Source organism: Pelophylax lessonae (genome assembly GCF_965119305.1).
Source record: "Pelophylax lessonae genome assembly, chromosome: 12".
Classification (NCBI taxonomy): Eukaryota; Metazoa; Chordata; class Amphibia; order Anura; family Ranidae; genus Pelophylax; species Pelophylax lessonae.
Genome location: NC_138779.1, coordinates 192095613 through 192239791, shown reverse-complemented (window position 1 = coordinate 192239791; position 144179 = coordinate 192095613). Strand labels below are relative to the sequence as shown.

General features: G+C 45.2%; 3 protein-coding genes across 3 annotated transcripts in view; 2 read left to right on the top strand and 1 right to left on the bottom strand.

Moving 5' to 3' along the window:
* The window catches only part of CIC (capicua transcriptional repressor), a 265107-nt gene extending 243291 nt beyond the window's left edge, over nucleotides 1-21816 (top strand). Inside the window, exons 16-22 of the mRNA XM_082273601.1 lie at nucleotides 1061-1250; nucleotides 4725-4995; nucleotides 6242-6489; nucleotides 6742-6893; nucleotides 17223-17354; nucleotides 17455-17586; nucleotides 20305-21816. Of these exons, the coding sequence (XP_082129727.1) occupies nucleotides 1061-1250; nucleotides 4725-4995; nucleotides 6242-6489; nucleotides 6742-6893; nucleotides 17223-17354; nucleotides 17455-17586; nucleotides 20305-20582 (1403 nt within the window). The 3' untranslated portion in view covers nucleotides 20583-21816. The remainder of the gene's footprint in view (nucleotides 1-1060; nucleotides 1251-4724; nucleotides 4996-6241; nucleotides 6490-6741; nucleotides 6894-17222; nucleotides 17355-17454; nucleotides 17587-20304) is intronic.
* A 14935-nt stretch (nucleotides 21817-36751) lies between these two features.
* On the bottom strand, nucleotides 36752-64803 carry PAFAH1B3 (platelet activating factor acetylhydrolase 1b catalytic subunit 3). The gene is made up of 6 exons (XM_082273597.1): nucleotides 64638-64803; nucleotides 56604-56690; nucleotides 49229-49318; nucleotides 42322-42438; nucleotides 40498-40620; nucleotides 36752-37750 (listed from the first exon to the last, which is right to left on the bottom strand). The coding sequence occupies exons 2-6, from the start codon at nucleotides 56682-56684 to the stop codon at nucleotides 37481-37483; spliced, it is 681 nt and encodes a 226-aa protein (XP_082129723.1). The 5' UTR covers nucleotides 56685-56690; nucleotides 64638-64803; the 3' UTR covers nucleotides 36752-37480.
* A 225-nt stretch (nucleotides 64804-65028) lies between these two features.
* On the top strand, nucleotides 65029-116255 carry PRR19 (proline rich 19). The gene is made up of 4 exons (XM_082273513.1): nucleotides 65029-65155; nucleotides 72400-73358; nucleotides 105732-105886; nucleotides 115026-116255. Exons 2-4 carry the CDS (start codon nucleotides 72428-72430, stop codon nucleotides 116058-116060), a joined length of 2121 nt encoding a protein of 706 aa, XP_082129639.1. The 5' UTR covers nucleotides 65029-65155; nucleotides 72400-72427; the 3' UTR covers nucleotides 116061-116255.
* The last annotated feature ends 27924 nt before the right edge of the window (nucleotides 116256-144179 follow it).

The window sequence follows — 144179 nt, the reverse complement described above, 5'->3', positions numbered from 1 at the left end:
TTCAGAACTACACATCCCATGAGGCATTGTAAAACTCTGACCTTCACAGACATGACTAGGCATGATGGGGATTGTAGTTCCTGAACAGCTGGAGAGCCGTAGTTTGAAGACCCCTGCCATAGAGGTTCAAATTGAGAGGGAGTTGTAGCACAAGGAGCCAATTGGTTGTGCTGCAGTGCTCATATGCAAATAAGGAGCATTCTGACTGAGAGATGAGCTCATCGATGTGCTGCTTGTTCTTCACTGTCCAGTCACAGACTGGATGACTTGAATTAGATGAGATGTATTTCTGTTGCATGTATGTTTGAGCCTAGGGAAAAATACATACAGGGATTTGACATAACTGAGGATGTCTCAACCAGGAATAAAAATGATTGTAGCATCTGTCAGAATGAGGCGGTGAAGCTGGCAGGCACAGATAGGTTGTCGGGTTCTACCTGAGAAGTAAAGAGGGGGTAACCACATGTTAAAGCAGAACTGAAGTTTCACTGTAGCAGACAGTGAGCAGGCAGAATCTTATTGCAGAAAAGACCATGTCTCTTCTGCAACAAAATGCCCTTACCTCGCTGTCTTCTCTGTCGCTGTAAACTGAACTGTGCAGGCGCAGCTCAGCTTACAGCGCTGAGCTGGTCTCTGAATGCTGGGATGACTAACTCCTGCGCAGGAGTGACATCATCCCACCAATTTCACCTTTAGTTCTGCTTTAAAGTGAAGTTACACTTGTTTGCACCCTCCACTGCCACATTTGGCACTTTTTGGGGGGGGGAGCAGGTACCCACCCCCACTTCCTGCTGCTGGTTTCCCTTAGTCATGATGCCGACACCTGAAGCCCTTTGAATAATGGTAGGTGAGGACAGCGCTGGATCCCTGGACAGGTAAGTGTCCTTTTTATACTAAAAGTTACCAGTTACAGTATTTGTAGTTGCTGACTTATAATTTTTTGGGGGAGACTGGAGCTCCTCTTTATGTGGTTATATGTAGTGAATTCAGTTGTGGATTGTTAGGATTTTTCTTTATTTATTATAACATGTACTCAAGCAGCATGTCCTGTTTTTTGCAGCCTCTTCTGTTACCTTCAGTTTGGTGGCTCCCAAATCTCAGAGGAACCTCTCTAAGCCTCCTCAGAAAGTGAAGGCAACCATTGCCAGTATCCCGGTGGGGTCATATGAGGCTACATCGCCCTCACCGTGTGTGCGTACTACTTCTCGCCCTGCACCGCTGCCACCTTGTGAAGAGACACCTGAACCAAAGTAAGGAGCTTTACAATATTTCTTAAGGGGAACGGGCCCAGATTCCTGATCCCCCCCCCCCCCCCCCGAATCAGTCATCTGCTTATGTTCAGTACAATTCAGCCCCTGGCTTCTTGTAAGTCTTGAATACTCTCAGTACAGATCTTCAGTCATATTTTCTGACTGTTCCTGTCCACTTGGGAGTTTTTAGTCTTTCTGCCCCCTCTTTTTACCTTATTATTATTAATTGAAATTAAAGAAATTCCAGCTGGGATGGTGCGACCCTTTTGTTTTGACCAAAGCGGTGTGCAAACCCAGAACCTCGGTTCAGAAATCTCATCCAAAGTCTCTGAGAGATTTAAAAAGATGTCAGTTGGTTTAATTCTCCAGGAGGACTCTTTTGGGTGATTTGGTTGGTTTAATGGTTCCGCCAGCCTGTATCTTCATCACTCTCAGTTCCCCCAAACAGCTGTTGATCTGTTGCCAGAGAAACTGTCTATACTAGGCTAGAGAACTGACTAGAGTAAGTATATAGGGGTTGATTAAGGCCCCTTTCACACTTGCGGAATGTTCAGATCCACCTGTCAGTTTTTCAGGCGGATCTGAACGGTCCCCCCATGCATCTCTATGGGGCATCGGATGTCCGCAGAGACATGTCCGCTGACACCCGATCCGATCCTGTCCGTCAAATCCAGACGGGTGGAAACCCTATTTTCCATGGCGGATGGGTTCAGATGAGAATGGACAGGTGGTCCATTCTCATCCGATTCCCCCATAGAGAAGAAAAGGGACCTGACAGCTGTGTCTCCGCACACAGCACGGGAACAGAGCTGCCATCCGCCTGCTCAGCGGGGAATCGTCGGATCGATCCCCCGCTGAGAAAAACAGAGTCCGCCGATGGAACGGCAAGTGTGAAAGTGGCCTAACAAATACTGGAATTTGCAGAATTTGGTGCACCTGTGTATTGTAGCCAATCAGCTTCTAACTTCAGCTTGTTCAACTAAAGTGATACTAAAGTCTTGTTTTTTTTTTTGGTTAAAAATAGCAAACATGTCGTACTTACCTGCTTTGTGCAGTTGGTTTTGCATAGAGCAGCCCATGTCCTCCTCTTCTCGGGTCCCTCGCTGGCGCTCTTGGCACCTCCCTCCTGCCGAGTGCCCCCACAGCAAGCAGCTTGCTATAGGGGCACCCGAGCTGAACTGCTGCTCTCTGTGTCTAATCAGACACAGAGCCACGGCTTTTCCCCACCCCCTCTCTTCTCATTTGCTTAACGACTGACCGTAGCGGGAGCCAATTGCGCCTGCTGCGGTGTCTCAGCCAGTCAGGAGGGAGAGTCCCGGACAGCCAAGTCTCTTGTGCAACATTGCGGGATCGAGGTGGGGCTCAGTTAAATATTTGGGGGGCTGAGAGGGGCTGCTGCACACAAAAAGTACGCATAGAATGCATTAAGATAACTAAAAAAAAAAAAACTTCTGCCTTTTAGAACCACTTTAAATTTTGACAAAAAAAAACTGGAAGCAGAGCTGCTCCAGATTTTGCACTCTCCAGTTTTAGTAAATCAGCCCCATGGAGTTGGAAGCTGATGGAGTCTCTGAATGAGAGTTATGTACATGCTGCGCTAATTGGGATCCCTCCTTCATTAGTGGACGCTGGACTTACCCTTTAAGGAAGTCCAGTATTATGGAAGCTGTATCCAACAACAGGTAATCAGGGGACAAAGGACTAGCCACCATTAACTTTTATTGTTCCTCATGAGAACAGTATTCCCTTTTTGAGTTCAAGTCCACTTTTTTTTTTTTTTTTTTTATCAGATATTTTTTTTGTTTAATGTTTCATGTTAAAGAGGTTGCAAAAAAAAAACAAAAAACTGTAAGACCTGCTAGTATGCATCACATACCAGCTCATTATAAAATCACCTTAGAATGAAGCCCTTCAAGCGGCGCCTGCTCACCCCTGAGACGGCCGACATGTTCACCCGTCTTCCTTCCAGGTTTGCGTCCTCCAGCCGTCTGGCCAGCGCCACGATGACATCACTCCCGCGCGTGTGCGCGGGAACCACTGTTCACGACACAGGGCTCTGAAGGAATGATGTCACTGGCTGCATGTAAATTATCCCTTAAACGGTGCCCGTTTAGGAGATATTTACAGTACCTATAGGGTAAGCCTTATCATAGGCTTACCTATAGGTAATGGTTACAGAGGGAAGTTTACTTCCTCATAAACAGTCACACAACAGTTTACAGCCTCCATGGGGGACCATGTTCATGTCATGTAATTTGTTTATATAGTGAAACAATCATCCGTTACATTAAGGGCAACATCATGAGATGTAATACCAGACCCACTTTTAATGTACCGATATGAAATCATCCAATAGGAGGACAACCTATATAGGTTAATGGTATAATTATGTGTATTTGCATTTTGGAAGTTGTGCGTGTTATGTCTCCAAGAGCTTCGCGTTAATACTGTGCATCTTTTATGCTGCCTCTCCTTTTCCGGTGGGCATTTCCTGCCTAAGACCTTGAGTACGGCTGCACGAAGAATGACAGGAAACAAGTTGTATAGCAGGTGATCCTTGTCACTGTAGTCATGGTAAACAACAAATGCAATGTTTCAGCAGTTTCTGACACTGATCTCGGTGTCTCTAAAGCAGTGTTTCTCAACTCCGGTTCTCAGCACCCACTTACAGGCCAGGTTTGCAAGAAAACTGAGATAAATCACTGGTGATATAATTTGCTGCTCAGTGATTGCAGTATTCTAGTCTGCATATCCCCAAGGTAATACTTAAAATCTGGCCTGTTAGTGTGCCCTGAGGACCGGAGTTGAGAAACGATGCTCTAAAGCGACACTGCCACCGTGGGCTCACAGGAAGTGGGTTGAATGACACTGGGCATTATTCACTTGCGGTATAGAGTTGATGGGGGTTACAGGAGATGACACTAGAAAAGTTGGGTATTTCAGCAAGAGCTGATTTTCAGTTTCTGTAATGCCTGATCAATTTATGTTTTTTCATTTTTTAAGGATGCTAGAGTTGGAACACTTTAACTCCTTGGCGCAGAGCGCACGCAAATATGCAACCTCTCACCAGCGCCTGGAGGCCGCATATTTGCATGCAATAGAGCTGTGCCGAGAGTGCACTCCCGACACAGTTACCGGCGGCTAACTGAAAGCTCCCATGCGCATCTTGCGATCAGGAGCTTTCTGATCATGTGACAGCCAATGATGGCGGTCACAAGACAATAAGCTCCACCCTGTCTCCCAGCATTTTAAACCCCTTAAAGGGGAAGGCTCTAAAGGGTTAAACAGAGAATAAGATAAGTGTCTTCATTGCTGTCTTTGCCCTGTTGGGGAGATTCCCCCTCGCTGACAGAGCTTCTGACAATCCCCCTCTCTATACAAAACTTAAAATGCGACTAAAGCCAACATTTTTTTTTTTTTTAAGGCCACAGTGTTCGACTAAAGGTTCACCCTGATGTCATGTTTTTGCACTAGGTACACAGCAGAACCTCGAGGGGCATCCATAGGTCGGGAGCCTACCACAGAAACATCCTCTTCATCTAGTGCTTTCCCTGCCACTCAGCCTCGGGATTCAGCTCCGGGGAAACCTAGGCTGACAGCTGCAGAAGAGCGCTTGTCACGAGACGTGTGGGCGAAGTCTGCAACCGAGGAGAAAGGAGTTGGGTCCCCATTACACGGTGGAGCTGTCGGGCTTTCTGACATCAAAAGGGAGCCACCATCTCCCACCATCAAGAAGGAATCTGCGGTAACTAGCAACGTCAAGTTAATTCCATTTATTCACAGCCTGAGTGACTCAAACCCACCTGGTCTATTTTCAGACTTGCCAAATGTATGTAATTAGGTATTCGGTTTTGTAACAATCTGTCAGTAAACTCATGTGAGCAAGACAAATGTACATCAGGGATTTCTCCTTGAGAGTCAGGTAGAGGATGTTGATTTTCTGGTCTCTATTTCACTGCTCTCTTTTCGCCAAGTGTTCATGGGGCAACACAGCAGACCTCTGAGAAATAAGACCTGGTCCTAGCAGACGTGCTCATCCCCTGAGGAGCTTGCAGTCTAGTTACTTTACCACAGTTATACAGGCAACACACACACACTTACAGTAACTCACAAAAGTGGGTATACATCTTATAGCATGTCCAAGAGCTCTACATAAAATGGAACGAAAGTCTGCAGTGCTACCTCTCCTTCAATTGTCCATGGTCCCTCCCCAGCACCTTCTACATGTATAAATACATAAGTGGTCCATATAGTGAACTGTTTAGTTATTCACTTTAAGTTCATCACAGAGACCGGGGGGGGGGGTCTTTACATCTGGAGGAAAATATTTAATCTCCAGATACAGAAAAGCTTCTTCACAAGAGGTGGTTCTGGTCACCTCAGTAAATTGTTTTTAAAAAGGCCTGAATTCTTTCCTAAGTGTACATATAACCGGATACAAATATTTATATCCAGGGAATATCCGATTGAATCTTGGGGGACCAGGAAGGAATTTTTTCCCTCCTGGAGCAAATTAAATCACACTTTATTGGGGTTTTTTTTTTTGCCTTCTATTGATTAAACTGGACGGACTTGTGTCTCTATTTTTGACCAGACTAACTATATAACTACTCTGTTCCTGCCGGGTGCCATGCTACGGCCACCTTCTTTGGCCGGTACAAGATGGTATTACTTCTACGCATGCACAAGAGTGTAGTCATCCTGGTACACATGATTTGTGCTGTAATGTAAACTGAGCTGTGCATGTGCAGCTCGGTGTACATTCTCAGTTAAACTGCAAGCAGTCAGGTAGGTTTATTTTATCTCAGAAGAGACATTGCATGTGGAAAGCAGGTTTTGATGGCCCAGAGCTCTTTCTGTATAGTTGAACTGTCCGGAGTGTTAGTTGTAAAGACTTGTGGTCAGCTCTGGGTTACTGTACTGTAATCACCTCTCCTAGGGGTTAGGCATCACTGGCAATTTATTCTTGGTCTCTCCTGTCTTTTACATAGTATTCAATGGACTGGAAGGGCACAGTCCCTGAGAGCCGTTCAGATCCCACATCCGCTCAAACTGCTCCTCCACCACCATCTTCACCTGTTGCACCACCTGCGTCCAGCAGTATCGGTGGCTCTCCAGGAGAGGCTGGTAGGTCAGCAGGAGGGCCACTTCCTGAAGCTTCTGACAGAAAGGATGGACCAGTGAAAAAACCCAAACCGCGGCCTCCACCCTTGAAGAAGACATTTGATTCTGTTGACAAGTGAGTACTTACTGGTTTTCGGTGTGTGTGATGCCCCTTCACCATCCCTTCTAAATCTATCCCTGGAAAGGCTGCTTTTGTGCACTTAGCTGCCTTTCGTCTACCACAACTTGTTGTCCAAGGGTCAATCTTCATAGCAAGTGTTGCCCAGTATCTCCCATGTGCGGGCATCTTTTCCTCACATTGCTTATGCCTATGAATGAGCACACACTTGTTCTAAGCTACTGACATTTCTTGTTGTTCCACCAGCAGGGTCTTGTCTGAGGTGGACTTTGAAGAGCGATTTGCAGAGCTCCCGGAGTTCAAGCCGGAAGAGGTGCTGCCCTCGCCCACCCTTCAGTCTCTTGCCACCTCTCCTCGGGCTATCCTGGGCTCCTACCGTAAGAAACGCAAGAATTCTACAGGTATGTGCCTACGCTAAAAATTATTCTAAAGCTTTATTTTCTTTATTTTATTTATAATAAACATGTCATACTTACCTGCTCTGTGCAATGGTATCCCTAAACCTCTTCTTCTAGGGTCCCCCGCCAGCACTTCTCTTTGGTGAGATCCCCTAAAGCAAGCTGCTTCCTATGGGGGCACTTGTGTGGGCTCGATACCATGTCCATAGACAAAGACAGTGCAACTCAACCCTGCCCCTCACTCCCTTGTCACAGTATTTGATTGACAGCAGGAGAAGCCAATGGCTCCCACTGTTGCCTCTGTCCTGTGAGGAATGATAGAGAGGTAAGAGCTGATGCTCATGTGCACAGACACTAGATCGGGCTCAGGTACGTATAAGGGAGGGATCCTATTCACAGAAGGTTTTTTTTTTTTTCCTTAATACAGAGAATTCATTAACCACTTCAGCCCTGGAAGGTTTTACCCCCTTCCTGACCAGGCCATTTTTTTGTAATACGGCACAGCGTTGCTTTAAATGTACGCAGTGGTGCGACGCTGTACCCAAATAAAATTGAAATTGTTTTTTTTCCCCACAAATAGAGCTTTCTTTTGATCACCGCTATGGTTTTGATTTTTTTGCATTATAAACAAAAAAAGACTAACAATTTTTAAAAAAAAAAAAAAAAAAAAAAAAAAAAATATATATATATATATATATATATATATATATATATATATATATATATATACTTTCTGGTATAAAACACATGCAATTAAAAAAAATGTAAAATCGAATTTCTTCATCAGTTTAGTCCAATATGTATTCTGCTATTTGGTAAAAAAAAAATCCCAAAAAGTGTATATTGATTGGTTTGCGCAAAAGTTATAGCGTCTACAAACTATGGGATAGATTTATTGACTTTTTTAAAAAAAAAATGTTTTATTGTTTTTATTTTTAATAGCGGCGATCATCGATTTTTAGTGGGACTGCAACATTGCGGCGGAGAAATCTGACACTATGTGGGGACCAGTGACACCTATACAGTGATCAGTAAAAAAAAAAAATGCACTGTCACTGTATAAATGACACTGGTAGGGAAGGGGTTATCAGGGGTGGCGATCAAAGGGTTGAGTGCGCTCCTAGGGAGTGCTTTTTAATTGTGTGGGGGATTGACTGACTGCAGGAAGAGCGAGATCTAGATTCTGGATTATAGGAACACAAGATCTCTCTCTTCCTGTCTGACAGATTGACGGTCTGTTACATGGGCAGACTGCCGTTCTGTCTTTCCTCCAAATGTGATTGCGGGTGGCCGGCGGCCACCGGACTCGCTGATTGGCTCCCGCTGTGTCCAGTCACAGTGGGAGCGCAACTCCGGCGGCGAACGCACACCCCTGAGCCAACAGGATTTTGCACTTAAGAGGTGCCCTACTGCAGTAAATGTATGCGGGGCAGTCCTTAAGTGGTTAATCGCTTGCCTACCGCCCTATAGCACATTTACTGCTACAGAGCGGCCGCGCTGCGCAGGACACAGCAGGAGCAGATCAACGGGTCCCGCAGACCTGATATCTGACGGTATCTGCTGATCGTTCTGTACACAGACAGAACAGCAGTCTGCCTATCTAAACAAGGCAGGTTGCCATGCTTTCAGTACAGAAGGGGCATTGAATCCTGTTTTTCTGTAAAGCAGGAACACCGATCCATGCCTTCCACTAGTAAAAGCACCTCCCCCACTATACTGAATCACCAGCTAGGCACACATTTAGCCCCTTGATCACCCTTGATGTTAACCCCTTCCCAGCCTGTGTCATTAGTACAGTGATAGTGCATATTTTTAGCATTGATCACTGTATTGGTGTCACTGGTTCCCAAAATAGTGTCAGGTGTCCAATTTCTCCGACGCAATATTGCAGTCCCGCTCTACGTTGCTGATCGCCACCATTACTATTAAAAAATAAAAATTCCCTTAATATATAATTTTGTAGACGCTATATTTCTCTATCGTTCATTGACGGACGCAGTCCTCTGATGCATATCAGTAGGGTTATACTGCCCCCTACAGGAGTAGGACACTAGGCAGAAAAAAGTTCTGGCTACGCCTATGGGCAGTCCCTGGGGGTATATCCTCTCTCTTGCATAGGATGTCCGTTTTAATCTGCCAATCAGGAGTAAGGACCTAGTTCCTTGCTGGGATCTTTGGTCCTGACATGAAAGGTGTGCAAGGCAGCGACCTGGTCGTCTGTTGACACCTTTACCAAATTTTATAAGGTGGATGTGCTGGCATCTGCGGATGCTTCCTTTTTGGCTGCAAAATTTTGCAGGCTGCTGTTTAGAGGACCCCTTAGCCTTCCTTGAGGGTGTTCCTATTTGGTTTTCAGGTTGACCCCATCTTGTTGTTCTGATGAGTCTTGAGTTGCCTGGTTGGCTATGTTTAGCCTTGGGGATTGTTTTTGTTCTGCTGTTCCCACCCCTCATTCGGGTACTGCTGTGGGACGTCCCTACTGATATGCATCAGAGGACTGCGTCCGTCAATGAGCGATAGAGAAAACTGGATTTTTGACTTTCCGTAAAATCCTTTTCTCTTAGGTTCATTGACGGACGCAGTACCCGCCCCTCTATTTTTTGAGTGGGTCGGTGTGTTTTTCTCTGACGCAGCTTTGATACAAAACGGACATCCTATGCAGGAAGAGAGAGGGTATACCCCCAGGGACTGCCCATAGGCGTAGCCAGAACTTTTTTTCTGCCTATTGTCCTACTCCTGTAGGGGGCAGTATAACCCTACTGATGCATATCGGTATATATTTTTTTGTGCCGATCAATATACGCTTACTGTAATTATTATTTTTTTTTTTTTTTCACCAAATATTTGTAGCAGAATACATATTGGCCTAAATTGATGAAGAAATGTAGTTTTTCCTCTTTCTTTCATTGACGGACACAGCTCCTGATCTTCTTAACTATTTGGTTATACTACCCCCTATAGCAGTGATGGCGAACCTTGGCACCCCAGATGTTTTGGAACTACATTTCCCATGATGCTCATGCACTCTGCAGTGTAGCTGAGCATCGTGGGAAATGTGGTTCCAAAACATCTGGGGTGCCAAGGTTTGCCATCACTGCCCTATAGGATCTAAGTCTGGCTACGCCTATGGGCAGTCGAGGGGGGTATACTCTCTCTCTGCTATAGGTACTCGGCTTTTTTTCTGCCTCGTCAGGAGTAAGGACCTAGTTCCTTGCTGGGATCTCTGGCCCTGGCAATTTTTTTCTTTTTTAGGTAGAAATTTTTCCAAATTTATTATTTTCTGTTCCTGTGAGAACTATAATCAACTGCCGACACTAGATTTTCTAGATCCTTATGGTCTCCTAGTCCGGCCAGCGAGCGTGTGCAGGCCTCAGCTCAGCCCTAGGTCAGCCGTGACATAGCCCCACTGGACGGGGACTGGCTGGCGAGTTAAACCTCTCTCAAGGACGCGTATGACCTGGTCCAGGCCTGGGTCGCAGTCCTATGAGGAGTCCTTTCTTAAGAAGTGGATTGTTCCACCGGTGATGGACCCTCTGGTTTCATGATTGAACAAGGCAACCATGACTCCAGTTGAAGAGTTCCCGGCTCTTAAGGATCCGGCTGACGGGAAGGCAGAGGTTGTGGACCACACTCTGGCTGGTTCAGGACTGAGGCCGGTATTCACCATTGCCCTGTTGTCGCAAACTCTGACTGAGTGGGCCAAGCTTTTACGCCGTGACCTGGAGGGAGAACAGCTCCCCCCCTACCTTTGCCGAGCTGGCGGACCAGCTGGTCCAGGGGCTGCACCTTTCCTGCTAAGCCTCTTTGGATGCGGCTCCCCTAGTGGCACGACTCTGTTTCGGCAGTGGTCCTTCGGAATGTATTTTGGCTCAAATGCCAAAATTTGAGATCACCTGTTTGGAGCTACCCTTAATGAGATCATTAAAGGTCTCCCAGAGCAAGAGTACCTTTTTTCTGCAGGCTACTAAGGGCAAGGACCCTTATCGTAGACACGGGCCCCCCTTCTCTGCTCATAAGAAGTTTTTTCGTCCGTCAGGGTCAGCTGGCAAGGGCTTCAAGTCTTTCAGGGCCTCCTCTGAGGATATGAGAGGTATGGAGGGATGTCTTTGCTGGTTTCCGGACCTATGAACATCCCTGGTACAAGACAAGTGGGTCCACACAGTTATTCTGTCCGGCTACAAGATCGGGTTTCGCTCTTGTCCCCCAGCAAGGTTCTTTCCTTCCAACTTGCGCCTGTCCCCGGACCGCGTACAGGGTCTATTTGGGGCGGTACAAGACCAGTTACTTCAAGGGGTGATTGTCCTGGTTCTGACTTCAGAACATTTTCAGGGTTTTTACTCAAACCTGTTTACAGTCCCCAGGAAGGAAGGCAAGGTGCTTCCAATCCTGGACCTCAAGGCGCTGAACTGCTTTGTGCAGGTGCAGAAGTTCAGGATGGAGTCCTTTTGCACGGTGGTGGCATCCCTGCATCAGGGATTTTCTTGCCCCTATCGACATCAAGGATGCTTACCTTCACCTTCTAATATGTGCTGGTCACCAGCACTTCCTCCGTTTTGACGTGGGAGAGGAGCATTATCAGTTTGTGGCGTTACCCTTTGGTCTCGCCTCTGCTCTTAGGGTCTTCACAAAAGTGTTAATCCCGGTGCTAGCGTTGTTATGCCAACGGGGGAATCGCGGTACTGGGCTACTTGGATGACATCCTTCTGCGAGCGGAGTCTCCTACTGTTCTGGTGGAAAACCTGGAGATCACCATACGAACTCTGAGGAAGTTTGGTTGGCTTCCGAATTTTCAGAAGTCTGCTCTGGTCCCATCCACAAAGCTGGACTGTTTTAGCCAGAGTGCTCCTTCCTCTGGACAAGCTCAAGAAATTGCAGGTGGCATTTCTTCTCCTGCTGTCCAGCGGGTAGTCATCCCTCCAGACTTGCATGCGGGTGCTAGGCCTGATGGTGTCTACCTTAGAGGCGGTTCAGTTTGCACAGTTCCATACGAGGTCTCTGCAAAGGGAGATTCTGGCCAAATGGGACAAGACTCCACAGTCTCTGGACAATCCGATCCGGCTGAGCTGGGTATCAAAGGAGTCCCTGATATGGTGGCTTCGTGCTTCGGCTGTGCAAATCCTTCCTCCCCTTGTATTGGACAGTGATCACCACGGATGCCAGCCTGTCCGGCTGGGGAGGCGTCCTCGGCAAAAATTCTGCTCAGGGGCTCTGGATGCTAGAAGAGTCCAGACTACCGATTAATGTCTTGGAATTCTGAGCAATCAGACTGTGCCTGGACCATTGAACAGATCGTCTTCAGAGATGTCCAGTGTGCATTTAATCGGACAATGCCACAGCCATGGCTTATGTCAATCACCAGGGAGGCACAAAAAGTGTCCTGGCAGCTCTGGAGGTAGCTGAAATTGTTCCAGCTCTCCTCGCTGTACACATTCCCGGGGTGGAAAACTGTCAGGCAGAATATCTCAGTCGGCAGTCGTTGGACCAAAGGGAGTGGTCCCTTAATCCGGAGGGTTTTTTTTAGTTGTGTCTCTGGTGGGGTGTCCCCGAGGTGGATCTGTTGACATCTCGCCTCAACAGAAAGGTGCAGTGGTCTGTGGCTCGGTCACGGGATCCTCCGAATGGACGCCACAGACGCTTTGGTGGCCCTGTGCGGTCAGTAGCATCTGATTTACGCCTTCCCTCCTCTCAAGCTTCTGCCAAGACTTCTACGCAGGATCGAGGCAGAAAGAAATTCCAGTCATCTTAGTGGCGCTGGACTGGCCTCGCCGGGCTTGGTACGCCGATCTGGTGCGGCTGGTCGCCGACGTTCATTGGAGGCTTCCTCTTAGGGAGTATCTGCTGTCCCAATGACCAATCTTCCATCCTGCTTTACAGTTGCTGGCTTTGATGGCTTGGCTGTTGAACGCCAAGTGCTGATGGATAGAGGTTTGTCTGCGTCAGTGATTCCAACGCTGGTAAAAGCTAGGAAATCTACTTCTAGGAAGACCTACCATCGTACGTGAAAGACGTACATTGCGTGGGGTGAATCTCTTGGGGTTCATCCTTGCTCTTTCTCGGTGGCTCGGATCTTGGCCTTCCTTCAACAGGTGAATAAACAAAAAAATCAGCGCAAAACTACCCTTCAATATTATAGTATTCTAAAATGTATCACCCAAAAATGCAAGTGCAATACTCCTGTTGACAAATATAACGTATCAAAAATTGTCCAAAGATCTGTGCAAAAATTGTAATGATGAAGGAAATTATGAAAAATTTGTAGAAATAAAAAAGTCGTCTTTAAAAAAAAAACCTATATAAAAAACAACAATTCATATACGTGCAAAAATCCAGTGAAATTAAGAAGTATTAAAAAAATCCACAAAATTCGTAAAAGATATCCATTCATTTATGTTCTTCCTTCAATAGGGGGTTGAGCAGAAACTGGCCTTGAGTACTGTCAAGGGTCAGGTGTCGGCCTTAGTGGTCTTCTTTCAACAGCCCTTGGTCACTCACTCCCTGGTACATACTTTTCTTCAGGGAGTTAGGCACTTGGCTCCTCCAGTGCGGTCTCCGTTGCCGCCTCGGGACCTCAATTTGGTGCTTTGTCCTTCAGAAGCCTCCTTTTGAGAATCTCCTAGAGATTCCCCTGCTTACGCTGTCCCAGAAGGGGATCTTTTTGGTGGCTGTCACTTCTGCGTGGAATTGGCAGCGTTATCCTGTCCTTCACCATACTTGGTGGTTCTTTGTCCCTGTCCGTCGTTCCTTCTAAAGGTTGTCTCTGATTTTCATTTGAATGAAGACATTGTGTTGCCTTACCTGTGCCCCAGGCCAAAACATCTGAACAAAATTGCTTTGCATGCCTTGGGTGTGGTCCGGGCAATTAGGGTGTACCTGGCAGCTACAGAGTTTCAGAGTGAGACTCCTTATTTGTGCTCACGGATGGGATTCGGAAAAGGTTGTCCGCTTCCTCTGCTACCATTTCCAGATGGATCAGACAGACGGTGATTCATTCCATCAAGGGCCAGGTTCCTCCTTTTGCTCAGTTCCTCCTGGGCCTTCCATCATCAAGCATCAGTGCCACAGGTTTGCAAGGCGGCCACAAAAGGTCGTCGGTGCACACTTTCACAAAGTTCTATAAAGTGGATGTGTTGGCATCTCTGCGTTTGCTTCCTTTGGCCGCAAGGTTTTGCAGGCTGCTGTTTAGAGGACCTGGTCCTCTTTGAGGGTGTATTGTTTTTTCAGATGAGCTCCAGTTGTTTTAGTTGAGCTTCTGTTTACCTGGTTGGCTATAATTAGCCTTGAATTTCTTTTTTGCTGTTCCCACCCCTCATGTTTAACACTGCTTTGGGACGTCCCAATGGTTAAGAACATCAGGAGCTGTGTCTGTCAATGAACATCAGAGAAATGGATTTTACGGCAAGTCAAAAATGTCATTTTTACGTCTTTTTATTGGATATGTTTTACAGCAGAAAGTGTAAAAAAAAAAATATAAAAAAAATATACAATATCTCACAAAAGTGAGTACACCCCTCACATTTTTGTAAATATTTTATTATATCTTTTCATGTGACAACACTGAATTAATTCCACTTTGCTACAATGTAAAGTAGCGAGTGTACAGCTTGTATAACAGTGTAAAATTGTTGTCCCCTCAAAATAACTCAACACACAGCCATCAATGTCTAAACCACTGGCAACAAAAGTGAGTACACCCCAAAGTTAATATGTCCAAATTGGGCTCAATTAGCCATTTTTCCTTCCTAGTGTCATGTGACTCATTAGTGTTACAAGGTCTCAGGCGTGATTGCGGAGCAGGTGTGTTAAATTTGATGTTATCGCTCTCACTCTCGTCACTGGAAGCTCAACATGGCACTTCATGGCAAAGAACTCTCTTGAGGATCTGAAAAAAAGAATTGTTGCTCTACATAAAGATGCCCTAGGCTATAAGAAGATTGCCAGGACCCTGAAACGGAGCTGCAGCACGGTGGCCAAGACCATACAGCGGTTTAACAGGACAGGTTCCACTCAGAACAGGCCTCACCATGGTTGACCAAAGAAGTTGAGTGCACAGTCTGTCATACCCAGAGCTTGTCTTTGGGAAATAGACGTATGAGTGCTGCCAGCATTGCTGCAGAGGTTGAAGGGGTGGGGGGGTGAGCCTGTCAGTGCTCTGACCATAGGCCACACACTGCATCACATTTGTCTGCATGGCTGTCATCCCAGAAATAAGCCTCTTCTAAAGATGATGCACAAGAAAGCCCGCAGTTTGTTGAAGACAAGCAGACTAAGGACATGGATTACTGGAAACATCTCCTGTGGTCTGATGAGACCAAGATTAACTTATTTGGTTCAGATGGTGTCAAGCGTGTGTGGTGGCAACCAGGTGAGGAGTACAAAGACAAGTGTGTCTTGCCTACAGTCAAGCATGGTGTTGGGAGTGTCATGGTCTGGGGCTGTGTTAGTGCTGCTGGGGAGCTACAGTTAATTGACGGAACCATGAATGCCAACATGTACTGTGACATACTGAAGCAGAGCATGATACCCTCCCTTCAGAGGCAGGGCAGTATTCCAATATGATATTGACCCTAAACACACCTCCAAGACCACCACTGCCTTGCTAAAGAAGCTGAGGGTAAAGTTGATGGACTGGCCAAGCATGTCTCCAGCCCTAAACCCTATTGAGCATCTGTGGTGCATCCTCAAACGGAAAGTGGAGGAGCGCAAGGTTTCCGACATCCACCAGCTCCGTGATGTCCTCACGGAGGGGTGGAAGAGGACTCCAGTAGCAACCTGTGAATCTCTGGTGAACTCCATGCCCAAGAGGGTTAAGGCAGTGCTAGAAAATAATGGTGGCCACACAAAATATTGACACTTTGAGCCCAATTTGGACATTTTCCCTTAGGGGTGTACTCACTTTTGTTGCCAGAGGTTTAGACATTAATGGCTGTGTGTTGGGTTATATGAAGGGACAGCAAATTTACACTGTTATACAAGCTGTACACTCACTACTTTACATTGTAGCAAAGTGTCATTTCTTCAGTGTTGTCACATGAAAAGATATAATAAAATATTTACAAAAATGTGAGGTTTATACTTACTTTTGTGAGATACTGTATATACTGTGTATGTGTGTGTGTGTGTGTGTGTGTATATATAATATACATACACACTCTCACAATAGTGAGTACACCCCTCATAATTTTGGAGTTTTCCATAATGACCCACAAACATTATGCAGCAGCAAAGAGAGCCGGCATGAAGGAAAATATGGCTGTGTCCATGTATATAATTAGGAAATATACTTACCGTATATACTCGAGTATAAGCCGAGTTTTTCAGCACATTTTTTTGTGCTGAAAACGTCCCCCTCGGCTTATACTTGAGTCAAGGAAAAAAAAAAAGTTTCCTGTCCGCTCCGACGGGTTTAAGGTTTAAAAATGGCGCCGCCCGTCGCATACATGTCACCGCGCACGCGCCGCCGCCGCTCGTGTAATTTCGGCTATTCCCGGCGCCGCTCGGGAGAGGCCGGGAATAGCCGAAAGTATTCGAGCTGCGGCGCGTGCGCAATGACGTGTCGGCGCCGGGCAGCGCCATTTTTAAAATGAAGGCGCCTCTGGAACAGGTAAGTGAAACAGCTTCACTACCTGCCATTATGCAGGGCTGCGGGCACACTACAAGGGATGCAGTGCTGCGGGCATGGTCCACATGTACCATGCCCACAGCACTGCATCTCCTGTAGTATGCCCACAACCCCGGATCCTCCTGCACCATGCCAGTACCCTGCATTCTCCTGCACCATGCCAGTACCCTGCATTCTCCTGCACCATGCCAGTACCCTGCATTCTCCTGCACCATGCCAGTACCCTGCATTCTCCTGCACCATGCCAGTACCCTGCATTCTCCTGTACCATGCCAGTACCCTGCATTCTCCTGCACCATGCCAGTACCCTGCATTCTCCTGCACCATGCCAGTACCCTGCATTCTCCTGCACCATGCCAGTACCCTGCATTCTCCTGCACCATGCCAGTACCCTGCATTCTCCTGCACCATGCCAGTACCCTGCATTCTCCTGCACCATGCCAGTCACCCTGCATTCTCCTGCACCATGCCAGTCACCCTGCATTCTCCTGTACCATGCCCGCCGCCCTGCATTCTCACCCTAGGCTTATACTCGAGTCAATGATTTTTCCCATCTTTTTGTGGTAAAAGTAGGGGTCTCGGCTTATACTCGGGTCGGCTTATACTCGAGTATATACGGTACATTTTTTTTTTTCATTGTGCAGTGATTTGTTTAGTATTTACTGAAAAGAAATGACATGAAGTCACACAGTTTTTTGTTCCCTACCTGCCAGACTTGGACTCTTCTACAGAGGACCCCATATCTCCGAAGAGGAAAATGAGGAGGCGTTCTAGCTGCAGCTCAGAGCCGAACACCCCAAAAAGTGCCAAGTGTGAAGGAGACATCTTCACATTTGAACGGACAGGTATGATCCACTCCTGCCTTTTCTTCCTCAGTCTATCCACTATCTGGGCGGCTGTTCTCCATTAAAGTTTCACGGATTTTAACTTGTTTACCCTTCACAGGCAGCGAGGCAGAAGACATGCTGGCAGAGCTGGAGTACGATAAGGTCCCATACTCATCCTTACGCCGGACTTTGGATCAGCGACGGGCTCTGGTCATGCAGCTTTTCCAGGAGCATGGCTTCTTCCCATCTTGTGAGTGTGCAAAAACAGGAAGGCAGTGAACCTACATGGAGCAGTCACAGTGGTTTTATTTTACTAGTTGTGTAAAGGGTAGGGAAGGATTAAAACCCCCTTGTCAGGTGTCCTCCTTTTTTTTCTTTTTCTTATTTTTGGCCATGTCCTATTATTCCGAAAACACAACAGGAAGTGAGGAAAGCTTCACTACATGTCACTGGGGCTTTCCCTTCTATCCTGTTCTGGCGAAACCTGTAAAATTTGGTATTTATTTGCAGTAAATGTTGTTCACTGAAAAAGAAAAAATATGCAGAAACCCCCTCTAAGGATTAGTAAGCTGCATACATTTTTTTCCTGGGGTTTCGATACACTTTTTAATAATATCTTAATCACTTCAATACCGGGCACTTTCACCCTCTTCCTTCCCAGGCTAATTTTCAGCCTTCAGCGCTGTCACACTTTGCATGCAAATTGCGGAGTCGTTCAATGCTGTACCCAAACTAAATTTTTATATATATATTTTTTTAAACAGAGCTTTCTTTTGGTAGTATTTAATCATCAGTGAGTTTTTTTTTTGCTAAACAAATGAAAAAAGACCGAATTTTTTTTTTTTTTTTAAGTTTTTTTTTTTTAGTTTTCTCTTTTACTGACGGCGCTGATAGGGAGGCACTGAGGAGCGCTGATAGGGAGGCACTGAGGAGCGCTGATAGGGAGGCACTGAGGGGCGCTGATGGGGAGGCACTGAGGGGCGCTGTTGGGGAGGCACTGAGGGGCGCTGTTGGGGAGGCACTGAGGGGCGCTGTTGGGGAGGCACTGAGGGGCGCTGTTGGGGAGGCACTGAGGGGCGCTGTTGGGGAGGCACTGAGGGGCGCTGATGGGGAGGCACTGAGGGGCGCTGATGGGGAGGCACTGAGGGGCGCTGATGGGGAGGCACTGAGGGGCGCTGATGGGGAGGCACTGAGGGGCGCTGATGGGGAGGCACTGAGGGGCGCTGATGGGGAGGCACTGAGGGGCGCTGATGGGGAGGCACTGAGGGGCGCTGATGGGGAGGCACTGAGGGGCGCTGATGGGGAGGCACTGAGGGGCGCTGATGGGGAGGCACTGAGGGGCGCTGATAGGCAGGCACTGATAGGCATCACTGGTGGACACAGGTGGGCGTCATTAGGGGGGCACTTTCAGGCATCGCTGATGGGGCTGCACTGATTACCAGCGCAGACCCCCCTCCTGTCAGGAGAGCCGCTTAAGTGGGGTACACACCATAAGAAAATCGGGCAAACGATCATCTGATTTTCCTCGTTGTTCACAGCAAATCGGAACCGATGAACGAAAATTTGTACGAAAATTCTTGTATGGCAAAGGCTTTTTTTTATTGTTTCTGATCATGCGCAGTCTTTTTTTTTTTCTGATTTTACTTTACATTTTACATTTTACATTAAACGAAAATCGTTTGTTTTTTCCCGTACGAGAAAAATTTTGGAAATTGTCCCTTCGAGAATGTTCGTACGAAAATGCTGAATCGTCTGTAGAAAGTTGTGTACACACTACAAAAATTGTACGAAAATTCTTTGGACGAAAATGTTCGCCCGATTTTCTTATAGTGTGTACGAGCCTTTATCGGCTCTCTTCTACTCACACCCTGTCAGCGCGAGTAGAGGAATGCCGATAATCAGCACTTCCTATTCACATTGCGATTAGCTGTGATTGGACACAGCTGGTCATGTGGTAAAGAGCCTACCTAATAGGCTCTTTACCGTGATCGGAGATGTGGTGTGTCCGGGCGACACACCACCGATCGCCGCACAGCGTGCCCCCAGGGGCGCACACAGTGGCTTGTTTAGAAGGACGTCATATCCGGGCAACACACCACCGATCGCCGCACAGCGTGCCCCCGGGGGCGCACACAGTGGCTTGTTTTGAAGGACGTCATATGACTTCCAGTCAGGACAGTGGAGCCCCCGCCTGGCCTTTAGCAGAATAAATGTGTTAAAAGACCTTTACGTTTAGTAATGTTCATATAATAGAAAAAAACGAATAGATTGTAAATTGTGTAGATTAGTCATCTAAAATCCCAGTTGAATCCATTTAGATTGTAGCACCTTTTTATTTTTTCTTTACGCAAGTCCATCCAGGGGTGAATACTTACGCAAAGCACTGTAAATGTAGCAGCATGCATTGATTGGCATCTTGTCCCTTTCCTAGAAGTTGGCTCTTTCTTTGCAGTAGGATAATCAGTTGGAGGAAAAAAAGCAAGGCAAGACCTAGTTCTAAAAGTAGCCATACCCAGTTTCACAAAAGTCAATCGAATAATTTTTGGTCAAACAATAAGTACATTCTTTTAGATACAGTCACTGTTCGGGTATTCAGACAGCTGAGATTGCTGCAGCTTTCTAAATACAAAAGCCACAGATGCAGATCCATCCATCCACACCATTTAATGTGGACGTAATCCATTGAGTTTTCCTTGTGTTGAATTAGAGAAATGTTAATGTGAATGGCTGGCTTCAGTGCCAACTCTACGTTTGCTGTATGAGACCACTGTCAGGGCTTTGATCAGTATTGTGTATGTATGTGAGTTAGGGACCTTAGATTGTAAGCTCCTTGAGGGTAGGGACTGATGTGAATGTACAATGTATATGTAAAGCGCTGCGTAAATTGACAGCACTATACAAGTACCTGAAATAATATTTGATGTACACTTTACAGGCTAACTCTTCTTTTGTTTTCACTTCCTTTTAGCCCAGGCCACTGCCGCCTTCCAGTCCCGCTACTCCGACATCTTTCCCACAAAGGTGTGTCTCCAACTGAAGATCCGCGAGGTGAGACAGAAGATCATGCAGACCGCCACACCAACAGAACTTCACTCTTTTACAGAGCACTCTTCCCCCAGCACCTCTGAAACCTCAGCACCTTCCGAAATGCAGCCCCCGCAGGATCCCACGCTGCGACCCAGCGAGCCCCCTGATGCCGCTTGGGAGGCAGGCCAGGAACCTCCTGACTCCTCCAACACTAGATGAGTGGATAAGGGCGGGGGCCCCTTTTCTGCATAGGCACCCAGTGAACTCCTGAGGGTCGAGGGACAACCTCAAGCAAGGAATACCCAGGGCCGACATTGGATAACCTGCTCCCCTACCCGCAACTAGACTTTGCCCCACTTGCACAGACAATCCACCCATTCCTTGGCAGAATGTGCACTCTGGATGGGCAGCGCCACCCTCCTGCGGGCAGAGCTAGCCAGATGTTGGCAGTGTGATAATAATCCACACTGGATTAAACACTGCATTTCTGGGTCTGGCTGCAAGTAGAAATGGCTAATCATTTTTTTTTAAAAAACATGGAGGGCCTGCTTGGGGGTCCAGCGGCCAGATCTTCTACCGGGTGTTCCTACGTAGTATAGAATGCTAACAAAAAAAAAAAAGACATGTCTTTGGCATGGTGGATGGACAAAGCATAGTGATGTAGCAGGGAATGCCGTGACCATGGATTGTATGGACCCCAGCAGCAGGGTTGCGACAAAGCAGTTGTAGTGGATTATTAATCAGAAAAGGGCGTGTTTCATTGAAAAGCGTGTGTGACGCTGTCCTACGTCCAAGGACACAACTGCCGTGATGGGCGGACAGGTGATTTTTAGTGGGGAGGGGGGAAATATGAAAAAAAAAAAAAAAAACATATTTTCTTATGACACTTTAGTTCAACCAGAAGCAGCTGCACTATGGGGAGCTGTATAAATATATATAATTCTATATATATAAATATATATGTAGACTTTTTTTTTTTTTTTGTAAGCCAGATGGTCGATGTTGAAATTCCTTCTATAAAAATGTAATTTACGCAGCACATCACATATCGCACAGACATGTATGTATACATATATATACACTGTGTGTATGTCTGTATGATACAAGTGTGTGCACTTACCTGTATGTGTGATGCTGATGAGTGGGCGGGGCTTGTTTGTCAAGTACAGACTGCATATGTTTCCAACGCTGAATAATTGCTTCTTTCCCATTGGTTGACATTTAACAAAGAAGACAACCTGTCATGAAGCAACCTACCTGTGTGGGAAGGCTGCCGTTATTTCGGCTTCCAGGCCGCATGGGTGTTCCGGGTACTGAAGCAGATCAAGTCCCTAACTTAGCATGCAGGCTGACCAGAATAGAATCTTCCATCAGTGGCTTCTCACTTAAACCTTTCATAAGATGCCTTTTTGGTGCTCCTCTCTGTAAAAGTGCATTGAACCGTATTCTTAAAAGGGGATCTTGTTAGTGACGATGAGGGTGAAATTGCCTCAGTCTGTTTTCTGTTACAGCGTGGGAGAACTTAAGGATACCCTGTCACCAATTTATTTCAGCAACAATCTTCCCATTGGATTATATGCTCATTACATGTTTTATGCTCATTACATGTTTTATGTTATTAAACTGTAGATACTTAGAAGCCATAAGACTGCTGCTGGGCATTGCCATCTTGGAAGTGATTTCAGGAGACTCAGGTGTCACCTTCATTAGGTGACACTTTATAGCAGGGGTGTCAAACTCAATATCATCTCGGGCCACATTAGCATTATGGTTGCCTTTTAAAGGGCCAGTTGTATCTGTAAAGCCTAATTTCAATTAAAACCAGCCGACATTCTGCCCGTGTGTATGTCAGCTGGCCGTTTGGCCGGCTTCTGTCCATTGAGCATGCTGGAAAACCAGCAGCCGACCGCCTCCTCATCAGCGCTCTTAGCCAATGGCGGAGAGAGCTGATTAGAGTGTTCTGGTGGGGGGGGGCGCATCTCCCTGACAGAACACAACAGCTCGGGGGGGTCGCTGTGCTAACGTTGGATAGTTAGTACAGCAGCTCTGACTGGAGCTGAGTTTTTTTCATCTAACCTCCTGGGTTGAATGGAAAGAAACTCAGTGTGTGCCAGGCTTAAGACTAGGTGTCAATCAAGAGCTGCCCCCCCCCCTCCGTTACATCACTGTGCATCCCTCTTACCTTGTCCTCCTGTAAAGAAGATGGGGGCAGAGCCTGGAAGCAGACAGTGATGGCTCTGGAGGAAGGCTGGAGTGAGGGTCTGGTGGAGGAGTTCTGTCCTCGCTGCTGCCAACACAGACAAGGTGGTGGCAGTGGCAATGACTAAGGGGGTGCCACAGCTGCAGGAGACCCATTAACTGTCCAAATTCGGCTGGTGCACCTTGTGTTTGACACACGTGCTTTATGGTATTCCGCTTTGTTTTTCCACCAGTTTCTACATAAGGGAGGGATGGAGGAGCTGGGGCAGCACAGAGAGTAATTAGTCACCACCAGAAGAGGTGAAGCCTGTGACATACAAGAAAGGAATTATGCCAAGCAATTTACACTTTCTGGAGTATCCTAGCAAGTCCAGAGGCGCATTGTAAGCTAAAAATAATTAATGTAAACCTAATAATTATAAAATGAAGTAAATAATCTAAGTTAAACAAGAGTTTAGAAAATAAAAAAGAAACCTTCTTAAAAGAATAAAAAACTGAGACCGAAGTCCCAGCAGGAAACCTAGGTCCTACTCCTTCACTAGGCAGCAAGAAACTGATATGAGAGCGGTGTGTCTAGGGTAATGTCTTGAGGGACAGCCCCTATAGGCGTGTCCAGTGAAAACTTTTCACTGCCTAGTCTACTCCTGTAGATGGCGCATAACCCAATAGTGAAGAAGCATAAGAGCTGCGTCTGTCAATGGACAATAGAGAAATTAGATTTTATTCTGCAATTTTTTAAGTTGGTGACAGGGTCTCTAACTGTTGTGGGTAACACTTAGACTTTTCTTCTCTTAACAAACCAAGCTAGAAAAGGCTCTGCGTTCCGTCTTTACAGGGGAACGGTATACAGAGGCAAAGCTCTGCTGTTTTTATAGCGTTCTTGTCAGTATACAGAATAAACTCTGCTGTAAATAATGGTGTATACACTGTCAGTATACATAGATGCACATGTAGGCTGAGAAGGTGTTTGCTCCTCTTTTGCACAGTTCCTGCTACAGTCACAGAGGGATTTATCTGTGCTCTCATTATAGCCAAGGGAAGCCAACCTCATAGGTGAGCACACCATGTGTACAAACTGCTATAAAGAAGTGTGATCGCACTTATGTAGAAGTGTTACAGACCCATTGGCGCGTAATAATGAGGTGCACTTTGATATGTCAGGAATGGCAATGACTGTGAAAAATAAATAGAGACATACAGCTATATATGCACAGGGTGCTTGTGCTCAGGATCCAGGGCATGTGGGATTGGCCCCTTCCTATCATGTGACTTACCCTGCACTAGGGAGGGGACTGCCTGCTAAATCACGTTGCTTTGAGTTTTTCGATGCTGTATTCACGTGGGTGACCCATCCGCCCCTCTATACAAACATGCTGCATTATATAGTGCTATTAAGCTTTCCTATTCTTACGGTGCTGCAGCACACAGACTTTGTTCAGGCCTCGAAAGCGGCAGCCATTTTTTTTTTTTTTTTTTTGTCCCTGTAACAGGGGCATGGGGGCCCATTTTGGTGGCAGCGGGAGTTTTTTTTCCATCACAACGTGCAATCCAAAGGCAATACAGAACGAGGATGATCAGAGGATGGAGGCTGATGCTCGCGATTTCCTTTTACTACGCCGGTGGCTTGCTTGTTTTTAAAGATGAACTGCTTAGCAGTGGCACAGCACCCTGTATCTGCCAGGAAGACTGAACAGTAACAAAAAAACAAAACCAAGGGGGTGCCAGCATACAATGCCCACTCCCCTGCCACCAGCGTACCCACAGATCAGATCGTGGAGACATCTTGCGCTTATATTTTCGTTTGTTCAAAGAAAGGACTGATACAGAACAGACATGTTGATCATGTGCAATATTTCTTACTGTATTAAAAATAAAACCAAAAAAAGAAAACTTGTGTTTTTGTGTATGGGAAGATGCCTGTTATTTTCCTGCCTGGGAAACTATATGCATTCAAAGGGGAAAATTGTTCTTGGGGGAGTATGCATTTTGAGGTTTTATTTGTTTTTTACATTTTATTACTAGCTTTCCTATAAAGATTTAGAAATGCTCCCTCTAGTGGTCTTCTGTAGATCAGGTTATGTAATTCATTTTCCAGCTTATAATTCTATAGCTATACACAATGTTAACAGGCGCTTGATCACCTATCGAACCAAAAGTCCATTGAGTTAAAAGTCATTAATGGCGAAGGGGGAGAAAAAGTCCACCATGTAGGGCAGCCATCCAGAAACCAAAAGCCAGGGGTTCCACAGGGCTAAAACAAAGACAGACAGAGGTGCCTCTAAGTGTAGACTTTATGCAACAGGTTTAATGAATAAAATTATGCATTCATGTTAGTAAGCATATATTCATGCCCATAAAACAAGGTTCCAGTGTGGAGAAGTGTACATCATCCGGTCATGGACATCCGTCCTGCTGGAGCCGAAATCCTTTCGCCGTGGCCGGCTTCTACGGCAAGGTTACAACCAGGAAGTAGGCTCGGTGTATTTGCTTGACAGCGAGGCTTGGTGAATAGTTGAACCTGGATGATGTCATCTGGGAACCTGGTTCTAACCTTGCCGTACAAGCCGGCCACGGCGAAAGGATTTCGGCTCCAGCAGGACGGATGTCCATGACCGGATGATGTACACTTCTCTACACTGGAACCTTGTTTTATGGGCATGAATATATGCTTACTAACATGAGTGCATAATTTTATTCATTAAACCTGTTGCATAAAGTCTACACTTAGAGGCGCCTCTGTCTGTCTTAATTCTATAGCTAGTATGGGGGCATTCAAATATTTATGTTCCTTAGCAATCAGTGAATATGCTTTAAAATAGGCCATCACCCCTGTACAGTGCCTTGAAAAAGTATTCACACCCCTTGAAATTTTCCCCATTTGGAAATGTTACAGCCAAAAACCTAAGGCACCTTTCACACGGTCCGCATCCACCGCCGGAGTCCGCTCTGCTCAGCGGCGATCCATCCACCAATCCCCGCTGAGCAGGCAGGTGACAGCTCCGTCTCCGCTCTGTGTGTGGAGACAGAGCTATCATATCCCCGCTGTCCTCTATGGGTAGATCAGATGAGAATGGACCACCTGTCCGTTATTATCCGATCCGCCAGACGGATGGAAAATAGGGTTTCACGGATAGGATCGGAAGCGGATAGCAGCAGGAGTCAGCGGAGATGTCTCCACTGATATCCGCTGCCCCTGTTCCCCATAGGGATGCAAGGAGCATCCGATCAGGTCCGCCTAAAAAACTGACAGGCGGATCTGATCGGATCGTTCGCTTGAAAGGACCCTAAATGTATTTTATTGGGATTTTTATCTGATAGACTGACACAAAGTGGCACATAATTGTGAAGTGGAAAGAGAATGATAAATGGTTTTCAAAATGTTTTACAAATAAATATGTTAAAAGTGTGGCGTGCATTTGTATTCCCCCCCCCCCCCCGAGTCAGTACTTTGTAGAACTGCCTTTCACTACAATCACAGCTGCAACTCTTTTTGGGGATGTCTCTACCAGCTTTGCACATCTAGAGAGGGACATTTTTGCCCATTCTTCTTTTCAAAATAGCTCAAGCTCTGTCAGAATGGATGGAGAGCGTCTGTGAAGAGACATTTTCAGGTTTTGACACATTGGATTTAGCTCTGGACTTTGACTGGCCATTCTAACACATGAATATGGTTTGATATAAACCATTCCATTGTAGCTCTGGCTGTATGTTTAGGGTCATTGTCTTGCTGGAAGGTGAACCTCCGCCCCAGTCTCAAGTCTTTTGCAGACTCTAACAGGTTTTCTTCTAAGATTGCCCTGTATTTGGCTCCATCCAACTTCCCCGTTCCTGCTGAAGAAAAGCATCCCCTCAATATGATGCTGCCACCACCATGTTTCACAGTGGGGATGGTGTGTTCAGGGTGATGTGTGCAGTGTTAGTTTTCCGCCACACATAGCGTTTTGCTTTTAGAGCCAAAAAGTTAAATTCTGGTCTCATCTGACCAGAGCACCTTCTTCCACATGGCTTCTCGCAAACGGGATTTCTTAGGGCTCTTTCAACAATGGTTTTCTTCTTGCCACTCTTCCATAAAGGGCCGGTTTGTGGAGTGCCGACTAATAGTTGTCCTGTGGACAGATTCTCCCACCTGAGCTGTGGATCTCTGCAGCTCCTCCAGACTTACCATAGGCCTCTTGGCTGCTTCTCTGATGAATGCTCTCCTTGCCTGACCTGTTAGTTTAGGTGGACGGCCATGTCTTGGTAGGTTTGTAGTTGTCATACTCTTTCCATTTTCGGATGATGGATTGAACAGCGCTCCGTGAGATGTTCAATGCTTGGGATATTTTTTTATAACCTAACCCTGCTTTAAACTTCTCCACACCTTTATCCCTGACCTGTCTGGTGTGTTCCTTGGCCTCCATGACGCTGTTTGTTCACTAAGGTTCTCTAACAAACCTCTGAGGGTTTTCACAGAACAGCTGTATTTATACCGAGATTAAATTACACACAGGTGGACTCTATTTACTAATTAGGTGACTTCTGAAGGCAATTGGTTCCACTAGATTTTAGTTGGGTGTACCTGAGTAAAGGGGGCTGAATACAAATGCACACCACACTTTTCAGATATTTATTTGTAAAAAAATTGAAAACCATTTTTTATTTTCCTTCCATTTCACAATTATGTGCCACTTTGTGTTGGTCTATTACATAAAATCCATTTATGTTTTTTGGTGTAACATGACAAAATGTGTAAAATTTCAAGGGGTATAAATACTTTAAGGCACTGTAGCTGCAGGCACTGTGAAGCAATTGATCCTCAAAGTTCACAAGAGAAGCACTAAAGGCATTCAGATCAGGTCTCTGCAATCTGATCTGCTCTTGGCTATTAGAAGGATGGTAGGTGAGCTTCTGAATCACTGCTTAGGGGGGTAGCAGGGTGAGCTGAGCTGCTGAGTTTCGGCTAAGAGGGGGGCACAAGGTGAGCTGAGGCACTGAAATAAAATGTAAAGCAAATCTCCATCTTATCACTTTTTTTTTTTCTTTCAGCTGAATGCAAACTTTATGGGAGATTGTAACCATTTAGGCTTACCTGCTCAGTGGATCCTGTGGCGTCCTGCAGAATTCTGCCCTGCGCCACCATCTTCTTATCTGATGTCATCGTGAGGCCCGTCGGCTTTTCTGAGTTCAGCCGCTGGGCCTTCTAATGATGCGCAACTAAGCATGCCCCCCCACTTCTTTCTAAATGGACTGTACCCCCTGGGATATGTGACATACTAATCCCAGGGGGGATAATGCATCCTTCCCCTAGGCAAATTACATGAAAGGAGGGGCGGGCCTGAAGATTTTACAGAAAAAAAGAGTGCTGCGTGAAAAGGAGGGGATGGATAGGAGGCTAACTTGAGGGTGACAAACCACCTTAAAGCCTAAGTGCAGCCAAGTAACTTGAATAACATAACTTAGTTTGTAAGATGTCCCTTGTGCTGATGTCTCTATTTTAAGGTGAAATCCTCCTCTGTCCATGCCCAAACCTTGCGCGCAGTAATCTGCTACAACTAAAGCTGTGGCAGACTCCCATCAAAAGAGCCTGACTATACTCGCCCTTTCCTCCTAGCAGCTACATACATAGGAGCCCTACTCTAGCTTCTATGAATGAAACCAGATCTATGAATGGATGACAAAAGGCTACTCCCTCCATTCATAGATCATGATTAATTCACAGAAGCTAGAGTACGGCTTCTATGAATGTATCTGCTAGGAGCAAAGGGCAGGCATATTTAGGCTCTATTGATTAAAGCCTGTGATAGTCCCTTGTTTCTGTTAAACCCCACCGCACTGGGAGATTAAGGCGGCAGGGCTGGGGCATGGACGATGATGACTTCAACCAATAGAAGAGACATCACATGGGACAACATCCTAAGGACTGTTAGACCGGGTTCACATATGTGCGACTGTGGTTCCCAGCATGGGGTCTGGTGCGTCCCTGTTCACTGGTTCAGATGCAAATCGGGTCCAATTTTTTTGCCTGATTTTGCACCGGAACTGGACCCAAGGACACACAGGAACCTTTTGGAATGCAGACCACAATCACCCCGGACCTGTGTGAACCGGCTCCATTGCGACCTGGGCACGCATGTCATGCAAATCGGATGTGGAGAAACCCAATTTAATCCACATATATGTGAACCCGGCCTAAGTTATGTCCCTTGTGCTGATTGTTTTGCACTTATGCTTCATAGCTGAACTTCAGTATATTTTTTTTTTAAACTTACAGGTCTAGTCTTGTTTACATCTAATTATTCATATCTGGGGAGCTGATGGGGGATGCAGAAATTCACTGTAGTAATCTGTGCTACATAGTTAGCTCTGATCTGTTCTGGGTGCTGCTTGAGTGACTTGTCTATATACTGAGCACAAGGAATCACTTGCTCAGCACAAGTAGAGGCACTGAGTGAGCGACCCCCTGTGTTCAGTATGCAGGTGGCAAGCTGCTTGAGCAGCACCTGAAAAAAGCCTGTGCATCACAGTCAGTGCTGGTCACTTATATATACTAGTCTAGCAATTTGCCGTCTGCATACTGAACAAGGGGGAGGAGAGGGTTGTTTACTACCCCCCCCCCCGTGTTCAGTATACAGATGACAAGTCACTAAAGCGGAACCTGGAAGAGTCCAGAGCTGACTTTGTATCACATGGTGCTACAGTAAATTTCTGCAGATCTTCACCTGTGAGATACTATGAATTAGACATAACCAAGCTGGGACCTAATCTTTGAAATTTAAGGACAAATGTCTCCACAGTGTCTGCAGCTACAGAGGTCAGTGCAGGCTTGTTTAAGGGTGTATGCGTCTAAATCTGTGCCTCTGAAGCCTGATCTGTATTTGAAGCGCTCTCCAGTGGCGACAGGCGCTGAGGAAGCATTGCGAGGTTTCTTTATCGCTTGGTTTAACCCCAATGCAAAAATGCACCTTAACCACTTGCTGACCGCCAGCCGTGTTTTTACTGCGGCAGGGTGGCTCTATAACACAATGCTACGTATCTGTACGTCGTTTTGCTCAGCCGCTAGATGGTGCGATCGCGCCTTGATAGGCTAGCGAGTATGTCAATCAACGAGTCCAGTGGACCCATTGTCCGCTGGCCACCCCCAATCATCCCTGGTAGAGGCAGAATGGAGATCTGCCTGTCAGGGATGAACACAGAGATCTGTGTTCCTGCTAAGCAGGAACACAGATCTGTGTTCATCCAGTGAGTTCATCCCCTACACAGTTAGCATGCATCCCCTAGGCACACACTTAACCCTTTGATTCCCTGTACCCCCCTTTCCTGACAGTGCAGTGATAGTGCATTTATTTATTTTAAAGCACTGATTACTGTAATAATGTCGTCACTGGTCCTCAAAAAGTGTCAGATGTACGATTTGTCCGCTGCAATGTCGCAGTCCCACTAAAAATCACTTATCGCTGCCATTACTAGTAAAAAAAATAAAAATGCTATAAAAATATTGCATTGTTTGCAGATGCTATAACTTTTGTGCAAACCAATCAATATACACTTATTGATTTTTTTTTTTTTTTTACCAAAAATATGTAGCAGAATACATATTGGCCTAAACTCCTGAAAAAAATGTTTTAATGGATGGGCAGGAAAAACGCAGCTGATCCTTACATTTTTGCTGTCCCTTCCCCAACAGCAAGTCTAAATGAGGCCGGCTGAAAGTGTTACTGCCTGTTAAAAATTTGAATTTTCATACCTAGCCAGTTTTGCTTTACAGCTGGACTTCAAGCAAATGGCTAAATATACAATTGAAATACAAGAAAAGGAAATGTTTTCTTGCATAAGAGTTTGTATTTTTATGAATCTTATTCTGAGACAATCTTACTACACACCAGAAGTGGGCTGACTGATCTACTCCAGCTCAGCAATACAGCTAGGTCACTTCGCAGCTGGTGACTGTACAGTCAAAGCCTTTGTTCGTTTAGTTATTTTCCTGGCACAGTGTTCATTGTCGGTACATGTGCCCTGCAAAACACGATTGGCTGGCTAATACTAGTAAATAATATCCAGGAATTAAAGCCCAAATCCAGGAAATTTGAAAATCCTCCCTTGTGGAGGGGCCGCGCCTGCTCTGCAAAGATAAATTGCTTGCTTAGTCTACAGGAGGGTAAAGGCATCTCCACTCCCCCAGCAGATAGGCGCCCTTTCATGCCCTGGCAGTGGACTCTCCAAAGCAAGGCTATCACACCTGCAGTGGTGCTTTTGATATCAGCACCTTATACTGGTAACATATGGAGCAGAAAATGTTGTGGGGGCCAGTCTAGGACCAAGGAGGATCAGATAGAAAAGATCTGCTTATGTCCTATAGACCTGAAATAAGCAATTAACCATTCTAAAGCAGGTTGCAGCTCCAATGCAAAATATAATGTTTGTTTCCTGGAGTTGGTCTTTAGGCTCGGTTCACAATGCTGCAACTTGGGATCCGACTTATGAGACCCCCTCAGTCGAATGACGTGAAATCCCACGTTCGTCAATGAGAGCTTTCTTAGCACTACTGAAGTCACTCTGACTTTAGAAAAGGTTCCTGTACTACTTCAAAGCATCTTCTATCCAACTTGTGCCAAAAGACTTCATCTACAATTGATGTGATTTGGAACAGACATTACAGGAAGATTACACAGGCATTACTTGCGGTGTAGCCCATCCCTCACTTCAAAATTGGAGTCGCCTGGCAAAGTCGCAGTAGTGTGAACTGAGCCTTAGTTATGAAGGAGTGTGTAAATTCCTCCCCTTTTTTGCGATGGTGCTTGGGCCGAGGACAGCAAGAATCCTCAGACTTATTTAAACTCCCAATTGTAGGGATTTCGAGCGTACACAGGGTGTTGTTTTCACTCCAGGTGGCTAAAAGGAGCAGCAAGGTAGGTAAGGCAAGTCTGTGCTGAGGAGGGTGAGGACATTAACCTGAATGTGCAAAGCAGTGGTTTGCATTAAAGGAAATTTGAAGTCTAACATTGCTTGACTTCCTCCTACAAAGGGCTGTTTGTCTGGCTGTCATGCTGGTCAGATGGCTTCCCTATTTGGTCAATGACCTAGAGAAAGTATAGAAGCCAGTTCTGATTTCAAGTGTTGCTTCTGGGTCTGCAACTTGGAATGTAGAAAAGCCACACATACTGTAGGTTCTGTAAGTAGCCCTTTCAGGAGAATGTCCGCTACAGCAGCCTGTGTCATTCCCCAAGGATTTTAGCACTAACCCATCCTTTTTCTGGCACAAACATGGCAGCATGGTAGCCCCATCTATTACATGTGTGCTGCCGTGGATTAACGCCAGGAAAGGAGAATTACGGTATTTGATACAATTTTCCATTTTCTTTCTCGTTCCCTGAGGCACACAGGAAGTCATATACTTTTAGGTTATACTGCTGCATACATATAAGGATTGGATAATGTCTAACATAAAATCTGTAGACCAGATCAGGGTAATATCTCCTTTATCCAGCATGCATTACTTTTTTTTGTGTCCTAGGAGAATGGAATTCATTATCTGTGCTGCAAAAAAAAAAAACCTAGGTTATTTATTTTATTCTCTAATTTCTTCATTAATCAAGGTTTCTCACTACTTTGCTGTTTGAGCTTACCTTTATATAGCAATTATCTGCATCAGCCTTTTTTCAGCCAAGTTTTGGCGCGCTGCACCTAGACTCCACTGGACTGGACATTGCAGGAGTTGTCTGGTCTGGAAGTGACTTTGAGCACTGGGTCTGTTTTAGGTACTTTTCAGATCCCAGTCTGGTAACAGCTTAGCCACAGAGTGCATTTCAGATACAAAACCCATGGCATTGCTTGCCCAGTCTCTAAAGACCAACTGCCCCATTTTCCCTGTCACTTTGTTAGTAAGTTTATCAGGCTGGGCATTAGGAGCAACCTCGTTCGTTCACCACTGGTTTTATCCAAGAAAAATTGAGGGATTGGGTGCTTTTATACACTGTATGGTGTCTCCTGTGCATTCTTTCCCACTATTCAGTGTCGTTGAGGCACTGTCTTAATACTGCTCCTGCAAGAGTGGCGTGGAAATCCAATCTTTTGTCTATTCTTACTGCCTGCCTATAGTGACCTCAGGCACCTCTGACCTTCAACCCCTGATTGGCCACTAGCTGCCTGAGCATGTGAGGCTTTACCCTGAACTTAGCTGCATTACCACCACATGGTTGCAACGTATACACCTAGAGAGGACAATCCAGCTGCATCAGGTGACCCTCCACTCAAATTCTAACGGTTCTGAAGATGTTTTTCTATTAGCAATCAGTGACCTTATAATGAATGGGTCTACCTCATCGAGGCCCCATTGGCGTTGTCATGTGAGGCAGAGTCCCCTGCCTTGTCATCAAGGTCCTTCAATGTAGTCACACAAAATTTTGTGGCCAAACTCACCAATTCTACATGGATGCTAATCGCAGAGGCTCTAAGCTCGCTCCTGTACCTTCCCCTAAATGGGTCAATCTCTAAATTTCCCTGCAGCCCTAGAAGAGGCTAGGCCACCAGTTGCATTGACCATCTGATTCAGAGTAGCTGCAGTCTTATGCCATTACCTTAGATGTACAGTTTCGGCCCTAATTTATACAATATATGCATTACTGTGCATCTGGAGGATCAACCTGCTCTCTCCAGCATTGTCTTTTTTTTAGTTTACAACATATAAGACAGAGAGCTGCCCGTTATAAAGGTACTCATAGCCTGAAGATGTTCGATCATAAATTAACCGCGCTCTCATTTACACAAATAAATTAACGTGCTCGTGATTCCAGTGAAATTGCATATATATTTTGTCATAATTTGTTAGTGTCCTTTGAAAAAAAAAAAGTTGCCAAGTGAGTCCAACAACACCGCAGTAATCCCACACCAACAGTGGTCAATTAGTGTCTCCTCTTCACCAGCATGCAAGCACACAGCCCACTCACTGGAACTTTTTGACCCCTATTACAAGTAGTCAAAAACAGTATTGCGTAATTTGGTTCAACTTTCACTTATTCGCTGTTCTGATCATACAAGGATTAACTCGGGGCACCCCGCCAGCTGCGGTGCTCCTGCACCCTTAAATTCTCATACCAATCCTCGCTCAGAAAGGGAAGTTAACGGAGAGAAGCCTCTTATAGTGTAGCACATCCAGGTTTATTTAAAATTAAAAGTTAAAAACACAGTATTGTAGGTAAAACACAGCCGTCAATACAAGAATGCTGTTTGCATTCCAAGATGGCGGAAGTGATGTGTCACGTTGATCCTATCCTGATCGTTGATCAACGTGTGCTTGCAAGCTGGTGAAGAGGAGACACTAATTGACCACTGTTGGTGTGGGATTACTGTGGTGTTGTTGGACTCACTTGGCAACTTCTTTTTAAAGGACACTGCATATATATTTTGTCATAATTTGTCACTATTTCACTAGAATATTGAGGGCACGTTAATTTGTGTAAATGAGAGCGCAATTAATTAATTTATGATCTAACATTCTGTGACTAAAGACAGCCAGAATTATTTTTTCAGTAGGATCCCACCAAGCACATGTCCCACAGAGGCTTCTTGCTTACTGGTATGGCTAGTTCATCTTCATCCTCTGCTCCTTTAGGGTTGAAACCCATCTCACTGGTTTATGGTGAGGCTTTAAACTGTATCTCCTGCCTACCCTTGTTGGGATCTTTTCCCACGCACCTTACACTTCCAGCCAAGTTGTATCCAAGGGATCGAATCCTGTGTTCTGGGCTTGATTTGGGTGTCATTTCATGATCTCCTCCAGGTACGGTTTCTAGTCATTTTCAGAGTTCTTCCTTGGGAAGTACCTATTTGGCAAGGTGATTGTCTCAGCACTCCCTTCAGATATGGCATTCTCATTTCTCAACCCTTATGGGGTCAGATGAAGTTTCTGCTTCAGCTGGCTAGTCTTACCTTTACAAGGGCTTTTTTCTCTGGTTATTGTCATGTATCCGTAAAAGAAGCATGTTTAATTATTGTTTTTCCTTACTAAATAAGTATTTGCTATTATTCAACCCTTTCGGGGGGAGGGTCAGGTTTTCTAGCTTCTCACTTGGACTATGGTTCAATGCTTCTCCCCTAATTGAGTCAATACTCTCTGGTTGGTGACGGTTCTAGTCTTGCATCATGTGCACTCCTTGTCCTCCCTCAGATCGTGTTGGCAGATTCCCCCATCAGGCAGGGGGGCTTAGGCCTCATCCAGTGTCAGATTTAGGCAGCTCTTGGGCTTCAGGTAGTCCCCAGTTCTAGTTTGTTAGGCCTGTTAGCATTGTTGCTGTTTGCTCGCCCCTCACATGGGCTGTTTTTGGAGGTTCCAACAGTATAGGACTTCCCACAATGGATGAGAAACGAGTTTATGATCATACTCTTGGTACTGCTTTCTACACATTGAGGCACGCTGTGTAAACAAGGTGTGATACTGGGCAGGCCTACAGATTTTGTGTTAGTTCAATCCTACTATAAAACAAATATGGGTGCAGGGCTAATAGTCGTATAAAATAAAAAATTAAATAAGTGTATAAAGTCCACAGTCAAATAAGTAGATGCTTAATCCATCCGTGATGTATATAGAGTGTTGGACACTCACCAAACTTATAAGAATCAACCGTGAATGTACAAACAATGGAACACCTCATGTGTTTTAAACGATTCCTGCAGTGTGCTCTCCCTTCACCATAAAGATGCACTCACCAAATGCTATGTTCAATCAAGCCTTGCGACATATCCAACCCGAATGTAAAAGGCCTGGCCTGGTAAACCGATCTCACGTGATGTGCTGGTAACTCTTTTTCTAAGAAGTCTTCTAGGGCAGCATCTGAGAGATAGGACTGCAGGTGGGAGGAGACCTAACTCCTGTAAATCCTGAGAGTCTCCACAGTGGAAGCACATGCATTCTAATGGATAGATATCCTGCCCCCTAGCTATCCATTAGATTGCATGTGCAATTGGCCTGCAGCTTACGCATGTATTTGCAAATGTGTGCAACCAAACCCCGGTTTTTAACGTATACTGTTAGACAGGTCAATTCGGTTGGTCGCTGGCTGGTTGGTAAGTTGTGACTGGAAATCTCTTCGTTTTTTTGATCAATTGGACAACAGAGTTCAGGAAAGGCGGTGGGACCCCCTTCTGCCACCCGCAGAAGTCATTGTGTGGCTATTTAGCCACTTGAATCACTTCTGCTACAGTCAGAGTCACGGGTTAAAAAATGCAATACTGGGATGATGCCTGTAGGTGCAGAAATCATCCTGGTATACCCGCCGCAAACCAAGGACGGTCATGGACGGCAAATTATTACAATAAAAACCATAGAATTGTTAAAAGGAATCCATATCCTGAATGTACAGTCAAAATGGTATAAACATAGAGCCTGGTGCATTTTGCAAAGATAAAGTGCTTCATCAGGATCCACTTGCCCTTATTTCAGGATATAGGATGTGATACAATATCTATAGAGTGTGTAACATATCAACATTTCTTATAATTCAATATATACATCACAGAAGAATGAAGCGCTAAAGAGGGGAGAAAGAGGGAGGGAGGTAGCATTTGGAAAAAAATATGGTGGTCCCCCCCTCCCGTCATTCTTCTGTGATGTACATACTGAATTTTTGTATTATAAGAAATGTTTATGTTATGTTACACTCTCTAATATAGATATTGCATCACATCCTTTTGAAATAAGGGCACATGGATCCTGATAAAGTGCTTTATCCTTGTGAAACGCGTTGATCCACCAGGCTCTGCATTTTGTACCATTTTAACTGTACATTCAGGATAGGGATCCCTTTTAACCATTCTATGGTTTTTATTGTATTATTAAAGCTGTATTGGTTTTTAATTCTACATTTTATGTGAAGTGACACTTACTACATCTTCCTTCTCCAATCTCCTAAATTTGGAAGTTTAGAGTGTTTTTTGCTTCATTTTATATATATATATATATATATATATATATATATATATATATATACACACACACACACACACACACACACACATATACATACATATGAGGATGGTGTCCATTTTTCTTTTTGTGTGTACAGTCCTTCCACCCACATACATATAAACGTATCTGGCCTTTTATCACTCCATTTAAAACTTAAAAAAAAAAAAATAGCTTGGGCTTCAACTTCAGTGAATTATTCTGCTTCGAATCTCAGCTTTCGCTTTGTACAAATCACAACTTGCGCATAAAAAAAAGTGAGAGTCACAACACATTTATTATGTGATTTAGGTGACAAGCCTTCCAGGTATAGTGGAATCATACTAGCGCTCTTTGCTGTGTACACAAAAGGTCATATCAGGGTCCAGAACAAAAAACATACAATAACTCTCACTGTAATATACAAAATCAAACAGGATTAACTGTACAAAAGAAATAAAAACAAAAAGTGTAGTATTAAACAAATGTTCTCCAGCCAGCTAGCTGCTTGCATGCAAATTGTTTCCTAAAACAAGTGCAGGATGCTCCTTGACAGCCACAAAACTCCCCTTGTCCAGGTAGGAGCCAATGCTGAAACAGTTTGGAGGAGGGCGCTGTCAAAGAAAAACTTGCACCCATTTCAACAAACTACTTGCACTTTTTTTGCAAAAAAAAAATAAAATAAAAAAGGAGGCTGAAAATAAAGCTGCAGCTGGTTAGGGATCAGGAAGTGTTTCTGGGGCTAGGAAGGAGTGTTTCCTGTCCCCCCCCCCCCCCCCCCAGAGGCAGTGGATATTAAGTGTTAACTTGGGAAGACAGCACCCCCTGGAGGAATGATAAAGTTATTGCACTGCTCTTACCCAGGCAGGATTACTACCATATTCCCTTCAACCTTATCTTTGGAGAAGTATGCGAGGGAAGCCTTTTAAGAGAACCAGTCTCACCCTCCTCTGGCATTATTCCAGGTTATTCCCAATTCTAGATAACCATTTGGTTCTGTTCACTATTGTTGAGCTGGCACCCCTCTGCCCTCCAACATCTGCAGCAGTGTTTTGTGTAGAGGCTGACAGACCCGAGCGTATCCCTGGCGGCTCAGGTGGAGGTAATCATACATGTCGTTGTGACTGATAGTGCCGTCAGAATGCACAAACCCAGGATCCACATCCAAAAGCAAGGCATTGGGCATGGAGGGCATAGCTTCGGCTAGCAGCTCATTCACCTGCTTGTTCCTGTCCCGTAAAGGGTTTGGGTCTTTTCCACGTGGCAGCAAACCCTGTGAAAACAAGAAAAGCAGTTCAGTAAAGAATTGCAGCCCAAACCAAGCTCCCAATTTTTTTTTTACATGTCTAAAGCAATGGAACCAGTTTTTTTCCTACATATAACCTGTATGGTTGCTCCTCCAGTTTTTAACTTGAGGCACCCCCTGCTCTTGACCAACTATTTAATTATCCCAGAACCCATCCCATGCGGGCCAATTACCCGTGTGTATGTCACCTTTACGGCTCATTTACATTTGCTTCAAAGAGACAAATTCTTTTTCTTTTAAAGCACTCTGAATGCCAATCAAAGCCCCTGCCATTAAATAAAATGGTAAGTTGACAGTCCTGTTCACACATTGTGTTTGCTTCTGTTCAAAAATGATACCCTATGGCACTTTCATGGTGCTTAAAAAAGTCTCCAAAGCCTCCATAAAAGTCTATGACAACGTTCGCTTACAGCACCTGCAGGTTTTGAGAGGCTTTTTTATTCAACATCCACTTTACTTTGTTTTGAAAGTATTGGAGGTACAAGATATCCCAGGATGCACTGGGAAACCAACAAGCAAACCAGAAAGGCGTCATCAGCAGTCATTTCTGGTTCATGTGTATATATTTTGGAAGTATCTGGTTCAGATGTCTCATCTAGTGTGCACCATGGAGCAGCAGAAAGGTGAGCAGGGTCCGGACTGGAGCAGAGCAACTAGCAGACACGTTGTGTGCAACATGGGAACACCATAGCAGAAGGTGAGCAGGGCCTAGAGAGCGTACTGGGGGGCAGAAGATCAACAGAGCCGGAGGACCGAAGCAGGAGAAACTAGTAGATGTCACACATGGTGAGCAGCGTGGGAGCAATATAGCGGGAGGGAGCAGAGACCGGAGAGAGAAGAGGATCAGCAAAGCTGGGGGAGGGGGGGGGGTTACTACTGAGTGGGGCATCAGCAGAGCTTGGGGGGGGGGGGGGACTACTGCTGAGTGGAGCATCAGCAGAGCTTGGGGGGGGGGGGTTACTGCTGAGTGGGGCATCAGCAGAGCTTGGGGGGGGGGGGGGGTTACTGCTGAGTGGGGCATCATCAGAGCTTGGGGGGGGTTACTGCTGAGTGGGGCATCAGCAGAGCTTGGGAGGGGGGGGTTACTGCTGAGTGGGGCATCAACAGAGCTTGGGGGGGGGCATCAGCAGAGCTGGGGGGGTTACTGCTGAGAGGCATCAGCAGCCTGTCATTGAACCGCCCCCACGCGCCAAGCTGACCGCATGGCCTAGCAGGCCTCAAGCTGCGGCCTAAATTTTCGCAAGTGCACAAATCCTAGTCTGGCAGATGCCAAAAAGGAGAGTGGGGGGCTTCAGCCAAACTCACTGGGGCCGCCCCTCCCCAATGGAGGCATCCAAAATGGCCACCCAGCTGCCTGGACGCGAGCCTCAGCGAAGCCGACCACCTAGGGGCAGCAGAGGAGAGGGCCTTCACGCCGACCCCACTGGACTGGGCTTTTTTCCATGGGGCTGCATATATGTGCATCTGTCATCATGCTCAGAGCGCACCGCACAGCTCACTCCCAGCACACAGAGCAGGGTCTCGTACTAACATTCACTACCTGGAACTCCCGATTCCTGGTCACCTGATCACTGTGATAGCCATTTAGAGGCTATCACAGTGATCAGTCAGTGTGAAGCCTGCCCCTGTGTTTATCTCTCTGCGAATGGAGGAGACAGATACATTGTATCAGGATGTAGAGGACATCTTGCAGAGAAAAAAAAAAATATATATGAAAAAAAAAAAAAATAGCTAGATCAAGGTTTGATCTAGGTCAGTGCCAGGGTTAGTGTTTGGGTCAAGGTCAAAAGGTCAGAGTCAGCATATTTCATACAGGATTTTGTTTTTTTTTTTAAGTATTTTTTTAAATTAGTATCAGTGTCAGTTAGTGTCGGTGTGTTTTAGGTAGGCTAAAAAAAAAAAAAAAAAAAAAAAAAAAAAAGCAAAATGCACACAATTGTTTCTGGGGTTTACTACAGGTACATACAACAACATACACATATGTGGTATCGCTGCAATCATCAGGATCAGGAGAATTTATTTCAGGTTGTTCTTTGGTGGTGGGTTATGGCAGTAACAAGAAATAAACAGCTACATTTTAAAAAATACATTTTTTTACGCTATTTTGGGCCAGTTTTAGTATTATAATAATAATAAAAAAAAAAAAATTTGGGAGATATCTATTACCATTTACAACCAAATAAAAGCCCAATTTGTCCTGAAAAAAACAAGGTATAATCCCCTTGGATGCACAAAATAGTTGTGATGATATTTACAGTTTTACAAAAATTGCTACATTTTGCTTAAGCATTCACATTTATTTTTCCCTTAATCATGAAGGGGTTAGGAAATTGCCATAAAACGTAATCACAAATGTGCGAATAAAGAACGCTCATCGAGCTACTCTTCTGTAGCTAAACAGTCCTGGAGACAGTACACTCCAGCGTCAGATAACATACTGTACTGTGTCCAGGACTGTTTAGTTACAGATGAGTAGCTCGATGAGCATTCTTAATTTGCACGTTTAAGTACGTTTTATGACAATTTCTTAATAAAGTGAGTTTGTGGGATAATGCACTAGGCTGGTGTGCCCTTTTGTGTTTGTTTTTTGTATAGTCGTGTAAAAGGCTGCCTCCAGCAGCTGTTCTACCCCATATCCTGACTTCTTTTTTGATTGGCTCCAAATTGTTATAACCTGCAACATTTCAGGGAGGAGGTTCTTCTCTGACACTTACCAGCACCACGACCTTAGCTTGAGGCTGCCTCTGCTGCATGCATCGGACAATGGCTTGAATGCCCCCTGAAATCTGCTCTGCAGTGTTTCCCTGGTTGAATGTGCCCACCCAAAGCACAATAATCTGTTAAAAACAAAGAAAACGAATGAAATGTACATATACATAATTCAGACTGCATCTTGCCTTTAGCTACTAAAAAGATAGATACTGCTGTAGATACTTATGCCGGTACACCCCAGGCTGGGTGCTGATTCCACAGTGGTTCATTCCCCATCTCAAACTTCAAGGTTAGTAAAGGAGAAGGTAGCTGCACTCCAAATTAAAAGCCATAGTTGAAATGTTATGAATGGTCCAACAAGTGAAACACATTAGAGGCAGAGCTCAGGTGGTCTCTTTTGCACTGGACCAAAGGTCTACAAAGTTTCTAAAGAAAGGGCCAGTTTACTCTCCATCAGACTTTAAGGGGGGCGGACTGTGCCCACTGGGAGTGAACAATGCTGAACTTTGGTATTGGGAGAGAAATAGTTGTTGACGTTGGGAGGAATAGTGCCCCATCGTTGGGTGTCAGTGGGAGGAATAGTGCCCCGTCGTTGGGAGTCAGTGGGAGGAATAGTGCCCCGTCGTTGGGAGTCAGTGGGAGGAATAGTGCCCCTTCGTTGGGAGTCAGTGGGAGGAATAGTGCCCCTTCGTTGGGAGTCAGTGGGAGGAATAGTGCCCCTTCGTTGGGAGTCAGTGGGAGGAATAGTGCCCCATCCTTGGGAGTCAGTGGGAGGAATAGTGCCCCATCCTTGGGAGTCAGTGGGAGGAATAGTGCCCCATCCTTGGGAGTCAGTGGGAGGAATAGTGCCCCATCTCCTTGGGAGTCAGTGGGAGGAATAGTGCCCCATCCTTGGGAGTCAGTGGGAGGAATAGTGCCCCATCCTTGGGAGTCAGTGGGAGGAATAGTGCCCCATCCTTGGGAGTCAGTGGGAGGAATAGTGCCCCATCCTTGGGAGTCAGTGGGAGGAATAGTGCCCCATCCTTGGGAGTCAGTGGGAGGAATAGTGCCCCATCGTTGGGAGTCAGTGGGAGAAATAGTGCCCCATCCTTGGGAGTCAGTGGGAGGAATAGTGCCCCATCGTTGGGAGTCAGTGGGAGGAATAGTGCCCCATCGTTGGGAGTCAGTGGGAGGAATAGTGCCCCATCGTTGGGAGTCAGTGGGAGGAATAGTGCCCCATCCTTGGAGTCAGTGGGAGGAAGAGTGCCCCATCTTGGAATCGGTGGGAGGAATAGTGCCCCATCGTTGGGTGTCAGTGAAAAGAATAGTGCCCCATCGTTGGGTGTCAGTGAAAGGAATATAGCCTTAAGGACCGAATAAAGGCAAGCAAAGGGCCGCATCTGGCCCCAGGGCCGCAGATTGGAGACCACTGCACTGGATCATTTGTTAAATCTTTACTCATGGCTTTTAATTTGGAGCGGTCTTCTCTATTATCAACATTGTAATAAGATTTTCCCATTTGCCCTCTATATGGCAGCACTTTTAGATGGGCTTTGCACTAGACTGTAGCACTAATTAATCACATCCACATTCGGGTGCAGGAGCTTTTGAGTTTGACCCACTTTCTCTTGCAATGTGAACAGACCTCAAAAAGGACCTGGTGCATTCAGAAAAGCACAAAGCAGGTCAAACACAGCCTCAGAATAGTCACCCACACTGCACATTTATAATAAATAGAAATCTGTAGACCTCTGAATAAAGCACAGTGCAGAAAAGCAAAGCCTGTCTATAGAAGCTCCTAATATGGAACTCTGAGTATGTTTGTGTCTCACCAATCGAAGACCCACCTTTGGTTTGATGTGTTTTAGTTCCCCGTTCTCCATTCTCCATAATACATGCTGGGTGCCCTCACCCAATCCTCCAAAGTTCAGGGCGTGCAGAGGGGAGAAGAGATCCCTCCAAATCTGGGGGAAAGAAAAAAAAAAAAAACAATCCTTGCTATGTGAGATGATGCACAGGTGATGGAAAGCATGGAAAGGAGCTTCCAAAAAGGATAAGAACTCTAAAGCAAGCAACAGTCAAATTGTGACTTTTACTAGTTAGCAGGTAATAAGCAGAATATGAATGGAACTGCAGACTGAGCAATGTTGTCACTCTCCTAAATGCAAAACTTTTATACAATTTGGATAGGAAAGGTTATTTGTAGGGTTTCACCAATACCGGAATAAGTCCCAATATGAAGCATTTGCCTGTACTCGTTCAAATGCTCAAATACCTAAAACCAATAGCAAAATGAATGGGCTCGAATTGCACTGCAAAAATCTGCACGTGACGCGGTGATATTACGGTTCGATTCAAATGCGGTTTCCCGCACCACTCCTGTGTGAGCACAGGCTTGTAATACTGACTTCAGCCTGGGTTCACACAGGAGTAGTGCAGGAAAACGCATGCAATTTTTTGCAGTGAGATTGGAGCCCATTCATTTTGTATGGACTCAAATCACACTGCAAAGGTATCGGTACTTGGTATCAGGGAGTACTAGTGTACAAGTATCGGTACTCATACTCGCCATAAAAAAAAACGGTATCTGTGCAACCCTCCTTAATTGTTTTAGCTATCCGATTCCGATTAGGGAGATTTCCCTTTAATTCCCGTCTAATGCCGGCCATACATGGATCGAAATTTGGCCTGTTCAGCAGGGACTGGTAGACTTTCGCATGGACAAGTTAGTTGTACGCAAACACAAACAAATGGCCACTGACCCCACCTAAAATTGGCCTTTGCGCCAAGGAGCAAATGGAAGGGCAACACATGTAAAACATTGCCAGCCAGTCTGCAGCCAAATGAGTTATCCTGTCTAAAGCTGGATACACATTATACAATTTTCTTTAGATTTTTTTCCTTTAGATTTACCAAAACCATATAATATGAGGTCAAACCTAAACACTTTCAATTTGTATGCAATTAGGCCGGCCCTTGCACTACATAGTTGATAGGAAATCTACCAACAAAAGTTGTATAGTGTGTACCCAGCTTAACAGTTTGCGTTAAAAACAGAGGTTTAGTTTGCACACATTTACAGATACATGTGTAGGCTGTAAAGGCCACGACAAGGCACCCCAGTATTATCTGCAGTCCTACCTAACATTTTTGAGAGCCTCCATAGTAAAAGCACATACATTATAATGGATAGGCAGAGGGCAGGTGACCCTGGTCTATTGATCAATTGAACCACTTTTGTACAACCAGCCTGCTGGAAAATTTTCTCTCGATCAGTGCTTCAGGCTATAGCAGGCAGTGCTGATCAGTATAGTCTGACAGTGGGGGAAGCCTCCCCGCTGTCAGAATACAATAACTTAGCAGAAGGGATTTCTCCACCCACATTGATTGTGTGGATGAGGGAATCAAATCATTTTCTTCAATCCGACCTGCTGGCTGAATGGAAAAAAGAAGACCAATGCATGGCAAGCAAGCACAGAAGAAAATGGGGGGAAATCTCCTCTGAAGGCCTCATGCACACGGGGCGTTTGAAAAATTGAGCTGCAAAGCCAGTTCTGACGCCAGGAAAAAGCAGCTGTAAAAACGCGCTTTTAGAAGCGTTTTGCATTGGCGTTAATGTGCGTTTGGCCACGTTTAGCAGCCTTTCTCTGCCCTCTTCTATTTTCCACTCTCAAATCCAACTACTACAGCTTAAAAATGCTTGAGGCGGCTTAAGGCTGTATACGGCGTTAACACACATTTAGGCGCTTTTACAGTCCAACGCTGCTGCTCTAGAACGCGCTGGCACTGGGTTTTTTTTTTACCGCTTCAAAATGCCTATGCCGCTTACAGCTCCTAACAGCCTATGTGTGCATGAGGCCATAGAAAAACATGGAGAGGCGTCTTTAAGCTGCAAAAAAAAAAAAAAAAAGTCTGAGGCTTCTAAAAGCAGCTGTAAAAACTAGGAATAGACCAATTATTGGCAAGGCCAATATATCGGGGGCTGATATGCACTTTCCCCGATACATCGGTATCGGTCCCGGAACTGGCCGATATTGCCCATATTTTTATGAGGTCTTTCTGCCTTCTTAGGCCGCCTCCCTCGTCTTGGACAGCCTCACCTGGAGTGGGGACTAGTCTCGCAGGAGTGTATCACAGCCATACACCCACCCACAGCAGCCCGGTGCCAGCCAGCCACCCACAGGCCCTGTACCAGCCACCCACAGGCACTGTACCAACCAGCCACCCACAGGCCCTGTACCAGCCAGCCACCCACAGGCCCTGTACCAGCCAGCCACCCACAGGCACTGTACCAGCCAGCCACCCACAGGCACTGTACCAGCCAGCCACCCACAGGCACTGTACCAGCCAGCCACCCACAGGCCCTGTACCAGCCAGCCACCCACAGGCCCTGTACCAGCCACCCACAGGCACTGTACCAGCCAGCCACCTACAGACCATGTACCAGCCAGCCAGCCACAGGCACTGTACCAGCCAGCCACCCACAGGCACTGTACCAGCCAGCCACCCACAGGCACTGTACCAGCCAGCCACCCACAGACCATGTACCAGCCAGCCACCCACAGACCATGTACCAGCCAGCCACCCACCATAGGAAGCCAGCAAGCCAGTCATTAAGCATTAAACAAAAATTAACATGTTCAGTACCAGATTTGTGTCAAAAATTGCCTTTAATTTTAAAAACTTTAAATGTACAAAATATCTGCCCATATCGGCCAATACTGATACGTTGTGACCAAAATATGGGTATCGGCCCTGACAAACCATATCGGTCTATCCCTAGTAAAAATGCCCTGTGTGCATGAGGCCTAAGAGTTGTCATGGGATTAGTTGTCCCCTTTGGAAGATTTCCCCTCTATTCCTGTACTGGAGAAAACTATAGCATTTTGATTTCCGATGAGAGAGGATAGGAGTTGAATCCTACAAAATCAGATGGGACCGGATGTCTTTGGGGGGCATTGTAGACCATAAAAACAAGGAAAGGAGAGCCACACTCAAAGTTTAATTCCATGAACCTTTTTGCCGCTCACGTAACGCACTTTAGCTCCCACATGGCGCACATACGAGTCCATGTATGACCAAGGTTTCTGTGCCGAGAACATGCTCACTAAGGCCTCGTGCACACTGGATGTTTTGAAAACTCTCCTAAAAGCCTTTCCTCCTGGCAGCAGCGTTTTGAAGAAAAACCACCACCTGAAGCTTGTAAGTGTGTAACCAGCTAATGTGCGTTTCTAAATGTGGTTCCAATGTGCGGTTCTAACCGTCAAGTGCTTGGGCATGAATTAGTTTCGTTGGCCAAAAGAATAAATTATTCTTGCCATTGAAATTAATTAACGTTTAAGCACTAAATGCGCCTAGTGATAACATGCGTTTAGACATGTTAACACGTGTTTACAAGCACCAAGTGTGTTTTTTTTTCTTCTGCTGCTCCTGGATGCACTGGCAGTGTTTTTTTTTTCCTGCCTCTAAATGCTGCTAAAAGCCTATGTGTGCATGGACACAGGATAACATGCAGGGGGAAAAAAACCTGACACCCCTAGAAGCAGCTGCAAAAATGTCCAGTGTGCAGAAGGCTGTAATAATTGGGATATGGTGGACTGACTTATGCTACCAAAATGACAGCCAATTACAGTGGCCACGTGATCAGGCAGCCCTTCCAGCTTCCCCCTCATCCTGGTCATTAAGACCCAGTTAAAAGGATGGCCAGGATTGGGTGGGAAGGGATTAAAACAGATACATTTGAATAGGCTATGTGTGCAAATTATATGGATCTATTTTAATGGAATTAACCCCTTCGTGCCTAAGGGTAAAGCAAATGTTAATGCCGAAGCACAATTTTGCAACTTTGATATGCATTAGTAAAACTGTACATAATTGCAACTACTTTGTACATTCCGGAGGATTATACCTTGTTTTTTCAGGACAAATTAGGCTTTCATTTGGTGGTAAATGGATATCTCCTGATTTTTTTTATTTTTATTATTAAAGGAAATAGCAAATAAATAAAATAAAAAAAAATAGGATTTTTGTACTTCCTGTAAAATCCATTTCTCTGAGTTAATTGACTGACAACAGCGCTCCATATTCAGAACTGCAGGGTTATATCGCCCTCCACAGGAGTAGGACACTAGGCAGTAAAAAAAAAAAAAAAAAAATGGCAACGCCTGTGGGCAGTCCTAGCTTGTATACATGCCCCTCTCTACTATAGGCCTTTCGTTTAGTAACAAGCAGTGTCAGAAGTATCAACACCCCACAGAGGGGTGGGCGCTGTGTCCTTCAATGAATTCAGAGAAATGGATTTTATGGCAAGTACAAAAATCCTATTTTCTCTTTCGTTCATTGACGGACACAATGCTCCATATTCAGAACTATATGGACATCCCCAAGCAGTGGCAAACATGAGGGGTGGGACAACAAAAAAATCCCAAGGCTAAACACAAGAAGCCAACCAGGTAACAGGAGTTCAACAAAAAAAACAACTGGAGCCCAACCTGAACAATACACCCCCAAAGAGGGAACAGACCCTATAAACAGCAGCCTGCAAAACCTTGTGGCCAAAAGAAGCCTCTGCAGATGCTAAAATATCCACTTTATAGAATTTAGTGAAAGTGTGAACCGATGACCAAGTGGCCACCTTGCAAACCTGGGCCACTGACGCCTGATGACGGAAGGCCCAAGAAACACTAAGCGCCCCAGTAGAGTGCGCCGTTACAGGGAATGGAGGAACCTTGATAGAACTGACCCACTGATCACATTCGTGCGGGAGACTTTGAAGATGGAGGATGCAGGCACTGCACCCATATCACCATAGGGGCACCTGAAAGCAGAGCACCCCGCAACCGGCAGCAGAGAGGGAGGGACCCCACCAGGACTCACCACCCCACCGGAGAAGCGTGGTTTACACCAGAGATAGCCAAGCATCCACGTGCCGCATCCAGGGAAAGAGGAAACCCAGGAGTCAACACCAGGGGAAAAGGAGGAGCCCCTACAGCAATAATCGCCGCCCAGAGGCTCCACTGTCATGGCCGCTGCTCTCTATGCACGCCGGGCCAACCAAAAATGGCCGCCAGACTACTCAAACATGGTCACCGGGATAGAAAACAACAGAGGCCCCAAAAGCAACGGTACTGACCACAGCAAAATGGCCGCCACACGCGGCACCCACGAGGCTCCCAGGGACCAAAGAAAGACCCCTGGAGCCCAGGCTGCAATCTACAGCGGAAGGAGGGACCCAGGCGCAACACCACAAAACTGTCAGCGCCCACCCCAGCATGAAAGTCTGTCCCACTGGTGGCATGCCCACATGTCCCTGCCACCCCCTCTCCTTCATGGTACAGTGCCGCACACTAGCCCCCATTCACCTACCAACCAACAGCGCTACCCCGGAGGGGTGGGGGTTTTCAAAGATGGCCCATAGGGACCACACAAAACAGAGGGGGGCCTGGGGGGGGGGGGGGAGGGATAACCCGTAGGTCTGATCGTCCCGGGAGGGTGCCCGCATACACCCCACACCGCATCCAGGGGGAAAGGGGGGACATCTTACCATACCACGGAACCTGGTGGGCACCAGTCCAGACAGAACCCCTCCCCATCTAAATAGGGGGCTGTCGGCAAGGAGGAACGCTGCAACTCTGGCGTATGCGACCTCACAAAGCACTTACCTTGCAGGCCAGCCCTTGTCCAGTGGGGCTATGTCACGGCCAACCCAGTGCGGAGCTCTGGTCTGCACCCGCTCGCTGGCCAGACTGGGAGGACCACTGGATCTAGCTATCCAGCCTGTCGCCCAGTCCGGCAGTTGATTGTAGATCTCACAGGAAAAAACAGGAGAAAAAAATGGCATTTAAAAGGAAAAAATTGCCAGAACCAAAGATCCCAGCAGGGAACTAGGTCCTTACTCCTGACTAGGCAGAAAAAAAATTAAGGCCTATAGCAGAGATGGGGATGTATACCCTTTACGTAGAAATGCCCATAGGCGTAGCCAAGTCTTTTTTCTGCCAAGTGTCCCTACTTTTGTAGGAGGCGATATAACCCTTTGGGACTGAATATGAAGCTCTGTGTCCATCAATGAACGAGCGATTATGAAAAAAGTTCCTGCACTATGTTTTACCAACTTCATTGCGACTTGCATAGACTTCTGTTTAATGAAATCGGCAGTGCAAATTGCACTAATGTGTGGCTTTGAAATTGCGCTGAAGTAGCGTGATTTCAAAGTCGCACCGGTATGAACCAGGGCTTAAAGATACAATGCATCCGTCCTCTCCATGGGGGTCGGGCTTCACAGCGACTGATCACTGTGATAGCCAATCAGAGGCTATCACAAAGATTAGGTGACTCAAAATCAGGAGTTCTGGGTCCCGAGCATTAGTATGGGACCCAGGGCTTCCAGTGAGACCCAGTCTCTGTGTTGGGAGCGCGCTGTGCGACGAGCTCCCAGCACAAAGACAGATACACATATATGCGGCCCCACGGCATAAAGGCCAGTCCAGAGAGGCTGTATATATGTGTACTGTCAGTGGGAAGGGGTTAAACTTTACATTTGGACTCTAAGGTTAAGTAAGAAACTCCATTCCTTGTTTAAGATTTGTATTGCTTTCATTTTGGATTTTCCCTCACCTCCTACCTGGTAAAACCAACCGGACAGGAAAAGAGAATTTTTTTTTTTTTTTTATTGACCGGAGCCCTGGATAGCAGTAAAAACACGAGGTTTTACACCTCCCTCATTCAATCGGTTTAGGCCTTTTCATACATTTTTACCTCAAACTGATGCATCAGCTGGACATTAGAATCTCCTATGAACACGACCTCGGGCTCCTTGTCTTTGCTGCTCGACACAAAGTGATTGTGCTGTAAGATACAAAAACCAATAAGGGCCCATTAAAATGAGGAGATGTATATAATTTTTTTCCCAAAAAGGTTTCCTTTTTTTACAGTCATGTACATTATACAATACAGCAAGCACATGGAGCTTTAAAACCCCTTTTCACATATTTTCCCCATACACTGGCTAAAGATTTCTGGACATTTGACCTTCGAATTATCTCCTTGAATATACAATTCCAAAACCATGGGCATTAATATGGTGTTGCCCCTCCCCACTTTATGGCTAGAAGAGAAGAGGACCTGTCTTTTAATCGAGATTTCCAATTAATCCCAAAGGTGTTTGGTAGGGTTGAGGTCAGAGCTCTCTGCAGACCACTCCAGTTCCTCCTCACCAAACTGATCAAAGCGTGTCTTTATGGAGATGGCTTTGTACACAGGAGCATAATGGCGGAACAGAAACGGACCTTTACCAAACCTCAAGGTTGGAAGAGTAATGCCTCATACACACGCAATTATTATTGCCCGAGAATTTTCGGCCAATGATTTTTCGGCTTGTTAGTATGATGCTTTCGACAACCGACTGACTTTTCGGCCGAATAAAATCTGGTGTGCAGGCTATAAAATTTTTGTTGGCCGTCAACACAACGGCCGATTTCCCGTCAGTTAGTACAGATTTCGGCAGACAAAAATCTGATGAGCAAGACTGGGCATGCTCAGAGAAGAAAAAACACACGGAAAGTAAACCAGCACATGACATCACTTCTGAAGTAGATTTTTGTTGGCCGAGAAAATTCGTGTGCAGTCTAGAGCACATTCCAACCAACAAAACACCACTCTGGACAAAAGTCGGACGATCGGTCGGCTGATAATTGTTGCGTGTGTACGAGGCTTAAATGTCTTTGTATGTGGTAGTGTAAACATTTCCTTTCACTGAAAGCACCTGAACACAATTTGAAGGGGTGTCCAAATAATTTTGGCTGTATAGGTGTGAGGGTCGGTGTGTGCTCTCCTCTACTCGACAGAAGAGGACCATTTAGTGGACTTCTGTCAAAGGCATATGTTGGAAACTTGTTATCAATAAGCCAATCAGCTCCAGTTACCGATCAGTGTATTCTGACAGCGGCAGGGGCAGGATTCCTCCATCCACCTGAGATACAGTACTGTCCAAAAATTTTGGCCAGGTGTGACAAAATGCTGTAAATGAAGAAAGCTTTCAGAAATAGAAGTGTTAATAGTTTATATTTATCAATTAGCAAGATGGAAAGTAAATGAACAGAAAACAAATCCAAATCAAATCAATATTTGGGGTGACCGGAGCCCTGATCTCAGCATCATGGAGTCTGTCTGGGATTACATGAACAGACAGAAGGATTTGAGGAAGCCGACATCCACAGATCTGAAGAGGTTTGTAACAACCTACCTGCTGAGTTCCTTCAAAAACTGTGTGCAAGTGTACCTAGAAGAATTGATGCTGGTTTGAAGGCAAAGGGTGTTCACACCAAATATTGATTTGATTGGTATTCAGACAGTGCTTAAAGCGGAGTTCCGGGCACAGATGTCATTTTTTGATGAACATACCCCCGGGACAGTAAGGGCTAGCACATTCCACAATGGCTAGCCTCTGATCTGTCCCGGTTCGCACTTACCTTTTAGAAGAAATACTTACTTAGAAAATTTCTTCCACAGCGTTTCCATCTCTCTTGTGGGCAGCTGAAGCCGGCGCGGTCCTCTTCTGTGTCTTCTTCCGCGTCTTCTTCTCCCAGAATGCGCCGCACCGGCCCCTCTTGTCACTTCCGGTGCGGCGCCGCATTCCTAAACAGCTTCTGGGCATGCCCAGAAGCTGTTTAGCAGGGGAATGCGGCGTCGCCCGGAAGTGACGAGCGGGGCCGGTGCGGCGCATTGATTCCTGGGAGCGATGACATTTAGCTCCCAGGAATCATCGCGGCGCAGGAAGTGACGGGTGAGCCGCGGCTCCGAGGGAGGAAGCAGTCAGAGGTGAGTATTTACGATCTTCAATAAAAAGGTGAGTAAACAAAAAAAATAAAAATAACTATCCAATTCCTTTTCAGGTCAGGTATACCTAGCGGAGGGGCACAAAAAAAAAAATCGTTTTTGTGCCCGGAGCTTTAACCATAAACTGACGAGTTATACCATAACTTCTATAGTGAATATCACTATTATAGTAAAACCAATCAATGTTCCAACATGATACTATAAAAGTGACAAAGACTCGTAAGGATTTATGTTTGGAGATGTAAAATATGGCATTTTAGCCTTACTGTAAAATCCATTTCTTTGATGTTCAATGACAGACCCAGCACCTGATCTTCTTGGGTTATACTGCCCCCTACAGGAGTAGGACACTAGGCAGAATAAAAGACTGACTACGCCTATGGGCAGTTCCAGGAGTATACACCCCCTCTCTGCTATAGTTTGGTACTCAGTAAGTTTTGTTACTAGCAGTGTCAGAAGAATTACAATTTCACAGAGGGGTGTGTGCTGTGTTCGCCAATGAACATTGGAGAAATGGATTTTATGGCAAGTCAAAAATCACATTTTCTCTTTCGTTCATTGACGGACACAGCTCCTGATCTTCTTAACCATTGGGACATCCCAAAGCAGTGTCAAACATGAGGGGTGGGAAAAGCAAGAAAAAATTCCCAAGGCTAAAACCGTAGCCAACCAGGTAACCGGAGCTTAACCACAAATCAACTGGAGCCCACCTGAAAACTTTACAACCCCCAAAGAGGGAACAGGCTTTCTAAACAGCAGCCTGCAAAATCTTGCGGCCAAAAGAAGCATCCGCAGATGCCAACACATCCACTTTATAGAATTTTGTGAAAGTGTGCACCGATGAACAGGTGGCCGCCTTGCAAACCTGCGTCACTGACGCCCGATGATGGAAGGCCCAAGAAGCACTGAGCGCCCGATTAGAGTGTGCCTTGACATGGAAAGGAGGGACCCGACCCTTAATGGAATAGTCTCCGTCTGTCTGATCCATCTGGAAATGGTCGCAGAAGAAGCGGACAGTCCTTTCCGAGGCCCATCCGTGAGCACAAATAGTGAGCCTGACTTCCTAAAAACTGTAGCTGCCAGGTACACCCGGATAGCCCGAACCACATTCAGGGCATGCAATGCCACTTCTCTAGGATGTTTTGGCCTGGGACACAGGGAAGGCAAAACAATGTCTTCATTCAATGGAAATCAGAGACACCCTTTGGAAGGAACGACGGACAGTGGTGAAGAACCACCTTATCTCTGTGGACCACCAAGTAAGGTAAACGACAAGATAATGCCGCCAATTATGACACCCTGTGGGCACAGGTGACTGCCACCAAATAGGCCACCTTCTGGGACAGCGTAAGCAGGGGAATGTCCCGAAGATTTTCAGAGGGAGTCTTCTGGTGACCTGAGAGCACCATGTTGATATCCCAATGCAGTAACGGAGACCGCACTGGAGGAGCCAAGTGTCAAACCCACTAAAGAAAGGTACACACCAGTAAATGCGTGGCCAAAAGTTCATTAAAGAAGACCGCCAAGGCCGACACCTGGCCCTTGATGGTACTCAAAGCCAATATCTGCTCAACCCCTTCCTCGAAGGGGTCAAGACCCTAGCCACCGAAAAAGAGCGACGGTAAACCTCAAGTGACTCACAACAGGAAATGTACATTTTCCACATACGATAGTAGATCTTCCTAGAGGTAGACTTACTTGCTTTCAACAGCGTTGGAATCACCGACATAGACAAACCTCTATCCTTAAGCACCTGGCTTTCAACAGCCAAGCCGTCAAAGCCAGCTTCTGTAAAGCAGGATGGAAGATCAGCCTTTGGGACAGCAGATCCTCCCTGAGAGGCAGTCTCCAAGGGACGTCGGCAACCAGCTGCACCAGGTCGGCGTCACTAAAATGACTGGAATCCCTTCTGTCTCGATCCTGCACAAGAGTCTCAGCAGAAGCTTGAGAGGAGGGAAGGCGTAAATCAGATGATATGATCATTCTCATCCTTTTTTGTAAATCGGATGATACTGGCCCCATGGGGACACCAGAGTGTTTGTAACGTCCACCAGAGGATCCTGTGCCACAAACCTCTGCACCTTTCTGTTGAGCCGAGGCGCCAACAGATCCACCTCAGGAGTGCCCCACCGGAGACACAATTGATGAAACATTCCGGATGAAGGGACCTCTACTCTTGGTTCAAAGCCTGCCGTCTTAATAATCAGCACATGCATGCAAGTCCAGAGGGATGACCACCTGCTGGACAGCAGAACATGAATTGCAGCACCAGCAGACTCACCACCTCACAGAACAGGCACCGGCAGCATCAGGGTAAACTGCAATCCACGTGCGGCATCCAGGGAAGGAAGAGACCCAGGAGTCAGCACCAGGGGATAAGGAGGGGCTCCCACAGCTGAAATTGCTGCCCAGAAAGGCTCCAATGTCATGGCTGCCACTATTTTCAATGCCGGTCTAACGCAAAATGGGCGCCGGACTACACAAACATAGCCACCGAGTAATACAGAATACAGGCCATAACAGAATGGCGGCTCCACGCGGAAGCACAAGGCTCTCAGGGACCCAGGAGGGATCCCTAGGCCTAAGGCAACAGAAAGAAGGGGGAGCCGTGGCAGGAGCCCCCACCAGGTACAGCCCCCCGCTTCACAGTCGATCGCCTGGTTGCCGGCGGCAAACCCCCTGCCCCTATTACCAGCACAGCACCCTGCCCCTGCCTCAGGAGGTAGGCCAGACCACCACAATACCCTAAGTATAGGGGGAGGCTGATGGGGGGCTAGATGACCCACAGGGACCCAGAAGGAGGAGGAGGGTGCCTAACGGGAAGGAGGGTAACCCAGGGGTCCGAATATCCCATGGAGGCGAATATCCCATGGAGGGGCCCACATCCACCCCAAAACCCTCCAGGGGGAGAGGGGGGGAAAGCTACTCACTATACCAGGAACCAGGTGGGCACCACTCCAGACAGAACCTCCTCTCCATCCAAATGGGGGCTGCCGGCCAGGAGGAACGCTGTGATGCAGGCCAAGACCCGGTTGTATGAGACCTCGTATGGCGTTCAACTCACAGGCCAGCCCTCATCCAGTGGGGCTATGTTGAGGCCGACCTAGAGCGGAGCTGAGGTCTGCATGTGCTCGCTGGCCAGACTGGTATGGCCTCCACGTGCTTGTATGCATGCTTGACAACATTTGGGCATGCTCCTAATGAGATGATCGATGGTGCCCTGGGGTATTTCCTCCCAGATCTGGACCAGGGCATCACTGATCTCCTGAACAGACTGAGGTTTAACCTGACGGCGTCAGATGGACTGAAACAATGTCCAATGTTCTGTTGGATTTAGGTCAGGCGAGTGTAGGGGCCATTCGATGGTATCAATTCCTTCATTCTCCAGGAACTGGCTGCATACTCTCGCCACATAAGGCCGGGCATTGTCGTGCACCAGGAGGAACCCAGGGCCTATTTCACCAGTGTTGAGTTTGACAATGGGTCCAAGGATTTAATCCCTGATTCCTAATGGCAGTCAAGGTGCCACTGTCTAGCATGTAGAGGTCTGTGCGCCCCTCCATGGTAATGTCTCCCCAGACCATTACTTAGCCACCACCAAACCGGTCATGCTGAACGATGTTACAGGCAGCATAATGTTCTCCATGGCTTCTCCATACCCTTTCTCGTCTGTCACATGCTCAGGGTAAACCTGCTGAAATCTGTGAAAAGCACAGGGCGCCAGTGGCAGACCTGCCAATTCTGGTGTTCAATGGCAAATGCCAATCAAGCTTCACGGTGCCAGGCAGTGAGCACAGGGCTCACTAGAGGAAGTTGGGCCCTCAGGCCAGCCTCATGAAGTCTGTTTCTGATTGTTTGGTCAAAGACATTCACACCAGTGGCCTGCTGGAAGTCATTTTGTAGGGCTCTGGTAGTGGATATCCTGTTCCTCAGTGCATAAATGAGCAGACACTGGTCCTGCTGATGGATGAGGGACCTTCTACGGCCCCGTCCAGCTCTCCTAGAGTAACTGCCTGTCTCCTGGAATCTCCTCCATGCTCTTGAGACTGTGTTGGGAGACACAGTAAACCTTCTGGCAATGGCACGTATTGATGTGCCATCCTGGAGGAGTTGGACTGCCTGTGCCACCTCTAGGGTCCGGGTATCGGCTCATGCTATCAAGTAGCGTCACTGACCCTAGCCAAAATACAAAACTAGTGAAAAACAGTTATAAAAGATGAGTAGGGAAGAAAAATTTCAGTGGCCTCCACCTGTAAAATCATTCCTGTTTTAGGGGTTGTCTCATTGTTGCCCATCTAGTGCACCTGTTAATTTCATTAACACCAAAGCAGCTGAAACTGATTAGCAACCCCCTCCGCTATTTAACTGACCAGATCAATATGCCAGGAGTTTCATTGACTTGATGCTGTACTCTGATTAAAAAGTGTTCCTTTAATTTTTTTAGGCAGTGTATAATAGTGGTATTCACTATAGAAGTTGTGGTATAACTCATCAGTTTATGGTTAAGCAAGCGCTGTCTGATTACTTCTTATTGGCTCATCTGAATTGAGACATAGACAGCGGCTGCTCAAACTACCATTAATAGTTTAGTTACACACCTAGGCGCGAGCGTTTTAATTTTGCTTTTATTGATTTGATTTGGACTTCTCTTCTGTTCACTTTTTTTTAATTTTTTTTTTATTACTAATTTTCATTAATAAAATAAACTATTAACACTTAATTTCTGAAAGCTTTCTTAATTCACTGCAGAATTCACACCTGCCTAAAACTTTTGCATAGTGAAAGGAGAAAAAAACTGTTGGATCTTTGTTCAGCCCGCTAACAGAACACAAAATCAAAAAGAAAAAGCAAAAAAAACAGCTTTAGCCGTCTGAAATCTCTAATGACAAGACAAAGTAAACAACATGCCCAAATCAGCATGTAGTGAAGGAGAGGTCCCTCAAGCCCCACAACGCTGCAGATCCACTAAAAGAGGGCTCCTGCCAGGCCACACCCCCAACATGTTTTGCTCCGCCCCCAGAGCTCAATCATCCCCATGATTGAGCTCCGGGGGGTGGGGTGAAACACAAAAGGGCATGGCCTGGATGGGCTCACCCTGAGTCTGCAACATACTTCTCTATTAGTGGATATGCAGCGATGTGTGGCTTGAGGGACCTCTCCTTCATTACACGCTGATGTTTGGAGCCGAGACAAGCCCGGTTTCAGGCCGGCACTCCTAGCAGTTGGCAATTGATTGGGATCCTCTAGGAGCCTGACAGCACCCAGATTTGTACATAGGTTAACATGTCCAACTCACCATAGACATCCAACGTCCATCCCCCTGCACGTCAGACAAAAGAGTGGGGACAGCGGCGGGGTTCTGATTACAGTCACTCATTCTGTCCTACAGGAAAGAAACAGACGTAGTGGTAGCGTGTTAAAGTTCTCCCAACTTTAATCATTGTCCCCCCCCGACATTCTCAAAGCACTATCAGTACTCTAGAGCTGTATTTCTCAACCTTTTTTTGCGTCAAAGCACCCTTTAAAAATGATGGACAAACTCGAGGCACACTTTAAAAATTATGGACAAACTCGAGGCACCCTTTAAAAATTATGGACAAACTCGAGGCACCCTTTAAAAATTATGGACAAACTCAAGGCACCCTTTAAAAATTATGGACAAACTTGAGGGACCCTTTAAAAATTATGGACAAACTTGAGGCACCCTTTAAAAATTATGGACAAACTTGAGGCACCCTTTAAAAATTATGGACAAACTCGAGGCACCCTTTAAAAATTATGGACAAACTCGAGGCACCCTTTAAAAATTATGGACAAACTCGAGGCACCCTTTAAAAATTATGGACAAACTCGAGGCACCCTTTAAAAATTATGGACAAACTCAAGGCACCCTTTAAAAATTATGGACAAACTTGAGGGACCCTTTAAAAATTATGGACAAACTTGAGGCACCCTTTAAAAATTATGGACAAACTCGAGGCACCCTTTAAAAATTATGGACAAACTCGAGGCACCCTTTAAAAATTATGGACAAACTCGAGGCACCCTTTAAAAATTATGGACAAACTTGAGGCACCCTTTAAAAATTATGGACAAACTTGAGGGACCCTTTAAAAATTATGGACAAACTTGAGGCACCCTTTAAAAATGATGGACAAACTCGAGGCACCCTTTAAAAATTATGGACAAACTCGAGGCACCCTTTAAAAATTATGGACAAACTTGAGGCACCCTTTAAAAATTATAGGCAGTCTTAAGGCACTCCATTCTAAAATGTACAAACTATTCTAATAGTTTTACATTATGCAGCAACATCCACAAGTCCAAGTAGGACACCCAACATTAGAAGTGATTTATTCTTCCAAAGCAAATACACTTTTGCAAACTGGTACTGACTAGTATTCCAATGTTTCTCTATCACTCAGCTAATGTGACCCCCCCGCCGAGAGGGAGAGAGGAGGGGAGAGTCAAACAAGGATGCTATGCAGATGACGGACATTCTCCTTATCAACTGATGAAGCCATTGGTCTGCAGGATGGCAGCAGCTAGAAGGTTGTAATGGTGCACAATGAAAACCCATGGCTTTGTGTAACTAAAAAGCAGCCTTCATCCACAGGCTGGCTTGTATACAATTTTTGAGCAATTTTTAGACAGTTTGCCAAGGCACCCCTAAAGAAACCTCAAGGCACCCTGGTTGAAAAAGGCTGCTCTAAAGACACTCCATCTATCCTTCTGTTGTTATTGCAGCTGCCTAAGGCCAAGTGCTTCCGGATCTAAATGTGACCTCCTTCCATGATGCAGTGTGGCCAATCGCAATGCTCAGAGACTGCCACATGAGACGGGGGGGGGGGGTGACATCATCAACCCAACCCTGCAAAAGCTCAGACACCTTCCAACATGGAGCTTACGCATAGGGGTTGGACTTCCGAGACTGACAGAGGAATAAAGCAAAGAGGGAGTTCTGCGATAATCAGTATAAGTAGCTCGAGGGTGAGGGCTTTATAAAGACCGGGAATGGACAAAGCCCAGGACTAAAATGGTGCTGGATCTGAGTCATTCAGGTATATTTTTAGCACAACAGCTATAATAGTCTATTGAGTATGTAGAGTCTGCCATCTGCAAGTGCTACATGTGAATAATTTATGTTCAATAATCAATATTTTCCGGTCTTTAGGGGCAAAACTGAAACAAATGAATAAAGTCACATGATCACTCATCCTCTACTTGGTATCTCTTAGTGCAGGGGAAGTGGGGGGAACATGTGTGACTGGGAGGAGAAGGAAATAGGTTTCATTGCAGGACGTGGAGATGAAAATTGACATTTAACTATGTCACCCCGATCACCAGTAGGGTGGATAAAGGGGGGGGGGGGGTGAGGTGGGCAACAATTCTCTTTTGTAGCATTGTCAGTTCTTCAAATGAAGTACTGCAGAAAAATGTGCATTTGATAAATGCCTGTGCAAATATTGTGCAACTAAAAAATTGCAGCAGCTACATTTTTATTCTCCAGGACCGCTGCTTTCAGAAAATATATAATGTTTGGGGTATCCAAGTTATTTTCTATCAAAAGAAAAAAAAAATTGTGACAAGAATTACAACTTCAAAAAACTCACCATGCCTCTTACTAAATACTTTGAACTGTCTACTATACTCTACTACTATATTATAATCTGACCTGTAGGTACAATTTCCCAATCAGAGTCTAATACCACTTTCACCGATATTTCTGAGTATAGGGAAGCATGTGACCTCCTTCCCCCCCCCCCCCCCTATGCAGTTCTCAGGTGCAGCAGCCAATTGGCATGCCTGAACACTGTCACATGGGTAGGAGGACACACTAAACCCTGTGTAAGCTCTGACACCATTAAACATTGAGCTTACACAGGGACAGAACAGCAAAGGATCACAGTAACAGGGGTAGAGGAGTATCAGAGGGTCAGGTAGTGACTCTGTAATTTTGTCCTGCCTGTGCAAAGTGACGGAATCGAATTAAACGAGCCAACAAACTACGAAGACTCGCATCCAATTGGTGGAAGGTCTACTAATGCTAATTTTACATGACAGTTTTTAAAAAAATATATATAATTGTATATATTCAACTTTTTAATATCATGAATATAAAGCTATCCAAAAAAAAAAAAAAACAGATCTTGTTCCCTTAAAGCAAGGATCCTCAAACTACGGCCCTCCAGCTGTTGCAGAACTACACATCCCATGTGGCATTGTGAAACTCTGACATTCACAGACATGACTAGGCATGATGGGAATTGTAGTTCCTGAACAACTGGAGGGCCGTAATTTGAAGACCCCCGCAAGCATGAATAACAGCAGAGTGGCTGTGCTGTGTAATTTGGCCCCTTCTATCACCTAAAAAACCTGGCTGATCCTGCCTGGCTATACACTCCCCTCTGTAAACTGACCACGACTGATCATGGCCCCTGAGCCCTGACACCGTGGTCAGTTTATGTGCCTCAGCCATCCACAGCCCTGCTCTGTCCTATCTTCCTCTGTCCTCCACCCCCCCCCCCCACCCCCGCTGCTATTATAACAACATTAAAAAAACATCCCATCCTCTCTATAACAAAGTTATGTGCTGGTGTGCCTTTGCTGTATCTATATCAGAGCGCCTTCCGCTCACGTGACTCCTCAGCTCTCTCTTCTCCCCAGCTGACAGCTATAGTGGGTGGGGACGAGCACTCCCTCTGACATCACCCGGGCAAAGGAGAAAGCTGAGGAGTCACGTGAGCGCAGGGAGACGCTCGGATTTAGGTACAGATAGACATTTTTTAATATAACGCAGACACAAGGGCACATAATGTTATGTCACAGAGGGGAGGGGAGGTTTTTATTGTGTTAACCTATCAGCATGGATGTCGCACCACTTCCTCAAACTAAATCTCTCAAACTGAGCTGGTAATATCCCCCCCCCCCCCCCACAATGACTTTTCCATCAAAATCAGTAATGCAACCAATAATCCCTTCCCTCATTCCAGGGTATGGGGTGTAATCCTAGACTCTGACCTGTCCTTTCAGCCCCAAATCCAATCGTTGTCTTAGCTTGTAGACTTCACCTCCATAACATCTCCCCTGGCCCATTTTTAACCACTTAAAGCGGAGTTCCGCCCTCCCCCCCCCCCAATAAAATTAAAAGTCAGCAGCTACACACACTGTACACATACTGTACACATACTGTACACATACTGTACACACACTGTACACATACTGTACACACACTGTACACACACTGTACACACACTGTAGCTGCTGACTTTTAATATTAGGACACTTACCTGTCCTGGAGTCCAGTGATGTTGGCACCGCAGCCAATGTTTCCATCGGCTGTCGGATGCTGCCGCCGCCATTGCCGGTCAGGGAACCCGGCAGTGAAGCCTTGCGGCTACACGGGTGGGTCCCTACTGCACGCTGCGCATTTGGATTGGCTCGGCGGGGGGGAGGGGGGGGCTGAACTTCCGGGGGATAGTGCCATCTCCTGAAAGTGGGGAAGGGTACCTGTCAAAAACAGGCACCCGTTCCCCCCCCTCCCCCCCTGAAAGGTGCAAAATGTGGCACCGGAGAGGGGTGGGGGGGAAGCAAATGAGCGGGATTTCCACTTTTGGGTGGAACTCCGCTTTAAGGATCGAACCCATTTCTGACACGTTATTTACAAGTTAAAAATCTGTATTTTTTTGCTAGAAAATAACTTAGCACCCCCCAACATTATATATATATTATTTTTAGCAAACACTCTGGAGAATAAAACGGCGGTCATTGCAATATTTTTTGTTACGCGGTATTTGCGCAGCGGTCTTTCAAACGCCATTTTTTTGGGGAAAAAAATCACATTTCACTGCATTTAAAAAAACTAAACAGTAAAGTTAGCCCATTTTTTTTTGTATATTGTGAAAGATGATGTCACGCCGAGTAAATAGATACCCAACATGTTACGGTTTAAAATTACGCACACCCGCGGAATGGCAACAAACTACGGTCAATAAAAATCTCCATAGGCAACGCTTTAAAAAATTTTAACGGTTACCAGCTTAGCGTTAGAGAGTAGCTCTTTTTTTTTTTTTTAATTATTGCTCTCACGCTGGCGATCACGGCGATACCTCACATGTGTGGTTTGAACAGCGATTTCATTTGCGGGCGCGACTTCCGTATACGTTTTCTTTTGTGTGCGAGCTCAAGGCGATGGTTGCATTTTTTTTTTCCTGCCCGGGTCTCCCGTCGGTGGGATGGGAGACCCGGGCACAGCCGTGCAAGGCAGCAGGAGGGGGCGTCCCCTCCCGCTCGCTGGGGTAACGGTCGAGCGGCTCCTGAATGTTCTGATCCTTGAGATGTACGTCTAAGAGTCTTTTGAAAGCCACCATACTTCCCGCAGAAACCACCTCTTGTGGTAGAGAATTCCACAATCCTGTAGCCCTAACAGTAAAGAACCCCCCACGTTGCCTGAGGTTAAAATGCTTCTCCTCTAATCGCATTGTATGCCCTCTAGTCCTCATGCAATCCTTGCGACTGAACAGCTGTTTTTCTAAGCTGAGGTCCCCATTGAGATATTTATAAATTGCTATCATGTCCCCCCTCAGGCGTCTCTTCTCCAGGGAGAATAAATCAAGCGATTGCAGACGCTCTTCATAATTAAGGTCCTCCAATCCCCTAATTAGTTTAGTTGCCCTTCTCTGGACTCTCTCCAGCTCCAACACATCCCTCCTGAGGACCGGCGACCAGAACTGGACAGAATACTCCAGATGCGGTCGGACCAGAGTTTTATAAAGTGGAAGGATTATAGTCTTATCTCTGGAATACATCCATTTCTTTATGCATGCTAATATTCTGCTGGCTTTGGCAGCTGCTGCTTGACATTGCATGCTATTGCTTAAGGCCCGTACACACGTGCAGATTGTTGGCCGAAAAGATTCGGCCGACGACCAATCGGCCGATTTTCGGCTTGTTAGTATGATGCTTCCGACAGCGCACTTTCGGCCGAACAGAATCTGTCGTGCAGGCATTAAAATTTTTGTATGCCGACACCAGAACGGCCGATTGTTCGCCAGTCAGTACAGAATTCGGCTGACAGACAGCAGATTTGCAAGACTGGGCATGCTCAGAAAAGAAAAAACACACGGAAAGTTAACCATCACATGACATCACTTCTGCAGTCGGCTGTTGTTGGCCGACAAAATTCGTGTGCAGTCTTTAGCACTTTTCAGTGGACACGACAGCCGGGGACAAAAGACGGCCGATCGTTCGGCCGACGATCGGTACGTGTGTACGGGGCTTTAGTCTATCCTCTACCAAGACTCCCAGATCTTTCTCCATTTTTGATTCCCCCAAGGGTTCCCCCCCTAACGTGTAACGTGGTTAACAAATGAAACCACCAAGCTACTCATTCCTTCCCTTGTTATCTATGTACTAGCAGATTTAGATGCACTAACAAGTTGAAGCCAAACTCCAGCTCACTGCTTGTATGCAGTTTTTTTTTCCCCTTTTTGGAATAAAGGTTTTTGCTTGAATAAAAACCGAGCTGATCATTGTATGCACCCCTGTCAGCATTAGGCTCCTTTCATTCGGTGCGCTGTCCGGAGCGGACCATTCTCTGCTCAGCGGGGGATGGATCCGCTGATCCCCGCTGATCAGGCAGGTGACAGCTCTGTCTCTGCTCTGTGTGTGGAGAGGGAGATGTCAGATCCCCATGCATCTCTATGGGGGAATCGGATGAGAGCGGACCGCCTGTCCGATCCCGTTGACGGAAGGAAAAATAGCTTTTCCATCCGTCCGGATTTCACCGACCGGATCGGATGCGGGTGTCAGTGGAGGTGTCACCGCTGACACCCGCTGCCCCATAGGGATGCATGGAGCATCCGATCAGATCCGCCTAAAAAACTGACAGGCAGATCTGATTGGATCGTTCGTGTGAATGGACCCTTTATTCACTTGCCGACCAGTCACTGGGACTGTACTGCGGCAAAGTGTCTCGTTCCCGTCCAGCGACGTAGACCTACGTTGCTGGACTCCTCCCCTTGTGGGCGCCTCGCTCCCGCTGTATTCAGTCACAGCGGGAGTCGGGCCAGGGGAGGAGCGGCGGTGATCACCGCCGCTCTTCCCCGATCGTTGGGGAATCGAGTCTGCAGATCCGCCTGCTTGTGTAAACAAAGCGGGCGGATCTCCTAAGTGACAGGCAGGGTCAGATTGCAGGGTTCAGCATAGTTGAACCTGCGATCTGTCCTTGTGTCACTCAGTCACCTCCCCCCACACACGTCAGTAAGCACCAGGCATACATTAACCCCTCCCTCTTCAATAAAATTAACCCCTTCCCTGCCAGTGTCATTTTTACAGTAACAGTGCATATATATAGCACTGGTTACTGTAGTAATGTCACTGGTACCCCCAAAAGTGTCAAAAATGTCAGTCAAGGGTCCGATCTGTCTGCCGCAATGTCGCAGTCCCGCAAAAAAAAAAAAAAAAACACAGATCGCCGCCATTACTCGTTAAATAAAAAAAAAAAAAAAACACCAAAAATGACAAAAATCTTTCCCTTAGTTAGTAAAAGCAATAACTTTTGCGCAAACCAATCAAAATACGCTTATTGCGATTTTTTTTACCAAACATAGGTAGCAGAAAACAAATTGGCCAAAAATTTTAATTTTTACATTTTTTGGGGGGAATTTCATATAAAAAAAATGTGAAAAATATTGTTATTTTTTCAAAATTTACGCTCTTTTGTTTGTTTATAGCGCAAAAAGTAAAAATCGCACAGGTGATCAAATACCACCAAAAGAAAGCTCTGTTTATGGGAAAAAAAGGACGTAAATTTCGTTTGGTACGGCGTTGCATGACCGCGCAATTGTCAGTTAAAATCGCACAGCGCCGAATCGCAAAAAGTGGCCCGGACATAAGACAGCAAAATCCTCCGGTGGTAAAGTGGTTAATAATGACGCTACAAGCGCGACGGGCGCTTTTGTGCATTTTTATGCGTTTCTCAGCTGAAAATGCGGCCTAAGAAATTGCGGCGCCGCACTTTTTTTCTCACGCGTTTCCAGGACTGTTCAGGTGTGACCCAGGGATTTCCTCACTACATTACTGAGGAAACCATGAACCTGATTGGTCCCTGCAAGAAGCAGCAGCTCCAATGGGCCCCAGGGCTGCAGCTATACAAAGATGCTGCATGGAGGAGGATAGTATGAAGCTGCACTGTGAGCCCACATTATAATTATATAGGTGAGGGTGACACCATGTCAGCACACAGGGGACACCCCACACACACACAGGCCTCCCCACCCCCCTCTCCCCTATTATTATAAAGGAATTCACACAGGCTGCACATCCTCACCTGCTAATCCCTCTTCACTGTCTGCAGCCCTGGAATCCTCCCTTCCCCGGCTCACACCATCCCGCTTTTACTGCAAGGGGGAATCCACAGACAACCATGCCACTGTTCTAGGGAGCCCAGGAGACCGCCTCCCCCTCCGCCAGGCATCGGATAGCCCTGTCCAGGAAGTCACTCATCAGCTACACCGCGCACCCCCATTTTAAAAGTCAAGTGGTCTCGTCTTTAGCACAACGTAACGAGATGAGCTGAACCATAGCAGTCTTAATGGGGGTATATATATCCACCCCTTCTTAGCGTTATAGTCCAGGCCAGTTAGCATTCGCCAATAGGAGGACGATACTAAATTTTATTAAAAATGGGGAGATAGAATCCGGTGGTGGCGTATATACGCTTTAACCGAGCATCATGCGATAGAGCTTTCGGTGCTGCCGCCATATTGAAATTGCTGATCGTTATCGGAGTGGCTAGGCAACGTGAATGTGATTTGTGCTGTCTGCCAGCTGGCCTCTTCCATTAAGGTGATACATTAGGTGTTAAATGACATGCATACTGCCATGCCAATAGACATTAACATTGTCTTCACATATCAGAAAAATGTCAATGAAGAATAACACTGAAGGTGTAGAGTTCCTCCCTTTCTATATGTGAAGAACCTGAAATATGACACTATCAGAGCTCCACACACAGGTATCTGCGAGTTCTGCATTGCGCCAATCATGTACGCCGCTCTTTCTGCAAGCAGCACCTGTTCTTCGCAATTAAGGGACCCTTTTCACCACGTCAGGTGCGTTATGTGATGGCGGCCCATTGGAAATAACGCCCCAAAATTGTACGATCCATACAAATTCTCTTCCTTACGGGTAATCGGGGGCAGTAAAAATTGGCCACTGAACCACGTAATTGTGGTGCAGCCTTTTAGGGTTAATTTGGGAGATGACACCACGCCTTCTCATCTTCTGTCCAGCGCCCTCTGATAAGCGATCAGAACCTGGTTAGCTTTAGTCCATTGTTTTCTCCGTTGCCCTGTGCCCCTAATAGACACACATAAGAGGGGCCTAGGGAGCTGAGACCTCTCTAAGGTAAGCTGTGTTCCATGGGCCCCCCCCCCCCCATCCAAAGTGAGTCCCGTCACACTAATCCTCTCCAGCGCCGCGCTGTCATCGCTGCAGAGGCTTCCATCTTCCCCCGGTCTTCCTTCCAGGTTCGTGGGTTGCACCCATTTGACTGGCCGAGCCATGATGATGTCACACCCGCGCACATCCGGGGCTCATAAAGAGAATTTAAAGCCTTTATGGCAAGCCTAGCCTAGGTCTGCGATTACAATAATGTCCTACGTATCTACACTCATGACTGGTTCTCTTAAAGTGATTGTAGAGGTTCACATGTTAAACTTACCTGCTCTGTGCAAGCATTTTGCACAGAGCGCTTGCACAGAGCAGCTCTGATCCTCCTCTTCTGGGGTGCCCCGCCCGCGCTCCTGGCTCCTCCCCTTCATCGGGTTCCCCCACAGAAAGCTGCTTTCCTTGGGGGCTCCTGAGTCCCACTGCTGCGTCCATTGACCCAGACAGCCCGCTTCCCGCGCCGATGTCACTGGATTTGATTGACAGCAGCAGGAGCCAATGGCTCTCGCTGCTATCAATCTGTCCAATGAGGAGAGAGACAGCGGCTGGAGCCGCTGGGCTCGTGAACATCGCTGGATCAGGCTCAGGTAAGAAGAAGGGGGGGTGAAATAAATTTGCTCCATCTATAGCCAGCCTTAGAGCCAGAAGACGGTTTTTAGAAGCCTAGGTACCTTATATGGTCAAAAGTATATTGACACACCCCAAAATGACTGAGTTCAGGTGTTTCCACTAAGGGGTACTGTTAATGCTACAGCATACAAACTGGACAACTGTGCACTTTAACTGCTTCTGGACCGCCCACCGCCGATTTACTGCGGCAGGGCGGCCCTCCTGCGCGAAACGACGTAGGCAGGGGCGTAACTACAGGGGTTGCAATTGCAACCGGGCCCAATGCTCCAGGGGGCCCAGCATTGGATAGGAGGGGCGGCGGTGGCAGCCTGTAGAGAAATCACTGTCCTCCTTTTTCCTCCTGTAGCTGCAAAAAGAAAATGGAGGAGATTGGTTCCTCTGTATGCTGCCCCCGCTACTCCTCCTATCCAGTTCACTTGTGTTCTGCTGTCTCTGGGCCCCTTTGTGCTCCCCTGGTCCCCCCCCCCCCACTGTGACCCCTCCCCTCTCCTGCCAGCTGCGGCAGGGGATGTGTCACAATAGAGAACCAGGAAGGGGTCGGTAAATATGTAATTTACCAGCTCCTTGCTTCTCTAAATGGACAGAGTCATAGTCAGTGACATTGTAAAAAAATAAAATAAAATGATAAAAAATAATACAATTAAAATACCAAAAAATAAAAACTACTGACACCAGTGGGTGAACTTCCAGGATCACAAAGGTCACACTAGCGACCGGCCCTGGCATTCCACCACCGTGGGGAGGCCCCAAGATGGCAGGAAGGGGGCCCACTGTAGAACTTGTGAAAGGGACCCGCTGTGGGACCGTAATAAAGGGCCCCGCAAGGGGAGTAAAGGGCCCCAGGATCAGTGGGAAGAGCCCCGGGCTTGAAGGGAAGGGCCCCGGCCAGGGGTCCGGGGGGGCCCTTCATGGTTTCTTGCACCGGGGCCCTGAAGGTTCTAGTTACGCCTCTGGACGTAGGTCTATGTCGGATGCGTGCCTGCAGCAAGGGGACGAGCGCGCGCCACCAGCGGCGCGCTCCCACCCCCACTCGACAGTGGGGACTCCGATGCACGGGGCAGAAGGGCTCCTATTGCCGCCTGACACCCGCCATCGCTCCCCGCTGAGAGAGAAGAACGGGCAGCTATTGTAAACACAGCTGACCGTTCTTCTCTCTGGAATAATCACAGAGCTCCTGTGATCCTTCTATATAGGATTACAGGTCTCTGTGATCATTTCAAAAGCCCAACCCCCATGCAGTTTGGAACACGCCCCTAGGTACACATTTAACCCCTTAATCACCCACAGTGTTAACCCCTTCCCTGCCAATGGCATTATTACAGTAACAGTGCATATTTTTAGCACTGATTACTGTAGTAATGCCACTGGTCCCCCAAAACTGTCAAAAATGTCAGTCAGGGGTCCAATCTGTCCGCCGCAATGTCACAGTCCCGCAAAAAATCGCAGATCGCCGCCATTACTAATAAAAAAACAATAAAAGTAATCTTTCCCGTAGTTAGTAGACGCAATAACTTTTGCGCAAACCAAAATAAGCTTATTGCAATTTTTTTTACCAAAAATATGTAGCAGAAAACACATTGGCTTAAAATGTAAAAAAAAATTAGATTTTTAATTTTTTTTTTGGGAATGTTATATAGCAGAAAGTAAGTCCCGGTTCACACTACCGTGACTTGTCAGGCGACTTGCCAGCCTGACAAGTCGCGGTCCATTGTGTGCTACGGGAACCGTTCTAATAGGAGCGACTCAAGTCGCTCCGACTTAGAAAATAGTTCCTGTACTACTTCGGGGCGACATCGGAGCGACTTGCATTGACTTCCATTATGTGAAGTTCGTGCAAGTCGCACCGAAGTCGCGGTGCACGCGACTTCACAGGTCGCTCCCGAAGACAGATCGCCTTAGTGTGAACCGACAGTAAAAAATATTGTTTTTTTTTTTCAGAATTGTCACTCTTTTTTTGTTTATAGCGCAAAAAATAAAAATCACAGAGGAGATCAAATACCACCAAAAGAAAGCTCTATTTGTGGGAAAAAAAGAACATCAATTTTATTTGGGTTCAGTGTCGCACGACCGCACAATTGTTCGTTAAATAACTCGTGCCGAATTGCAAAATATGGCCTGGTCATTAAGGGGGAAAATCTTCCGTACCAGAAGTGGTTAAACTTTGAGCTGACAGTTTGGGGAAGGTCCTTTTCTGTTACATCATGAGTGTGCCCCTGTTTGGTGTGGAGGAAATATTGTAAAATAGTGTAGCACTGCTGACCTATAACAATTATAACTCACACACACGTCTTCAAATTCATTCCAGACCATTATGTAATTATTATAAACCCATAAACAATATATTCACATAATATAATAAAAGTGCACTAATCAAGGATCAGCGAATCAAAAGTTCATAAAGCAATATTCAGTAAAACATCTTCATTCATAACCTTTCTGCATAGAATGTGCAACCACAATTCCAGCGCTGCAAGTCACGACACGCGGTGGCGGATCACCCTGGTGCTCAGCATGTGCCCTCACCTTAACACTTGGACATGGTTACATCAAGTGTTTGTGTGATCTCTCTTGCACATCTCAAATAAAACCCCCAAAAAACATAAAGTATCACATAACCATGATAAAACAGTGGTGTAGTATTTTTTTAAAAAAAAGCCAGTTTTATTAAAAAATATACACTCACATAGTAACGAATAAGGATCGCATGTAACAGATACACCTCCGAGAGTGACAAATTCAGTCCTGCCTCACTTCCGGTCCTGGCGCCAATTTCACCTGGCTCCGCCCTAACACATTGCGTCACGTATCACGTGACTTCTTTAGAGGATCGTTTGGGTTTATAATAAGTACATTGTGGTCTGGATTACATTTGAAGAAGTGTGTGTGGGTTAGAATTTTTAAAATCAGAAGCACTACAATATTTTACGATATTTCAAGTTACTATAGAGGCGTGGGAACGCGCTATAAGTGTCAGCAGCAGCTATCTAAGCAATTTATACCTTTAGCACTTTAAAATATGCTAGGCGCTTGTAAAAAAAAGTCCAACATTAGCGCCACTAATGTTGGATTTTTTATAAACGTCTAGCATGTTTTAATTTGTCACTTTTAGATATAGTGGCTGCTTTTTTGTGTCTATGATTGTTTTGATTAAGAATCAGTTCATATCAGTTATCACGATCAACTGAATCTATTTGTTGGGGCTGAGTGGATGCATTAATTTCTCTTTGGTGCTTCCCCTTTTTTCACATTCCTTTAAAATTGTTCACAAGAGCAGTGTTCATTTCGTCAACTAAAATATTTCCGTCGACTAATATACGACTAAAACTAAAATTACTTTTTTGTCAAAAGACTAAAACACGACTAAAACTCAAATGGTATTTTAGTCAAAAGACTGACTAAAACTAAATTGAATTTATATCACAACGACTAAATCTTTGTCTGTAGCGCATGTTCAAACCTTAATACCATAAATAATAAATATGCTATTCGATTTTTACTCCAGGAGTATATAATGTTTGGCAGTTCGAAAGAAATAATTCATTACAATTTAAATATACCCATTTGATTTTAGTCTAGTAAAATGTACTGGAGATTTTAGTCAACTAAAATGCGACTAAAACGAAAACAACTCAAATGACTAAAATACGACTAAAGCTAAAATGGCATTTTAATAAAAAGACTAAATTACGACTAAAACTAAAATTGCATTTTAGTTAAAAGACTATAACTAAAACTAAATCTAATTTTGATGTCAAAATTAACACTGCACAAGAGGTGGCAGCGCTTTAGTACTTTATATCATTTCTGCACAGAATCCTGACCTCAACCTTACTGAACTCTTATGGGTTGAATTTTGAGATAAATCGGAATGCCAAATCCGAGCTAGGTCTTATCATACAACCAGGGCTGCCGTTAGAAATCGCGGGGCCCCCTCCCAAGAAAATATTAAAGATATATTTAGCTAAAATAACAACAAAATCACTATTAGCAGACACAAATATAACATAACTCACATAATTCCTGCTAAATCTAAAAAAAACAATGTCAATAAATAAAAATGAAGATGAGGTGAAAAAAATATACAGGCTGGGCAGTTGGAGCTCCGGGATCAGAGAGACAGAGGGAGAGAAACAAAGTTACAAATAAACTCCTGAGCAGAGATAACATTAGAGCCAGTGCTGGGAGGGGGCACACACGGGCGGGGGGGGGGGGGAATTAGTGAGTGACAACTGTCTCTTTCTCAGCAGATAAAAGCTGGCAACAGGGAGATCTTGTATTTGTTGTCCATCACTAATCCCCTTTCTGTGTGGGCCCCCCTGTGTGCTCGGGCCCCCTACAACAGGGCTGGTGGTCCCCCCCTATCAGCGGCCCTGCATACAACATGGGTATCTGAATGGGCACAGACATACTCCAGATATTTTTGGAAAGCCTTTTTTGGAAGAGTGGAGGCTGTTATAGCACAAAGGGGCTCTATAATAATGTACATGGTTTTTGAATTGGATGTCAATTAACTGATATGGATGCATTGCTCCCAACTGTACCTGATTTTGAGGGACTGTCCCTGATTTGGACCAAATTCCCTCACCCATCTGTTCCTCTTTCCTCCTCGCTTGTTCCTCATTTTGGTCTAATCTATATAGTTGTTTATAAAATGCACTATTTATCTTTTAAAAAGTGATTCCCAGTTTCACTTTTTACTAAAGATTTCCGTGAAGAGGAACAACTATAAGTCTCCAAAAATTTTTTGAAGTGACCAGGCTAAAAAAGAAAAAAAAGGCTTTTCATCCAATTTCTAAATTGCTGCATTTGTAAATTCGGAAAAACCGGTATAAAGAAATAGTAGCGGTAAAAATAAGCACTTATGGGTTTAACTAATACTTTTTTTGTATAATTTTCCTTTAATGGGGTGTAAGATGGGGTGTGCCCTATGCCTACATACTTATGGTAATAGGTGTCCCTAGTTCCCATCTCAAAATGTTAGGAGGTATGTGGGTGAGATGGAAACACATGGCACTTTTCCACTGCAAGTACCGGCTTGGCTCCACTCGGCTCTGCTTGGCTCGGTTTGGTTTTCCACTGCATGGTACCGCATGGTACGGTGTTGAAACGGTTCGGTATGGTTTGCTTTTCCACTAAAGTAGTAAGTGGGTGGGATAACAACGATTCTCTGACCAATCAGTGGCTAGTAGTGACAAAAAGTCAAGGCTGCATGCAAAGGATTGTGGGATATGGTACCGGTACGGCCCTCTTATGGCGCTTTTCCACTGCATGGAACCGAACGGTTTGGCTCGCTTTTGTGCTTTTCCACTGCATGGTACCGCATGGTACGGTGCAGGAACGGTTCGGTATGGTACGGTACAGCGGCGCTTTTCCACTGCATGGAACCGAACAGTACGGCTCTCAAAAACAGTACCACCTCGATTGTGGTTCCAAGAGGTACCATACCCGGTACCATATCCCACAATCCTTTGCATTTAGTCACTACTAGCCACTGATTGGTCAGAGAATCCCACCCACCCCATTGTTATCCCACCCACTTAACTTTAGTACTACTTTAGTGGAAAAGCAAACCGTACCGAACTGTTCCAACACTGTACCATGCGGTACCAGCAGTGGAAAAGCAAACCGGGCCAAGCAGGGCCGAGTAGAGCCGAGCCGGTACTTGCAGTGGAACCACAACCGAGGTGGTACTGTTTAAGGGAGCCGTACCGTTCGGTTCCATGTAGTGGAAAAGCGCCGCCATACCGTACCGAACCGTTCCAACACCGTACCATGCAGTGGAAAAGCGCAAAAGCGAGCCAAACGGTTCGGTTCCATGCAGTGGAAAGCCCCAAAAATCCTTTTAGCCATATAGGGCACATTTGCTTCAACTTATAGCAATAAAAAACTCTGAAAAGCTAAGATCTAGCTGTAATTCTTTGCGTGTTTTGGCTCATAGATTTGTTTCCATCCATGTGTACTTGGTCACCTGTTCATTCTATAACTCTTTATTTCCTACCTGTTGGCCATAGGTGATGTCCTTAGTCAGTCTTTGCCATAATGGATCGTGGGAACAGCTGTCTGCCATCGCTAAAGGATAAGGGACCGATTCCCAGCTTGGCTGGGTTAGAGTCAAAGCTCAGTTCTAAAGATCAGGGAAAGCTCTGCAAAAGCATCACCAACACAGTGATAAAAGCAAAAAGGAGGAAGACTAAGAAAGAACGCAACAGTATTAAATTTAAGACGCACAAAGAGACATTTCAGAAGAAGGGGTGGCTTCAGGACTATCCACAAAGACATGACAGGTCTACTAATTCACATGGTCCAAAAACAGCTCCTCTCTCTTCAGGATTAAAGGCATTTATGTCAAAGCAAGTGTTTATAACTCAAGGTCGCCTGACCCAGCACCAGGGGATATTTGATCATGAGGTGAAGTCGGTCAACATTGAGAGGCTTGTAAGAGAGACACCAGAAGTAGATGCAGCTAAGACAGACACTGGTACTACCACCAATCACTCAGAGAGAAGGACATCAGTAGGCAACACGGAGCTCGGTGTTGCCCTTATTCTAACACCGGAGGTGAAGGATCAAGAGGAACTTTCTTTAATCCAGAAAAGCTCAGACAAGCTGGGCTCTAGAGCAGCAGAAACTAGGGAAATGAAGACCCAGGTCTCTCAGACTGAGTCCATTTCACAGCAAGCTGTAGACAAGGAAAGCTTACCATCGGGCATCCATGGTAGTGGCAGCCAACTGCTGAGCACATTGTCAGGTAGTAGGATTGGAGCTTTTCTTGAAGAAATGCAGGAGGCACCTGTCCACGAGGCAGCTGAGAACATTAACAATATGCTGGGCCGACTTAACCTATTTCCAGATCGCAACCTGGTGAGTGAGATTCGCCAGTCTGTAATGAAAAAGGCGAAGGAGATGTCTGGCACAAGTTCCAGCCTGTCAACCCCACCTGTGCAGAGAAAGCCAAACAACATCTGTGTAGGTAAGACTTACTAGACTGGCAGGTAGGTGTGTGCTTTCTTTTTCATGGATTTGTATGTGCTCTCCTAATAGGCAGCTCATAGAACATCACAAAATTGTAGCTACCCAAAAGCTCTATTTCTCTATCGCTCATTGACAGACGTAGTCTTCTTGATTCTCAAGAGCTGGGTTATGTTGTCTCCGCAGGAGTAGGACTAGGCAGAAACACAAAACGTTCTGGCTCCACCTTAGGGGCAGTCCCTGAGGGTATATCCTCCCTCTCTCTGCTACAGGAAATCAGATCCAGGAGTAAGGACCTAAGTTCCTTGCTGGGATCTTTTTGGTCCTGGCAAGATTTTTTCTTTAGAAGAAAATATTTTTTAGGTAGTTTTTTCTCCAGTGAGCTGGCCTTGAGTGTTATCAAGGGTCTGGTTTCAGCATTTGCTATCTTCTTTCAGAAGCTTTTGTCTACTCATTCCTTGGTGCGGAATTTCATCCAGGGGGTGCGACACATGGCTCTGCCAGTGCACGCGCCGTTACCATCCTGGGATCTTAATTTGGTGCTGTCGGTTCTTCAGACACCTCCCTTTGAAAATATCAGGGAGATTCCCTTGCTTACTTTATCCCAGAAGGTGGTCTTCTTGGTGGCTATCACTTCTGCACGCAGGGTGTCAGAACTGGCTGCATTATCCTGTTGTTCCCCAGATCTGGTGGTTCATAGGGATAAGGTTGTTCTTCATCCGAATCCATCCTTCCTTCTAAGGTGGTTTCAAAGTTTCATTGAATAAGGACAGTGTATTGTCCTTCCTATGTCCTTAGCCCAATCATCCTCGAGAATTTGCATGGCATTCCTTGGATGTAGTTCGGGCGATCAGGATATACTTGAATACTACGGATTCAATTTGTAAGACGGATTCACTGTTTGTGATCACGGATGGCCCTAAGAAGGGGTTGCCTGTTCTGCTGCGACCATCTTTAGATGGATCAGACAGACGGTGGTATAGGCTTATTTTATCTAAGGGTCGGGATCCCCCGTTCCCTGTTAAGGCGCATTCTACTCGGGCGCTTAGAGTTTCCTGGACCTTCCGCCATCAGGCGTCAGTGGTTCAGGTTTTCAAGGCGACTGTTTAGTAGTCGGTTCATACCTTTACAATATTGTATAAGGTTTATGTGATGGCATCGTCAGATGCCTCTTCTGGCCGCAAGGTTCCTGCAGGCCACTGTTTGAGGAGACTGTTGGTCTACCTCGAGGATTTGTGGGGTAGGTCTCATCTGTTTACTCGATGAGTCCTTTGATACTTCTGGTTGGCTCCGGTTGGGCCTTCTAGATTGGATTTTGATTCTGTCAATCCCACCCCTCATTTTGTGGCACTGCTTCTGGATGTCCCAGCTCTTGAGAATCAAGAAGACTACGTTTGTCAATGAGCGATAGAGAAAAATGGATTTTTGTAAGATCTTACCGTAAAATCCTTTTTCTCTTAAGCTCATTGACTGACGTAGTACCCGCCCCTCTATCATTGAGTTGGGTTGGGTTAAATTCTCTGTTACTGCTTTAGAACAGAACTGATTCCCTGTAGCAGAGAGAGGGAGGATATACCCTCAGGGACTGCCCCTAAGGTGGAGCCAGAACGTTTTGTCTTTCTGCCTAGTCCTACTCCTGCGGAGACAACATAACCCAGCTCTTGAGAATCAAGAAGACTACGTCTGTCAATGAGCTTAAGAGAAAAGGATTTTACGGTAAGATCTTACAAAAATCCATTTTTTAATGTGGTTCTTAATGGCCTGGCCAGAAACCTTTCCAAGCTATCTCATTGTCCCTATCGAGACTCGTTGATTCTACCCGTTGGCTGTACACGGGTTCTTTATTTTTTAAAAAGTGAAGTAGGTAGTAATTTGGATTAGTAGACAAGATTTAGCTCCAAACCTCCCTCCCCTACCCACATCAATGTTTTTAAACCTGGAGTGCCGTCTGGGATCCCCTAGGGTGGCGCGAGCATGGGACCCAGTTTACACTGCACCCGCGTCATGAGTTGCCATGGCATGGGCAGGCTGGCTGCCAGCCCCATAACAACCAATCAGTACGAGCTTCGCGCATGCTCAGAAACGCGCTGTGTCGAGTCTAGATCCCCAGTGACGTCACACGCCTCTCTTCGCCTAGGGTGGCACGAGCATGGGACCCAGTTTACACTGCATCTGCGTCATGAGTTGCCATGGTATGGGCAGGCTGGTTGCCAGCCCCATAACAACCAATCAGTACGAGCTTCGCGCATGCTCAGAAACGCGCTGTGTCGAGTCTAGATCCCCAGTGACGTCACATGCCTCTCTTCACCTTGGGTGGCATGAGCATGGGACCCAGTTTACACTGCATCCGCGTCATGAGTTGCCATGGTATGGGCAGGCTGGTTGCCAGCCCCATAACAACCAATCAGTACGAGCTTTGCGCATGCTCAGAAACGCGCTGTGTCGAGTCTAGATCCCCAGTGACATCACACGCCTCTCTTCGCCTAGGGTGGCACGAGCATGGGACCCAGTTTACACTGCATCCGCGTCATGAGTTGCCATGGTATGGGCAGACTGGCTGCCAGCCCCATAACAACCAATCAGTACGAGCTTCGCGCATGCTCAGAAACGCGTTGTGTCCAGTCTAGATCCCCAGTGACGTCACACGCCTCTCCTCGCCTAGGGTGGCACGAGCATGGGACCCAGTTTACACTGCATCCGCGTCATGAGTTGCCATGGTATTGGCAGGCTGGCTGCCAGCCCCATAACAACCAATCAGTACGAGCTTCGCGTATGCTCGGAAACGCGTTGTGTCGAGTCTAGATCCCCGGTGACGTCACCTCAACCCGGGACCCGGAATTGATAGGAGGCTGTCGGCATCTCTTCACATCAGACCGTGGTCTCTGTATGTTGGATTGGCGTGTATGGACATTTCACATGGAGGAGATCTGTTTCCGCTTAGACCACCTCTCTGCTGCTGACTGCTGAGATGGGTGGGGGGAGGTGGCAGAGACTAACCTCTCCGCAGCTGTACTGAAAAGCGCAGGATCTGGCAGAGGAGTTCAGTCCTCCTCTTTGCTGCCAACTGCTGAGACAAGGTGGGAGTGGAGACAAGGGGGATGTCGCAGCTGCAGGAGATGTGCAAGGGCTACATGAAATGGCCTGGAGGGCCGGATTTGGCCCGCGGGCCTTGTCTTTGACACGTGTGCCATATAGGAACATCGAGTTTGTAAAAATATACTTGTGCAGACGTGGAGTCTGAGATTTATGCAGTGTACACTTCCTTAGCAGCAGGACATGGCTGCTGAAAGCATCCTAATGCCTGAAATGTTTGCGCAGCTGAAAACTTCTCATGTTGTTCAAGCTGTTGGGTCCTTTTCAGCATCCACGTTCTGTTGCTAAGGGCACAGTTGCTCTTCACATATTAACTCAGCGTCAGATGCGAGCGGGGAGAAAGACATAAGTTGCATTATAATACAACACACCCGATTCATTGGTTACATTTATTTTCAAATTATTTTCAAATTCCTTATAGCGTTCTTTAGAATTTTTCCATCGTATCTCTTCTTACGTGCATGGATTTCCTATGCCCCTCAGCTCCATCTAGTGAACATAATGCAGTATTTTATTACTGCTCATAATAAAAAAACATTAGTTTAGAAGAGAAAATATCCTGAAGAACTTTCATTTTTGCTCAATTCGCACAGAACGAATGTAAGTGCAGATGTACTTGATGAATGGCTATGCAAATCTTTAAATAGACCTTTGCATGTTCTCCTTTAAACTGTACAAATCCTGTTGTACAGAAAGACCTGATGTTGGCTACAAATCCTAACCGCAAGTACGTGTCATCAGATCACAATATATTATCGTTTCTTCCAAAGGGTCTAATCCTGGTAACAAAGTGCCAGCTGGGTATGAAGGGCTGGCAGAGAAGTGGGTCGTGTCTTATGTTATGTGAGGAGGCCTGCTGAGAGATGAAAGGAATGAAAGCTGTTCTTGGGCAATCGTGACTCAGTTCTTTGAGTCCTTTACCTAAAATGTTGCTATAATTGGGGTAGTTGTAACCCTTTATTTTTTTTACATCGTGTGCCGAGTAAAGTGGACCTGGATTTTAAAATGCAGGGCACAGGAAAAGCAACAAGTGCTCCTAAAGAGGCCCTGTCACGATCCGCGGTCAGGCTCGAAGACCAGTAGCTATAGCAGCAGAAGCTCACACAGGAACCAACAGGATAGGAACACACGCAGGTCACCCAGGCAGATGACGCTGGCTCACCTGAGGTGCGGAATCTAAATACTAACCGGTCTTCACCAGGGCTCCTGAGGGTGGAGATGGATTTTGCTGCGTGTTAGCACCAGATCGCGGTCCTCAGGATCGCCCCACCAGGAGGTGAGCAAGCCAGGGTCCAGTAGCAGATAGGGATTTAGCTGAAGCGTAGTCAAGGAGTAGCGAAAGGTCAGTAACGAGTAGTTGCAGGTTGGGATTAAACAGAAGAGTAGTCAAGGAACAAGCCAACTGTCGGTAACAGATGATAGCGAAGATACGGACGGCAGCAGGAGAGACAAGCGAGATATTGGCTGGTGAAGGCACAATATTCTGGCGACCAGGAAGTGCAAAGACATGGCTTAAATCAGCAAGTTCATGGGAGGAGCAAAGGGTTCAAGGCAATTAAGATTCACAGCAGGATCATTCAAGGATTTGTCCAGGGAGCTGTCCAGCATTCCAGGTATGTCATCGAGTAGAGCCATTGCCAGACACTGTGGAGGTCCCAGGTTAAAGTCTGGGTCCTGACAGTCACCTTGTCCATGTACACTAAGGCAAAGAGACAGGGTTCCTGCATAAAGGCCAGTACACACTTGACGGAAATCGGACAAAATATCCTTCAATTTTTCTCTCGATATATATCTATACAGTATCCCACAAAAGTGAGTACACCCCTCACATTTTTGTATATATTTTAATTTTATCTTTTCATGTGACAACACTGAAGAAATGACACTTTGCTACAATGTAAAGTAGTGAGTGTACAGCTTGTATAACAGTGTAAATTTGCTGTCCCCTCAAAATAACTCAACAGACAGCCAATAATGTCTAAACTGCTGGCAACAAAAGTGAGTACACCCCTAAGTGACAATGTCCAAATTGGGCCCAATTAGCCATTTTCCCTCCCCGGTATCATGTGACCAGTTAATGTTACAAGGTCTCAGGTGTGAATGGGGAGCAGGTGTGTTAAATTTGGTGTTATCACTCTCACTCTTTCATACTGGTCACTGGAAGTTCAACATGGCACCTCATGGCAAAGAACTCTCTAAGGATCTGAAAAAAAGAATTGTTGCTCTGCATAAAGATGGCCTAGGCTGTAAGAAGATTATCAAGACCCTGAAACTGAGCTGCAGCATGGTGGACAAGACCATACAGCAATTTAGCAGGACAGGTTCCACTCAGAACAGGCGTCGCCATGGTGGACCAAAGAAGTTGAGTGTACATGCTCAGCGTCATACCCAGAGGTTGTCTTTGGGAAATAGACGTATGAGTGCTGCCAGCATTGCTGCAGAGGTTGAAGGGGTGGGGGGGTCAGCCTGTCAGTGCTCAGACCATACGCCGCACACTGCATCAAATTGGTCTGCATGGCTGTCATCCCAGAAGGAAGCCTCTTCTAAAGATGATGCACAAGAAAGCCCTCAAACAGTTTGCTGAAGACAAGCAGACTAAGGACATGGATTACTGGAACCATCTCCTGTGGTCTGATGAGACCAAGATAAACTTATTTGATTCAGATGGTGTCAAGCGTGTGTGGCAACAACCAGGTGAGGGGTACAAAGACAAGTGTGTCTTGCTACAGTCAAGCATGGTGGTGGGAGTGTCATGGTCTGGGGCTGCATGAGTGCTGCCGACACTGGGGAGCTACAGTTCATTGAGGGAACCATGAATGCTAACATGTACTGTGAGATACTGAAGCAGAGCACGATCCCCTCCCTTCGGAGACTGGGCCCCAGGGCAGTATTCCAACATGATAACGACCCCAAACACACCTCCAGACCTAAACCCCATTGAGCATCTGTGGGGCATCCTCAAACGGAAGGTGGAGGAGCGCAAGGTCTCTAACATCCACCAGCTCTGTGATGTCATCATGGAGGGGTGGAAGAGTACTCCAGTGGCAACCTGTGAAGCTCTGGTGAACTCCATGCCCAAGAGGGTTAGAGCAGTGCTGGGAAATAATGGTGGCCACACAAAATATTGACACTTTAGGCTCAATTTGGACATTTTGACTTAGGGGTGTACTCACTTTTGTTGCCAGCGGTTTAGACATTAATGGCTGTGTGTTGAGTTATTTTGAGGGGACAGCAAATTTACACTGTTATAGCCTACTGGTTGATATTACCTTATTAACCACTTGCCGCCGCCCACCGTGAAATGATGGCGAAACATTGTGGCTCTCATTCTGGGATGACATCCTATGACGGCGCCCCAGAACGGCCATTCTCGCGCGCCCGCGGCGATTGCGGCCATGCCGTGTTTCTAGGACATGGCGCGACCTTGATCTTGGTAAAGAGCCAATAACGTGGCTCTTTATTCATGTGGTCGGCTGTGTCCTTGTAAATGTGGAAGTGCCGTTTATCGGTGCTCCTCGCCTCACACTGTCAGAGTGTGGGGCGAGGAGAGCCGATCAGTGGCTCTCCCTCGAAGGGAAGTCCAGGACATGTAATCAGAGCACTGATCATCAGTGCCTTGATGTGCATGACAGAGTAATTATCATTCAAAGTGTGAGAGCACTGAAAGCTGAAAATTGGTCTGGGCAGGAAGGGGGTGAAAGTGCACTGTCTTGAAGTGGTTAAGGACAACCTTGGCTTGTCCATCCCCTCAACATCATCTTCTATCTTCTGCTCTTTCTGGCTGCGGAGAAGTGGAAAATGTGCCCCTGAGAACAGGGGAAGCTAAAATGTATCCAATTTAAAAATTTAAATAGTGTAGCTTGGATGTGATGGCTATATTAGTTTTATTTCCCTCTAATTTCCCTTTAATTTCTATTTACATATAATTTCCTAAGAACCTAACACACTTTGAAGGCCCTGAAGCACCAGGACAATGGAATTACCCAAAAAATGACCCCATTTTGGAAAGTAAGCACCCCAACGTATTTTCAATGATGCAATATGAGTCTTTTAAACATGTCATTTTTTTCCACAAGTTTTTGGAAAATGTGGAAAGAAAATGAAAACATATTTTTTTTTTTTACACAAAGTTGTCAATTTATAAGATATTTCTAACACATAGCATGTACATAGCAAAAATTACACCCCAAAATACATTATGCTACTCCTCCTGAGTATAGCGATACCACATTTGTGAGACATTTACACAGCCTGGCCACATACAGCGGCCCAACATCCAAGTAGCATCTTCAGGTGTTCTAGGAGCATAAATTACACATCTAATTTCAATACAACCTATCACACTTTTGAAGGCCCTGGAGCACCAGGACAATGGAAACGCCCACAAAATAACCACATTTTGGAAAGCAAACACCCCAACACATAATCTAGGAGGCATGGGGTGCATACTCAGGTACTCTGATGAGCTGCAGATAGGTACTCTGATGGGATGCAGACAGGTACTCCGGTACACTGATCGGCTTCAGAAAGGTACTCAGGTACTCTGATGGGCTGCAGAGAGCTACTTGGGTACTCTGATGGACTGGAGACAGATACTCGGGTAATCTGATGGGCTGCAGATAGGTACTCGGGCACTCTGAGCTGGAGACTGGTACTCAGGTACTTTGGGCTGGAGACAGGTACTCGGGTACTCTGGACTGGATACAGGTACCCAGGTACTCAGGTACTCTGGGCTGCAGATAGGTACTCGGGTACTCTGATGGGCTACAGAGAGGTACTCGGGTACTATGATGGGCTTCAGAGAGGTATTCGGGTACTCTGATGGGCTAGTGGCAGGTACTCGGGTACTTTGATGACAGGTACTCGGTACTCTGATGGACTGGGTACAGGTACTCGGGTGCTCTGATGGGCTGGATACAGGTACTCGGGTATACTCTGATGGGCTGGATACAGGTACTCGGGTGCTCTGATGGGCTGGATACAGGTACTCGGGTGCTCTGATGGGCTGGATACAGGTACTCGGGTACTCCGATGGGCTGGATACAGGTACTCGGGTACTCTGATGGGCTGGATACAGGTACTCGGGTGCTCTAAGGGGTTGTGACAGGTACTCTGATGGGCTGGTGACAGGTACTCTGATGGGCTGGTGACAGGTACTCTGATGGGCTGGTGACAGGTACTTTGATGGGCTTGTGACAGGTTTTTTGATGGGCTAGCGACAGGTCCTCTTTATTGGTGGGCAATCAGTATGTTTTAGGTGCACTGTAAGCGATAACTACCTGTTACCGCAATCTCCTCCTCACACAGGATTGGTGTGTGAGGAGGAGAGCTCGGTAACAGCTAGTTACCGCAGCTTGTTTACATTCTGTGACCGGCAGTAATTGGACACAGCCGGTCATGTGGTAAAGAGCCAATTTCATTGGCTCTTTACCCTGATCAGGGATGGGCTTTGTCCGAGGGACAAGCCTCGTCCCCGATCGCCGTGCTGCGCGCCACCGGGGGATGCAAAGAGACCTCTCATGTGACCGGCTGTGATTGTACACAGCCGGTCACCTGGTAAAGTGCCAAATTTTATTTGCTCTTTACACTGATTGGGGATGGGCTGTGTCCAAGCGACATGCCTCATCCCCGATCCCCGCAGTAACAGCGAGAACAGGCGGACATCATATGACGCCCGCCCTAAGGGACGGAGTGTTTCTGCCGGCGTCATATTACTATGCGCTGTTAGGGAACTGGTTAAATTAGCGGCTTGGTTCATTTAAAGACAACCAATACACTTTTAAAGTAGAAGTAAAGGCAAAGCGTTTTATTTTTATTTTGGATAGAGTAAGAGAGTGTTATAACTTCTGTCAGTTTTTGCCACCTATGACCCATTTGGGAAGATTTTCCTGGACTTCATGGCCCATAGTGAGACGAAAACCCTCCAGTAGCTAGTTTTGTTCTGGTCACAGCCCAAAATTTAGGATTTTCTTTCACTTTCACTACAGCTGTACAGAGAGGATCCGGGAAGCAAGAGACATTGTGCACGGGTAACCCCACATCGCATCTGGTTGACGAGCGCTATCAGGAGTGTTGTCCAGTGTCACTTTGAACCCCCGCTCAATCAATATCTGGAGCTGGTAAGAGTACCCATTCTCACTGGTGCCCTCTAGGTTCTATTATACGTCCACCTTTTAGTCTATCTGGTAAGCGGTTTATCTCACTACCTGCTTAAACTTCTTGGTACAGTCTATAAGGGAACCTACCCTCTTCGGTGGTGGCTGTCACTATTCACCACTATTGGATTTTTAGTTATCACTATTTGGGTGTTATCATCGTTTGTTTTATGGTTTTACGCTATGGCGTTTGCCTTTTTTTTCCTCATTTAAACGTATCCCTGGACACCTGCATCACCACGGTACGGGTTGCTGCCTTCTGAGGTCTGTGGATTCGGTTCCCATTATTTTGGCTACAGTATCTGCTACTTCTGGTAAGCGGTACCCGCACAAGTCACAACGCATTTTTTCCCATTTTTGTTACTGGTTTACACTATGGTGTTGTTTTTCTCCTTCTATTCATATACCACTGAGGAGATTTACATCGGAGCCCTATGAAGCTTGCTGTGTTCCACATTTGAAGACTCTGCCTTTAATTTCTTGGCTCTTTAATGATTGGAATCTGGTAAGCGGTACCTGCACAAGGGTCATCATTTTTCCCTTTCATTTATGGACATTCACATGGACTGTTTCATTTGTTAGCGCAGCTTTATTTATATATTTTCTTCTTGGGGTGTCAGTCGCACTTGAAGCTGCTGCTTTGCTTTTTTGAATTAGCGCAGTTGTTTTTTCTCCTTTATTCCAGCTAAAGAAAAGCATCCCCACAACATAATGCTGCCACCACCATGTTTCACGGTAAAGATGGTGTGTTCACGGTGATGTGCAGTGTTAGTTTTCCGCTACACATAGGGTTTTGTTTTGCTTTTAGGCCAAAATGTTCAATATTGGTCTCATCTGACCGGAGCACCTTCTTCCACATGTTTGCTGTGTCCTCCACTTGGCTTCCCACTTCAAACTGCAAACGGGACTTCTTATGGTTTTCTTCTTCCCACTCTTCCATAAAGGGCAGATTCGTGGAGTGTACGACTAATGGTTGTCCTGTGGACAGATTCTTCCACCTGAGCTGTGGATCTCTCCCTCTTGGCTGCTTCTCCGATTTAATGCTGTCCTTGCCCGGCCTGTCAGTTTAGGTGGACGGCCATGTCTTGGTAGGTTTGCAGTTGTACCGTACTCTTTCCATTTTCGGATGATGGATTGAAGAGAGCTCCGTGAGATGTTCAAAGCTATGGGTAGTTTTTTATAACCTAACCCTGCTTTAAATTTCTCCACAACTATCCCTGGCTTGTCTGGTGTGTTCCTTGGCCTTCATGACGCTGTTTGTTCAATAAGGTTCTCTAATGCCTCGTTTCCACTGAGCGGAACGGTTCGGTTTGGTACAGTTTGGAAGGGTTAGAATGGTCCGGTCTATTCAGGTGAGCGTTTCCACTGCAAGTCGGGCCATCAGGGGCCATGCAGGGTTTACACCAAATGAGGTGTTTGTTTTGCGCTTTCGTTTGACGTGAGCAATGGTGGTTTCCTGTCCGCCAATCAGTGGAATCTATCGTGTGACGCCAGTAGCTCCGCCCTAACCGTACCGTACCATTTCCTATGGCCCTACATCTGAAGGAGGACCAGGAATGGTGCGGTTTGGTTCGGTTGTATGGGCCACTTTCATAATGGAAACACTCAAATTAGCGTACCAAACCGACCCAAACCGATCCTCTCAGTGGAAACGAGGCATAACAAACCTCTGAGGGCTTTACAGAACAGCTGTATTTATACTGAGATTAAAATACACACACAGGTGGACTCTATTTACTCATTAGGTGACTTTTGAAGGCAGTTGCTTCCACTAGATTTTAGTTAATGGTATCAGAGTAAAAGGAGCTGAATACAAACGCACGCCGTACTTTTCACATATTTATTTGTAAAAAAAAACATTTATCATTTTCCTTCCACTTCACAATTCTGTGCCACTTTGTTTTGGTCTATAACATAAAATCCCAATAAAATACATTTACGTTTTTGGTTGTAACATGACAGAATGTGGAAAATTTCAAAGGGTTGGAATACTTTTTCAAGGCACTGTACTTGAAAAAGCAAACATTTTTGCTTTTCGCTATACTTCAATGAAACTTTTTTAAAAAATCTTAAAGGAAATCTTTGGTCAAAACATATACAAAGTACCTTCAAGTGAATTTAAAGGTCATTTTTTAAAAAAAATAATAAATGTCATACTTACTTACCTGTTCTGTGCAACGGTTTCACATCCTCCCCCATCTTTGAAGAAATTGTCCAGAACTCCAGATGTAATTGTGCTATTTCAAATAAATGGTTTGTTATACAGTTTGACTACCTCCAGTCTGTGTTTTTCTTGTCTGTGCATGGAGATCCATTCCTGATCCTTGAAGGACCTCTAGGAGATTTTTTGACTTTTTTGCCAACTTAACCTTACTTTCCCTTTGGACATCATGGACACTTTTTGCTAGAGGAGCAAGATGTTTGTGTGATGTTTGTGTGTACACTCTTTAACATTGAACCAATCCTTGGACTGGGGTGCCTCAAGGCTGAAAATACTTTTCAAGGATGACGTGACTGAGAAAAAGGCTGGAAAAAAACAGTTCTAAAGCATCTGCTAGTGTGAACAGGACCTAAAGTAAGATTCATAAACCAACCCTTCTTACAGCATTAGAGCTTTGAATTAGAAATAGTTGACCACTAGATGTCAGTCCTGACTATGTAATATTTAAAAACTCTGCACAGGCAAGAAAATACATATAAAGACACTTTAGTAGGCCTGTGTTGGAAAACGAGGACCAGCAGGACATTTGCAGTGATGGAGAACCTTGGCACCCCAGATGTTTTGGAACTACATTTCCCATTATGCTTACCTACACTGCAGAGTGCATGAGCATCTTGGGAAATGTAGTTCCAAAACATCTGGGGTGCCAAGGTTCGCCATCACTGTTAGTGTGACATTATCCTCGCCAACTTTCCTTTTCAGCACCCTGTCAACCTTCTCCTCATGATCCTTCCCTGTCATACTAGCAGTTAACCTGGATTCTTGCATTATCAACCTCTACCACCACCTTATCAAACCTCTCCCCCCTCATGACCATTGCCTGTCATACTAACAATGACCCTGGTTCATGCGTCATCAACCTCCACCACCACCTTATCAATCCTTTCCCACTATGACCCTTCCCTGTCATACTAGCAATGACCCTGGATTCTTGCATCATCAACCTCTACCACCACCTTATCAAACCTCTCTCCCATGACCCTTCCCTGCATCATCAACCTGCACTATCACCCTATCAAACCCCTCCCACATGACCCTTCCCCGTCATACTAGCCATGACCCCGGATTCCTGCATTATCAACCTTCACCACCACTTTATCAAACCTCTCTTCCATGACCCTTCCCTGTCATACTAGCAATGACCATAGTATCTTGCATCATCAACCTCCACCACCACCCTATCAAACCTCTCTCTCTTGACCCTTCCCTGTCCCACTAGCTAAGACCCTGGGTTCCTGCATCATATACCTCCACCATCACCCTATCAACCCTCTCCTCCCATGACCCTTCCCTGTCATACTAGCAAAGACCCTGGATTCTTGCATCATCAACCTTCATCACTACCTTATCAACCCTCTTCCCCCATGACCCTTCCCTGTCATACTAGCAATGACCCTGGATTCTTGCATCATCAACCTCTACCACCACCTTATCAACCCTCTCCTCCCATGACCCTTCCCTGTCATACTAGCAATGACCCTGGATGCTTGCATCATCAACCTCCATCACTACCTTATTAACCCTCTCCTTCATGACCGTTCCCTGTCATACTAGCAATGACCCTGGATTCTTGCAACTTCAACCTCCAGCACCACCTTATCAACCCTCTCCCCCATGACCCTTTCCTGTCATACTAGCAATAACCCTGGAAGGTTGATGATTCCTGCATCATCAACCCTCACTACCCTATCAAACCTCTCCTCCATGACCCTTCCCGGTCACACTAGCAATGACCCTGGGTTCCTGCATCATATACCTCCACCATCACCCTATCAACCCTCTCCTCCCATGACCCTTCTTTGTCATACTAGCTATGACCCTGAATTCTTGCATCATCAACCTCCATCACTACCTTATCAATCCTTTCCCCCATGACCCTTCCCTGTCAAACTAGTAATGACCCTTGAATCCTGCATCATCAACCTTTACTACCATCTTATCAAACATCTCCCCCATGACCCTTCCCTGCTATACTAGCAAAGACCCTGGATTCTTGCATCATCAACCTCCATGACCACCTTATCAACCCTCTCTTACCATTACCCTTCCCTGTCATACTAGCAATGACCCTGGATTCTTGCTTCATCAACCTCCACAACCACCTTATCAACTCTCTTCCCTCATGACCCTTCCCTGTCATACTAGCAATGACCCTGGATTTTTGTGTCATCCACCTCTACCACCACCTTATCAAACCTCTTCCCCATGACCCTTCCCTGTCATACTAGCAATGACCCTGAATTCCTGCATCATCAACCTTTACTACCACCTTATCAAACCTCTTCCCCATACCCTTCCCTGTCATGCTAGCAATGACTGTGGATTCTTGCATCATCAACCTCTACCACCACCCTATCAAACCTCTCCCCCATGACCCTTCCCTGTCACACTAGCAATGACCCTGGATTCTTGCATCATCAACCTCTACCACCACCTTATCAAACCTCTTCCCTCACGATCCTTCCCTGTCATACTAGCAATGACCCTATATTCTTGCACCACCACCACCTTAACCAAATAAAATACGTTTTGTGGCTTCAAGTTGCCACCTCTTCAGTTCAAGGTGATAAAATTGGTGTGTGTGGGTAAAAAGTTTTCATAGGGTACAATAGGTATTATTAAATGTAGGGATGCACCGAAATGAAAATTCTGGACCGAAACCGAAAATGCAGGATGCCCTTGGCCGAAAACCGAAACCGAAAATGACTTTTTCCCCAAAAAAAATTTAAAATAGATAGAAGAGGGGCATACACCAAAAACATACACCTGTCGCTGCCACCCTGTCACAGTAAATGTACTGTGATGGGTTGGCAAGAGGTTAATTTAATTACCAATCGTATTTGTATTATGCAGCATGAGGGGTTAATGTATTGCCACTGCTGGTCACTCATCTATTAGTGACCGATCAGAGGCAGTTTATTAACCCCTTTGTGCTGCATTACTGCAACCAGTATCAGTGTTAATTAACACTGGTTGCACTGATACTGGTTGCACTAATGCAGCACAAAGGGGTTAATTAACTGCCACTGGTCGGTCACTAATGCATCAGTGACCTGCAGTGACAATACATTAACCCCCTCATGCTCCATAATACCAGATACCATTGGTAAGCTGTCTCAGCTAACCCCCCCCCCCCCCCACTGCCTCAGCGTCCCCCTCAGCAGTACACCCTCCCCCCCTCTGGTTTAGCGTCCCTCCTTGGGTGTCCATTCAAAAGAAGTGCCTCTGGCAGGCGGCCCGCCTCCCCGTGATGTCACTACTAAGATCTGTGTATGAATGAAGTGACAGACCGGGCGGGAGGGCGGGGCGAGCGGCCGCTATAGATATTACTATGTGATCCTTCCCTGTCAGCTCAGCGGGACTGTGTGTGAATGACCTGACACCGGGCGGGGGGCGGGGCGAGCGGCCGCTAATGACTATAACTATGTGATCCTTCCCTGTCAGGCATGTATCTCCGCTGACAGGGAAGGATCACATAGTTATATCTATAGCGGCCGCTCGCCCCGCCCCCCCCCGCCCGGTGTCAGGTCATTCACACACAGTCCCGCTGAGCTGACAGGGAAGGATCACATAGTAATATCTATAGCGGCCGCTCGCCCCGCCCTCCCGCCTGGTATGTCCCTTCATTAATGCACAGATCTTAGTAGTAGGGACGTCATTGAGAGGAGGGTGGCCGGCCAGAGGCGGGACTTTTAAAACCTGCCCTGCGCTGCGCCCTCCTCCTTCCTCACGGCGGCCATATTTATTTCGGCAATGTTAACCCATTATCGGCCGAAATGAGATAGGCTCATTTTCGGCCGATAATTTCGGTGGCCGAAATTTCGGTGCATCCCTAATTAAATGCTTCGTTTTGATGCAATTTATTCCAGCATGACAGCAGCATCCTATGATTAAGGCTACAGCCGAAACGCGTTACCATGTTGCCATGTTGTATACTGCTGTCATTCTTGAATAAATCACATCAAAACGAAGCATTCGTGTCGGCTTTTCTTGTTACTTGCAAATTAAAGGGATACCTCTGTACCTTTGCAAAGTGACTATGTCTCTGCCTCTGGAAGGAGCTGATGCTCTGAGCACGTAGCCATTTCTGTGCAGTGTTCCCGGCTGTCTCTCCACTTTCTGTGACAACATTTCCATGCGTTCCACGCTTGTTTTGTTGGACTTCCTGATGACCACAGGATGGACTACAGACCTGCCTTTACCTCCACAGCCCAAGGATGCAGTGCAAGGACGTTAGGAGAGATCTGAGTGACACCCCACTACAGATGTGCATTTTTTAAACCTATATCTTGTGAATGTTTTGTATCTTGACAATTAAATTGTTTATACTAATACTACACTCAGATGGCGCTTCCTTTTTTTCCCTCCATTTCCTCTTTAAGTGGTTTCAGGACTGTTTGCAAACACATCGGGGGAGATTTACTAAAACTGGTGCACGCAGAACCTGGTGCAGTTGTGAATGGTAGCCAATCAGCTTCTAACTTCAGCATGTTCAATTAAGCTTTGGCAATAAAACCTGGAATTTGATTGGTTACTATGCAGAGTTGCACCAGATTTTGCTCTCTCCAATTTTAGTAAATAACCCCCATTGTCACTTTGCCCTATTTGGGCAAGGTGACAGTGTATCTTGAAGCATGTCCCCCACTACCTGAAATAAAATGCACCCGCCGGCAGCGGGGGAAACGATCCGGTCCGCTCTCATCACAGACAGGAAGTCGAGTGAGGGCAAGATGGCCCCCACTCGACTCTATGGTATTGGAGGACCGGAGCAACGTCTAACGTCATCTCCTAGCAACCGATTTAAGGAGCCAATTTTTTTTCATCATGAAAAAAAATGGCTTTTTTTTTTTTTCTTTTTTAGTGTAGATGTGAGGTGTGAGGTCTTTTTGACCCCAGATCTCACAGTAAAGAGGTCCTGTCATGCTTATTTCTATTACAAGGGATGTTTACATTCCTTGTACATAATAGGAATAAAAATGATCAAAAACATTTTTTTAAAAGAACTGTGTAAAAATAAAAAATTATAGATAAAATAAATAGGAAAAAAAAAAAAATTTAAGTGCCCTGTCCCCGTTAGCTCGCGCGCAGAAGCGAACACATACGCAAGTCGCGCCCACATATGTAACTGGTGTTCAAACCACATGTGAGGTGTTGCCGTGATCGTTAGAACAAGAGCAATAATTTGAGCCCTAGACCTTCTCTGTAACCCTAAGATGGTAACCTGTAGAAATTTTTAAAATGTTGCCTATGGGGATTTTTAAGTACCAAAGTTTGTCGCCATTCCACGAGCGTGCGCAATTTTGAAGCATGACATGTTGGGTATCTATTTACTCGGCGTAACATTATCTTTCACATTATAGAAAAAAATTTGGCTAACTTTACTGTTTTCTTATTTTTTAATTCGAAAAAGTGATTTTTTTCCCCAAAAAAATTGCGTTTGGAAGACCGCTGTGCAAATACGATGTGATAAAAAATATTGCAACGATCTCCTTTTTATTCCATAGGGTCTCTGCTAAAAAAAATATATATATATAACGTTTGGGGGTTCTAAGTAGTTTTCTAGCAAAAAAAAAACGGATTTTAACTTGTAAACAACAAGTGTCAGAAAAAGGCCCGTTCCTTAAAGTTGAGTTCCACCCTAATTTAATACTTACCTCCATCTTCTCGCTCCGGGTCACCTGAAAAAGAAATGGATAATCGCATATTTTTTTTTTTTTACTTACCTCGTAGCAAAGAAAATATACTTACCTTACTTCCTCCTTCCTCGGCCGCGGCCCGTCGTCACTTCCTGGCTCTGCAATGATTCCTGGGAGCTGAACGTCATCGTTCCCAGGAATCATTGAGCCTGCACCGGCCCGCCGTCAGTTCCGGGTCGCGCGCGTCATCCCCTTCTAAACAGCTTCTGGGCATGCCCAGAAGCTGTGGAGGGATGACGCGCACGCCCCGGAAGTGACGGCGGGGCTGGCGCAGGGCATCGTGGGACCGAAGAAGGCGGAAGAAGACGCCGAAGGGGATCTCGCTGGCTTCAAGCTGCCCACATCTGAGATGGCAGCGCTGGACAAGACGTTTTCAAGGTAAGTATTTGTCCTAACAGGTAAGTGCAACCCGGGACAGATCAGAGGCTAGCCATTGTGGAATGTACTAGCCCTGACTGTCCCGGGGGTATTTAAAAAAAAAAAATCCAGGGTGGAACTCCGCTTTAAGTGGTTAAAGGTGGCGGTAGGAGAAACAGCAGATAGAAGTTTGGGTCACTCACTACTGCCCTCTATGTTCTTTATGGTGTAGTAATTTAATTTGCATGGTGTTAGAGCAGAAATATGAATGCTTCAAGTCTTTTATTTTCCCCTATTGCTCGCTCCAGTCAGTGACCCCGTGTCTCTTTCTTCTGCCTCTTCCAGCTATATTCTGCTGGTTTTCTAATAAGCTCCTCTGACAATGAGCTGTGTGTGTGGATTTACATAAATCTGTCCCCTTAGCAATATGTTAATATTAATGTTTGCACACGGGAAGATAAGCAGTTTTTTTGCCTAATGATCCAGCGGCAGCTAGGACAATCTTCTGTCTGATACAGCGCCTTGTAGAAATTAGGTCACTCCGCTGTATAGCTTCCAAAAGTGCCGAGGCTCAAAGCAGGCCGACTTACAGAGTTTTCTAAATGTGAAGGGTTTGGCAGTCTGACAGCAGCGGGCCTGAAATATCACAAAAGCCTGTCTTTTCTGCATCTCAATTCCATCATGACATAGAACCCTGATTAAAATGGAACTCTGGGCAAATATTATATGAATACATAAAGGAATTTCCTCACATTTCCACCTCAAATAATAAAGAGTTTGTGTTATGTTATGTTGTAACTGTTGACTGGAGCCATATACTAGCACAAAAACAGCAGTTGGAAATGTATGTAATGATAGATATTACATCAACAGCGCATACCTTGTAGCAGGGTGGTATGGGAAAAAAATTAGCTGTGTAAGGCGGTGTATGGATATCAAAATATATTGGTATAGACACCAATGGGTCTACCTGTGATTTAGGGGTTACTACTGCCAATAGCCCTAAGAGTGTACATATGGTACTAGGTAGTATAATAATTGTTACCTACAGCATGTGCCAGAATATAGGGGGTGTCTGCTACCACCTCTATATTATTCCCATGTGCTTATATAAACCACAAAAAAAATGATTATATATAATGTGCATATACTGTGCTAAAACTTGACTCTACAGTCATAAACAATAATCTTGCACACACTGAATCCAGTGTACTTGCTTGACCAAATAAAAATTATATAAAGTGCATAAACTGTGCTTATTTCAATTATTGCAGATAAAAAAATCTATACGTTTTGTGAAGAAATATGCAGTAATAAAAATTCATTAAAAAGTCCAATGAGAAAAAAGAAAAAGTGCTCAGTGCAAAGAAGTAGTGTCCATATGTTCCAAAAAAGAGTAAAAAGTTCAAAGTGACTGTTCTGGTTTCAATATTGGTGTTAGTTCAAAACAACAGTGCAATAGTGGTGTCACCCTCCGTGCTCCTGTGTATATGAGGTAGGCAATACAAACTCACCAGATGTTGTTGACCCCCAATGTCATACGGCAAGTGGGTCAAATGAGCTTGTATGGTGAGTATCCAGCGGGGTCCCAGCCGTCCGTGCTTGGGTGGTCCTGGATCCTATTGGTTGTTGTATTGAAACATCGCACTACTCATGGTGTAGTATAAAACTCCATGTTTATTTTTAAAAGAACAAAAAAAGTGCAATAGTGCTTAAAAGTAGTTCATATAAAACGTTGGTGGTACAGTTTAAGATAACAGTGGAATGCCGCAAAGACCTGAGTGTTTGGAAGCCTTGCGGGACGCCGGTGAGGGTTCGCCCGCTCTCTACACGGAGCTTCCGGGTGTGACTCGGCTTGCGTTCCACGTACCACAGTGAGAACAAGGCTACGTGCGGTTCAACTTGACGCGTTTCGTCATCAAAGCGTGACGTCTTCGGAAGTGACGTGACGTCTTCTAAAAACAGCAGTGTTTTGGGGGTATGTAGGCCCCCTTCATATGGAGGTGATGTGTTTTGTGCTGATATGGGACTCCAGTGACCAGTCACATTGGATACCAAGTTACATAGTTACATAGTAGGTGAGGTTGAATAAAAACAATAGTCCATCTAGTTCAACCCGTGTAGGTGTATGTGGCTGTAATCATCTCTCATCCAGTCCGCCGGCTGGATGGAGTCCCAATCAAAGCCGGAAACGGATTGGGTCTCCGATGACGTAACCCGGAGGCGGCGTCCATGACGTCACTTCCGGGTTACTCTGCTGCAAAAGGCGGGAGATTTAAAAAACGGCTGTATGCAAAAACGCCGTTTTCAGCGTTTTGCATACATGGAAGTGTAGTGGAGGGGTCGAGGGTCTTTTAGACCCTCGATCCCTCCATAAAGAGTACCTGTCACTGCATATTGGTGTCACAAGGGATGTTTACATTGCTTGTGACAGCAATAAAAGTGATCAGATTTTTTATTTTTTTTAAAACCTGTAATAAAGTTAAAAAAAAGAATAAAATAAATAGGAAAAAAAAAAATTTTAGCCGCCACCGTCACCGCTAGCTCGCGCACAAAAAAAACGTATACGGAAGTCGAGCCGCGAATGAAATCGCTGTTAAAACTACACATGTGAGGTATCGCCAGAGCGTGAGCAATAATAAAAAAAAAAAGAGCTACACTCTAAGACTGCATTCACACTAAAGCGGCACGACTCCTGCACGACTTCGGGACCGACCTGTGAAGTCCCGTGCACCGCGACTTCGGCGCGACTTGCACGGACTTCGCATAATGGAAGTCAATGCAAGTCGCCTCCAGGTCGCCCCGAAGTAGTACAGGACCCTTTTTCTAAGTCGGAGCGACTTGTGTCGCTCCTATTAGAACGGGTCCTGTACCAGTCAATGGACCGCGAGGGATCGCGACTTGTCAGGGTGACAAGTCGCCGCAGTGTGAATGGAGCCTAACTCTAAACTGGTAACCGTTAAAAAAATTTAAAGCGTCGCCTATTGAGGTCTCTATTGACCGTAGTTTGTCGCCATCCACGGGTGTGTGCAATTTTAAACCGTAACATGTTGGGTATCTATTTACTCGGCGTGACCTCATCTTTCACAATATACAAAAAAAAATGGGCTAACTTTACTGTTTTAGTATTTTTTAAATGCAGTGATATGTGATTTTTCAAAAATTTTCCCAAAAAAATGGCGTTTTAAAGACCGCTTCGCAAATACCACGTGACAAAAAATATTGCAATGACCGACATTTTATTCTCCAGAGTCTTTGCTAAAAAAATATATATAATGTTTGGGGGTTCTAAGTAGTTTTCTAGGAAAAAATACTGATTTTAACTTGTAAACAAAAAGTGTCCGAAATAGGGCTGGGGCTTAAAGCGGAGTTCCACCCAAAAGTGGAACTTCCGCTTTAAATAGTCCTAACCCCCTGACATGCCACATTTGGCATGTCATTTTTGGGGGGGGGGGAGCGGGTACCTAGTTTTGACAGGTACCCGCTCCCACTTCCGCTCGGAGCGCCGCGGCGCCCTGAGCGGAAGTTCTCCTCTCTCCCTCCCTCTCTGCAATCTTCTGGGACATGTCAGAGGTCCCAGAAGATTGCCGGCCAATCACGACGCGTAGCGCAACTCGCGCATGCGCAGTGCGCACCCGGCTGTGAAGCCGCAAACTGTCACAGCCGGGGGTGCCCACATCAGTGATGCCGGCGCCGCAGAGCAGAGAGGGAGAAGACGGCGCATCGCTGGACCGTGGGACAGGTGAGTGTGCGGTTAGGCTGGAACTCCGCTTTAAGTGGTTAAAGAGCTCACAGGAATGAGGGGACAGCTCTAGTTTTACAAACCTTTGGCAAACTAATAACAAATGTTTTTTATTTTTTTTTATTTTATTTTTTTTTTAAAATGAGTTCAAAGTGTCTCACCCACTTTTTTCCGTGTATTAACACATAATTGTATATTTTCTATTAAGCAGGGTGGAGCTGCCTCATTCTTCCATCAAACATTTTAGGTTCCATTCACACCACGCATTTGTTTCAATGGGCTGCCCTACATATAAGAAACTTATCAGGGTCAGAAGTCACTGACCCTCGCACTGCAACGAACTGCATGGTGCTGCGGCACCATAGGTTTTTGGCAAGCACAAAAACACGAGAGCGTATAGCACTGCTATTACATCTGCTAAAGGGCAGAGCGTTTCTGTGCCTATCGGGAAAGCACGCTTGTGTGTGTCAGGAATGTGCACGTAGCCTTAGAAAGACAGCTCCTTCTGTTTAGGAACATGGGAGCTTATGATCAGAGCTGCCTCCTTTTTGCACCAATCCAAAGAGCAGATTTTTCTGAACGAGATAGGATAGATACTAGTGATCGACCGATATCACTTTTTCGTTGCCGATACCGATACCAATATTTTGCCCATTGAATATCGGTATTGGTCGATATTTTCGTACATTTAAAAATTTTAATTTAACTTGACAGGTACTGTTGTGGAGGGATCTGGGGATCTAAAAGACCCCAAACCCCTCCTCTGCACTTAAAAGCATTCAAAACGCCAAGTTTGGCTGTTTTGAATGCTGTCATTTTTTCAAAATCTGGCACCAGTACCCGGAAGTGATGTCATGACATCACTTCCGGGTTTTTACACGGAGACCCGATCAGAGCCAAATGCAGCTTTGATCGGGTCTTCAGGGGCCATGCAGGCTGGTTGTCCGGGTCTCCTGGTGGGATGGGAAACCTGGGCGAGCCGCGGGAGGTGGGGAGCGTCCTCTCCCGCTCCTTGTAAGGACAGCCGAGCGGCTTCTCAGCTGCATTGGTTGTCATTACAAGACAGCCGACCGTCGGCTATGGACGCCGGTACCGGGGTTCCCTTTAGCTGCAGGCATCACTCCGGTACAGCACTTTCTGGAATATCAGCAATAGATATATCGGGGAATGTGCATATCGGCCCCCAATATATCAGCTTTGCCGATAATCGGTCGATCCCTTATAGATACCCAAAAAAGTGAAAAAAAAATAGAGCTGCCTCCCTTTTGTTCTGAACTGTTTAATTTTTTAAATTTGTGGGTGGTGGGTAGAAAATACTGCTTTTTCTGGATTATAATCCGCCATCTTTCTTTTTTGTTTTTCGCCCAAGTTGATATTATGACCTTGCCTGCAGTGAGTTTTCTTTATCTAAGTGGACATCAATACCAGTTATTGTGTCCGTGTACAAATTCATACAATATTGTAATATCTTCAAGGACAACTTGATTGAAGTATTGCATTTATTTGTTGGATTATAATAAAAGAATTACAAAAACACATATAATACTGTGATATTTACAAGGACAATTTTATTCAATGAATGTATTTCTATATGTGGGACTCCACTTGACAACTTTTTAATTCATTTATAATTTAGTTGATAGAATATGAATATACTTTACATACATTATATTGTCAAAAGAATTGGGGTGCCTGCCATTACACACACATAAAATGTAATGGCATCCCAGTCTTAGTCTGTAGGGTTCAATATTGAGTTGGCCCACCCTTTGCAGCTATAACAGCTTCAACTCTTCTTGGAAGGCTGTCCACAAGGTTTAGGAGTGTGTCTATGGGAATGTTTGACCATTCTTCCAGAAGTGCATTTGTGAGGTTAGGCACTGATGTTGGATGAGAAGTCATCCTAAAGGTTGAGGGCAGGCCAGTCAGGTTCCTCCACCCCAAACTTGCTCATCCATGTCTTTATGGACCTTTCTTTGTGCATTGGTCCAAATCATTTGGTGGAGTGGAGATTAGGGTGTGGGGTTGTTTTTCAGGGTTTGGGCCTGACCCCGTAGTTCTAGTGAAGGGAACTCTTAAGGTGTCGGCATACCAAGACATTTTGGACAATTTCATGCTCCCAACTTTGTGGGAACAGTTTGGGGATGGCCCCTTCCTGTTCCATCATGACTGCGCACCAGTGCACAAAGCAAGGTGCATAAAGACATGGATGAGCAAGTTTGGGGTGGAGGAACTTCACTGGCCTGCGCAGAGTCCTGACCTCAACCCGATAGAACACCTTTGGAATGAATTAGAGCAGAGACTGTGAGCCAGGCCTTCTTGTCCACATTAGTGCCTAACCTCACAAATGCGCTTCTGGTCAAACATTCCCATAGACAGTGCCATCTAAAGAGCCTTATAGGCCCCTGGGCAATGCAGTGCACTGGGGCCCCCTGCGGAGCAGCGATAGTCTGGCGGCCAATGGGAGGGGCGCCTGGAGGAAGAGGGCGGGGCGGAGAGGAGTCCAGAGGAGGTGAGCGAGGACATGCATTCATCATGGCAAGAGAGCACAACTACCTGACCTGGAGTATATACCTTACTATAAACATATTACAGGGACCAATATATACTACAAGAGAGTACAACTACCTGGAGTATATACCTTACTATATACATATTACAGGGACCAATATATACTACAAGAGAGTACAACTACCTGGAGTATATACCTTACTATATACATATTACAGGGACCAATATATATACTACAAGAGAGTACAACTACCTGGAGTATATACCTTACTATATACATATTACAGGGACCAATATATATACTACAAGAGAGTACAACTACCTGGAGTATATACCTTACTATATACATATTACAGGGACCAATATATATACTACAAGAGAGTACAACTACCTGGAGTATATACCTTACTATATACATATTACAGGGACCAATATATATACTACAAGAGTCTCTTGTAGTATATAGTGTTCCCTGTAATATGTATATAGTAAGGTATATCCTCCAGGTGGTTGTCTCTTGTGTCGATGAAGAGAGAGAGTGTAGAAAAAAAAAAAGAAAACAAGCAGCCTGGCAGCTGGGCTGGCTGCCTTACCTTTCACAACAGCTGCACATGAAGGGAGAAGTTGGGTGGAGGCAGAGCCAGTCTTCTAGGCGCGTAGAGGAGGACGAGCTGACGAGGAGGATCCTCCTCCGCTGTGCATCATGGGTCGTCTCTGCTAACGTCACTGGTTGCTAGATGCCAATCGGCCTGGCATTAGCAACCAGTGGGCAGTGCAGACTCGAGCCACCGGGGGCAGCGAGGCCCGGCGGACAACTGGGGGGGGGGGGCCCTAGTCCACCAGGTAATCTGGATTCTGGCCTCAGGCCTGTTGTCAGTAATTGCCACCATGTGTGTGGGGCCCCTTGGCAAGTGGGGCCCCCGGGCAACCGCCGGGCATGCCCATTGGAAAAGACGGCCCTGCCCATAGACACACTCCTAAACCTTGTGGACGGCCTTCCCAGAAGAGTTGAAGATGTTATAGCTCCCAAAGGTGGGTCAAAGAAATATTGAACCCTACGGACTAAGCCTGGGATGCCATTAAAGTCCATGTGTGTGTAACGGCAGGTGTCCCAATACTTTTGGCAATATAGTGTATCTCTTCACACTGGTCCATTGCACTTCCGTTCTGGTGTTAAAAAACCTGCTTGCTGCATTTTTGGTCAGTTAAAAAAAACGCACCTCCCCTTTGAAATGCATTGAAAACGCAGCAAGAACGCATCAATAACGCACTGGTGTTACGTTTTTGATGCGGTTTTTGAATCTTTTTTGCAGCAAAATTGTGTGTGTTTTCTAAATCATTATCGGTACCTTTTTCTCTTATCAGCAAAATGCCAATAACACCATTTTTGACTAATATGTTTCGGCCGCAAAAATTTTGAGTGCATCTCTAGTGCCATGACATCATCAGCACTTCCTCTGACATCATCATCAATGTTTCCACAGGTGATCCACCTCTGCCTACTCTTTGCAGCAACAGATCACTTTAACGCTGATCTAATATCGGCTTCCCTTTGAAGAAAAAAGGGTAAAAAAATAAATAAATACATCAATTAAAAAAAAGATATTAAATATCTCCTACATCCATTAGCCGCACAGTGCCGGCAAAGAAGTTGGATTCTCCGGGTTATGTTTGAGTATACGGCTTTAGAGTCAAACACCCACATAATATTATTCCGGATTTTAATGAACTCAAACCTTTGAAAATGTTACCATCAAGCCAATTTCTTTCTGAGTGAAAAGCACTTGATCTTAATGTTACATTAACAAACATTATGCAAACATTATTTTTCTCTATGTGCCCAACAATAAAATGTACAGGGAAAAGCTCTCCGAAATGAAATCTGAACTCCAGCCTTCTCTTCAGTCTTGTAGAGATTTACCGGCTCTTCCCCTCTACAGAACTTTCTTACTCTGATTTCGCTGCACACTGTGAGCTTTTCTTAATGTGCATTCGATGCTGCTGCAAGTCAGATAGAGCCTGTCTCATTTTCTGGCTAGAGGATGTCCAACATCATCTAGTCCTTTCTTCCGCAGCTTGACTGTCTCTGGCCCCAGGACAAGGGGTGGACAGGAGGGGAAGCTGCCCTGGGAACTGTGGTATCATGTGAGGTTCCCTGAGGAGATTGGGAGGAGAGGAGATTTGTGGAAGGGGAAATTTTGGGGGCGGAAGGGGGTAGAAATAGTTCTAGGAGGGGAAATTTGGGGGGGGGGGGTGCTAGGAGTGGTGACTTAGGGGGATCTGTGCTGGGAGGGGGAATGGGGGAAGAGGATTTTTCGATTGGGGGGTTTTGTGCTTGAAGAGGTTATATGGTAGAGGGGGGATAATTGTGATAGGAGGGGAATTTTTTATTTTGGGGGGGGATTTTGTCTAGTAGGGATGATTGGGGGATATTTATGCTGGGAGGAGAAATTTGGGCGGGGGGGGGTGATTGTGGGGGGATTTGTGTTGGGAGGGAGGATTTGGAGTGAGGGGGGAGGATGTGTACTTGGAGGGGAAATTTGGGGGGGGGGGGTGCTAGGAGTGGGGGATCTGTGCTGGGAGGGGGAATGGGGGAAGAGGATTTTTCGATTGGGGGGTTTTGTGCTTGAAGAGGTTATATGGTAGAGGGGGGATAATTGTGATAGGAGGGGAATTTTTTTTTTGGGGGGGGGGGGGATTTTGTCTAGTAGGGATGATTGGGGGATATTTATGCTGGGAGGAGAAATTTGGGCGGGGGGGGGGGGTGATTGTGGGGGGATTTGTGTTGGGAGGGAGGATTTGGAGTGAGGGGGGGGGATGTGTACTTGGAGGGGAAATTTTAGGGGTAAAGCCTTGGTGCTAGGAGGGGTGCTTTGTTTTTAGGTGGGTAAAGATTTGTACTGGGAGGGGGGATTTTAGCAGGTGGGCATATTTGTACTGGGAGGGGGGGATTTTTGCTTAGGGGGTAGTCATGCAGATTAATACTCACTTTGAGCACTTGGGGGATTTTTACTGACACATAATGCTCATGCATTTTGAGGGGGGAGGGGCACAGTTTGGCATGTTGGCCCTGCAGTCTAGATGACCTTGTCCCGGCACTGCCTGGCTCTCCCTTTTTTGATGTTGGATTTCAGTCACGGAGGCTCAGCATCACATGTGGATGTTACCACAGCTTCCTGTTTTCAAGAAGCTTTATAGAGCAACCTGCTGGCCCCTACCACTAGCCACAATATGCCTACATTGCATAGAGAAGCAGAGAGACCCTTTGATGATCACTGGATCCAACAATATGTATGAAAACAGAAAATGTATTTTATAATTTTATTAGTATGTTGATGGGGCAGGGGGGTGTGGGGGGAATCAGGGAAGCGAAAATATAAGCACAATGCTTTTTATCTTTAAAATTTCTGCTTTGCCACATTGGGCAGAAGTTGGGGGAGGGAGAAAACAACATTATAGAAGAGAATCAATTTGTCCAAAATAAAGGTAAAATACCCTCTTGCTGACCACATAACTTAGTTATATGGCGGCATAGCTGGGATAGGGGACATGAACGTGCACCGCCAGCGCCGTAGCTGTGCTGTGATTAGACACAGCACAAGCCGGTCAGCGGGTGCCGGCCAATGGATGTCCACTGACGCTTGCTGATCGGTGAGGAGAGACACAGAACAGAGCTCTACTATGTAAACAAGGCAGAGCTCTGTTCTGTCAGCAGGGATGTGATGGATCTTTTTTCCCTGCAAAGCAGGGAAAAAAATCCATCACATTCCTTATTGAATGCACACTGTACACACATAAACACTGGTTAGGCACGCATTTAACCCTTTGATCGCTCTAGATGTTTTTAACTTCTTCTCAGCCAGTGTCATTATTATTACAGTGACAGTGCATATTTTTAGCACTGATCACTGTATTACTGTCACCTGTTTCCACAAAGTATTAAAAGTATCAGTTAGAGACAGACTGTCTGCAACAATATCGCAGTCCCGCAATAATTCGCTGATCGCCGCCATTACTATTAAAAAAAAAAAAATGAAATTCCATGACATATACCATCGTTTGTAGACGCTAGAACTTTTGTGCAAACCAATTAGTACATATTACATACCAGTACATATTGGTCTTAATTTATGAAGAAATTCGATTTTTTATAATATTTTATATATTGGATATGTTTTATAGCAGAAAATATATATTTTTTTCCAAATTGCCAGCCTTATTTCAATTTTTAGGGGAAAACATAAAACTGGCAAGCTGCACCAGGAAGTCCTGTGTAGCGGCACAGACTGTACGGATGTGAGAGCTATCCACCTGCTAATTATTGGCAAAGCATTCCTTGCGAATTTACACTGTACCACCAATGTTTTTATTTTATGTAAACTTTTTAAATAAAATATTGGCATTTTAACATTTCTACACCATGAGGAGTCCGTCTCTTGTGTCCCCACACACCACCTCTTAGGATCATCCAGGACCATCCAGGCATGGACGGCTGACAAACAGACCTGGACGGTTATTTTTGACCTTCTTGCCGTACGGCATTGGAGGTCAATAACTTCTGGTGAGTGTGCAATCTTCTCATATCCCACCATCACGGAGGGTGTCACCATCATTGTTCTTGCTGGGTGTATAGCACTCCACATTGATTGCACCATTGAAAAGGATCCATTTACTGTAGCACCTTAAAGAGACTATAAATTACCAGCAGCTATCTTTTATGCACTTTATATGGACACTGATTGCACCTTATATTGTTTATTATTGCACTTTATAAGGATATTATTTGCACTATTTGTTGCCTATTGATGCACTTTATATGGACATTATTTGCTATATTGTTTGCTCTTTGATGCACGTTATAAGGTTTTTATTGCCATATTTAGTTGTTGCATTTGGATATTTGATTGCACTTTATATACACACATTCATATGGTGTACCCACACACTACACACAGTTATTTTTGGTGTTAACCACTACATTTGCATCATTATATTGGAGAGATCTGGGTGGGACATTGCTACACAGTTCACAGAGGAATTGCGCTGCTAGTAATTTAGTATTACATCTTTATCATTGAACACCACTGGGTTGTAGCAGCAGCAGTCCTATTTCCTTATTTTTATTTTATTTTTTATTGCTATTTCCTGGCGCGATTGTTTTTTCATATCACTTTATATTTTGATTGCATAGTAAACAACAGCAAATATCTTTAGTTATAGCTTGTTTGTGCATTTGTTTTTTGCTGTTTTTATATAAATGAATATGATACACTTCTTAACCACTTAAGCCCCGGAAGATTTTACCCCCTTCCTGACCAGGGCCTATTTTGCGATTCGGCACTGCGTGAATTTAACGGACAATTGCGCGGTCCTGCGACGCTGTACCTAAACTAATTTGACGTCCTTTTTTCCCGACAAACAGAGCTTTCTTTTGGTGGTATTTGATCACCTGTGTGATTTTTACTTTTTGCGCTATAAACAAAAAAAGAGCGTAAATTTTGCAAAAATAACAATATTTTTCACATTTTTTTATATGAAATTCCCCAAAAAAAATGAAAAAATCAAAATTTTTTAACATTTTAGGCCAATTTGTTTTATGCTACATATGTTTGGTAAAAAAAATCGCAAAAAGTGTATTTTGATTGGTTTGCGCAAAAGTTATTGCGTTTACTAACTAAGGGAAAGATTTTTGTCATTTTTGTTGTTTTTTTTTTAACGCGTAATGGCGGCGATCTGCGATTTTTTTTTGCGGTACTGCGACATTGCGGCGGACAGATCGGACCCTTGACTGACATTTTTGACACTTTTGGGGTTACCAGTGATATTACTGCAGTAATCAGTGCTATACATATGCACTGTTACTGTAAAATGACACTGGCAGTGAAGGGGTTAACTTTTTTTGAGAGGGAGGGGTTATGTGTGTCCCTAGGGGCGTGATTCTAACTGTGATTGGCTGTGGCTTGAGGTGTATGAACAGTGATCAACGGTCCTACATAGTAGAACCGTATGATCACTATTCATACACAGGGGAGAATGACAGGTGGCTTTGTTTACTTCAGCCGCCTGCCTTTCTCCTGCTCTAACGGACGATCGCGAGTGACACACGCGCGGGGGGGTCCGTGACTGCGGGGGAGCGGGAGCGCGCCTCCGGCGGCGCGCGCTTGCTCCCTAGACCCTCACAGGCTAGCGACATAGACCTACGTCGCTCTGCCTGTGAGGGGCTGACTGCCAACGTAAATCGTCGTGCGGCGGTCGGCAAGCGGTTAATGATTTTCTTTTCAGCTGTTCTGTTCCTAACTCTATACAGTCCACATGCATCTAAAAAAAAAAATTAGAATATCATCAAAAAGTTTATTTATTTCAATAATTCAATTCAAAAAGTGAAAATCTATTATATAGATTCATTACACACAGAGTGATGTATTTCAAGCATTTCTTTCTTTTATATTGGATGATTCTGGCTTACAGCTAGTAAAAACCCAAAATTCAGTATTTCAGAAAATTAGAATATTACATAAGACTATCCGCAGCCTTGAAAGGATTGTGAAGCAAAGGCCATTCAAGAACTTGGGGGAGATTTACAAGGAGTGGACTATGGCTGGTGTCAGTGCTTTTAGAGCCACCACACACAGACGTATCCAGGACATGGGCTACTACTGGGGTATTCCTTGTGTCAAGCCACTCCTAAACCAGAGACAACGTCGGAAGTGTCTTACCTGGGCTATGGAGAAAAGGGTCTGGACTTTTGCTCAGTGATCCAAAGTCCTCTTTTTGGATGAAAGTACATTTTGCATTTAAATTGGAAATCAAGGTCCCAGAGTCTGGAGGAAGAGTGGAGAGGCACAGAATCCAAGTTTCATGAGGTCCAGTGTGAAGTTTCCACAGTCAGTGATGATTTGGGGAGCCGTGTCATCTGCTGGTGTTGGTCCACTGTGTTTTATCAAGTCCAAAGTCAGCGCAGTCTTCTAACAGGAAATTCTAGAGCACTTCATGCTTCCATCTGCTGACCAGCTTTATGGAGATGCTGATTTCATTTTTCAGGACTTGGCACCGCCCACACTGCCAAAAGTACCAATACCTGGTTTAATGATCATGGTATCACTGTGCTTGATTGGCCAGCAAACTTGCCTGACCTAAAATCCATAGAGAATCTGTGGGGTGTTGTCAAGAAGATGAGAGACACCAGACTCAACAATGCAGACGAGCTGAAGGCCTCTATCAAAGAAACATGGGCTTCCATAACATCTCAGAAGTGCCACAGGCTGATCTCCTCCATGCCATCCATGCAGTAATTCATGCAAAAGGAGCCCCGACCCAGTATTGAGTGCATGCTATACTGTACATGGACATACTTTTCAGTAAGCCGACATTTCTGTATTAAAAACCCTTTTTTTTTTTTTTTATTGGTCTAATGTAATATTCTAATTTTCTGAGATACTGAATTTTGGGTTTTCACTATCAGCAAGCCATAATCATCAAAAATAAAAGAAAGACATGCTTGAAATATATCACTCTGTGTGTAATGAATCTCTATAATATGAGTTTCACTTTTTGAATTGAATTACTGAAATAAATTAACTTTTGGTGATATTCTATTTTTTTTTAGATGACTATATATTCTAATATATAATAATATTGTATTATGTCATTATGTGACATAATACAAAGCTAATGACATCTTTCAAAGTCATATACAGTACATTCTCTGTAATAATATTATTTAATTCTGGTAATAGGACTGCTGATAATAATTCTATTTTTTTAAGTTTTGTGAAGGGAATATTGGGACATATTGAACAATCCATTGGGTCTGAACTTGTAATACTGTTACGAACCCCTGTCATAGCCAGTAAGCACTATAAGGCCCCTTTCACAAGACACCGACTCTGTTTTGATCATCCCCTGATGATCAGAGCAGAAGGGGTGGATGACAGGTCTGTGTTCGCTCAGTTTTTGCAGAGCAGACACAAGTCCATTTACACCCGCCAGTCCATAGGGTGAACGGACTGTGTGATCAGGTCCACCTGACAAAAATAGATAGGCGGACCTGATCGCAACGGTCGTGTGAAATGGGCCTAAGTGACCATGTTTAAAAGATCCTAAGTCTGCTCTTTTAGCAATATACCAAAAGAAAACAAGCTGCTCTCACAATATCCTGATATGTGATTTATATTAATAAATAAATATGAAAATGGATATAAACCATGTAATTATGCAAACACACCTGGTGCTCAGTGCAAATAGTACAATGAAACCATCAAAAACACAGTGCAAACAATAAAAGTGCCACCCAATTATTGTGGATGAGTATATAAATTATTAAAATATAAGTACATTAATGCAGTCCAAAGGAAAGTCCCAGCTGAAATCAGGTACCATATGCAAATATAGAGGGAAAAGGCCAAAAAAGGGGCACAGCCTTCTACTAAGTTACCTTCTGGAAAGTGCTTATCACAAACAGTAGAAGATTGACCCCTTTTTTTTGGCTTTTTCTCCCTACGTTTGCAAGTAACCATGTGTACCAATTGTAGAGCTGGAGTAAGAGATTAACAAATAGTTGCTAAGAGCTGTTTAATTTTATTTTCTAATGGTTTTGCAGCTGATACTTCTTCAAAATCTGTATGGGGACATGCCAGTGAAAGAGGGACGAGTGTCAGGAAAACTACCTGGAGTCTACAAGGTCACATGCAGTCAATCCCAGTCCACTTTATGCCTATGCAAAGAGACAGCCCCAGGCACACGCTTACAAAGCTGGTGAGTATGTAGAAGAACATGTGGGATGGAGTAAGTGGAGGCTAACTGAATCCAACCCACTGCTGCACAAAAGAGGCATAACTAGAACCTTCAGGGCCCAGGTACCAGAAACCATGAAGGGCTCCCCTGACGCCCAGGCCATGGCCCTTCCCTTCCCTCTGAACCTGGGGCTCTTCTCTCCGAGCCAGGGGCCCTTTATTCTCGTTGCAGAACCCTTTATTACAATCCCGCAGCAGTCCCCCTTCCTGATGTCTTGGGGCTCCCCATGGGGGTGGAACGCTAGGGCCCAGTCCAAGTGTGACCTTTGCAACCCTGTTAGTTCCTCCACTGATATCAGTAGTTTCTTTATGTTTGTTGTTTTATTTTTTTTGTTATTTTTAGGGATGCACCGAAATTTCGGCCACCGAAATTATCGGCCGAAAATGAGCCCATCCCATTTCGGCCGATAATGGGTTAACAATGCGGAAATTAATGGCCGCCGTGAGGAAGGAGGAGGGTGCAGCGCAGGTTTTAAATGTCCCGCCTCTGGCCGGCAGCCCGTATCTCAATGACGTCCCTACTACTACGATGTGTGTATAAATGAAGTGTCATACCGGGCGGGATGGCAGGCGAGCGGCCGCTAATAGATATAACTATGTGAGCCTTCACTTCACTGTCAGCGGGACTGTGTGTGAATGAACTGACACACCGGGCAGGGGGAGCGGCCGCTAATAGCTGTAACTATGTGAGCCTTCACTTCCCTGTCAGGCATGTATCTCCGCTGACAGGGAGGTGAAGCACTCACATAGTTATAGTTATTAGCGGCCGCTCTCCCTAACCCCCCCCCCCCCCCTCGGTGTCAGGTCAGTTCATTCACACACAGTCCCGCTGACAGTGAAGTGAAGGCTCACATAGTTATATCTATTAGCGGCCGCTCGCCTGCCCTCCCGCCCGATGTGTCACTTCATTCATACACACATCGTAGTAGTGACATCACCGGGAGGCGGGCCGGCCAGAGGCGCTTCTTTTGAATGAAGGACACCGGAGGAGCACTCAGCAGAGTGACAGTAAGGAGATTGAATCGTTGGGATGGGGAGGGACGCTGAGGCGAGCTTACCATTGGTATTAGTATTATGCAGCATGAGGGGTTAATGTATTGTCACTGCTGGTCACTGATGCATTAGTGACCGACCAGTGGCAGTTAATTAACCCCTTTGTGCTGCATTAGTGCAACCAGTAGCAGTGCAACCAGTGTTAATTAACACTGATACTGGTTGCACTAATGCAGCACAAAGGGGTTAATTAACTGCCACTGGTCGGTCACTAATAGATGAGTGACCAGCAGTTGCAATACATTAACCCCCTCATGCTGCATAATACAAATACCATTGGTAATTAAATTAACCTCTTGCCAACCCATCACAGTACATATACTGTGACAGGGTGGCAGCGACAGGTGTACGTCGCTACCTGTTTTTGGTGTATGTCCCTGTTCTATCTATTTAAAAAAAATTTCAGTTTCGGTTTCGGTTTTCGGCCAAGGGCATCCTGCATTTTCGGTTTCGGCCCAGAATTTTCATTTCGGTGCATCCCTAGTTATTTTTGTTAACACTTTATTTAACTTTTTTACTATTTTACATTTAATTATTTTTTTACATTTTTTTAGGAGCTCCAGGGGGCCCGTGCCGCTCCCCTGTAACCTGGCTAGGAGGGGCAGCATATAGGGGAGCGGATGCTATCCATTTTCCTGATACAAGGCACTATTCCTTCTACACCAACAATGGGGCACAATTCAGCACTGAGTTTGGTATTCGCCATGGTGTCGCAAACTCTGACTGAGTAAGCTAAGCTTTTGCGCCTTGACCTGGAGGGAGACCAGCTTCCCCCTGCCTTTGCTGAGCTGGCGGACCAGCTGGTACAGGGGCTGCAGTTTATCTTTGATGCCTCTTTGGACGTGGCTTCCCTAGTGGCTCAGCTCTCTTTTTCGGCAGTGGTCCTTTGGTGTGTCTTTTGGCTTAAATGCTGGTTTGCGGACCAGACTTGACTGTTCTCCCCTTTCAAGGGAAATCGCCTGTTTGAGGCTACCCTGGATGACATCATTAAAGGTCTCACAAGGGAAATAGTACTTTTCTTCTACAGGCTACTAAGGGCAAGGAACCTCATCCTAGACGTGGGCCCTCCTTCTCGGTTCATAAGGAGTTTATTTGTCCCTCAGGGTCGACTGACAAGGGCTTGGAGCCTTTCAGGACCTCCTCTGGAAGATCTAAACGAACCTGGTCTTGCAAGCTGGGAGCGAGCTTCTCCAGACCCTCAGACAGGGCTCCTTCAGCATGAAGGTGTGCCCTCTTTCGTAGCGGGGGTGGGGGGACCTCTTTGCTGGTTTCCGAACCCGTGGACTTGCCTGGTGCAAGACAAGTGGGTACATGCAGTCATTGGGTCCGGCTACAAGATCGAGTTTTGCTCTTGTCCCCCGGCAAGGTTCTCTCCTTCCAACATGCACCTGTCCTCAGACCGTTTACAGGGTCTGTTTGGGGCAGTACAAGACCTGTTGCTTCAAGGGGTGATTGTCCCGGTTCTGACTTTGGAACGTTTTCAGGGATTTTACTCAAACCTGTTTACAGTTCCCATGAAGGAAGGCAAGGTGCGTCCAATCCTGGACCTCACCATTCGCACAGTGGTGGCATCCCTGCATCAGGGTAATTTTCTTGCCTCTGTCGACTTTAAGGATGCTTACCTTCACATTCCAATATGTGCCGGTCACCAGCGCTTCCTCCACTTTGCCGTGGGAGAGGAGCTTTATCAGTTTGTGGCGTTACCCTCTAATCTCACCTCTGCTCCTCGGGTCTTCACAAAAGTGTGCTAGCATTGTTACGCCAACATGGGATCGTGATACTGGGCTACTTCGGCGACCTCCTTCTGCGAGCGAAGTCCCCTACTGCTCTGGTGGAAAACCTTGAAATCACCATACGAACTCCTGAAGGAGTTCAGCTGGATTCAGAATTTTCAGAAGTCTGCTCTGGTTCCGTCCACAAGGCTGAACTATCTGGGTCTGACTCTGGACTCGGCCTTAGCCAGAGTGCTCCTTCTTCTGGACAAAGTCCAGAAATTGCAGGCTACAATTCCTCTCCTGCTGTCCAGCAGATGGTCATCCCTTGGGACTTGCATGCTGGTGCTGGGCCTGATGATGTCTACCTTCGAGGCGGTTCCATTTGCACAGTTCTTTGCGAAGTCCCTGCAAGGGTGATTCTGGCCAAATGGGACAAGTCTCCACAGTCTCTGGACAATCAGATCTGGCTGAGCCGGGGAATGAAGGAGTCCCTGATATGGTGGCTTCATTCTCCGGTGCTTCGGCTGGGCAAATCCTTCCTCCCCTTGTAAGGGGTGGTCACCACGGATGCCAGCCTATCCGGCTGTGGAGGCATCCTCGGCAACAATTTCTGCTCAGGGGATCTGGACACTGGAAGAGTCCAGACTATGGATCAATGTCTTGGAACTCCAAGTGATCAGACTGTTCCTGGACCATTGGATGGATCGTCTTCAGGGATGTCCAGTGTGGCTTCAATCGGTCGTGGCTTATGTCAATCACCAAGGGGGTACTTAAAGTGTCCTGGCGGCTCCGGAATGGTCCCTCCATCCAGAGGTGTTTCATCAGTTACTGTAAGGACAATAAGATTGTGTAATGCTCTTCCACAAATTGTGGTAACTGCGGGGAATATAGCTACATTTAAAAGACTCTTGGACGTGCATCTTAACAACATTCAGGGTTATGGGAAATTAATACGTCAACACACCTACACAGGTTGAACTGGATGGACTGTTGTCTTTATTCAACCTCAACTACTATGTAACTGTCTCCAGTGGGGCATCCCTGAGGTGGATCTGTTGGCGTCTCAGCTCAACAGAAAGGTGCAGAGGTTTGTGGCTCGGTCACTGGACCTTTTGGCAGATGATTTACGCATTCCCTTATCTCAAGCTTCTGCCAAGACTTATACGCAGGGTCGAGGCAGAAGGGATTCTGGTCATCTTAGTGGCTCCAGACTGGCCTCGCTTGGCTTGGTACGCCGATCTGGTGCAGCTGGTCGTCAACGTTCCTTGGAAGCTTCCTCTCAGGGAGGATCTGCTGTCCCAAGGACCAATCTTCTATCCTGCTTTACAGTTGCTGGCTTTGATGGCTTGGCTGTTGAACGCCAGATGCTGGTGGATAGAGGTTTATCAGGGTCGGAGATTCCAACGCTGTTAAAGCTAGGAAATCTACTTCTAGGAAGATCTATCATTGTACGTAGAAGAAGTACAGTATCTCACAAAAATTAGTACACCCCTCACATTTTTGTAAATATTTTATTATATCTTTTCATGTAACTACATTGAAGAAATGACACTTTGCTACAATGTAAAGTAGTGAGTGTACAGCTTGTATAACAGGGCAAATTTTCTGTCCCCTCAAAATAACTCAACACACAATGCCTAAACTGCTGGCAACAAAGTGAGTACGCACCTTAGTGAAAATGTCCAAATTGGGCCCAATTAGTAATTTTCCCTCCCCAGTGTCATGTGATTCGTTAGCGTTACAAGGTCTCAGGTGTGAATGGAGAGAAGGTGTGTTAAATTTGGTGTTATCGCTCTTATTCTCATACTGGTCACTGGAAGTTCAACATGGCACCTCATGGCAAAGAACTCTCTGAGAATCTCAAAAAAAATCGTTGCTCTACATAAAGATGGCCTAGACTATAAGAAGATTGCCAAGACCCTGAAACTGAGCTGCAGCACTGTGGCTAAGACCATACAGTGGTTTAACAGGACAGGTTCCACTCAGAACAGGCCACGCCATGGTCGATCAAAGAAGTTGAGAGAACGTGCTCAGTGTCATATCCAGAGGTTGTCTTTGGGAAATAGACGTATGAGTGCTGCCAGCATTGCTGCAAAGGTTGAAGGGGTGGAGGGGTCAGCCTGTCAGTGCTCAGACCATACGCTGCATACTGCATCTAAGTGGTCTGCATGGCTGTTGTCCCAGAAGAAAGCCTCTTCTAAAGATGATGCAAAGAAAGCCTGCAAACCGTTTGCTGAAGACAAGCAGACTAAGAACGTGGATTACTGGAACCATGTCCTGTGGTCTGATGAGACCAAAATAAACGTATTTGGTTCAGATGGTGTCAAGCGTGTGTGGTGGCAACCAGGTGAGGAGTACAAAGACAGTCAAGCATGGTGGTAGGAGTGTCATGGTCTGGGGCTGCATGAGTTCTGCCGGCACTGGGGAACTACAGTTCATTGAGGGAATTATGAATGCCAACATGTACTGTGACATACTGAAGCAGAGCATGATCCCCTCCCTTCAGAGACTGGGCCGCAGGGAAGTATTCCAACATGATAATAACCCCAAACACACCTTCAAGACGACCACTGCCTTGCCAAAGAAGCTGAGGGTAAAAGGTGACGACTGGCCAAGCATGTCTCCAGACCTAAACCCTGTTGAGCATCTGTGGGGCATCCTCAAACGAAAGGTAGAGGAGCACAAGGTCTCTAACATCCACCAGCTCCGCGATGTCGTCATGGAGGAGTAGAAGAGGACTCCAGTGGCAACCTGTGAAGCTCTGGTGAACTCCATGCCCAAGAGGGATAAGGCAAATTTATACTGTTATACAAGCTGTACACTCACTACTTTACAATGTAGCAAAGTGTAATTTCTTCAGTGTTGTCACATGAAAAGATATAATAAAATATTTACAAAAATGAGAGGGGTGTACTCACTTTTGTGAGACCTTGTACATTGCATGGTATGAGTCTCTTGAGGTTCATCCTCGCTCCTTCTCGATGGCTCGAATCTTGACCTTCTTTGAACGGGGGTTGAACAGAAATTGGCCTTGAGTACCATCAAGGGCCAGGTGTCGGCTTTGGTGGTCTTCTTCCAATGACCCTTGGCCACACACTCCTTGGTGCGTTCCTTTCTTCAGGGTGTCCGACATTTGGTTCCTCCAGCGTGGTCTCCGTTGCCGCCTTGGGACCTCAATTTGGTGCTTTCTGTCCTTCAGAAGCCTCCCTTTCGAGAAACCTCGGGAAATTCCCTTGCTTACGCCATCTCAGAAGGTGGCTTTTTTGGTGGCTATCACCTCTGCATGCAGGGTGTCGGAATTGGCGGCATTGATCTGTCGTTCACCTTACTGGTGATTCATAGCAATAAGGCGGTCCTTCATCCCTGTCTGTCGTTCCTCCCCAAGGTTGTCTCTGATTTTCATTTGAATATGGAGTCTTTTAGGAAGTCAGACTTACTATTTGTGCTCACGGATGGGCCTCCGAAAGGGTTATCCACTTCCTCTGCGACCATTTCCAGATGGATCAGACAGACGGTTATTCATGCCTATTCCATCAGGGGTCAGGTTCCTCCTTTCCCTGTCAAGGCTCACTCTACTCAGACACTTAGTGCCTCCTGGGCCTTCCGTCATCAGGCATCAGTGATGCAGGTTTGCAAGGCGGCTACCTGGTCGTTGGTGCACACTTTCACAAAGTTCTATGAAGTGGATGTGTTGCCATCTACGGATGCTTCTTTTGGCCGCAAGATTTTGCAGGCTGCTGTTTAGAGGACTTGATCCTCTTTGAGGGTGTATTGTTTTTTTTCAAATGGGCTCCAGTTGTTTTGGTTGAGCTCTTGTTGCCTTGTTGGCTACTGTTTAGCCTGGGTATTTTATTTGCTGTTCCCACCCCTCATGTTTAACACTGCTTTGGGACGTCCCAATGGTTATGAGGATCAGGAGCTGTGTCCGTCCATGAACAAAAGAGAAAATGGGATTTTTGACTTACCGTAAAATCCATTTCTCTGATGTTCATTGACAGACACAGCACCCACCCCTCTGTGGAGCTCTGTGATTCTTCTGACACTGCTTTTACCAAAACTGAGTACCTATAGCAGGGAGAGGGAGTATACCCCATGGGACTGCCCATAGGCGTAGCCAAATTCTTTTTTTGCCTAGTGTCCTACTCCTGTAGGGGACAGTATAACTCAATGTTTATGAAGATCAGGAGCTGTGTCCATCAATGAACATCAGAGAAATTGATTTTATGGTAAGTTAAAAATCCCATTTTTGCAAGTTGGTGCGCTACAGTGGCAATAATTCTTAATGACACCCCAACACACCTTGCCAAAAGATGTGTGTTGTCATGTTCCACTTTGCAAAAGTTCCTTCAGAGATTCCTAGGCGTTCCTTGAGCAATAAGCAATTTCTGCTTCTCAGATACGTTCTCACTGACACGTTTGATCCTTTTAGCTATCTTTAAGAGGGTAATTCTTCCCAATGACCACAAGTGTAAAGAGAGAGTGCATTCGGATCCAGTGGTTAGACTGGGTATTGCCAACATCCCTGGGTAATAGAACAAAAAAGGAATTCCCCTAAGGTATGGGACTTTAATGGCAATAACCAGACCTTGAGTAGTAAGTATATTTCAATAAATGTATTAATATTATACAAAAAAAGTTAGGAAAGTTCAAAAAAATGACAAATTATAGATAACACTTTAAAATAACATGTGGCCATGTGTTACGTCAATTGGACTGAAGGTGGCTGAGACTTCCAAAGACGACCATGGTCCAATTGATGTAACACATGGCCACATGTTATTTTAAAGTGTTATCTATAATTTGTCATTTTTTTGAACTTTCATAACTTTTTTTATATAATATTAACCACTTGCCGACCGCCGCACGACTATTTACTGCGGCGGTCAGCCCCTCACAGGCAGAGTGACATAGGTCTACGTCGCTAGCCTGTGAGGGTCTAGGGAGCGAGCGCTCGCCGCCGGAGGCGCGCTCCCAAGTGGTCACGGACCCCCCCGCGCGTGTGACCGGCAGACCCGACCGTCCGCCGGTCACTCGCGTTTGTCGGGGGAGAGGGAGAAAGGCAGGCAGCTTGTGTAAACAAGCCGCCTGTCATTCTCCCCGGTGTATGAATGATGATCATACGGTTCTACTATGTAGAACCGTTGATCACTGTTCATATGTCTGAAGCCACAGCCAATCACAGTTAGAATCACGCCCCTAGGGACACACATAGCCCCTCCCTCTAAAAAAAGTTAACCCCTTCACTGCCAGTGTAATTTTACAGTAACAGTGCATATATATAGCACTGATTACTGTAGAAATGTCACTGGTAACCCCAAAAGTGTCAAAAATGTCAGTCAAGGGTCCGATCTGTCCGCCGCAATGTCGCAGTACCGCAAAAAAAATCGCAGATCGCCGCCATTACGCGTTAAGAAAAAACAATAAAAATGACAAAAATCTTTCCCTTTGTTAGTAAACTTTTGCGCAAACCAATCAAAATACGCTTTTTGCGATTTTTTTTTACTAAACATATGTAGCATAAAACAAATTGGCCGAAAATGTTAAAAAATTTTGATTTTTACATTTTTTTGGGGGGGAATTTTATATAAAAAAATGTGAAAAATATTGTTATTTTTTAAAATTGTCACTTTTTTTTTGTTTATAGCGCATGATCAAAAAATCGCACAGGTGATCAAATACCACCAAAAGAAAGCTCTGTTTGTGGGAAAAAAAGGACGTCAAATTCGTTTGGGTACAGCGTCGCACGTCCGCGCAATTGTCCGTTAAATTCACGCAGTGCCGAATCGCAAAATACCCCCTGGTCAGGAAGGGGGTAAAATCTTCCTTGGCTTAAGTGGTTAATATATTTATTGAAATATACTTACTACTCAAAGTCTAGTTATTGCCATTAAAGTCCTATACCTTAGGGGATATCCTTTTTTGTTCTACAAGTGTAAAGAGAATTCTTTCCACTGACCCACACTTATTTATTTAGCGCTGTTGTTATAGTAAATTTTAGCAAGGGTTCCCTGTGACCGGAAAGTTATCTCAAGGGTTCCACAGTGTTGAAAAGGTTGAGAAACACTGAATTCATGTGTGCTGTAATATGCGTCATAATGCGTGCAATAGCACACTGCATCAGTGTAAACCCAAGTATTAGTCTGAGGATAACCTCATGTGTCTGCCTAACAATGATACCCCATAGAACTCTGGCTCTGAACTGTGTGACCAGAACAATACCCAAGCACTGAAGTTGAATTCCATAATATCATTCTTCTTATGTTACTGTTCTGTTGCTTGATGTGATTAGCTATTTGTTAAGTGTTGCTGATGTTTGTTATTTATCAAATATAGGTCAGACCAGAAGGAGGTCAGCAGATACTCAGTCCAGAGCTCCATCAGCCTGTAAGATCTGAGTCCGGGTATGAACATTGTCTTCAACGCCATCCTATATTAGTTGAGAACTCCCCACATATAGCTACTGTTCAGTTACCAAGTGAGGGTTTCAGACCAGGCAAGCAAGACACAGATACTTCAAGTTGCTGTAGAAAAAATATGCACAGATCAAAACACAGTGTGCCAGTAAATGCTGATAACCCTCAAGTAAGATGGACATTAGCCCATGATGATTTGATGTACACACATAATATTAACCAGAAAAACATCAAGCACCATGCAAATCAAAGTTTGATTAACCAAAGGTGGTTACCTGGACAGCCTCTACAAGATGTCTTCTCAGAGCAGCCTAATACATCAGAGCCAAGATTCAGGTCCAGTCCTTCTAGAAAGAACCATCCATCATTTGATGTTCTACACAATATATTTAGCCATAATGTACAGAATCATCCAAATTCGAAAATCTTTAGTGTGTCCCCACTTGAATCCAGGGCTTGCTATGCAGGGATCAGTTCCCCTCAGTCAAAATCTAAGAATCATTTTGAGAGGCACCGTAATATCGGTTATGAGAACCATGGAACTAAAGCAGGGAGATTCCAGCTGGAAGATTCTTCGAAATTGAGAAACAAACAACATCTGTGCTCACCTTTGGGAACAGACATGGATCCACCTCATGACATTTTCTGCACCAGATCTTCACAAAAACAGAGAAACATCAATACATCTGGTGACTATAGCAAATGGAGTTCACCCTTTTCCCTGAGAGAAGCCGCTAGTGTAGCAAGTAATTGTGACATGGAATGGCACAGTGGGGACAGCTCGTCACACAGAACATCAAATCAGTACAGTCAATGGAGAACGAGGCCCATAGCAATGCCTCCAATATCTGTAGAGCCAGAAGATTCTTTTGTTGGTCTTCCCTATGCAAGATCACTACAAAATGATAAACTAAGCCCTGAGACCTGGGTCTACCCAAGAATGAGACTCTACTAACTGCACTTACGGAGTTTCCAAAGTCAAAGCCTTTTTTTCATTCTTGGATAGAGTAGGGATAGGTTAGAACTTCTGTCAGGTTATTTTTGCTGTCTGCATCCCCACTAAGAAGATTCACCGTCAACTTTTGTCCTGGTGATAGAAAGTAAATGGAAATCCAAACATTGACAGCTGCAATTGTTACAGGACTTTGCAGTGGACTAGAATCACCTGTTCCACTTTAACCTTTTTATAGCTTTTGGTGCCACTCAAAGTAGAGGTAGAAGAAAGCATATCCCTGTGTCCCCGAGTATGGGTTGCAGGCTTTTTTCTTGACACTAACTCAGAGTAGGGCTGCACGATATTGGGGAAAAAAGAACATTGCGATATTTCGTTTTCAACGATATATATTGCGATATTTCTCTGGGTGGAATGCAGAAGATGGATTAGGCAGAGTCGGGACTCACAGTTGTGGTAGGAGGTAGAAAAACACAGCCCGACATGACATCTGTCCCACACGTTCCCTCTGCTGCCCTGGAGCTAGTTCTCTTGACGGAGCGGTGAGCGCGGTTCAGCGAACCAATCACGTGAGTAGCGGCACAGGGAACCAATCAGATGTGCAGGCACGCGTGATTGGTTAGCTGTGCAGCTGCTCACCGCGCGCTGCTCACCGCTGAACGTGTGGGACGGCTGCCAGCACTATGAGTCCTCCCCCCGAGTCCCGACTTCTCCCTGCCTAATGGTAAATATTGTGTCTTCGGCGATATGAATATCGCCCACGCCCGCAGGACGATAGTCAATATCATATCGACTATCGTTCAGCCCTAACTCAGAGGGCTAGTTAATGTAAAGAGGAAAGGATCGCTACTACTCCCCCCAGTCGGCTCAGGTAAATAAACGATATGGAGCCGCCTCAGCCTACATGTCTCCACCAAGACATGTAGATGTGGAGACATGTATGTAGGCTGAGGCCACTCGTCATCATTTATTCACTTGGGCTGGTCTGGAGTAGCGGCGATCCTTTCCTCTTTACTGTTCCACTTCTCAAATATTCTCTCTCTTGCAGAACCAAGCCATTGTCTTGGTCAGGACAGAAAGTTATCAGAAATCAAAAAGATTCTACAGTTGTCACAGAAACAGAAATGGAGGAGAATAGCTTCCACTGACACCTACCTAAGGGGGAATTTCCCATTGTGTCTCCAGAACAGAATGGAAATCACCCCATCGGAGTGCAGAGGGCAAAAAAAAAAAAGCACCTGACATGGATTTTACCAATTCCCACTTCATCCACAACTAGAAAAAAAAAAATTGGCTTTAGATATACTTTAATGCACTTATGTAGCTTCAGATTGCTTTTATGCTCTGATACATTGGCCGTGGAGATAAGTGTTTGCATAGTCCAGTTGACAGGCCCCTCATTACAGTTCTGCATTGGGCAGACCCATTCACAGACAGCTAAGATAATCAATTATAACATGGTATTGAGGGAGCTGTTTTGTAAGTTGCGCTGAAGAAATGATGTCAAAAGATAGCTTGCAATTTTTTTTTTTTTAAAACAACTGAATGCAACAGAATTCCACAGCTGGATAAAGAAACCAGGAAATATGATTTGGTTACCACTCCCAGAATAATCATTACATCTGGAAGAGACGTCAGACCCATTTCTGTAAAATTTGAGGGTATTCTGAAGAACTAATTTGTACAACTTTAATAAAATTTTTTCTAATTTTCATAAATGTATTGCATTCTATCCATGATTCAGTCACACGTACTGTCATACAATAAGCAGAGTGTTAATTTTAGCAGTGCAAGCAAAATAAACTCAGTAGATGCAATCTCTTTTACGGGAATTTTATCATCTACAATGGATATTAAAAGTCTACACACCCCTGTAAAAATGTCAGGTTTCTGTAATGTAAAAAAAAAAAAAATGAGACAAAGATAAATTATTTCAGAACTTTTTCCATCTTTAGTGTGACCTATAAGCTGTACAACTTAATTGAAAAACAAACTGAAATCTTTTCATTATTTTAATCTTTTTAATCTATTATACTAAAATAACGTGGTTGCATAAGTGTGCACACCCTCCTATAACTCGGGATAGCTTGGTTCAGAATCAAGCAATCACATTCAAACTGTTAAATAAGAGACACACCTGCCATCATTTAAAGTGTCTCTGAATAACCTCAAATACATTTCAGCTGTTCTAGTAGGTCTTTCCTGACATTTTCTTAGTTGCATCCTACAGAAAAAGCCATGGTCTGCAGAGAGCTTCCAAAGCATCAGAGGGATCTCATTGTTAAAAGGCATCAGTCAGGGGAAGGGTACAAAAGAATTTCCAAGGCATTAGATATACGTACCATGGAACACAGTGAAGACAGTCATCATCAAGTGAGGAAAATATGGCACAACAGTGACATCACCGAGAACTGGACGTCCCTCTAAAATTAATGAAAAGACGAGAATAAACCTGGTCAGGGAGGCTGCCAAGAGGCCTACAGCAACATTAAAGGAGCTGCAGGAATATCTGGCAAGTACTGGCTGTGTGGTACATGTTACAACAATCTCCCGTATCCTTCATATGTCTGGGCTATGAAGTGGCAAGATGGAAGCCTTTTCTTACGAAGAAAAACATCCAAGCTAAATTTTGCAAAAACACTTCTGAAGTTTCCCAAAAGCATGTGGGAAAATGTGTTATGGTCTGATAAAACCAAGGTTGAACTTTTTGTTCATAATTCCAAAAGATATGTTTGGAGCACAAACAACATTGCACTTCACCAAAAGATCACCATACCCACAGTGAAGCATGGTGGTGGCAGCATCATGCTTTGGGGTTGTTTTACTTCAGCTGGAACAGGAGCCTTATGCCTCGTTTCCACTGAGTGGTATGGTACGGTACGGTTCGGAACGGTACACCTTGCGTTTCCACTGCCAATAGTACCCTTTCATGATAGGCGTGGTGTAGCCGGAAAGCTGTGATGGACGATTCTCGGTCAACCAATCAAAGTTCTACAGAGTGTAGCTCCACCCTGTTGGTACGGTACTAATGTGCTTGGTACCCCAACGAAACGGTCCCAAAAAAGTGGTACGGTACGGTTCGGAATTAGGGTACCATTCACAATGGAAACGGCAAAAATTGCGTACCGAACCGTACCATAACGCTCAGTGGAAACGAGCCATTAGTCAAGGTAGAGGAAATTATGAACAGTTCAGAAAAACAGTCAATATTGCCACAAAACCTTCAGGCTTTTGCTGGAAAGTTGAACATGAAGAGGAACCAAAGCATACATCCAAATCAACAAAGGAATGGCTTCACCAGAAGATTAAAGTTTTAGAATGGCCCAGCCAGAGCCCGGACCTGAATCCGATTGAGATCTGAAGAGGGCTGTGCACAGAAGATGCCCTCACAATCTGACAGATTTGAAGTGTTTTTGCAAAGAAGATTGGGCAAATATTGCCAAGTCAAGATTTTCCATGCTGATAGACTCATACCCAAAAAGACTGAGAGCTGTAATAAAATCAAAAGGTGCTTCAACAAAGTATTAGTTTAAGGATGTGCACAGGTATGCAACCATATTATTTTAGTTTTTTATTTTTACTTCCACCTAAAAGATTTCAGTTTGTTGTTTAACTGAGTTGTACAGTTTATAGGTCGCATTAAAGGTGGAAAACGTTCTGAAATGATTTATCTTTGTCTCATTTTGTTACATCATAGAAACCTGACATTTTAATAGGGGTGTGTAAACTTTTTATATCCACTGTAACAGATTTATTGTTGTTACAGCATATCAATGTTCTGCAATGCAAGGATCAATAAACATTTCTATTTTGCTTGTATAAAGCAGCCATTAAAGCAAAACTATAGGCAAAAATAATATTCTCAGGATGTTAGTTATGTGCTTCACATACACTCACCGGCCACTTTATTAGGTACAATGTGCTAGTACTGGGTTGGACCCATTTTTGCCTTCAGAACTGCCTTATTTTCTTTGTGGCATAGATTCAACAAGGTGTTGGAAACATTCCGCAGAGATTTTGGTCAATATTGACATGATAGCATCATACAGTTGCTGCAGATTTGTCGGCTGCACATCCATGGTGCGAATTTCCCATTCCACCACATCCCAAAGGTACTCTATTGGATTGAGATCTGGTGAGTGTGGAGGCCATTGGAGTACAGCGACCGGATCTGGTGAGTGTGGAGGCCATTGGAGTACAGTGACCGGATCTGGTGAGTGTGGAGGCCATTGGAGTACGGTGACCTCATTGTCATGTTGAAGAAACCAGTGGTGAGATGATTGGAGCTTTGTGACATGGTGCATTATCCTGCTGGAAGGAGCCATCAGAAGATGGGTACACTGTAGTCAAAAAGGGATGGACATGGTCAGCAACAATACAGGCTGTCCCCGGGTTACAAAAAAAAATAGCGACTTTGGGATTGTTCTTAGATTGAATTTTTTTGTCGAAACAGGTACATTTTCTAAGTGTAGCTCCAGCCCAAAAAATAATTTTTAAGGTTTTTTTGGATAGCATACGGAAGGTTTAACACTCCTGTAATGTTTGCTTTGCTGTCTTTGCCCGTTCAGAAGATTTCACCTCACTTTCTGTCCCTATGACAATTGGATTTTGAAAAATTTGGGTTGTTGTGGAAAGAAGGATTGGTGGTAAATCTTCAGTGGAGACACTTTTTCCATGGTACCTCTTCCAGGAGTGAATTTCCCTTCCCAGGGGTAGATTTCCTCTCACTTCCTGTTGTCTCCCTCTGTAAGTAGGAGTGCTTTGTAAGTCGGGAACCACCTGTACTCAGGTAGACCGTGGCGTTTAAATGATACTCAATTGGTACTAAGAGGCCCAACGTGTGCCAAGAAAATATCCCCCACACCATTACACCACCAGCCTGAACCGTTGATACAAGGCAGGATGGATCCATGCTTTCATGTTATTTATGCCAAATTCTGACCCCACCATTTGAATGTCGTAGCTGAAATCAAGACTCGTGAGACCAGGTAACATTTTTCCAGTCTTCTATTGCCTAATTTTGGTGATCCTGTGTGAATTTTAGCCTCAGTTTTCTTTTCTTAGCTGAAAGGAGTGGCAACCAGTGTGGTCTTCTGCTGCTGTAGTCCATTTGCTTCAAGGTTCGATGTGTTGTGCATTCAGAGATGGTGTTCTGCATACCTTGGTTGTAATGAGTGGTTATTTGAGTTACTGTTGCCTTTCTTTTATCTCAAACCAGTCACCCCATTCTCTTCTGACCTCTGACATCAACAAGGCATTTTCTTCCACACAACTGCCGCTCTCTGGATATTTTCTCTTTTTCGGACCATTCTCTGTAAACCTGGGAGATGGTTGTGCATGAAAATCCCAGTAGATCAGCCGTTTTTTAAATACTCAGACCAGCCCGTCTGGCACCAACAACTATGCCACATTCAGGGTCCTTTCACACCTGTCCGTTCCGCCGACGGACTCCGTTCTGCTCAGCGGGGGATGGATCCGCGGATCCCCACTGAGCAGGCGGATGACAGCTCCGTCTCCGCTCTGTGTGCGGAGACAGAGCTGTCAGATCCCCGCTGTCCTCTATGGGAGAATCGGATGAGAACGGACCGCCTGTCCGCTCTCATCCGATCTGATCCGCCAGAAAGATGGAAAATAGGGTTTCCATCTGTCCGGATTTGACAGACAGGATCGGATTAGATGGCAGCGGGTGTCAGTGGACATGTCTCCGCTGACATCCGCTGCCCTATAGGGATGCATGGGGCATCCGATCAGGTCTGTTTTTCAGGCGGATCTGATCAGACCGTATGTGTGAAAGGAGCCTTAAAGTCACTTAAAATCCCTTTCTTCCCCATTCTGATGCTTTGATCCGGTTTAAACTTCAGCAAGTCTTCTTCAACACGTCTTGATGCCTAAATGCATTGAGTTGCTGCCATGTGATTGGCTTATTAGCAATTTTCGTTACCAAATAATTGAACAAGTGCACCTAATAAAGTGGCCGGTGAGTGTATATCGTCTATGTTGTAGTTACAGTTGTTAGCATCCTCTATGAAATGAACAAAGGTCAATGCCGCAACCTCTACCAAACCCTGTTCAAAATGATGGTGATAATATTTGTCCATCTGAGAGGTGATGGTAGAAAATAAAAAGAAGTTCTGGTTACATGGTTACCTTTCCACTCCCAGCCTGTTGATTGGATAGTGAAGGAACAACTGGCAGGTCTTTATGTTCTTCCCTCCTGTAAGCACGTTTACAGTTTGAGATTGATAACACTGTACAATGCAATTAGGCTTGGTGCTGCTGTGCAGGACATTACCAGCAGATAATGTGAAGGCATATTCACGTTTTTAGACTAGCTGTACTTAAAGTGATCAAAAATAGAATAACGGTAAACAGTAGACCATTTTCCATATGATGATAGTGTTGACCTCCCAGTCATACAATGTATACTATCTAGCACCATCTTCTGAGATTGAGATTATTTGCCAAAACTTATCACAGAAAAGTGTACAAACAGAATAAAAATGTTATACATAGTCGCTTTTGTATGAATAAAATCATTTTTTTGTATATACTTTGTAAACAAAGGGCTAGTTCACTGTTCTTCGGTCTGTAGTGGGCCACACTGTGTCCGGTGAGAAAAAACCATGCCTGAAGCTAAGAGGCCAGTAAACAAACACATGTACCCAAGGTTGGTGGTCAGTATGAGGAAAAGGAATGACCAAGTAGCTGCGGCCAGAGGAATAGTGCCCCATCGCTGGTATAAGTGGTAGCAATAGTGTCCCATTGTTAGTGTCAATGGTAGGAATAGTGTCCCATTGTTAGTGTCAATGGTAGGAATAGTGTTTCATTGTTGGTGTCAATTGTTGGAATAGTGTCCCATTGTAGGTGTCAATAGTAGGAATAGCGTCCCCATCATTGGTATCAATGGTAGGAATAGTGTTCCATTGTTGGTATCAGTGTGGGAAATAGTGTCCCATCATTGGCATCGATGGGAGGAAAAGCGCCCCTTGCTGGTATCATGGGAGGAATAGTGCCCCATCATTGGTGTCAATGAGAGAATTAGTGCCCCATTCTTGGTGATAATGAGAGAACTAATGCACCATTTTAGGTATCAGTGGGAGGAACAGTGCCCCATTGTAGGTATCAGTGAGATAAATAGTGCCCCATCATTGGTATCAGTGGGAGGAATAGTGCCCCATCGTGGGTGTCAGTGGGAGGAATAGTTTAATAGTTCCTCATCGTTGATGTCAGTGGGAGGAATATTGAGTCATCATTGGTGTCAGTGGAGGAAAAGTGCCTCATCATTGGTGTCAGTGGGAGGAATAGTTCCTCATCGTTGGTGTCAGTGGGAGAAATAATGAGCCATCATTGATTTTTAATGGAGGAATAGTGCCCCATCGCTGGTATCAGTGGGAGAAATATTGCCCCATCATTGGTGTCAATAGGAGGAATAGTACCCAATCACTGGTGTCTGTGGAGGAATACTGCCTCATCGTTGGTGTCAGTGGGAGGAATAGTGCCTCATCGTTGATGTCAGTGGGAGGAATAGTACCCAATCATTGGTTTCAGTTGAAGAAACAGTGCTTTATAGTTGGTGTTAGTGGGTGGAATAATTCCCCATCATTTGTGGCAATGAAAGAAACAGTAACTTATAGTTGGTGTCAATAAGAGGAATAGTGCCTCATCGTAGGTGTCAATGGAAGGGATAATTACCCAATAATATATTCCCCATTTTTGTTCCCCATTAACGGTGTCAGATAAGTCAATGATGCCAGACAAAGGCAAGCAAAGGGCCACAATTTGAGGAACACTAGTTTAGTAAATTGATGACTTTCCGTCTTCGATATCTCTTACTACATGATAAAGTTACCAAAGCAGATCAGGAAAAGGCCTACTGCATCATGAAGACTAAACATTTTGTTCCTGATAGAGCCCTGTCAGCTGTGACCACACACAGCAGCAAAAATACGAATCCCTTTATAGGTGAGTGACCATATTTGAATCCACTTGTAGGCATTCTAAAATTATAATGTTGTGTGATCATTTTAAATCCTAAAAAAGCCCCCAATTCAATGCCTACGTCAAAAGAGAATAAGACTTGTAGGTATCATCTGAACATGGCATGATAAATCCATATGCATTAATAAATGGGACTTTAAATTTACCCCATGAGTGTTGTACATAACTCATAGCAAAAAAATAACACATAAAAACACAGTTTTTATTTGACAGACAGTATAAAATCCAGTATTAAAAATCCTATAAACATGAGGTGTAGTAATACAATCTATACATGTCTGCGCTTTTCGGGGATCTTCCGCTTCCTTGGGGCGTACATTGAAGCTATTTAAAAATGAATTGCAGACAGTAGCAATCCAAAAATTATAAATCTGTCTGAACTCAATGCAAAAAAAAAAAAACTGAGGACACAAACACAACAAAGAAAAATGAAAAAAAAAAAAACACTACAAAAAATTGTTAAAATAAAAGCAAAACAACAGTAATGACACACTGGAGCTGGGGTAATAATTATGCTCCCTTCAGGTAATAAGAGCACATATGTCAAACACAAGGCCTTCAGGCCGAATCTGGCCCACCAGGCCTTTCCATGTGACCCTCGCACCCGTTTTGCAAGAAGCCTTCTAGGTTTACAAGGGACAACTTTCCTCTCAGCGGCTCCCAGATCTAACAGATCCCTGCATGTGCTCACAGCAGGGACAGATCTCCAGAATCTGAGGCAGTGAACAATCTCCCTGCAAGGGGAGGCAAAGCTGCCTACACAGGGAGGTACTAGAGCCATACCATAATGTACGTAGCATAATCCTGAACCCTGCACTCTGTCCATAGTTTAATGCTCAACCCTGCACCCTGTACATGACACACTCCTGAAGTCTGCACTATGTACTTAGCGCACTCCTGAACTTTGTATATAGCCTATTCCTCAACTCTTCACTCTTTCAATAGCTCACTACTGAACCCTGCGAGCTGTACATAACCCACTCCTGAACTCTGTACTTAGCGCACTACTGAAACCTGTACTCTATACTTAGCGCACTACTGAACCCTGCAGTCTGTACATAACAAACTCCTGCACTCTGTACATAGTGCACTACTGAACTCTGCACTCTGTATGTAACACACTCCTGAACTCTGCACTTTGTACTTAGCGCACTAGTGAACCCTGCACTCTGTACTTAGCGCACTACTGAACCCTGCACTCTGTACATAACATACTCCTGCACTCTGTACATAGCGCACTACTGAACCCTGCACTCTGTACATAACCCACTCCAGAACTCTGCACTTAGCGCACGACTGAACCCTGCACTCTGTACTTAGCGTACTACTGAACCCTGCACTCTGTACATAACACACTCCTGCAATCTGTACATAGCGCACTACTGAACCCTGCACTCTGTATCTAACACTCCTGAACTCTGCACTCTGTACTTAGCGTACTACTGAACCCTGCATTCTGTACATAATGCACTACTGAACCCTGTACTCTGTAGGTAACCCACTCCTGAACTCTGCACTCTTTACTTAGTGCACTACTGAACCCTGCACTCTGTACTTTGTGCACTACTGTACCCAGCACTCTGTACATAACACACTCCTGCACTCTGTACATTGAGCACTACTGAACCCTGCACTCTGTACTTAGTGCACTACTGTACCCAGCACTCTGTACATAACACACTCCTGCACTCTCTACATTGAGCACTACTGAACCCTGCACTCTGTATGTAACACACTCCTGAACTCTGCATTCTGTACTTAGTGTACTACTGAACCCTGCATTCTGTACATAACCCACCCCTGGACTCCGAAATCTTTACTTAGTGCACTACTGAACCCTGCACTCTGTATTTAGCGCACTACTGAACCCTGCACTCTGTACATAAAACACTCATGCACTCTGTACATAGAGCACTACTGAACCCTGCACTCTGTATGTAACACACTCCTGAACTCTGCACTCTGTACTTATCGTACTACTGAACCCCGCATTCTGTACATAACGCACTGCTGAACCCTGCGCTCTTTACGTAACCCATCCCTGAACTCAGCACTCTTTTTTAGTGCTCTACTGAACCCTGCACTCTGTACGTAACCCACTCCTGAACTCATTACTCTGTACATAGCGTAATCCTGAACCCTGCACTCTGTACTTAACAAACTGCTGAACCCCTGCCCAAATAAAACTGGCCCTTTGAGGGCAAACATACTGCTGATGCAGACTGCAATGTAATTGAGTTTGACAACCCTGAATAAGAGGGAATACAATAAAGGAATTTATTACCTTTATGACCAAATCAAGGTAAAGAAGTATTGGGATCCCAAAATATCAAAGACGAAGTCACCAAGCACTAAACATTTTATCCCTGATACAGCCCTGCCTAGCTGTGAGCACACATAGCATCAAATTTACAAATCCCTTTATAGGTGAATGGCCATATCTTGAGTCTGGTTGTAGGCATTCTAAAATTATATTGTTGTGTGATCAATTTAGATACAAAGAATGCCCAGCTGAGTTCTGTAATGAGCATCAAGGAAAAAAAGCAATTATCTTCTTAGCATGCCCACACTTACTGGCTGTTATGGATGAGTCAGCTTAGCCAGGTACGTGGTGTACAATCTATTCATGTTTTCAAAAATGGGAAATTGATTTACAGTCCCGTGTTTTTTGCAGGGTTGCCGTTCATCACAAAATGTCTCAGGCTAAAACATGGTTTAGTATGCTGTCAAAAGCCTCGGTTCAGAGGGAAGAAGAAAATGCAGACTTGGACCTTTCTGGTATTGACTGCATAGATCACAGCACAGCTGCCAGTTATACCACATTTCTAATTCTAATGTGCAAGTGGAAGTGAATGCTGCAAAATTGGAACATAGTTCTTCTCTATCCTTGGCCAAGCCTTCTCTCACACACCTAGGGGTCAATGCACTAATCTGTGTGAGTTATTTTATAGGACATGTATAGTGATTTTGTATACTGTATTTCTTTATTTTCTTGCCCAACTGGAACCCCAGCAGTTAGTAGGTAAAGCTTTGGACTGTAGGGGGCTGTGATCACAGTGATCTCTGCAGTCTCATATAACATGTAGTTCAAATCTCCTGCACTCAAGTGCAATAATGGAAAGAAAGAGGCAAGTTTCCAATAAAAATGGATGGGTATGACTGAAGGTCTTGCTGCCACCTCGGGACCAAGGGTATCCGATACAACCTGAAATAAGATAACAAAAAGAGGGGCGCACCGACCTAGTGCATTACCACTAAAAACATTTATTAAAATAGTAAAATGCATAAAATATACTCACAAAAATAGTGTGATAATACACACATATCAACAATTCTATGAATAAGTGAAGATGTCTCAAAGGTAGCCAGGCACTGCGTAATGATGAACGGCGTGCGGTGAAACGCACGGAGCTGCTGTGGCTTAGGCTGACGCGTTTCGAGGGCGAACCCCCTTCTTCAGAGCCAAGAAATGCTGCATATAACATGTCCCCAACTACGCCTGTAGCATGTCTGCGACCTCTGACCATCTCTTGTAGTATGTCTGCAGCCTCTGACCATCTCTTGTAGTATGTCTGCAGCCTCTGACCATCTCTTGTAGTATGTCTGCAGCCTCTGACCATCTCCTGTAGTATGTCTGCAGTCTCTGACCGTCTCGTGTAATACATCTGCAGCCTCTGATCGTCTCATGTGGTATGTCTGCAGTCTCTGACCATCTCCTGTAGTATGTCTGCAGCCTCTGACCATCTCCTGTAGTATGTCTGCAGCCTCTGACCATCTCCTGTAGTATGTCTGCAGCCTCTGACCATCTCCTGTAGTATGTCTGCAGCCTCTGACCATCTCCTGTAGTATGTCTTCAGCCTCTGACCATCTCCTGTAGTATGTCTGCAGCCTCTGACCATCTCCTGTAGTATGTCTGCAGCCTCTGACCATCTCCTGTAGTATGTCTGCAGCCTCTGACTATCTCTTGTAGTATGTCTGCAGCCTCTGACCATCTCCTGTAGTATGTCTTCAGCCTCTGACCATCTCCTGTAGTATGTCTGCAGCCTCTGACCATCTCCTGTAGTATGTCTGCAGTCTCTGACCGTCTCCTGTAGTATGTCTGCAGCCTCTGACCATTTCCTGTAGTATGTCTGCAGTCTCTGACCATCTCTTGTAGTATGTCTGCAGCCTCTGACCCTCTCCTGTAGTGTGTCTGCAGTCTCTGACCATCTCCTGTAGTATGTCTGCAGCCTCTGACCATCTCTTGTAGTATGTCTCCAGCCTCTGACCATCTCTTGTAGTATGTCTGCAGTCTCGGACCATCTCCTGTAGTATGTCTGCAGCCTCTGACCATCTCTTGTAGTATGTCTGCAGCCTCTGACCATCTCCTGTAGTATGTCTGCAGTCTCTGACCATCTCCTGTAGTATGTCTGCAGCCTCTGACCCTCTCCTGTAGTGTGTCTGCAGTCTCTGACCATCTCCTGTAGTATGTCTGCAGCCTCTGACCATCTCTTGTAGTATGTCTCCAGCCTCTGACCATCTCTTGTAGTATGTCTGCTGTCTCTGGCCATCTCCTGTAGTATGTCTGCAGTCTCTGACCATCTCCTGTAGTATGTCTGCAGTCTCTGACCATCTCTTGTAGTATGTATGCAGCCTCTGACCATCTCCTGTAGTATTTCTGCAGCCTCTGACCATCTCTTGTAGTATGTCTGCAGCCTCTGACCATCTCCTGTAGTATGTCTGCAGCCTCTGACCATCTCCTGTAGTATGTCTGCAGTCTCAGACCATCTCTTGTAGTATTACATTTACTGAATATTTTGTGTGACCTTTTGGTGGTGTCAGGGGCAGCAGTTGAGGCCCCTTATACCTTGTAAATTGACCACTGTGGTTCTACACCATATGAATATTTTGTATTTTTATAGGCAGCCAGCTGGTGGAGCTATTGGCTCCTTTCCACGTTTTTCATTTGCTAAGCAGGAAAGTTGAGCAATTACAGTGACATACAAAGGATTCTCTAGTGGCTTTTCTACTAATCTCTCTTTTCAATGCAATTAAAAATTATGAAAGAATGTAAAAATGTGAGTTATTGAAAATGTGAGCTCAACTGAAATTTTAGTTCAAGGCCTCGCGCAGACGGAAGATCCTGTGTAAAAAAATGTTTGGACTGCAATCGAACATTTAGACTAGGTTCACGCTATGACTCGCTTATAAATCACATATGAATGCTAACCGCATTCCTGTGCAATTCACATACAATTCAGTGCTGTGCAAACTGAGTCCGTTCATTTTGAATAGGCTCAAATCAGACAGCATTGCACCAAAGTAGTGCATGAACTATGTCTGGAAACGCACTGCAGATAAATTGCATGGTACTTTAGTACCATGAGATCTAGCGCAGGCAAAGGCACTGTGTTTGCGACCTGCATTTGGGGTGTCATTAACAAAGCGCTAACACCGGCTGCAGATCAGAAGGACAGTGCATTTTGAACGCGAATGTGATCGGTTTTTCGTTGCCGATACCGATATTTTGGCCAATGCATATTGGTATTGCCGATATGCGCCGATATTTTCGTACATTTTTTTTTTTCCTTGACAGGTACTCTTGTGGAGGGATCTGGGGGTATAAAAGACCCCAAACCCCTCCTCTGCACTTAAAAGCATTCAAAACGCCAAGTTTGGCTGTTTTGAATGCTGTCTTTTTTTTTAATCTGGCGCTGAGTACCCGGAAGTGATGTCATGACATCACTTCCGGGTTTTTGCATAGAGACTTGATCAGAGCCGAATGCAGCTTTGATCGGGTCTTCGGCAGCCTTGCAGGCTGGTGGGACGGGAGACCCGAGCGAGCCGCGGAAAGCGGTGGGAGGGGGGGGGGATCCCCTCCCGCTCCTTGTAATGACAGCCGAGCGGCTTCTCAGCCGCATCGGTTGTCATTACAAGACAGCCGACCATCGGCTATGGACGCCAGTACCGGGGTTATGCCTCTAGCTGCATGCATCACTATCGTATGACACCTTCCCGAAATATCGGCAATATCGGTAACCTCCGGGGCCAATTCCGATATATCGGGGAAAGTGCATATCGGCCCTCAATATATATCGGCTTTGCCGATAATTGGTCGATCCTTACTGTATATGTCCATGTGAGCTGAGATGCATCCATTTTGTGCAGATGCTGCCTCTGTATGAATGGCTCATTCAGGGCTGATATGTAAATGATAGTCAACATACAGACTCTTAAAGAGAAGGAACAACCACTCAGCGTTCTAAAAGCCCTGCTTCTACCTAGTAAGCTCCAATGTGTTTCTCTCCTTTGGGAGCTTACTCATAGGGTATAAAATTGCGCTTGATAAATTGCACAAATATTGTGTGACATGAAATTGGAACTAACACTATTTTTCTCCCCAGGGTGTCTGGTTTCCGAAAATACAGGCGCATCTCATAAAATTAGACTATCATCAAAAAGTTAATTTATTCCAGTAATTCAATTCAAAAAGTGAAACTCATATTTTATATAGATGTGTTACACACAGAGTGATATATTTTAAGCATTTCTTTATTTTTATTCTGATGATTATGGCTTACAGCTAGTGGAAACCCACAATTCAGTATATCAGAAAATAAGAATATTACGTAAGACCAAAAAAAAAAAAAAAAAAAAAAGGATTTTAAATAAGGAAGTGTTGGCTTACCGAAAAGTATTTCCATGTCCAGTATAGTATGCACTCAATACTTGGTTGGGGCTCCTTTAGCATGAATTACTGCATTCATGCGGCATGGCATAGAGGCGTCCAGCCTGGGGCACTGCTGAAGTGTTATGGAAACCCAGGTTGCTTTGATAGCGGCCTTTAGCTCGTCTGCATTGTTGGGTCTGGTGTCTCTCATCTTCCTCTAGACAATACCCCAAAGATTCTCTATGGGGTTTAGATCAGGCGAGTTTGCTGACCAATTAAGCACAGTGATATCATGATCATTAAACCAGGTATTCTGGGGGTATCGGTAGTAAAACTCTATAAATGTGCCACATCCCTAAATTAGACAATAGAAATATAAATTCCCCTAATGTGGGACTTTGTAGGCACTTGAATCGTGTAACAATATAATAAAAAAAAAAACAAGTTTTATTAAATCATCAATAAAAGCAAGAATTGCAAAATATACAGGGAATTAATGACTGAGATTACACCAACTGAAAATGTACAATGATACTACAGACTGATGTCGCTTTAGCTGACGCGTTTCAGAGGCTGAGCAACTCCTTCATCAGGGGTATTGGAGGTATAATTTTTCTATAATATAAATACATAAGTTAGAAACATGCATAGACTCACAATGTATACACATATCAGTTACAAAGTCTCAAACTTACAGATATTCAAATGGTGTAACGGTTAAAAAACCAAGTATCATGAAAAAACAGAGTCTCAAAAACTCCTGCTTTTCTGCCCAACCTTGGAGGTAGCATATATTATCCTTAATGTAAGTCAATATTGAGGAGAAACATCAATGGAAGTACTGCACTCCACTTGAAAAAGGTGGTATTGGTACTTTTGGCAATGTGGGCAGGTGCCAAGTCCTGCTGGAAAATGGGAAGCATGAAGTGCTCTAGAATTTCCTGGTAGAGGGCTGCGCTGACTTTGGACCTGATAAAACACAGAGGACCAACACCAGCAGACGACATGGCTCCCCAAATTATCCCGGACTGTGGAAAATTTTGTATTTCATTTGGAAATCAAGGTTCCAGAGTCTGGAGGAAGAGTGGAGAGGCACAGAATCCAAGTTAAAGCAAAAAATAGTGCAGCGCTATCTAATATGGTATAACCCATAAATCAAAGTGAAGTATTAAATGACATAAATAACACAATGAACAAAAGAGTCCATAAATTGTGTTCCCAAATATATAATAGTAAGTGGTGATAAAAAGTCCCAGAGAGGCAATGATAGACCCGAAGACTTGAAATCCAAAGGTAAAGGCAGGGGTACACCCGTGGAATGTAGGTAGCAAAATGGCAGCTTACCAGAAGTACAGGCCTCCAACTTAATGGAATGGCCACATACGCTGTAGCAATGATTCCAAATGGATCACCTCCTCCAGAGACCAGGTAGCCAGGTAAATTCCTCTATATCACATAGGAACTCCACACATAATGTCATAAAATATGGAAGGAAATAAGCAGCACATAGCGTAATTCCGTAAAATTTGCACAAGGTTTTATTAAGATTGCACTTACATGGGTAACTTTGTATACAGGCACATCGAAAAACATCCAAGGCCGATGCATAAGATCGCGGCGTCCCGCGTGTATGTGAGCCGGCGTCTAGGGGACGTGACAGTTGTGCGTCCAGTACCGCCCGACCGCCTGCCACATAGCCTCGTACATGTACTTCCTTTTGTGCAGGAGATGTTGGGGGGCATGCACCCCCCCATCTTGGCTTGAGAGATGGGATCCACATATGAGCATTGGCCCCTGGGTGGGACTTTTTATCGGAGGAGGTTTGGTGGAGGCTTTTTGTGCCCCTCTCCTGCAGGACAGATTTATGCTAGACCTATTTGTTCAAGAAAAATCAGCCACCTGGGATCACTTATGGATCTACTTTATGTTGTTTATACTCGCTTTGGTCAATTTGTGTGCCATGTAGCTTGCCCCCTAGTAGGGAATGTTCTCTTTGCCTTGATATGAGGTACACTGTATAATGGTACTTGCACCAGTTTGTTCTATTTGTTATTTATTTTTTTTTTTTTACAAAACTGTCAGGATACGCTATTGTTGTCATTATCCTACTATTTTGCCTTATTTAACCACTTTACCGCTGAGTACCGTAGTACTACTGCGGCAAAGTGGCTCGTTATCGTCTGACAACGTAGTACTACGTCGTCAGACACTCCCCTTTCTCGGCGGCGCGCGTGCGCCGCCGGAGGCTCGCTCCCGCTGTATTCAGTCACAGCGGGAGTCGGGCCAGGGGAGGAGCAGCGGCGATCGCCTCTGCTCTTCCCCGATCGTCGGGGATCTAGTGTGGAGATCCGCCCGCCTGTGTAAACACAAGCGGGCGGATCTCCCAAGTGACAGGCAGGGTCAGATTGCAGGGTTCAGCATAGCTGAACCCTGGATATGTCCTTGTGTCACACAGTCACCTCCCCCCACACACGTCAGTAAGCACCAGGCATACATTAACCCCTCCCTCTCCAATAAAATTAACCCCTTCCCTGCCAGTGTCATTTTTACAGTAACAGTGCATATATATAGCACTGATTACTGCAGTAATGTCACTGGTACCCCCAAAAGTGTCAAAAATGTCAGTCAAGGGTCCGATCTGTCCGCTGCAATGTCGCAGTCCCGCAAAAAAAATCGCAGATCGCCGCCATTACGCGTTAAAAAAAACACCAAAAATGACAGAAAACATTCCCTTTGTTAGTAAACGCAATAACCAATCAAAATACGCTTATTGTGATTTTTTTTACTTTACCAAACATAGGTAGCAGAAAACAAATTGGCCAAAAATTTTAAAAAATTTTGATTTTTACATATTTTTTGGGGGGAATTTCATATAAAAAAATGTGAAAAATATTGTTGTTTTTTCAAAATTGACGTTCTTTTTTTGTTTATAGCGCAAAAAGTAAAAATCGCACAGGTGATCAAATACCACCAAAAGAAAGCTCTGTTTGTGGGAAAAAAAGGACGTAAATTTCGTTTGGGTATGGCGTCGCACGACCGCGCAATTGTCAGTTAAATTCGCACAGTGCCGAATCGCAAAAAGTGGCCCAGACGTAAGACAGCAAAATCCTCTAGTGTTAAAGTGGTTAAAGATTACATAAAAGAAAAAAAAAAAAAGATAATTGAACCTTTACAATCACTTTAACTCTTGGGGAATATCTCACCAAAAAGTGAAATTCCTTTTACAAATGTGTACAGAACCTGTCCAGGTGGCCATATTGTCTTGGGACAAACCTAGATCTATACTCAGACAAAAAAGTTAACGAAAAAAAGCAAGAAATAAAAACAAAACAAAAAAGAAATGGGCACACTCGATGGACTACTCGATCTTTTTCTGCCATCACTTTTATGTGTTTCTATGTTTCTTATTGCATTATATTTTTTTACAGACAATTTCACTGCAGATTGAAAAGAAAAAGTCATTTTTACTAGCATTCAATGGCTTGTGTAGCAATTGAATATGCTATATTATTATTTTTATTTGCTATGTTTTTTCTGCAAAACGTGGAGTTACTCTTTAAAATAAGGTAACAAAAGTGTGTAAACTTTCTGGCTGATATTAAATGTTATTGTCCTGACTGTAGAGACACTGGATAGCGCAGCAGTCTCCGGCGCTCCTCAATCTGATTGATGTATAGTGCATGGGCCAGAAACCATTTGGAAGCAAAGAACGAAACATCTCATAGAGCAGCCAAGCAAAGAGAAAACACTAAAAAAAAAAAACACATCTTCCCATCGTTATAGAAACTGCTTTTTGAAATGTTTTACAAACTCATCTCTAGAGCCCATAAAATTTATCTTTGTCATAGGCAGGGAGGGGGGGTTCGGCTTGTCTCTCCAGAACAGGTTATAGTGACATATATCCTCGCGCTGACATCCGCCGAGCGGTGAGCAATCGGCTGCATTCTGCTCTTTGAGGATTTTGACAGCCGTGTCAGTAAAAGTAAAAATTGTGCTGGCTGTGGCATTTCTTTTTAATTAGCTGGGAAACAAATACTATATGATTATATCAACAGCCTTTTCATTCGATACCTGGGGGATAATTATTTTTTCTGCAAGCTCGTTAATTTTAGCTTTGCACATTAAAAGGTGTGTTTATTTTCATTTGTTATTACAGAGGCAGTTGGAAATTACAAAGTTCAGCATTATTAATGCTTCCTGCGTTCAAATTCTGCTAAAGGATGCAAAGAATATCTAAAGCCAAAACTTTTAGTTGGGGGATTTTTGGCCCTCTGCGTCTCATTGGGGAGAATTGTCTTTATTTCCTGTGCCGTGGACACGGCAGCCTTTTTGGGGTATAAGAGCTCTGAACCCTGTTGTGATTTGTTGTAGCCAGGGCCCTCTTTAATATTGATTGGACCCTGGGCAAACCTTTTTCTGGGGCCCCCCACAGCCCAACACCACCACCACCCCACTATGCATGTTCTCTCTCCACCTGTTCTGAGACATAAATAGCAGGTGACTCAAAATCAGTTTACTGCAGCAGATCAGACAGCAATTGCAATTGGTTGTCAGAGGTTACAGCATATCATTTCTACTCACTGATTGGTTGCTAGAGGTTACTGGACATCCTTGTCACACACTGATTGGTTGCCAGAGGTTACTGAACATCATTACTGCTCACTGATTGGTTGCTAGAGGTTACTGCACAACATTACTGTTCACTGCTTGGTTGCTAGAGGTTAATGCACATCATTACTGCTCACTGATTGGTTGCTAGAGGTTACTGCACATTATTACCGCTCACTGATTGGCTGCTAGAGGTTACAGCACATCCTTACCACACACTGATTGGTTGCTAGAGGTTACTGCAAATTATTACTGCTCACTGATTGGTTGCTAGAGGTTAATGCACAACAATACTGCTAACTGATTGGTTGCCAAAGGTTACTGAACATCATTACTGCTCACTGATTGGTTGCTAGAGATTACTGCACATCCTTGCCACATACTGATTGGTTTTCTAGAGGTTACTGCACATTATTACCGCTCACTGATTGGTTTCTAGAGGTTACTGCACATCCTTGCCACACGCTGATTGGTTGCTAGAGGATACTGCACATTATTACCGCTCACTGATTGATTGCTAGAGGTTAAAGCACAACATTACTGCTAACTAATTGGTTGCCAGAGGTTACTGAACATCATTACTGCTCACTGATTGGTTACTAGATAGATGACGTTACAAATGCAAATCAGTCCCCTTGCCAGATTAAAAGTGTTGTCTTACATTGCAGAAGAATTTGGGCAGAGAAGATGGGGTTAATGAAGCCAACCAGACCAGGATTATATTCAAAAACGGTAGTGTCAATGATCATAGCAGGGATCGGTCATCATTTAGCGGCTAAAGAAGTGAAAGTTCTCTCAGCAGGAGAACTTTCTTCTGGCAGGGCAAATTAGCTAATTTTGATTGTGAATCACACAACATACCAGCTGCCCGCTCATCCATGCCGACCAGTGTTACATACAGGCAGTGCTGGTTATGTGGTTAAAAAGCAGAGAGGTAGAGAAGAGTGATTACAGATTACAGGCTCAAACAGCCATGCACAGGTTCTCATTCAAATCGTAACTCTCACCGCCCACCGACTTTCCTGTCACATGCGAAAATCATGTGTGATGCAGAATCGGATCGCATGGTGGTTCACACCTATGGGTTTCCGATTCATATCCGAACTGACAGCTCGCACTGCGATATGCAAACTGATCTGGGAGTGTCGTTAACTTTGTATTGACACCCCCAGCGATTTCCATATGGCAGTGTGAACTGCCTGCGATTGGAATGCAATGTGGGAACCCGCAGTGGATTTGCTGGGTTTCTGCATCGCATATATGTGAACCGGCACTAAGACTGTCATTGAATCCCCCCCCCCCCCCCCCGCGATCCCCTTTCACTCCTTGGACCCCTGCCACTGCTCATTAGTGTGTCTCTCCACTCGGCCAGTTCTGCTGTCAGGCAAGGCCACCGCCGCTTAGTGCTTCACTTTCCCTGCAGCTGCACTATGTGACAAGGAGTGATTGTGAGGATGTTGGGCCCCTCAACAATGACAGGGCCCAGGGCAGGTGCCCGTCTTGCCCTGCCTTAAAAATGGCCAGGTGGTAACATTATACAGTATGTGTAGAGGTAGTAGAATACTGTGACGTTGGTGACAGTGAATGGTTTATTAGCACTGTGTGTTTTTGTGGTTTAGTAGTAGAAGGTAACTGAAAAATAAAAAAACTACGAGCAGGCAAGCTCCCTATTGCACAAGAGACGTGTTATACCTTTTCAGCAAAAAAACAAACTTACCTGACCGTTCCCAATCCTTGTTCTGGAATGTACACTGAGCTGTGCAATGCGTACATAAGTGCAACCCAACCCCTGAAAAACAACACCACACCATGATCCCCCCTCCACCAAATGATTTGGACCAGTGCACAAAGCAAGGTCCATAAAAAAATGGATGAGCGAGTTTGGGGTGGAGTTTGGGGTCTTTATGGACCTTTCTTTGTGCACTGGTTGCAATCATTTGGTGGAGGGGGTATTAAGGTGTGGGTTTTTTTTTTTAGGGGTTGGGCTTGGCCCCTTGGTTCCAGTGAAGGGAACTCTTAAGGCATCAGCATACCAAGACATTTTGGACAATTTCATGCTCCCAACTTGGGGAGGATCCCTGCACTAAGCTACCTGACCATTACAATGACCTACCTAACCACTAACCTAACCATTACTCTGATCTACCTGAGACCTACACTGACCTACCTGACCCCTACACTGACCTACCTGACACCTACATTGACCTACCTGACCACTAGCCTGACCTACCTGACCCCTACACTGACCTACCTGACCCCTACACTGACCTACCTAACACCTACATTGACCTACCTGACCACTACACTGACCTTCCTGACACCTACACTGACCTATCTGACCACTACACTGACCTACCTGATACATACACTGACCTATCTACACTTACCTACCTGAACCCTACACTAACCTACCTGACCATTACACTGACCTACCTGACCCCTACACTGACTTACCTGACCATTACACTGATCTGCCTGACCACTACACTAACCTGCCTGCCCCCTACACTGACCTACCTGACACCTACACTGACCTACCTGACCCCTGCACTAACCTACCTGACCATTACACTGACCTACCTGACCACTACCCTGACCATTACACTGACCTACCTGAACCCTACACTGACCTACCTGAGTCCTGACCCCTACTTCCTGCACTATTCCCCTCCATTCCCCAGATGATGGAAATGTGACAGCATTGAGCTCAGTGGGACACATTGGGGGATTGGTGCACCTGCAGAGGAAGTGTTGCCAGGACAGCCTCCAATGAACGGGGCTCACAGCGATCAGGAGAGGAGAGCTGAGCTCACACAGGCCAGTACAGGCCTGGGGCTTCAGGCCTGTACTGGTCTGTACTTGCATCCAAAACTATGGGATATATTTATGGAATTTTTATTTATTTATTTTTTTTACTAGTATTGGCGGCGATCATTTTTAATGGGACAAACTGGACAGCTAACGGACACTTTTTACACTTTTTGGGGACCAGTGACACCGATACAGTGATCAGTGCTAATAAAAATGCACTGTCACTGTACTAATGACACTGGCAGGGAAGGGCTTAACATCAAGGGCGATCAAAGGATTAAGTGTGCTCCTACAGAGTGCTTTCTAACTGTGTGTGTGTGGGGGGGGGGTGCTTTGACAGGAGGAAGACAGAGATTCGTGTTCCTGCTTAGCAGAAACACAAGATCTCTCTCTTCCCCTTGTTTATATGGCAAAACGGCGGTTTGCCTCTCCTGAGAACGATCGGTGGGTCTCGCACACGCCCCAGATCCACTGCATGGAATTACGTACATGTACAGTATATCTGCGTGGGGCGGTCCTTAAGAGGTTAACTGAACAAGCTGAAGTTAGAAGGTGATTGGTTACTATGCATAGCTGCACCAGATTCTGTGTGCTCCAGGTTTAGTAAATATCCTCCACCATGTTGCATTCCATTGCGGCAAAAGGATTGTGACAGTTTGGTTTTTGGTGCTTATTTTCTGCAACAGAAGCATATTAATTCCAATAAACTTCGCAAAACAGGACAATTCTTGCTATAATACACATTGACACATGTACATTAAAGGATAAGTCCACCCTAAAACTAAAATCCTGCATCTATTGATCTCCACGATCTAACACTAACCTATATAACCCTGTAAAGAAGACCTGATCTCCAGCGGCGGAAGCTCTGTAGAGGACACGACCAACAACGGCTGTGAAATGAATGGAAAGTGACGTCACCCATAGACTTACTATGGGGCTTCCATTGTCGGCTGTGTCCTCTGCACCCTCCTACACAGCGAAGCCGCGGATGACAGCTCAGCGTGGGATCGGGTCGGATCGGCTTCTAAAAAAAGTAAGTATACTGATTTCTTCTTTACAGGGTTAGATAGGTTAGTGTTAGAATGTGGATGTCTGTAGATGCAGGGATTTTAGTGTTAGGGTGGACTTATCCTATAACACACCGCATCAATGTATATGGGCACACCCTAATCCCCCATGCACATTAGCATTATCGCTCTGTGTGTCTGCAGGAAGATGGAAAAGATCTCCCTGTTACTGGCTCTGCCATAAGAGATGTGTTTCTGCACTTCTTTTTCAATGCGTCAATAGGGAGATCAACGTACTGGGGTCATATATATGTATATATATGTAGGCACACACACGTGTTTGAGTTTTAGGGTGCACACTAGTGATCGACCAATATCGTTTTTTCATTGCCGATACCGATATTTTGGTCATCACATATTGGTATCAGCCGATATAGGCTGATATGGGCCAATATTTTGGTACACATAAAAACATTTTTTTTTTTTTTACTTGACAGGTACTTTTGTGGATGCACTTAAAAGTAGAGATTGACCGATTATCGGCAACACCGATTTATCGGGGGCCGATATGTGATTTCCCTGATATATCGGAATCGGCCCCCTAGGTTACTAATATATTGCTGATATTTAGGGAAAGTGCATGTACCGGAGTGATGTCTGCAGCTAGAGGCATCACCCCGGTACCGGCGTCCATAACCGACGGTCGTCCCACCGGGAGACCCAGGCATCCTACCTCCACCGCCGCCGCCGAAGAGAAGACCCGGTGTAGCATGAAGTAATGTTCCAGTAAAGGCCGGTATCCCTGCCGCAAGTGCGTATGCGCCGGTCTCCATGTAAAAAACCCGGACGTGATGTCATGACATCACTTCCGGGTACTCGGCGCCAAATTCAAAAAATTGACAGCATTCAAAACAGCCAAACTTGGCATTTTTAATGCTTTTCAGTGCTGAGGAGGGGTTTGGGGTCTTTTAAACCCCCAGATCCCTCCACAAGGAGTACCTTTAGAAAAAAAAATGTATATTTTTACATGTCTGAAAATATCGGCCGATATCGATATCCGATGACCAAAATATCGGTATCAGCATTAAAAAAACGATATCGGTCGATCACTACTTAAAAGCATTCAAAACGCCAAGTTTGGCTATTTTGAATGCTGTCAGTTTTTTTAATTTGGCGCCGAGTACCCAGGAGTGATGTCATGACATCACTTCCGGGTTTTTACACGGAGAGCCGATCAGAGCCGAATGCGGCTTTGATCGGCACCTCGGCGGCCGTGCAGGCTGGTTTCCCGGGTCTCCCGGTGGGATGGGAGACCCGGGCAAGCCGTGGGCGGAGGGGAACGTCTCTTCCTGCTCCTTATAATGACAGCCGAGCGGCTTCGCAGCCGCATTGGTTGTCATTACAAGACAGCCAACCGTCGGCTATGGACGCCGGTACCGGGGTGATGCCTCTAGCATCACTCCGGTACAAGCACTTTCCAAAATATCGGATACCTTGGTGGCCGATTCCGATATATCGGGGAAAGTGCATATCGGCCCCCGATATATCGGCTTTGCAAATAATCGGTCGATTCCTAGTGCACACTCTAATTCTATAGGCTGCACACACCTATGGCTGGCACATTTTGGACATCTTGCAAACTTTACATATGATACATCTGTTTATGGGTTTATCCCACCTGAATTGCTGCTACCACTGTGTTTGTGACAGGTGCACTTTGATACCAATTTTTCAATAGCTTAGTGTAAGGGATGTCAGGTACCCCATAAAAAAAAACACATTTCCGTTTCATGGCATTTCTATTAAATCACCAGTAGATGGCAGCACAAAGCACAAAGTTCAACTGCAGCAAGGCATGGGAGGAACTAAAAAGTTAGACCTTTTGTTCCTGGGGGAACAGAATAGCAGTTGCTGTGTCCACCAGACTAAAAGGTTATACCTCGTGTCCTTATCATTGCAGGTAAGAAGGAGTATATTTAGGGCTATAAACAGGGTGAAATTGATTTAATTCACATCCCTGTGATCAGTAAAGGCTGCTGTCACTACTGTGTGATTAAATCACACTGCACAAATATTAGTGGGTCACACTGTCGCATCACATGACTACAGTGTACCAGGAATGTGGTTATTATAGTGTTATGTTGTTATATCTCATATTAGATTGTACTATGAGACCACTGTGATGCAGAAGGAGTAACAACATTTCAGCACAGGTTTAATTGTTTATTATTTTCTATGAGGACGTTATTCCTGTATATGAGAATGTTGATATTATTATATATACAGTATATAGATGTGTAATAGTATGTATGAACAGAATAGCAGTTGCTGTGCTGTCCACCAGACTAAAAGGTCATCATACCTCATGTCCTTATCATTACAGAAACGTTTTCAATAAAAATAATTCTGGCTTCACCCGGTCCTATCCCTTCGCTCATTGGAATTATTGACCATACTTTCAGTATATGTGCAACATTTGCACCCCTCGTTTGTGCATAATGACATCCGCAGGTAATTGCACATTGCAGGGCTTTTGTTCTCAGGTGTTACAGCTGTACCCGTTTTGTAATATTCATTATGTTTGCCGCACATCTGCAGTGCTGGCAGAAATAATATTACACTGGGATGCTTCAAACAGAAAAAATAAAGTCATTGGCTGCCTACTTGTGCCAAAGTTATTGTTTTCATTTGTTTTCACTAAGCTGGGTTCTCTATAGGACTGAAGAGGAGCGAGCACCCTGCATGTGCAGCGGGATTTCAGCAAATCCCCAGGATTACCTTCTGCAATTTTCTAGTTGGAATGGAATATTCACAATAAAAAAGCTGCTATGAAAATTACTCAGAATTGGGCTGTTTCCTCCCTGTTAACATCTGATGAAACAATAAAAACTCTAAACCATTGATCCTATCATACCCTCATTCTCATCGCTCCCCCATCTTTTCCATGCAGCTCATTAGAGTTTTCCACCTCTCTCTGTCTCCTTTGAATCTCCAATTCATGCTTTTTGGGGGATCATGTACTAAAACAATTCACACTACATAGTTACAAAATATAAATAAACGTGTGGCGCTAATTGTATTGTATCATGAAATTGTTACCATTATAAATGCGCATGAATTAACCACTTTAGCCCTGGAAGGTTTTACCCCCTTAAAGAGGAAGTAAACCCTCTTCTGCAACTTGTACCTATAGGTAAGCCTATGATGAGGCTTACCTATAGGTACTGTAAATATCTCCTAAACATGTACCGTTTAGGAGATATTTACCTTAAATGCAGCCAGTGACTTCACTGGCGCATGCGCTCTGAAGGAACGGCCGCTGGTGCCGTTCCTTCAGAGCCCCGTGCCGTGACCGTCGGCTCCCACGCGCAATGCGCGGGAGTGACGTAATCGTGGGTCCAGCCAATCAGATGGCCAGATGCCGCGAACCCAGAAGAAGGGTGACAGAACATGTCACCCACAAAAGAGGTGGGCGGTCGGCGCTTCGGGGCTTCGTTCTTAGGTAAGTATTCCATAATTATTATTATTATTATACAGGATTTATATAGCGCCAACAGTTTGCGCAGCGCTTTACAATGTGAGGGATGATCTAGTATGCGATGCATACTAGCTCATTATGTGTGTTTCTTTCAGGTGTACTTAAAAAAAAAAAATAATTCTGAGGTTTACAACCTCTTTAATGACCAGGCCATTAACTGCGTTACTTTAACGGAAAATTGCGCGCTCGTGCGACGCTGTACCTAAATACAATTGATGTCCTTTCCCCCCCCCCCCCCCCCCACAAATAGAGCTTGCTTTTGGTGGTATTTGATCACCTCTGCGGTTTTTAGATTTTGCGCTATAAACAAAAAAAAGAGCGAAAATTTTGAAAAAACAAAACGCCATATTTTCTACTTTCTGCTATATAACATTTCCAATAAAAAATTTAAAAATTGAATTTTTTTTATCAGTTTAGGCCAATTTGTATTCTGCTACATATTTTTGATAAAAAAAAACAAAAAACCAAAAAGCATATTTTAATTGCTTTGCGCAAAAGTTATAACGTTTACAAACTACGGGATAGATTTTTGGACTTTTTATTTATTTATTTATAATGGCGGCGATCAGCGATTTTTAGGGGGACTGCGACATTGCGGCGGACAGATCGGACCCCTAACTGACATTTTTGACACTTTTTGGGGACCAGTAAGTGCTTTTTGGGGACTAGTATAGTGCTAAATAATATGCACTGTTACTGTATAAATTACACTGGCAGGGAAGGGGTTAACACTGGGGGTGATCAAAGGGGTTAAATGTATGCCTAAAGTGCTTGCTCACTGTGTGGGGGAAGGGTTCTGTGACAGGCACAGAGAGATCAGGGGTTGTAGCTTAGCTGAAACACCTGATCTCTCCCTGCCTGTCTGATAGAAAACCCTCCTGCTTTGTTTACATAAGCAGACGGGTCTTCAGTCAGTTTCCCTGACGATTGCAGGAGGGCAGCGGCAATCGCCGCTGCTCCTCCCGCGGCCCACCTCCTGCTTTGTTTAAACACAGCAGGAGCATGGCTCCGGCGGCGTGCGTGCGCTGCCGACACCTCGAGCACAAAATCACGTAGTACTACGTGATTTTGTGCAGCCAAGCCAGTTGGCAAGAGGTTCAAATAAAATCAATGTGAAAAAGTCCATAAATAAGGAGAAAAGGAATAAATACGATGCTGGAAAAAACCTGTATTTTAATAGGAGAACCACAAGTCCCAGCAAGCAGACGAAACCAGTACTCCTCTCACGGCAAACAGGAAGAAGTCACCAGTGGGTTAAAAAACAATTGGCAAGCTTACCAGATGATGACGGCCACCCAACTTAATGGAGAAGCCAAATGCGCTTATACAAGGGGTTAAGAGCCACCAGGTGCCGATCCTCAGATGCCACTATTGGAATACACTCACAAGGAGGGTGCATAGGAGCCACCTTCCCCAAGCTTGGAATTATTTTTCTGAAATTCTTTTTTCACTTAGGACTCTGTGGACAGCACAACGTTGCCACAACCTGAGGACACAGGAATCGGAAA

Bases quoted from the DNA above. Each gene is read 5' to 3' on its own strand.
- PAFAH1B3 (XM_082273597.1), bottom strand. From the start codon at position 56,684: ATGAGTGACTGTAATCAGAACCCCGCCGCTGTCCCCACTCTTTTGTCT. The intron at 42,439-49,228 runs GTAAAAATGTAT...TCTTTCCCCCAG, and splicing joins AGCTGATGCATCAGTTTGAG to ATTTGGAGGGATCTCTTCTC. The intron at 37,751-40,497 runs GTAAGTGTCAGA...TTGTTTTCACAG, and splicing joins AAGCTAAGGTCGTGGTGCTG to GGTTTGCTGCCACGTGGAAA.
- PRR19 (XM_082273513.1), top strand. From the start codon at position 72,428: ATGGATCGTGGGAACAGCTGTCTGCCATCGCTAAAGGATAAGGGACCG. The intron at 73,359-105,731 runs GTAAGACTTACT...ATGGTTTTGCAG, and splicing joins GCCAAACAACATCTGTGTAG to CTGATACTTCTTCAAAATCT. The intron at 105,887-115,025 runs GTGAGTATGTAG...TATCAAATATAG, and splicing joins GGCACACGCTTACAAAGCTG to GTCAGACCAGAAGGAGGTCA.